This window comes from Trachypithecus francoisi, unplaced genomic scaffold, assembly GCF_009764315.1.
Source record: "Trachypithecus francoisi isolate TF-2019V2 unplaced genomic scaffold, Tfra_2.0 Lachesis_group3, whole genome shotgun sequence".
Taxonomy (NCBI): domain Eukaryota; kingdom Metazoa; phylum Chordata; class Mammalia; order Primates; family Cercopithecidae; genus Trachypithecus; species Trachypithecus francoisi.
Genome location: NW_022681468.1, coordinates 3,254,071 through 3,364,335, shown reverse-complemented (window position 1 = coordinate 3,364,335; position 110,265 = coordinate 3,254,071). Strand labels below are relative to the sequence as shown.

Genomic DNA, 110,265 nt, shown 5'->3' with positions numbered 1-110,265 from the left:
GGGGCTGCATCGGAGACTCAGCCAATAGGGATTGCATCTGAGACTCAGCCAATAGAGGCTGCATCTGAGACTCAGTCAATAGGGAGTTGCATCTGAGACTCAGCAATAGGGGCTGCATCTGAGACTCAGTCAATTAGGAGCTGCATCTGAGACTCAGCCAATAGGGGCTGCACCTGAGACTCAGTCTATAGGGCTTGCATCTGAGACTCAGCCAATAGGGCTGCATCTGAGACTCAGTCAATAGGGCTTGCATCTGAGACTCAGTCAATAGGGCTGCATCTGAGACTCAGCCAATAGGGGCTGCACTGAGACTCAGTCAATAGGGCTTGCATCTGAGACTAGTCAATAGAAGCATCGGAGACTCAGCCATAGGGACTGCATCTGAGAGTCAGTCAATAGGGCTTGCATCTGAGACTCAGTCAATAGGGCTTGCATCTGAGACTCAGTCAATAGGAGCTGCATCTGAGACTCAGCCAATAGGGGCTGCATCTGAGACTCAGTCAAAGGGAGCTTGCATTGAGACTCAGCCAATAGGGGCTGCAACCTGAGACTCAGCAATAGGGGCTGCATCTGAGACTCAGTCAATAGGCTTGCATCTGAGACTCAGTCAATAGGAGCTGTATCTGACACTCAGCCAATAGGGGCTGCATCTGAGACTCAGTCAATAGGGTTTGCATCTGAGACTCAGCCAATAGGAGCTGCATCTGAGACTCAGTCAATAGGGCTGCATGTGAACCTCAGCCATAGGGGCTGCATCTGAGACGCAGTCAATAGGGCTTGCATCTGAGACTCAGTCATATGAGCTGCATCTGAGACTCAGCCAATAGGGCTTGCATCTGAGACTCAGTCAATAGGGGCTGCATCTGAGACTCAGTCCAATAGGGGTTGCATCTGAGACTCATCCAATGAGAGGCTCGCATCTGAGACTCATCAATAGGCTTGTGCATCTGGACTCAGTCAATAGGGCTGCATCTGAGACTCAGCCAATAGGGCTTGCATCTGAGACTCAGTCAATAGGGCTGCATCTCAGACTCAGTCAATAGGGCTTGCATCTGAGACTCAGCCAATAGGATTGCATCTGAGACTCAGCCAATAGGGGCTGCATCTGAGACTCAGTCCAAAGGGAGCTGCATCTGAGACTCAGCCAATAGGGCTGCACCTGAGACTCAGTCAATAGGGCTGCATCATGAGACTCAGCCAATAGGGCTGCATCTGAGACTCAGGTTCATCAATAGGGCTTGCATCTGAGACTCAGTCAATAGGCTGCAGCTGAGACTCAATCAATAGGAGCTGCATCTGAGACTCAGCCAATAGGGGCTGCATCTCAGACTCAGTCCAATAGGGGCTGCATCTGAGACTCAGCCATAGGGGCTGCATCTGAGACTCAGTCAATAGGGCTGCATCTGAGACTCAGTCAATAGGACTTCCATCTGAGACTCAGTCAATAGGGGCTGCATCTGAAACTCAGCACTAGGGCTGCATCTGAGACTCAACCAATAGGGCTGCATCTGAGACTCAGCCAATAGGCTATCTGAACTCAGTCAATTGGGGCTGCATCTGAGACTCATCAATAGGAGCTGCATTGGAGACTCAGCAATTAGGAGCTGCATCTGAGACTCAGTCAATAGGAGCTGCATCTGAGACTCAGCCAATAGGGCTTGCATCTGAGACTCAGTCCAATAGGGCTTGCATCTGAGACTCAGCCAATAGGGCTGCATCTCAGACTCAGCCAATAGGGGCTGCATCTGAGACTCAGCTAATAGGGGGCTCTGAGACTCAGTCAATAGGCCTTGCATCTGAGACTCAGTCAATAGGGCTTGCATCTGAGACTCAGCCAATGGGCTGCATCTGAGACTCAGTCAATAGGGGTTGCATCTGAGACCCAGCCAATAGGGGCTGCATCTGAGACTCAGCCAATAGGGCTGCATCTGAGACTCAGCCATAGGGCTTGCATCTGAGACTCAGCCAATAGGGGCTGCATCTGAGACTCAGTCAATAGGGCTTGCATCTGAGACTCAGCCAATAGGAGCTGCATCTGAGACTCAGTTAATAGGGCTTGCATCTGAGACTCAGTCAATAGGAGCTGCATCTGAGACTCAGGCAATAGGGGCTGCATCTGGGACTCAGTCAATAGAGCTTGCATCTGAGACTCAGTCAATACGAGCTGCATCTGAGACTCAGCCAATAGGAGCTGCATCTGAGACTCAGTCAATATGGCTTGCATCTGAGACTCAGTCAATAGGAGCTGCATCTGAGACTCAGCCAATAGGGGCTGCCTCTGAGACTCAGTCAATAGGGCTTGCATCTCAGACTCAGTCAATAGGAGCTGCATCTGAGACTCAGTCAATAGGGGCTGCATCTGAGACTCAGTCAATAGGGCTTGCATCTGAGACTCAGCCAATAGGGGCTGCATCTGAGACTTAGCCAATAGGGCTTGCATCTGAGACTCAGTCAATAGAGCTTGCATCTGAGACTCAGTCAATAGGGCTTGCATCTGAGACTCAGTCAATAGGAGCTGCATCTGAGACTCAGTCAATAGGGCTTGCATCTGAGACTCAGCCAATAGGGGCTGCATATGAGACTCAGCCAATAGTGCTTGCATCTGAGACTCAGTCAATAGGGCTTGCATCTGAGAGTCAGTCAATAGGGGCTGCATCTGAGACTCAGTCTATACGAGATGTATCTGAGACTCAGTCAAAAGGAGCTGCATCTGAAACTCAGTCAATAGGGCTGCATCTGAGACTCAGTCAATAGGAGCTGTATCTGAGACTCAGTCAATAGGGCTGCATCTGAGACTCAGTCTATACGAGCTGTATCTGAGACTCAGTCAATAGGAGCTGCATCTGAGACTCAGTCAATAGGAGCTGCATCTGAGACTCAGCCAATAGGAGCTGCATCTGAGACTCAGCCAATAGGGGCTGCATCTGAGACTCAGTCAAAGGGAGCTGCATCTGAGGCTCAGCCAATAGGGGCTGCACCTGAGACTCAGTCAATAGGGCTTGCATCTGAGACTCAGCCAATAGGGGCTGCATCTGAGACTCAGTCAAAGGGAGCTGCATCTGAGACTCAGTCAATAGGGGTTGCATCAGAGACTCAGCCAATAGGGCTTGCATCTGAGACTCAGCCAATAGGGCTTGCATCTGAGACTCAGCCATTAGGGGCTGCATCTGAGACTACGTCAATAGGGCTTGCATCTGAGATTCAGTCAATAGGGCTTGCATCTCAGACTCAGTCAATAGGAGCTGCATCTGAGACCCAGCCAATAGGGGCTGCACATGAGACTCAGTCAATAGGGCTTGCATCTGAGACTCAGCCAATAGGAGCTGCATCTGAGACTCAGTTAATAGGGCTTGCATCTGAGACTCAGCCCATAGGAGCTGCATCTGAGACTCAGTCAATAGGAGCTGCACCTGAGACTCAGTCAATAGGGGCTGCACATGAGACTCAGTCAATAGGGCTTGCATCTGAGACTCAGCCAATAGGGGCTGCACCTGAGACTCAGTCAATAGGAGCTGCATCTGAGACTGAGTCAATAGGGCTTGCATCTCAGACTCAGTCAATAGGAGCTGCATCTGAGACTCAGCCAATAGGGGCTGCATCTGAGACTCAGCCAATAGGGCTTGCATCTGAGACTCAGTCAATAGGAGCTGCATCTGAGACCCAGTCAATAGGGCTTGCATCTGAGACTCAGTCAGTAGGAGCTGCATCTGATACCCACTCAATAGGGCTTGCATCTGAGACTCAGTCAATAGGAGCTGCATCTGAGACTCAGTCAATAGGGCTTGCATCTGAGACCAGTCAATAGGAGCTGCACCTGAGACTCAGTCAATAGGAGCTGCATCTGAGACTCAGTCAATAGGAGCTGCATCTGAGACTGAGTCAATAGGGCTTGCATCTGAGACTCAGTCAATAGGGCTTGCATCTGAGACTCAGTCAATAGGGCTTGCATCTGAGACTCAGTCAATAGGAGCTGCTTCTGAGACTCAGCCAATAGGGGCTGCATCTGAGACTCAGTCAATAGGAGCTGCATCTGAGACTCAGTCAATAGGGGCTGCATCTGAGACTCAGTCAGTAGGGCTTGCATCTGAGACTCAGTCAATAGGGCTGCATCTGAGACTCAATCAATAGGGCTTGCATCTGAGACTCAGGCAGTAGGAGCTGCATCTGAGACTCAGCCAATAGGCCTGCATCTGAGACTCAGTCAATAGGAGCTGCATCTGAGACTGAGTCAATAGGGCTGCATCTGAGACTCAGTCAATAGTGCTGGCATCTGAGACTCAGTTAATAGGGGCTGCATCTGAGACTCAGTCAATAGGGCTTGCATCTGAGACTCAGCCAATAGGGCTTGCATCTGAGACTCAGTCAATAGGGCTTGCATCTGAGACTCAGTTAATAGGAGCTGCATCTGAGACTCAGCCAATAGGCCTGCATCTGAGACTCAGTCAATAGGAGCTGCATCTGAGACTGAGTCAATAGGGGCTGCATCTGAGACTCAGTCAATAGTGCTGGCATCTGAGACTCAGTTAATAGGGGCTGCATCTGAGACTCAGCCATAGGGCTTGCATCTGAGACTCAGCCAATAGGGGCTGCATCTGAGACTCAGTCAATACGGCTTGCATCTGAGACTCAGCCATAGGGCTTGCATCTGAGACTCAACCAATAGGGGCTGCATCTGAGACTCAGTCAATACGGCTTGCATCTGAGACTCAGCCATAGGGCTTGCATCTGAGACTCAACCAATAGGGGCTGCATCTGAGACTCAGTCAATACGGCTTGCATCTGAGACTCAGCCATAGGGCTTGCATCTGAGACTCAACCAATAGGGGCTGCATCTGAAACTCAGCCAATAGGGCTTGCATCTGAGACTCAGCCATAGGGCTTGCATCCTAGACTCAGCCAATAGGGCTTACATCTGAGACTCAGCCAATAGGGCTTGCATCTGAGACTCAGCCAATAGGGCTTGCATCTGAGACTCAGCCAATAGGGCTTGCATCTGAGACTCAGCCAATAGGGCTTGCATCTGAGACTCAGTCAATAGGGCTTGCATCTGAGACTCAGTCAATAGGAGCTGCATCTGAGACTCAGTCAATAGGGCTTGCATCTGAGACTCAGTCAATAGAAGCTGCATCTGAGACTCAGTCAATAGGAGCTGCATCGGAGACTCAGCCAATAGGAGCTGCATCTGAGACTCAGTCAATAGGAGCTGCATCTGAGACTCAGCCAATAGGGTTGCATCTGACACTCAGCCCATAGGGACTGCATCTGAGACTCAGTCAATAGGGCTTGCATCTGAGACTCAGTCAATAGGAGCTGCATCTGACTGAGTCAATAGGGGCTCCATCTGAGACTCAGTCAACAGGGCTTGCATCTGAGACTCAGTCAATAGGAGCTGCATCTGAGACTCAGTCAATAGGGCTTGCATCTGAGACTCAGTCAATAGGAGCTGCATCTGAGACTCAGCCAATAGGGTCTGCATCTGAGACTCAGTCAATAGGAGCTGCATCTGAGACTCAGCCAATAGGGGCTGCATTTGAGACTCAATCAATAGGGCTTATATCTGAGACTCAGTCAATAGGAGCTGCATCGGAGACTCAGCCAATAGGGGCTGCATCTGAGACTCAGTCAATACGGCTTGCATCTGAGACTCAGTCAATAGGACCTGCATCTGAGACTCAGTCAATAGGGGCTGCATCTGAAACTCAGACAATAGGGCTTGCATCTGAGACTCAACCAATAGGGGCTGCATCTGAGACTCAGTCAATAGGGCTTGCATCTGAGACTCAGTCAATAGGGGCTGCATCTGAGACTCAGTCAATAGGAGCTGCATCTGAGACTCAGTCAATAGGAGCTGCATCTGAGACTCAGCCAATAGGGCTTGCATCTGAGACTCATTCAATAGGGCTTGCATCTGAGACTCAGTCAATAGGGCTTGCATCTGAGACTCAGCCAATAGGGGCTGCATCTCAGACTCAGCCAATAGGGGCTGCATCTGAGACTCAGCCAATAGGGCTTGCATCTGAGACTCAGCCAATAGGGGCTGCATCTGAGAGTCAATAGGGCTTGCATCTGAGACTCATCCAATAGGGCTTGCATCTGAGACTCAGCCAATAGGGGCTGCATCTGAGACTCAGTCAATAGGGCTTGCATCTGAGCCTCAGTCAATAGCGCTTGCATCTGAGACTCAGCCAATAGGGCTTGCATCTGAGACTCAGCCAATAGGGCTTGCATCTTAGACTCAGTCAATAGGGCTTGCATCTGAGAATCAGTCAACAGGAGCTGCATCTGAGACTCGATCAACAAGAGCTGCATCTGAGACTCGGCGAATAGGAGCTGCATCTGAGACTCAGTCAATAGGAGCTGCATCTGAGACTCGGTCAACAAGAGCTGCATCTGAGACTCGGCCGATAGGAGCTGCATCTGAGACTCAGTCAATAGGAGCTGCATCTGAGGCTCAGTCAATAGGAGCTGCATCTGAGACTCAGCCAATAGGAGCTGCATCTGAGACTCAGTCAATAGGGGCTGCATCTGAGACTCAGCCAATAGGGGCTGCATCTGAGACTTAGCCAATAGGGCTTGCATCTGAGACTCAGTCAATAGAGCTTGCATCTGAGACTCAGTCAATAGGGCTTGCATCTGAGACTCAGTCAATAGGAGCTGCATCTGAGACTCAGTCAATAGGGCTTGCATCTGAGACTCAGTCAATAGGGCTTGCATCTGAGACTCAGTCAATAGGGCTGTATCTGAGACTCAGTCTATACGAGCTGTATCTGGGACTCAGTCAATAGGGCTGCATCTGAGACTCAGTCTATGCGAGCTGTATCTGAGACTCAGTCAATAGGAGCTGCATCTGAGACTCAGTCAATAGGGCTTGCATCTGAGACTCTCAATCAGTGGGGACTGCACCTAAGACTCTCAATCAATGGGGGGCTGCATCTGAGACTTTCATCCAACAGGGGCTGCATCTGGGACTCTCTATCAATGGGGCTGCCTCTGGGGCTCTCAGTCTACGGGGGCTGCATCTTCGAGTCAATCAACAGGGGTTGTGTCTGAGACTCAATCAATGGGAGCTGCCTCTGAGACTCGCAGTCAGTGGGGCTGCATGTGAAGCTCTCATTGGAGGCTGCATCTGAGGATATCCATCAATGGAGGCTACACCTGGGGCTATCAATCAATGGAGGCTGATTCTGAAGCTCTCAGTCAACCGAGGCTGCATCTGAAGCTCTCACTCGGGGACTGCATGTGAGCCGCTCCATCAGTGAGGGCTGCTCTGGGGCTCTCGATCAATGGGGCTATTTCTGGGGCTCTCAGTCTATGGGGGCTGCCTCTGAGAGTCACTGGGAGTTGTGTCTGAGAATCAACGAGGACTCGGCCTCTGAGACTCTCAGTCAATGGGGCTGTATCTGAGACTTTCAGCCAACAGGGGCTGCCTCTGGGGCTCTCAGTCTATGGGGGCTGCCTCTGGGGCTCTCAGTCTATGGGGGCTGCCTCTGGGGCTCTCAGTCTATGGGGCTGCCTCTGGGGCTCTCAGTCTATGGGGGCTGCATCTGCGAGTCAATCAACAGGGGTTGCCTCTGAGACTCAATCAGTGGGAGCTGCCTCTGAGACCCTCAATCAGTGGGGACTGCGTGTGAAGCTCTCAATCAATGGAGGCTGCATCTGAGACTCTAATCAATGGAGACCATATCTGAGACTCAATCAAAGCTGTGTGGGAGTGCACGGCAAAGTCTGGCCTTTGGTGCCCTCTGGTGGGCATTGCGTGCCCTGCTGACCAGTCTCAGGACAGAGATGAGGAAAAGAAATCAGGGTAGTGGGGGGTTGTCCAGGGTTTTTCCCACCAACACGGATAACAGGGTGACCCTGAGGAAGTCACTCTCTTCTCTTAGCCTTGGTTTCCTAATCTGCAAAGATGGTGACAGATACATTCCATTTCAATAGGCTGCCAGGGTCTAGGTGCAGCTGCTCATGCCTGTAATATCAGGTGCATTTGGGAGACCGAGCGGGAAGCATCGCTTGAGCCCAGGAGTTTAAGACCAGTCTGGGCAAGATAGTGAGACCCCCATCGCTACAACTAAAATGAAATAAAAATTAGCTGGGTGTGGTGGTGTGTGCTTGTGGGCCCAGGTCCTCTCGAGGCTGAGGTGGGAGGATCACTTGGACCAGGGAGGCCAAGGCTGCAGTGAGCCATGATTGTGCCAGCACACTCCAGCCTGGGTGACAGAGTAAGACCCCATCTTAAAACACAAACGAAAAAACTGCCAGGGATGAGATAGTTCAGACGAGACTGTGCAAGTCCACAGCCCTGGCAGCTTCTTCCTGTGTCTCCCAGAGGGGCTGAGTTCCAGAATAAGAGGGTTTCACCGTCCTACCCACTCCTCTCCATCCTATGTCTGGCTGCCAGGGCATGTTCCTAAGCCCTTCAGGTTCCTGCTGGCCATAGGACAGTCCCCGAGTGCTCTGGCCTGGCTCTCGAGGACGGGGATGCCCTGCCTGCCCCTTCCCCAGCATCAGCTGTGCTGACACCTTCTGTCCCCACACACACCACTACCGTGACCACCTCCTGGCCTTTGCCCCTGCTGACCCCCTTGGTCACTCCCTCCTGCTGTCCCCTTGCCCTCTGACAAATTCCTATCCTCCTTGTAACCCCAGTGTGGGTGGGCATCTTCTCCTCCTCTTAGAACCTTCCTGGATCCCACTCCTCACACCCACCCCGCCCCAGCCTCCCGTGTCCCCAGGTCTCCCCTCTCCACAGCCCCGCCCCGGCCTGCAGTCCACTCACGTCTTGTCCTATGAGACCCTGGGTGTCTCACGTCCCACCCGGCTTTAATTTTTATCTTCCTTACGTGTCATTCTCCCTCATTGAACTAGGAGATCCCCTGACCTGGGTTTTCTTCCAGGCCCAGGAGATACCTTGCCTGTGTTGGGAAGGGTCCAAGCGTGTTGAAACCTCTCTCCGACGGAGGTGGCACATCAGCAGGCAGGAGCCAGGGAGCCCAGGGATGCCCGTGGGCGGTCCCTCTGCCCTCCCCCACACCTGCTACTGGGCAGCCAGCGTTCATCTCTCGGAGGCCATGGGCCTGGGGACTGGGTTCAGGTGAGCCATGCTGCAGGTGCTCCCCACACCTCGCGGGGCTGGCAGGAGACGGCTATCAGCCAGCACTCCCGGTGCCCACCCCGGGCCCAGCTGGGCCAGAACTTATTGTTCAGAAGAAAACCAAGGCTGTTCTTTCCAGAATCCACTTTGAAGGGTTTCCTCTTCTCCCGGGACTGCAGCTCCCAGGGACCTTCCTTCAGTCGTTTAATTTACTCTATCACTTACAGCAAAAAGAACATTGATTCAAGACAATCCCTATCAAGACAAAGAATCTCAGCTGGCTTCTTTGTAGGAATTAAGCTGATCTTAAAATTCATGTGGAAACTCAAGGAACCCAGACAACCAAAAATATCTTGAAAAAGAGCAAAGATTGGAGGATGCACACTTTCTGATTTCAAAATTTACTGCAAAGCTACAGTAGTCAAGCCTGTGTGTGCTTGTATACAGATAGATATATAGACCAACGGAATAGAACTGAGGGTCCAGAAAGAAACTCACTTTTGGGGGTCAATTGATTTTGATGAGAGTGCCTTGGCTCTCATCAAAATCAACTGACCCCCAAATGTGGGGGTGAAGTGGGGGGAAGAACAGTCTTTTCTTCAGCTGGGATCGCGGAGAGCCACCTGCAGAAGAACGAAGTTGGCGCTCTACTTCACATCATATACAAAAAGTCAATGAAAATGTACAAGACCAGGCCGGGCGCAGTGGCTCACACCTGTAATTCCAGCACTTTGGGAGGCCGAGGTGGGCGGATCGTGAGGTCAGGAGATCGAGACGATCCTGGCTAACACGGTGAATCCCCATCTCTACTAAAAATACAAAAAAAAAAAAAAAAAACCTAGCCGAGCGTGGTGGCGGGCACCTGTAGTCCCAGCTACTCCAGAGGCTGAGGCAGGAGAATGGCGTGAACCCGGGAGGCAGAGGTTGGGGTGAGCCAAGATCACGCCACCGCACTCCAGCCTGGGCGACAAAGCAAGACTCTGTCTCAAAAAAAAAAAAAAAAAAAAATGTACAAGACCCTTTCAGTTTAAAGATTATAATCTCAAATCCACATAATTAACCTTTAATCCACATTTTAACCAATCTTTGATTGTAACTCATCTTTTAAATTAAAGAATCTTTAAATAATCATGATAACTAGTCTTTAAACATGTCCAGTTTTGCTGTGGTATCAAAGAAGAATAGTCACAACTATCTAAAAACGGTATTGAATTACTCATTCCTTTTCCAACAGCATGTTTGTGAGCGGCTGGATATTCCTTACACACTTCAGCCAAAACAATGTATCACAACAGACTCATGCAGAAGCAGATATGACAATCTACCTGTCTCCTGTCAAGCGAGACATTAAAGATATTGACAAAAATGAAAAATAATGTTACCCTTATTGTCAACTTTGTTGTTGTGGTTTCAGAACATACTTATTTTTCATTTAAAATAATTACTAATGTTAACACGCTATGTGTTTGTCATTCTTTTAAAATAAATATTATTTCTAAACAAATATTCTTTTCAAATAAAAATTTATTTTCAAACGTATCTATTTATACAGGCATGTGTTGCTTAACAACAGGGATACGTTTTGAGACGTGTCATTAGGCAATTTCGTGGTAGTGTGAACATCATGACGAAGACCTAGATGAGGCAGCCTGCTACGCACCTGTACAATGTGGGACTGTACTGAATATTGTAGGCAATTGTGACACAATGGTAAGTATTAATATTTGTGGATCTAGGCCAGGCATGCTGGCTCATGCCTGTAATCCCAGAACTTTGGGAGGCCAAGGCAGGTGGATCACCTGAGGTCAGGAGTTCAAGACCGTCCTGGCCAACATGGTGAAACCCCATCTCTACTAAAAATACAAAAATTAGACAGTCATGGCGGTAGGTACCTGTAGTCCCAGCTACTTGGGAGGCTGAGGCAGGAGAATCGCTTGAACCCAGGAGGTGGAGATTAGCTGAGATTGCACCACTGCACTCCAGCCTGGGTGACAGAGCCAGGCCTGTCTAAAAACAAACAAACAACAACAACAAAAAAAAAAACGGCATTTGTGTATCTAAACAGATACAAACATAGACAAGGTACAGGAAAAGTATGGTATAAAAAATAAAAATGTCACACAGGTTTAGGGCACTTACAATGAATGGAGCTTGCAGGACTGGAAGTGGCTCTGGATGAGTCACCAGTGGGTGGTGAGTGGATGTGAAGGCCTAGGACATTACTGGCCACTAATGTAAACTTTGTGAACACTGACACTTGGCCACATTAAGTTCATAAAAAATAGCTTTCTTTCTTTGATAATAAATTAGCCTTAGCTTACTGTAATGGTTTAACTTTATATACTTTTTACTTTTTAAAAATCATTTGGGCTCTTGTAATAACACTTAGCTTAAAACACAAATACATTGTACACCTGTATAAAAATATTTTCTTTCTTTTTTCTTTTTTCTTTTTTTTTTTTTTTTTTGAGACGGAGTTTCACTCTTGTTGCCCAGTCTGGAGTGCAATGGCACAATCTTGGCTCACTGCAACCTCTGCCTCCCGGGTTCAAGCGATTCTCCTGCTTCAGCCTCCTGAGTAGCTGAGATTACAAACATGCACCACCATTCCTGGCTTATTTTGTATTTTTAGTAGAGATGGAGTTTCTCCCTGTTGGTCAGGTTGGTCTTGAACTCCCAACCTCAGGTGATCCGCCCGCCTCGGCCTCCCAAAGTGCTGGGATTACAGGTGTGAGCCACTGCACCCAGCCATATGTTCTTTCTTTATATCCTTATTCTATAAACTGCATACTGGTTTCTGGGTTTTTTGTTTGTTTGTTTGTTTTTGAGATGGAGTCTCTCTCTCTTGCCTAGGCCGGAATGCAGTGGCACAATCTCGGCTCACTACAACCTCCGCCTCCTGGGTTCAAGTGATTCTCCTACTTCAGCCTCCCAAGTAGCTGGGATTACAGGCATGTGCAACCACGTCCGGCTAATTTTTGTATTTTTAGTAGAGATGGGGTTTCACCATGTTGGCCAGGCTGGTCTCGAACTCCTGACCTCAGGTGATCCGCCACCTCGGCCTCCCAAAGTGCTGGGATTATAGGTGTGAACCACCACACCTGGCCATATACACGGTTTTCATTTTATTTTATTTTATTTATTTATTTATTTTACTTTTTAAACTTGTTTTACCAAAAACTAAGACACAAGCACACACATTAGCCTAGGCCTACTCAGGGTAGAGTGCCTTCCGCCTCCACATCTTGGCCCCCTAGGAAGCCTTCGGGCCAATGGCAGGCATGGGCTGTCATCTCCTATGATAACGCCTTCTTCTGGATACCTCCTGAAGGACCTGTTGTTAAAACAAGGCTATTTTAAGTAATTTTTTTTTAAATAAGTAGGAGTGCACATTAAAATAATGATCAAACATATAGTAAAGTAAATCCATAAACCACATAATTGTTTATTATGATTACACACTGTGCACAGTTGCATGTGCTAAACTTTGACGCGACTGATGGTGCGGTGGGTTTGTCTACACCAGCACACCACACACACGAGCACAGCACGTTGCACTCGGATGAGTGTCAGGGCGACAGGCATTTTCCCTCCGTTTCCATCTCACCCCTCCGCCCCCCCACCCGCCACCCTGCGCCCACCGCGCATGCTCGCAGGGCCTCTCCGCAGAGACCACAGCATGGGCGGAAGCATCCGCTGGCACTGGGCTCACTGTCCACCTGGTGGCACCTTTGCCCAGGTAGGGCCCTAGAGAGCAGCACTGAGGCTTCCCCTTGGAAGAGAGGTGAAAGTCTGACCAAGTAGCTGGGATTACAGGCGCGCCCCACGGCACCCGTCTGATTTTTGTATTTTTAGTAGCGACAGGGTTTCGCCATGTTGGCCGGGCTGGTCTCGAACTCCTGACCTCAGGTGATCCGCCCGCCTTGGCCTCCCAAAGTGCTGGGATTACAGGCGTGAGCCACCACGCCTGGCCCTGACCGAGTGTTCTTTAAAACTAAATAAATAAATAAAAATTATTGAAAGACTGAAGATGGAGGCAGGGAATGGGGTGACAATGATTATCACAGTCCCCGGGAGCCCCCGTTACTCGCTGGGCGTTGTTAAGCGGCTTCGTGGCAGCCTCACACATAGCCTTCACAACCACTAGGGACAACGGCTTCCCATTGCTGGCTCCAACCCACAGTAAGAAACCCGTGGGTATTTACAGTATATGCCCACAAATACACAGGTAATCACATTTCCCCTGCACGCCCTGGCCCCTCCCACACCTTCTCTTCCATTCTACTTAGGATTGCCAGATTTAGCAATACAAATATGGGACAGCTGTTAAATTTGAATTTCAGGAAAATACCTTTTTTTTTTTTCAGTATGTGTCCACCCCATAGAATATTTGGGACATACATACTTCAAAAAAGTATTTGTTACTTATCTGAAATGCAGGTATGACTGGGTATCCTGTATTTCACCTGGAAACCCTAGTTCTACTCCACTTTTTTTTTTTAAACTGCTGGTTGTAACCCCCTAACCCAATGTTACAGCCTTCAGTGAGTCCCAGTGCCCCCTTCCTTAGGCCAGGAGACCTGGAGTATCCCATTCCACAGGGGAAGCCACAGTTGGGAGGAATTCAGACTCCTCCTTCCAAGGCCCACAGGTGAGCGGATTCGGATGAGCATCTCAAGGGCATGTGGATGCCACCGGAAGAGGTTTAAAGATGTTTAAAGATGACTTCTGCAGGCCAAATGCACTGGCTCACACCTGTAATCCCAGCACCTCAGGAAGCTGAGGCAGGAGGATCACTTGGGGTCAGGAGTTTGAGACCACCTGGCCAACATGGTGAAACCCCATCTGTACTACAAAAATTAGCCGAGTGTGGTGCCGGACACCTGTAGTCCCAGCTACTCAGGGGGCTGAGGCAGGAGAATCGCTTGAACCCAGGAGGCGGAGGCTGCAGTGAGCCGAAAAAAAAAAAGAAAGAAAGAGAGAGAGAGAGAGAGAGAGAGAGAGAGAAAGAAAGAGAGAAGGAAAGAAAGAAAGAAAGAAAGAAAGAAAGAAAGAAAGAGAGAGAGAGAAAGAAAGAAAGACTTCTGTGCACATAAATGACTAGTGGCAGTTACTTTGGTTTTAAAATATATATATTTAATGTATTAAAGTTCTACACTTAAAAACCTAGTTTTTCCTTAAGTGTTGAAGATCAACTTAAAAATCTGGCCATGCTGTGTATAAATCCAGTCAATTCTAACAATCATTTACAGGAGGGCTTGTGGTTTACATTCAGTCTCATTTACAAGCTCGTTTAAATGAGAACTCTTAAACCTTTTAAATTTTATATTTAATTGCTTCACATACTGCAATTGAATAACAAACAAAACATTCCCCAGGTCTTTGGTCCTTAAACATTAGCCAAATTCCTTTTACTAAATTCCTTTTAGTTTCAAACTAAAATATCATAAGACTAAATTAAAATACTCAATTAGGCATTGCAAATCCATGTCCCTTTCCAGGTGGGTTTAGTTCCCTGTGGGTCAGAGTCACTGGGACCCAGGCCTAGAGTTCAGGACTGCCACCAGATGGCTTTTCCATGACAAAAAGGGACAAGTTTTCGATTCTCCATAAAGTCAATAGGGGCCGGGCGCGGTGGCTCAAGCCTGTAGTCCCAGCACTTTGGGAGGACAAGGCAGAAGGATCACTGGACCCCAGGAGTTCAAGACCAGCCTGGGCAATGTAGCAAAACCCCATCTCACCAAAAGAAAAAAAACATTAAAAATTAGCCGGATGTAGTGGTGCACGCCGGTAGTCTCAGCTACTTGGGAGGCTACAGTGGGAGGATCGCTTGAGCCTGGAAGTTAGAGGCTGCAGTGAGCCGTGATCACACCACTGCACTCCAGCCTGGGAGTGAGACTCTGTCTCAAAAAACAAAACAAAACCCTGCTTAAGGCTCCTCCACACAGTGAAGACTTCCTGACACACCCTGCCTGCCCCACAAAGTAATCCTTCCCTTCTCCCCTACCAGAGGGATTTTGGATCTTGTGCTCTGGATCCCTTTGCCAATGTAGTAAAGACTATAGAGCCCTTTCCAGGGTACCATTTATACAGTATAACATAAAATACATAAGATTACAGATGAAACCAAATATATTGAAAATATTACCAAGTGTTTTTAAAACAGTGACTGGGTGATATAATGATCTTTATTGCTATTAGGCAGGTCTATGGCTGATCTAATAGCTGCTGTGGGTCCAAATGGTGAGCCTCACTGACACTTCTAGATCTGTTACAACTGAAATGCAACAGGACAATGTCTGTGATGGTGACAAACTCAGGGACCCTGCTAATACTACTCTGGTTTGTTGCCTATGTTTGTAATTAAAGAAAATGCTAGATTTCAAGTAGAAATTAGTGAGACTAAAGACACAAGTTTCTCCTGCATTCATGCAACCCCTGAATTCTGTCAACAGACCCCAGGACAGGAAACTGCAGCATTTCCATGCCGTCTGTGAGCTCTGTTCTTCTCTGGATACTCCGCCTCTCCCTGGACTACGGTGGAGACGCTCTTGTTCAGAATGACAGCAGGACTGGGCATGGGTGGCTCACACCTGGAATCCCAATACTTTGGGACGTTGAGGCAGGTGGATCACTTGAAGTCAGGAATTCGAGACCAGCCTGGCCAACATGGTGAAACCCCGTCTCTACTAAAAATATAAAAATTAGCTAGGCATGGTGGTGGGCACCTGTGGTGGCAGCTACTTGGGAGGCTGAGGCAGGAAAATCGCTTGAACCCGGGAGGCAGAGGTTGCATTGAGCTGAGATTTCACTGCACTCTAGCCTGAACGACAGAGTGAGATTCCATCTCAAAAAAAAAGAGAAGAGAAGAGAAGAGAAGAGAAAAGAAAAGAAAAGAAAAGAAAAGAAAAGAAAAGAAAGCAACCAGCGTTTGCAAAGGGCTTAGGCCAATATAGGCCAGGTACTGTGAGAGGCCTTTCATATGCATCATTTTCTCCAGTCCTCCCAGCAACTATTAGCTTGGTGCAAAAGTAATTGTGGTTTTTGGCCAGGCATGGTGGCTCACACCTGTAATCCCAGGACTTTGGGAGGCTGAGGCAGGCGGATCACTTGAGGTCAGGAGTTCGAGACCAGCCTGGCCAACATGGTGAAACTCTGTCTCTACTAAAAATACAAAAATTAGCCGGGCGTGGTGGCACATGTCTGTAATCCCAGCTACTGGGGAGGTTGAGGCAGGAGAATCGCTTGAACCCGGGATTGCAGTGAACCGAGATCTCACCACTATACTCCAGCCTGCGACACAGAGTGAGACCCTGTCTCAAAAAATAAATAAATAAAGCAAACAAAATCAAAAGCAATCATGGTTTTTTGCCATTGGAATTAATGACAAAAAACCATGATTACTTTTGCACCAACCTAATACTAGGCTTTGGATGCAGGTTTGTCTGACATTCCAGTCCCCTGTTTGTCAACACTAAGCCAGCATGTTTGCCCACGTGCCTGCTTCTCCCATTAGGCAGTAGCCCTTCAATGGCAGGGAAGATCAGAGTCATCTTGGTGTGTGCAGCTAACACGGATGCCCGGCACAGAAGAGGCGCTTGCTTTCCACCTGTTGGCTGGTCACGAAGTGCAGGGTCCACACACGCCTACCCTCTTTGGAGCCCATCCACGCTGACCTCCAGTCTCACGTCCTCTTTACTCACCTACTTCTGCTGCCACCTAACCAAACTTCTTGGCTTTCAGTATAAATAAGTCCTTTCTAGAGAAATAAAGCATTCCTAGTTCACTTTTGAGAAAAGTGAGCCCCTTGGGTAATTGCAGTGCTGAGAAGTCTGGTGGGAAGGGCACATTCATGGGGCCTGATGACAGGGAGGGTTTGGCTAGATCCGCTTTGACCACAGTGCAACCATCTTTATAGTTCATGACAACCAGCCTTTAAAATGCTTCGGGGATATCAGGATAGTGATCACCATTAGGGCACCGAGGACAGGGCGTAAGGGGGGCTTCTAAGAGGGGGTGTGATGTTGTTTCCTGATCTGGGTGCCAGCTCCCCAAAAGTGGTCAGTGTATGAGTGATGACCACTCTTAGGGGCCACACTTAGGTACCCGCGGTTCTCTGTATTTCACATTTCAATACAAAGCTCCAAAAATTGCTTCAGAAATCGGTTAAGCTTCTCTTCCTCTGGATTGCAAACTCATATGCCAAAAGTTCATTTCTCTGCAGGCCAAGATGGAGCAGCCTTTTATAAACAGGCTTCCGAGAGTGTTGCCCCAAAGTATTCCTGTATCCCGGCAGCAAGCACCCTGATGCCCACCCAGCAGTCTGTATCTGTGTCAACCAGCAGCTCTCGGCCTGGCCTCATCCAGGGTCTGAAGCCTATTACAGACTCCCCCCCACCCTCCAGCAGCATGTGGGGTGCACAACAAAGCTCAGCCCTGGACACAGCCGGGTGCCGGGGGCCGGGGTGAGGGGGCAGGAGGCAGGACGCAGGAGGCGAGCTGTCCAGGCGGGGCAGGACAAGGGAGTCCTGAATTGTAGACCTAAGGGGGAGAATCACTGGCACCCTAATTAGCTCTTGATGGCTTCCAAAGCTCTTTTAAGTCCCTTTTTTTTTTTTTTTTATCTCTCCAAGAACTCTGAGTGGTAAACACAAGTAACATAATTCCCAGTTTACAGGTAAGGGCACTAAAGCCCACCCGAAACCGCTGGGGAGCAAGGCCAGGCCCAAACTCAGAGCTCAGAAAGGAGGTGCGAGCAGCCGGGCGCTAGCCAACCACTTCTGGCCCCTTGGCGGATCAGGCAGAGACCTCTATGCAAACCAGTGCAGCCAGACAGGGGTGAGGGGCCCCTGCTGCCGCCACCAAAGACAAAACTGAACCTCGATCTGATGCAGACGCCAGGAAATATGGAGCAGGTCCATGACCCTGTGAGAAGGGAATCAGTCAAATCCAAAATGTAGGACATGCTACGGGACAACTGACCCAGTTTCTTTAATGAGTCAACGGCATTAAACTAAGGAGGGGTGACAGTTCTACATTAAAAGACACTTTGAAAGGACCTTAAGACAGCAGTGCATACCGTGAGCGGGTCTTATTTAGATCCTGATTTAAGTAACTCAACTATAAAAAGACCTTTTTTTGGACAGAGCAATTTAATTTAGTACTTGGTACATTTAATGTAGCACTTGGATATTCAAAGATATTAATCTTCAATTTACCATCAGGGCCCAGTGAGCTTTTTTTTTTTTTTTTCTGGAGACAGAGTTTCACTCTTGTTGCCCAGGCTGGAGGGCAGTGACACAATCTTGGCTCGCTGCAACGTTTGCCTCCCAGGTTCAAGCGATTCTCCTGCCTCAGCCTCCCAAGTAGCTGGATTACAGGTGTGCACCACCACACTAATTTTTTTTGTATTTTTAGTAGAGATGGGGTTTCACGATACTGGTCAGGCTGGTCTTAAACGCCTGACCTCAAGTGATCTGCCCGCCTCAGCCTCCCAAAGTACTGGGATTATAGGCGTAAACCACCATGCCCAGCCTATTTTTATTTTTTTAGTTTACTTTTTGAGTAGTTCTAGCAATGTATAAGGATAGTTTGTGAATTGTATTCTCTCTTAGAGACCTTCCACAGAACATAAACCCATTCTGTCTTGCAATTCCTACACGGATTGGTTCAAGCCTTTTGTCAATCTAAGGTATATTTTGGAATCAGGGATCTTATTTTTCCTGTATCTTGAAATATTTTTCTATTTCATCATCCTGAGAATTATTTCATCATCACTCATCAAGTATTTCCAGTTATGCTAAAAGAGACTAAAATAACAAGAAAATGGAAAGCTGATGGACTTGCCTAAAAAGCAGAATGAAATAAGCCATCTCTGCCACAGCACCCTTCCGTTTTCTTACTACATTGCTCACAGTATTGCAGCAACTTTCAAGAAGGTAGAAGAAAATTCTGGAGATGACAGGCCTTCCTTTGTTTCACTCTTATTGAACAACACAATCGAGCATTCTGAAATTTCCTTTTTCCACCCATAACAGCAAGGAGAAGAAAACTGACTGAGGGAGACATTCATAATTATAGAAGTGGGGGAAGGCCCAATACAGTGGCTCACGCCTGTAATTCCAGCACTTTGGGAGGCTGAGGCGGGCAGATCACTTGAGGCCAGGAGTTTGAGACCAGCCTGGCCAACATGGCCAAACCCATCTCTACTTAAAATACAAAAATGAGCCGGGCATGATGGTGCATGCCTGTAGTCCCAGTTACTTGGGAGGCTGAGGTGGGAGGATTGCTTGAACCTGGGAGGCAGAGGTTGCAGTGAGCCGAAATCGCAGCACTGCACACCAGCCTAGGAGACAGAGTGAGACTCCATCTCAAAAAAAGAAGAGGAAGAGGAAGAGAAGAAGAAAGAAGAAAGAAGAAGTAGTCGGCCCAGGGCCATGGCTCAGGTCTATAATCCAGCACTTTGGGAGGCTGGAGTGGGCGGACTGCTTGAGCCTAGGAGCTCGAGATCAGCCTGGACAACATGAAAAAAGTCCATCTCTATTTAAAAAAAAAAAAAAGAAGAAGAAGAAAAGAAAAATCCAGGCATGGTGGTGCATGCCTGTGGTCCCAGATACTCAGGAGGCTGAGGTGGGAGGATTGCTTGGGCCTGGGAGGTAGAGGCTACAGTGAGCTATCATCACACCACTGCACTCCAGCCTGGGTGACAGAGCAAGATCCTGTCTCTTTAAAAAAAAAAAAATAGAGGAGAAGGGACAGACAGTCACTCTGTCTCATTAGCCAGAGGCTAATGATGACGGTGAAATCAATCAAATGGGAGAAATTTCAGTGAGTATTCAGATGACCATATCCTAGACAAATTTTCTCAAATCTGTATTTCCAATGACACAAAAAATTTGCATTCAATTAACAGGCAAGACTTCACTCAATATTTTGTAATAAGAACTTGGACCATTGCATTTTTCTAAAAGGACGTATGATGGTATCCTTTCACATTTTTTGGTGTTTGTGAACAAAATGGGATACATTTCATAAGTGGACAAATGCCAAAGGCAGGTGTTTATACGAAGATACTGAGAGGAAATAGAAAATGCAAAATTTTAAATTAATTGAATTTATCATTCTAATGGGTGGTTATAGATCAAAAAATGAAAATGTTTTGCAATCATGGAACAAAAAAAAAATGACCACACTCTCTCCAACAAAATTGTGTCAACGATTTCAAAAAGTTCATCCAAATATCACATTTTGACAACATCAGCGCAAGAAGAAGGAAAAGTAATGTTAGCCTAGAAACCTCTAAAGGTGCAGTTGAAACGCGGTATTAGCATTTTTAAGGTGGAATTAGCATTTTTAAGGTGGATGAGTTCCAGGCTCATGCAAGGCAGGTGATAAGTAGCCAGTTGCATTCAAAGGATGCTACCAATGTACCTTCAAAATCGCAAACATGGAATAAAAAATTGAGTTTGCTGTGTCTCCATTCTAAAATGTCTAATGAAGTTGTATTTCACCATCCCTTTATTCTTCTGCAAATGACCAACAGGGACACCTCAGATATATTGCAGGTTCTGCTCCAGACCACTGCAATAAAGCTAATACTGCAAGAAAGTGAGTCACAGTTTCCCAGTGCATATAGAAGTTATGCTTACGTTATAGTATAGTCTATTTATAGTCTATTAAGAATACACCATCCTGACTAACACAGTGAAGCCCCATCTCTACTAAAAATACAAAAAATAAGCCAGGCGTGATGGCAGGCGCCTGTAGTCCCAGCTACTCAGGAGGCTGAGGCAGGAGCATGGCGTGAACCCAGGAGGCAGAGCTAGCAGTGAGCCAAGACCGCGCCACTGCACTCCAGCCTGGGTGACAGAGCAAGACTCAGTTTCACAACAAAAAAAAAATGCAAAACTATTGTCTAAAAAACCCAAATACATACCTTAATTTAAATATTTTTATTTCTGGCTGGGTGCAGTGGCTCACACCTGTAATCCCAGCATTTTGAGAGGCTGAGGCAGGAGGATCATTTATACACATATTTTTATATATATATATATAATTGCTAAAAAATGCTAACAATCACATGACAGTTCAGTGAGTGATAATCATTTTGCTGGTGGGGGTCTTGATGGCTGCTGACTGATCAAAGTGCTGGCTGCTGAAGGTTGGGGTGGCCATGGCAATTTCTTAAAATAAGACAACAACGAAGTTGACTGCATAAAGTGACTTTTCCTTTCACAAAAAAATTTCCCCATAGGATACAATGCTGTTTGATGGCATTTTATCCACAGTAGAACTTCTTTCAAAATTGGAGTCCATTATCTCATACCCTGCCACTGCTTTATCAACTAAATGTATGTAATATTCTAAATCCTTTGCACTCATTTCAACAATGTTCACAGCATCATCATTAAGAGTAGTTTCCATCTAACGAAACCACTCTCTTTGCTCATCCATAAGATGCAACTCTTCATCTGTTAAAGTTTTCTCACAAGATCATAGCAATTCAGTCACATCCTCAGGCTTCATTTCTTTTTTTTTTTTTTTGAGATGGAGTCTCGCTCTGTCGCCCAGGCTGGAGTGCAGTGGCCGGATCTCGGGTTCACGCCATTCTCCTGCCTCAGCCTCCCGAGTAGCTGGGACTACAGGTGCCCACCACCTCGTCCAGCTAGTTTTTTGTATTTTTTAGTAGAGATGGGGTTTCACTGTGTTAGCCAGGATGGTTTCGATCTCCTGACCTGGTGATCCACCCGTCTCAGCCTCCCAAAGTGCTGGGATTACAGGCTTGAGCCCCCGCGCCCAGCCTTCATTTCTAATTCTAGTTCTCTTGCTATTTCCACCACATCTACAGCTCTTTCCTCCACTGAAGTCTCAAACCCCTCAAAGTCGTCCATGAGGTTGGAATAAACTTCTTCCAAACTTGTGTCAATGTTGGCTGTGCGCAGTGGCTCACGCCTGTAATCTCAGCATTTTGGGAGGCCGAGGTAGGTGGATCACCTGAACTCAGGGGTTCAAGACCAGCCCGGCCAACATGGTGAAACCCTGTCTCTACAAAAAATACAAAAATTAGCCAGGTGTGATGGCAGGTACCTGTAGCTACTGGGGATGCTGAGGTTGGAGAATCACTTGAGCCAGGGAGGGGGAGGTTGCAGTGAACCGAGATTGCACCATTGTACTCCAGCCTAGGCAATGGGAATGAAACCCTGTCTCAAACAAAACAAACAAACCAACAAACCAAACTCCTGTCAATGTTTGTTGATATTTTGACTTCTTCCCATGAATCACAAATCTTCATAGCATCCAGAATGGTGAATCCTTTCCAGAAGGTTTTCAGTTGACTTTGCCCAAATCCACCAGAGGAATCACTATCTATAACCTTATGAAATGTATTTCTTAAATAACAAGACTTGAAAGTCAAAATTACTCTTTGCAGAGTGGATGTTATGGGAGGAGGCATGAAAACATTCATCCCCTTGTACATCTCCATCAGAGCTTTCAGGTGATCAGGTGCATTCTCTATGAGCAGTAATATTTTGAAATAAATATTTTTTTTCTGAGCAGTAGGTCTTAACAATGGACTTAAAATATTCAGAAAACCATGCTGCAAACAGATGTGCTGTCATTTGGGCTTTGTTATTCTATTTATAGAGCAGAGGTAGAGTCAATTTAGCATATTCTTTTTTTTGTTTGTTTGTTTTGAGGTGGGAGTCTCACTCTGTCACCTAGGCTGGAGTGCAGTGGCACAATCTTGGCTCACTGCAACCTCCACCTCCCAGGTTCAAGCAATTCTTCTGCCTCAGCCTCCTGAATAGCTGGGACTACAGGCGCACACCACCACACCTGGCTAATTCTTTTTGTATTTTTAGTAGAGACAAGGTTTTACCATATTGGCCAGGCTGGTCTCAAACTCCTGACCTTGTGATCCACCCACCTCAGCTTCCCAAAGTGCTAGGATTACAGGCATGAGCCACCTCGACCAGACTTTTTTTTGGTGGGGGTTGGGGGGGCGATAGGGTCTTGCTCTGTCACCCAGGCTGTAATGCAGTGGCACAATCTCGGGTCACTGCAGCCTCTGCCCCCCAGGTTCAAGAAATTCTCCTGCCTCAGCCTCCCGAGTAGCTGGAATTACAGGGGCATACCATCATGCCTGGCTAACTTTTGCATTTTTAGTAGAGATGGGGTTTCACTATGTTGGCCAAGCTGGTCTCGAACTCCTGATCTCAAGTGATCTGCCCACTTCGGCCTCCCAAAGTGCTGGGATTACAGGCATGAGCCACCACACCTGGCCAATTTAGCATATTCTTAAGTGTCCTAGGATTTTCTGAATGGTAAACAAGCACTGGCTTCTATATAAAGTCACCAGCTGCATTAGCCACTAACAAGAGAGTCAGCCTGTCCTTTGAAGCTCTGAAGCCAGACGTTGACTTCTCCTCTCTAGCTGTGAAAGCCCTCTTTCTGTGAACCAACCTCTGGTGGCTTCCAACCTTGCTTCTGCAGCTCCCTCACCTCTCTCAGCCTTCACAGAATTGAAGAGAGTGAGGGCCCTGCTCTGGATTAGGCTTTGGCTTAAGGGACTGTTGTGTTTGGTTTATCTATCCAGACTCCAACTCCCTCCATATCAGTAGAAGGGTGTTTCACTTTCTCATTATCCATGTGTTCACCGGAGTAGCACTTTTAAATTTCCTTCAAGAACTATTCCTTTGTGTTCACAACTTGGCTGTCTGTCGCAAGAGACCTAGCTTTTGGCCTCTATTGGCTTAAGGAGGCCTGAAGAGTTGGAGAGAGATGGGGGAGTGGCTGTTCCCAGGAGCAGTCAGAACACACATCTATCCTTTAAGTTCACTGTCTCAGAAGGACACGGTTTGTGATGCCCCAAAACAATGACGATGGCAACATCACAAATCACCGTAACAGATATAATTCTAACGAAAAAGCTGGAAATACTGTAAGAATTAGCAAAATGTGACAAGAGAGACATGAAGCGAGCACACGTTGTTGGGGAAAAAAAATGAGAGATTTGCTCACAAACCTTGAATTTGTTTAAAAAATTAAAACAATATCTGCAAAACGCAATTAAGTGAAATGCAATAAAATGAGTTTTGCCTGTATTTCTAAAATGACTTAAACACTGAAACTGTGAAGAGTCCTTTGGACCCACAGAGCCAGTAGTGGTGGTGAGGGAAGCAACTGCTGTCGATGCTGTAAGGTGTAACAGGGGCCCTTTAGTTACTTAAGAAAATGACCTTGGCCGGGTGTGGTGGCTCAAGCCTATAATCCTAGCACTTTGGGAGGCTGAGACAGGAGGATCCCTTGAGTGCAGGAGTATGAGACCAGCCTGGGCAACATGGCAAAACCCTGTCTCTACCAATAATACAAAAATTAGCCAAGCATAGTGGCCAGTGCCTGTAGTCCCGCTACATAAGAGGCTGAGGTGGAAGGATCACTTAAGACTGAGAGGTAGAGGCTGCAGTCAGCCATGATCATGCCACAGTGCTCCAGCCTCAGTGACAGAGTGAGATCCTGGCTTGAAAGAAAGAAACAGAGAGAGAAAGCAAGAGGAAGGAAAGGAGGGAGGGAGGGAGGGAAGGAAAGAAGGAAGGAAGGAAGGAAGGAAGGAAGGAAGGAAGGAAGGAGGGAGGGAGGGAGGGAGGGAGGAAGAAAGAGGGAGAGAGAAAGAGAAAAAAGAAAGAAAGAAGAGGAAAGGAAGAAAGAAAGGAAAGAGAAAGAAAGAGGAAGGGAGGGAGGGAGGAAGAAAGGACAGAGGGAGGGAGGAGGGAAGGAAGGAAGGAAGAAAGAAAGAGAGAAAGAAGAAAGAAAGAAAGAAAGAGAGAAAGAAAGAGAAAGAAAGAAAAAAGAAAGAAAGAAAGAAAGAAAGAAAAAGAAAAGGAAGAAAGAAAGGGAAGAGAAAGAAAGAGGAAGGGAGGGAGGGAAGGAAGGAAGGAAGGAAAAGAAAGAAAGAGAGAAAGAAAGAAAGAAAGAGAAAGAAAGAAAGAAAGAAAGAAAGAAAGAAAGAAAGAAAGAAAGAAAGAAAGAAAAGGAAGAAAGAAAATAAATGACCCAGATACTTTGTTGAGATGCTGGGCAAAGCGAAGGTGGCTGCCAAGGCCGAGTGGGTGCTGTGAGTGCTGCTGTTTGCTCTGCTCCTGTGAATGTCAGACCTCTCCATAATACTTTTCTTCAGAAATGAGAGCAGAAGAATGCTCCAGCAATGCAGGTACCACTCTGCACAATTGGGAGTGCAAATGACATGCCCTAGTCAGGCCCTGGCATGAAGCGTGTCCACCTCCACACTGGGAATAGCAGAAGCCCCAGTGGCCAGTCTTTCCTGGCTGCCCCAGAGCCTGAGACCCAGTCCTAGCCCAGCAGGCGGTCCAGAGGGAGAGGAGCTCAGGCCCCCAGGGAGGCTCCAAGGCAGGTCTTATCAACACCACTCAGTCAACCGGCCTTGGGGAGGTCAGTCTGAGGGCAGATGGAATCCCAGCTCCTGTCCACCAAGGCACAGCCCTGATCTTAGGACGACTGCTGGTGGGGGGCTGTTCCCTTCCCAGCACAGCAGCTGACAAACAGGGATCCCAGGAAAAACTGCCAGAATCTTTGAAGTTAAAGCTCCATCAGTGCCATGTTTTGGGGTACCTCCCTCCCCAGGCAATGACAGCAGAAAAGTTTGTGAGAAACCAAGGCTGGCAGGTGCCCAAGAAGGCCAAGAGTGGATGCCATGGGAAGGCTGAGCAAACCATGGAAGCCACTGCCTTCTCTGCCAGGCCACCACAGCGGTCCTCAGGGCCAGGCTTGATGACAGGCCCCTACCTGCCCTTACCCAGCTCCAGCTAGGGGGCTGGGCAGTCAGGCAACCCATCCAGGCCGATCTCCTTCACAACTCTGCCCAGAGTCTCTCTAAGATGTGCAGCTGCTTTCTAAGCTGAAACGTCTCCTGGTCCAGTGGGGCCCACTAGCACAACCAGCTCGTCCTGGTTTTAGCAGCGAAAGCCCTGTGTGCCCATCCTGGGGCCTGCTTGCCCATCATTTAAATAACCAAAGGAGGCCAGGTGTGGTGGCTCACGCCTGTAATCCCAGCACTTTGGGAGGCCGAGGCAGGTGGGTCACTTGAGGACAGGAGTTTGAGACCAGCCTGGGCAACATGGTGAAACCCCATCTCTACTAAAAATACAAAAATTAGCCGGGTGTGGTGCTGTGCACCTGTAATCCCAGCTGTTTGGGAGGCTGAGGGACCAGAATCTCGTAAACCCAGGAGACAAAGGTTGCAGTGAGCCGAGATCGCACCACTGCATTCCAACCTGGGCGACAGAGTGAGACCCTGTCTCAAATAAATAAATAAATAAATAAATAACCAAGGGAGGCTGACCCAAGCAATTCTTCCCAACGTCCTTCCCGCCTTTCCTGATCACTTTTGAAAACTGCTGGAAAATTCTCTACCTTAAGAAAGATGGGAAAATCTGTCTACACACTCCTCCTGCCCCATACATACCCACATACGGATGGAGCCTCTCTGAAGGCTTCTCAAGCTTTTGACTGTGACCCCACTATAAGAAATATGTTAACGGCCGCTGCCGGGCGTACGTGTTGGTGCTAGAGGCAGATGCAGGGCCTCGCTGGGGGCCTCTCGGGACCAATTTTGAAGAGGTACTTGGCCACGACTTCTCTTCACCTCCAACCTTTCCTTCCCAGGGCTGAGACTCTGGACTGAGAGTGGTTGTCACAATGGATGGGATCAGTAATTTCAAGACACCATGCAAATTATCAGAAAAAAGAAATCTGTATTATGTTCAACTCCAACTATAAATATCCCGGCCTCTCCATTTATGCAGAAGCTTGGCTTTGGTACTGGGGTAAATGTTTACCTTATGAAAAGATCTCCAAGAGGTTTGTCTCATTCTCCTTGGGCTGTAAAAAAGATTAATCCTATATGTAATGATCATTATCGAAGTGTGAAGTGTGTATCAAAAGAGACTAATGGATGAAGCTAAGATTTTGAAAAGCCTTCATCATCCAAACTGTTGGTTATCGTGCTTTTACTGAAGCCAGTGATGGCAATCTGTGTCTTGCTATGGAATATGGAGGTGAAAAGTCTTTAAATGACTTAATAGAATAACGATATAAAGCCAGCCGAGATCCTTTTCCAGCAGCCATAATTTTAAAAGTTGCTTTGAATATGGCAAGAGGGTTAAAGTATCTGCACCAAGAAAAGAAACTGCTTCATGGAGACATAAAGTCTTCAAATGTTGTAATTAAAGGAGATTTTGAAACAATTAAAATCTGTGATGTAGGAGTCTGTCTACCACTGGATGAAAATATGACTGTGACTGACCCTGAGGCTTGTTACATTGGCACAGAGCCATGGAAATCCAAAGAAGCTCTGGAGGAGAATGGTGTTATTACTGACAAGGCAGACATATTTGCCTTTGGCCTTACTCTGTGGGAAATGATGACTTTATCGATTCCACACGTTAATCTTTCAAATGATGATGATGATGATGAAGATAAAACTTTTGATGAAAGTGATTTTGATGATGAAGCATACTATGCAGCCTTGGGAACTAGGCCACCTATTAGTATGGAAGAACTCAATGAATCATACCAGGAAGTAATTGAACTCTTTTCTGTATGCACTAATGAAGACCCTAAAGATCGTCCTTCTGCTGCACACATTGTTGAAGCTCTGGAGACGGATGTCTAGTGATCACCTCAGCTGAAGTGTGGCTTGTGTAAATAACTTATTCCAAAACATTTATATAGTTACTAACAGTAGTTATTAGACTCTAAAATTGGCATATTTGAGGACCATAGTTTCTTGTTAACATGTGGATAACTATTTCCAATATGAAATATGCTTATGTTGGCTATAAGCACTTGGAATTGTACTGGGTATTCTGTAAAGTATTAGAAACTAGCTACATAAGTACTTTGATACTGCTCATGGTAACTTAAAACACTAGCAGTAAAACGCTGTAAACTGTGTCTAACATTAATTTAACAACCATTACTTTTATTAATGATCTTGCTTATTCTCTATTTTAATGGATCTACTGAAATTAGCACTTTGTACAGTACAAAATAAAGTCTACATTTGTTTAAAACACTAAAAAAAAAAAAGAAATATGTTTACATTATTGCCCAGTGTGTGCACACACAAGTACAGGCACACACAGGCACACAAACGCACACACTCAGGAGTCATAATACTAAGTACTTAGAGACAATGACAACAGAGAGAGGTTGGAGTCAAATAACTAACCCTTCTCACCAGGGACCCAGGCATAGATGTGGCAGCCCCTTACCGCAGCCTCTGCCGGGGACAGCTTTTCTGGGAGGAAGGCCTCAGGGCAGAATGCAGCCTCCGCCTTCCCAAGGCTCAGCTTGGGGGTCAGTGGGAAAAGTCGGAAAGCAGGGCTGCAGGGTCAGCCTCTATTCCCCAATCAGGAAGAAACACCGGCAGGGAGAAGTCTCTGCCAGAGACAGGAGGCCCTGGCTGTTTTGTGGGCTCTGCCAGGAGCGTTGGGTTTCCAGCCTTGGTTCCCAGGAGTGGTTTCTCCTCCCAGGGCCCCTCTGACCTCATCTACACAATAACCTGCAAGACCATGGCACCGCTAAGCGCTGTCTTCAGATTCGGAGAGTTTACAAAGATCGTTCTCTCCCTCACTTATTCTACAAAGTTTTATTATGGTACCCAGAAACATCAGACACTGAGTCAGGCCCTGGAGCTTAAAAACAAAAAGAAGTCACAGTCCCAGTGCCCACAGAGTCTCAGAGCCCAGCCCAGAGACACAGGCTCCCCTACCCAACACCCTGCATGCGGGTCCATGTGTGCGCCTGTATGTTGGGGACCAGGGTGTGGGCAGTGCACAGAGCTGCATATGGTAGCCAGGTGACCTGTACAGGTAAGGCAGCTCCTGCCCTTGCCACCTCGTCCTCGAGAGAAGCCTTTCCGTGAGCCACACTGTGCTGTTGCCTTTTCCCCGCCTGGTCCACGGAGGTTGTAATGCTCAGATTAACACACTCTGAGAACGGACGTGACAGTGCAGCACAAAGCAGAGGTGACACGCGTGAGCTCACGGCCGGGTCCCCTCCAGTGTCCACCCTCCAAGAAGTCCCCGGCTGTCTGGGCTGCCAGTTTCATTCAGCAAATACTGTTCTATAAACAACTGACCCAGATTCTCAGCGTGAATCAGGACGTTTCCCAGGCAGTCGAGGATGTACAGGGTTGAATTTCAATGTTGCTTAAAAGCATTAAAGCTTGAAGGCACACTCAGGCCACTCTTCCATGGGGACAATGGTGCTGGCACCATCCGAAAGCCACAGCCCCCAGGCAGCCAGGACCCCTCCTGGCGCCTCGCTCTCTCATGCTCAGGGCTGACTCAAGGAGCCTCTGCAGAAAGAGGTGTTTTAAACTTTAATTAACGTACATTCTTTCCTAGGCCTCGTGACCTGACTTTCCATCCTCTCTCCATTGGGACCTGCAGCAGCAATAGAATCACCTTCCATTTTAACCCCAATGCCCGTCAAACGTGGCCTGGCCGCCAGAGCAAAAGACGGGAGAATCAGGAAGTAGGGAGGAAGCGGGGACAGATGCATGGGCCACAGTGCCCTTGACCCTCCATGCATCCTCGCAGAGGTGAGGCGAGGGACAGGCCCAGCTGTTCACGCTGGCGGAGTGTGGAGGCTGTGAGAATGCACCTCCCTCGCCCCCCACAGCCCCAGGAACTGTCATCGGCCCGGTCCCAGGTGCTGGGCTCTGAAATCCATGTTCTCCCAGCTGCTCCCAGCCAGTGGTCTGGCACGGCAAAGGTACTGAGGCAGGCTCGTTCCCAGGGGACAGGAGATTTGCCGACGGTCCTTTCCTCAGGGCCGGACCTGCAGCACTGACCCATAGCCCACCCCAGCTGCCTCTTGGAGGGCCCAGATTAACACAGAGACCAGCCACCAACACCACAGTTCATGCCGCCGCCATTCCTCACCCAGCGGTGTCACAGGCCTCCCAGCCGGCACCCCCTGATGCTCTGGCCCCCAGGTTCCATCCTCCATGCAGCAACCAGACCAACGCCTCAAAAACATGGATATGAGGCCAGGTGGGGTGTAATCCCAGCACTTTGGGAGGCCAAGGTGGGAGGATAGCTTGAGCCCAGGAGTTTAGGATCAACCTGGGCAACCATAGTGAGAACTTGTTGCAACAAAAATAAAGTTTTTTTTTTTAAAAAGTAAGTTAAATTAAATTATTAAAAAGATTTGTGACTGAAAGGCTCATAGAGCACCAAAAAGAAGACCCACGCCCACAGACTAAGAGGAAAAGAAAATCTAAACAGCCAAGACCAAATGGAGAAATCTATGTCTGAAACAATACAGAAGTAACAGACCAGAAGTTTTAGCACAAGAGGAGTCAGGGCATACTGGGGGACCAAAGGATGTGGGCAGCTGGTACTGGAGCAGGACGAGCCGCAGACAAAACTCCTCAGACACCGGATTAAAGAAGGAAGAGGTTTTTTATTCGGCCGGGAGCGTCGGCAGACTCGCGTCTTAAGAGCCGAGCTCCCTGAAGAAATACGTGGCCTTTTTAAAGGCTTACAACTTTAAGGGATCCATGTGAAAGGGTCATGATAAATCAAGCAAGCGTGGAAAACGTGACGGGGGGCTACATGCATCAGCTAACAGAACAAAAAGTTTCACAGTGCTTTCTCATACAATGCCTGGAATTTACAGATAACACTAGTAGTTTTGGTCAGGGGTTAATATTATCATTATTATTTGAACCACCAGGGCCAGGTGGTGGCGCCAAGGTCGTCTAGCTATTTATCTTACTTCTGTTTCTTTCCAACTTTTTGCTTTCTCCCCCTTCTCCTGTCTTATAAACTAGGGAAAAGGGAAGACGGGGAAAAGCCGGGAAGGACAGCAGGAGAAGTGGTGGTCTCATTCTATAGTATGTCTGTGTCTGCTCAGGAGAGCGTACAGATGTTAATTCAGAAAACAGACAGCATTAAAAAGAAGTACAGGGGCCGGGCGCGGTGGCTCAAGCCTGTAATCCCAGCACTTTGGGAGGCCGAGACGGGCGGATCACGAGGTCAGGAGATCGAGACCATCCTGGCGAACACAGTGAAACCCCGTCTCTACTAAAAATACAAAAAACTAGCCGGGCGAGGTGGCGGGCGCCTGTAGTCCCAGCTTCTCGGGAGGCTGAGGCAGGAGAATGGCGTAAACCCGGGAGGCGGAGCTTGCAGTGAGCTGAGATCCGGCCACTGCACTCCAGCCTGGGCGACAGAGCGAGACTCCGTCTCAACAAAAAAAAAAAAAAAAAAAAAAAAAAAAAAAAAGAAGTACAGGGCCAGGCATGGTGGCTCACACCTGTAATCCCAGCACTTTGGGAGGTCGAGGCAGGTGGATCACGAGGTCAGGAGATTGAGACCATCCTGGCCAGCATGGTGAAATCCCATCTCTACTAAAAATACAAAAATTAGCTGGGCATGGTGCCACGTGCCTGTAATCCCAGCTACTAGGGAGGCTGAGCCAGGGGAATCGCTTGAACCCGGGAGTTGGAGGTTGCAGTGAGCTAAGATCATGCCACAGCACTCCAGCCTGGGCAACAGAGTGAGACTCTGTCTCAAAAAAAGAAAAGAAAAGAGGCCAGGTGAGGTGGCTCACACCTGTAATCCCAGCACTTTGGGAGGCTGAGGCAGGCAGATCACGAGGTCAGGAGATTGAGACCATCCTGGCTAACATGGTGAAACCCCATCTCTACTAAAAGTACAAAAAAAAAATTAGCTGGGCGTGGTGGTGGGTGCCTGTAGTTCCAGCTACTCAGGAGGCTGAGGCGGGAGAATGGCATAAGTAAACCCGGGAGGCAGAGCTTACAGTGAGCTGAGACCGCACCACTGCACTCCAGCAGCAGCAGCAGCAGCAGCAGAAGAAGAAGAAGAAGAAGAAGAAGAGGGGGAGGAGGAGGAGGAGGAGGAGGAGGAGGAAGAGAAAGAGGAAAGAAGGAAGAAGGAAGAAGAAGAAGAGGAAGAAGAGGAGGAGGAGGAAGAGGAAGAGGAAGAAGAAGAGGAGGAAGAGGAGGAGGAAGAGGAAGAAGAAGAGGAGGAGGAAGAGGAGGAGGCAGAGAAAAGGAAAGAAATACAGAAAAAGTGGTACCAACTGATATAACACATTAAAATGGTAGAAACTCATCCAAATAGATCAACAATTGCAATAAAAGAAAGTGGACTAAACCTATCAGTCAAATGACAGACACAGATGCCGTGGATTTTTAAAAACATCATGACACACACGGTTTCCCAAAGACACACATAAAGCCTAAGGACGTACAGAAGTGGAAACAAAAGTCTGAAATGATGAAGCGGCGAATGCTTGCCAACGGAAGATATGATCAGTTGAAAGAGACTCTGAGACAAAGCTGTATTAGGGATAGAGATGGCTACTAAGTAAGAGAAAAGGTTCGATTCACCCAGATGACAAAGCGATTTTAAACCTAAGTGCCCCAGACAGAGTGGCCTCGAAAACCACGATGTGCACAGAGAAACAGGCAGAGCACCGATCTTATCGGGCGGTTTCAGCATATCCCTCAATACACTGATCGTTCAAATATCAGTGGAAAAGCAGCAAGGGCTGAGATCGGAAACTCAATCAACAATGTGCATATAACGTTTTGCAGCCCAGGAAGAACAAATGTTCACGGAGGTCATGTTCGGAAATCTGTCATGGACTACCCCAGCCACAAGAAAGGGCCTCCGCGCACTTCAAAGATCAGGTCTCACCCAGACCATGAGCCTGGACCAAGCCCACTAAGACAAGATCTTCCCAACAAAAGGGAGAGATTTTTTTAAAAAGATCTCTCGTGTTTGTTTTGGATAGCATCCACCACCACTAAGTCATTCACGGGTTAAAGAAAAATACCAACGTGAAAATACCTATATCTAGTTGGAATTCTGGAAGGAAATTGGCAATGGCTGTTTTCTAGAATTGAAAAAAGAAAGATACTGGCAGCCAGTTTCAGAGCCCAGCTCTCAAGCGCTCTTGGGAAACAAGGCAGAAACAAGACTTGGTACCAAACATGTGAGGCCAGGAAACAGACTAGCAAGTGGAACCCACAAGTGTGCCCTGTGCATCCTGAGAGAGAGGGCCCCCGGGTGGTGAGTGGGGTGGCGGGGCAGCCAGGGGTCAGACGTTTGTTTACACACAGACACACACGACAACACGCACACAAGGAACCGCTCCTCCTGCTCCGTTCTCTGGCGTGCATGGCCTTGATATCTGTTTTTCAAGTTGACTGGAGATTGTTGGCCACATTTGTCAAGAAAAGATAAGCAGTCCTCACCATGGGCTTACCCGTGGTGCACAGAACTCCCAGCCCAGAGACCCAGCCACTTCTGAGAACAGAATCACCAGCCACTTTAGAAGGTCCAGGCTAGGCTTGGTGCAGTGGTTCACGCCTGTAATCCCAACACTTTGGGAGACAGAGGATCACTTGAACCCAGGAGTTCAAGACCAGCCTAGGCAACATGGTGAAAGCCCCTCTCTACAAAAAAAAAAATACAAAAATACAAAAATTAGCCAGGCATGATGGCCTGCACCTGTGGTCCCAGCTACTCGGAAGAGTGAGGTGGGAGGATCATTTGAGCCCAGGAGGTCGAGGCTGCAGTGAGCTGAGATCAAACTGAACCACTGTACTCCAGCCCAGGCAACAGGAAAATACCATGCCTCAAAAAAAAAAAAAAAAGAAAGAAAGAAAAGAAAAGAGAAAGAAAAAGAAAAGAAAAAAGAAAAGAAGGCCCAGTCTAGGTGCAACTTAAGCCCACCAGCATCCTTTGAACCATAGCGGTTCAAATTAAAACAAGCCATTGGCCCAATTCTAATTTTCTTATGGGCAAAATGGAAAAATGTCTGGCCTGAGAAGGAAACGCCGTATGTTACTCCTAGGGTGGGCTGATTAAGGCAGTCTCCCCATCCGGGGCCAGAGCAGGATCCGTCAGGACTCAGCTTGGTGTGAAATGAGGCCTTTCCTGGAAATGCCGTTCATAGAACGCAACGAAGCAGTCATGACATAACAGCTTGGCATTTCGCTGCATACAAATGCAGACCTTTCAACAAGATGTGGGGGTGGCCACCTGCTCTTTGGAAACACGGGGCTGGCAGAGCCCGTCCCTGCCCCTCATCCCTGGCCCGGCACAATATTGTCTTTGTGTCGTGGACAGAGACCAATACTTCTCCTACGTCCCCTCCTACTGGGTGTTAATCCCAGCCCAGCCAGTGCAGGGGAGGCAGGTGTCGCCAAAGAATCACAGTGGCTCCCCTCTCTGCCCTCCTGAGGCTCTGGGCAGTCCCACACTGCCAGGTCATCTGCCCAGGAGCCTTCCCAGACCCCGGCCCCCTCTCCTTCATCTGCATCCAGTCATGTGCCTTCTGACATCTCTTTGGGTTTCAGGCCAATATTAAATACACTAATCATGGTGTGGAAAGAGTTTCTGGGTCAATAACCAAAGGCACACAGATACAAGGATTTGAGACAGGCACTGCACTGTGTCCATCTGTCCTCTACCTCTCCACCCCTACATCCTATAAGAGCTCCAGAGTAGCCCCTGGGTACTTCGGGGGTCCCCTCACGGACCACAGGGTCCTAGGGGGCAGGACAGTGGCCAGTTTACCTGGGATTCCCCACCAGGGCCTGGTCTGAGGCTGATGGCGCTCAGAGACTGTTCGGGATGAGCAAGCTGGTCCCTCCCTGTACCTCTACATCTGCTCAGCTCCCCTGCCTCCAGCTTGACTGAGGCCTCCTTCCTTGGGCTGGCAGACTGCTGGCCTCCCCCATTCCCTCTACAGGCCTGGCAAGGAGCAGCCTGCCCAGAGCACTGGCCCCAGGGTCACCACTCAGAGCCTTGGGGTGCTCACTTCCACCATGGTTTTTGCTGTTTGTTTGGTTGGTTGGTTGGTTTTGTTTTTGAGATAGAGTCTCACTCTGTCGCCCAGGCTGGGGTGCAATGGCACGATCTTGGCTCACTGCAACCTCCGCCTCCAGGGTTCAAGCGATTCTCCTGCCTCAGCCTCCTGAGTAGCTGGGATTACAGGCACCCGCCTCCATGCCCAGATAATTTTTGTATTTTTAGTAGAGACAGGGTTTTGCCTTGTTGGCCAGGATGGTCTCAAACTCCTGACCTCAGGTGATCTGTCTGCCTCAGCCTCCCAGAGTTTTGGGATGACAAGCGTGAGCCACCATGCCTGGCCCCACCATGGTTTAAACTCTTCCTCTTCCTGTGCAGTGAGGCCCGATCACGCCCCAATATCTGTACGTCGGAGTTGGACATCCCACCTTCACGCCCACCCTCAGAGCTGCAGCCCCCGTCCCGCCTCTGGCATGCCTCCCACTCCAGGAGCCCTCACAAGTGCTGTTCCCTCTGCCTGGAAAGGCTTCCCTGTTCTCCCATCCAAGTACTAACCAGGCCGGACCCTGCCGAGCTTCCGAGATCAGAGGCGATGGGGTGCACTCAGGGTGGTATGGCCATAGACAACCCTCCCCTATTCTGTTCATCTGGCCGCTTCCTGCTCAGCATTTGGGGTTTCATTTAACTGGCAGCTTCCTTAAGGAGGCCTTCCCTGACCCCCTTCCCTTCCCATTCACCCCAGCCCACAAGGCACATTGATTCTCTGAACTCAGGGTACTCCTGATTTAGCAATCATCACGTTGCATCCTAATTGTTGGTTTCCTCGGAGGCACAGGGTCGGGCTCAGCGTGGGCATGGGAAGTCTTCAGGGTGTATTTGCTGGATTAACGAAAGGTGGATGCCAGTACCTGACATCCCTGCGGGTGAGGGTCCCCCTCCCTCAATCTGATCCTGAGAAGATGCCTTCCCAGGCCCTTTGGCCCCACCCACCCTGGCTCTCCCAGGTGAGAAGCAGCTGGTGGTGATATTTTCATGGCTGTGCCAGTTGGAACTTTTACTGTGGGGCCATTTCCTAAGATCATTTCCTAAGAGTCTCTCATCACTCTGATGGGGACAGGAAACTGCTCTGGGCACAGCACTTGTGTGATCTCCAGCCACAAAGAGCCATTAATCTGGCCAAGAGTAGAGGCACACGGGTGAAGGGAGTGGAGGGGCTGCTGAAGATGGAGATGGCACTTAGTTTTCTTTGGTGGGTAGAAGAATGCAGAGAGGCCCCTGCTCATCCCAGGAGAATGAAATAGGCTTTTTGTTCTAAAGGGCCAGGTCTCTAAAAGCAATGGGTTATATTGTTCAGGCTGCGTCAGTGGTGTTTGTGTTTTCAAAAGCAATAGTGGGCCGGGTGCAGTGGCCCATGCCTGTATTCCTAGGACTTTGGGAGGCCGAGGTGGGCAGACCATTTGAGGTCAGGAGTTCAAGACCAGCCTGGCCAAGACGGTAAAAATCCATCTCTACTAAAAATATAAAAATTAGCCAGGCGTGGTGGCAGGCACCTGTAGTCCCAGGTACTCGGGAGGCTAAGGCAGGAGAATCACTTGAACCCAGGAGGTGGAGGTTGCAATGAGCGGAGATCGTGCCACTACACTCCAGCCTGGGTGACAGAGTGAGATTCTGTCTCAAAAACAAAACACAAAAACAAAAGCAAGAGCGGAAAGCTACCAGGCCGTTGTAGGGGGCTCCCTAAGGTCAGTTTATAACCAGGAACCAAAACCGGCTCGGCACGAGGGGGAAGAGGGGGTGTGTGTCTTAATGAGGGGAATGACAACATCTCTTTGTGCTCTACAGGTTTAGAAAAGAAAATGGCCAAGCTCTCCCCAGGTGTCAATGGGGTGGGAGGCATGGCCCAACTCCTGAAGATGTCATGGCACAGTGGGCGGCCACCACGGGGAACCTGGCCAGGATGACAGACACAGCCCTGCAGCATGGCAATGTTCACGGTGGGGCCAGGCCCTGGAGGAGTCTCCTGAAGCCACGAACATATAGAGTCTGCACCCTCCCCTGCCCCAAACTCAGCGTGTAGCAGATCAACCTCTGCACTATAAGCCATGCCAATACGACAAGCACGTGATCTGTAGACTACTCCCCAAGAACAAAATGTCAAAGAACAGCCAAGCTGGCATGCTGGCTCATGCCTGTAATCCTAGCACTTTCTGAGGCCGAGGCAGGCAGATCCCTTGAGCCTGGGAGTTCGAGACCAGCCTTCGCAACATGATGAAACCCTGTTTCCACAAAAGGCACAAAAATTAGCTGGGCGTGGTGGGAGGATCACTTGAGCCAAGGAGGTAGAGGCTGCAGTGAGCCTTGATCACACCCTGCACTCCAGCATGGGCAACAGAGCAAGACCCCGTCTCTAAAAAGTAAATAAATAAAAATAATAGCCATTCATCCCGGCTCTCAGCATCTCCCATCTGCACCCTGTATGGCCAGTTACCTGGTTCAGACACCATCTCTGCCTTCCCCAAGCTATTCTAGAGAGGGTTACCCCACAAGTCTCCCTAAGCAAAGTCTGACCATAGTAACAGCTAAGGATAGGTGCCTCTGATACTTCAGGTACTGTGCCAGGGGAGTGCCACAGTTTACTCGCCTGGCACCAGCACCAACGTGCCCAGATGGGCACCATAACTGCCCCCATCCCACTGCTGAGAAACAGGCATAGAGAGACTAAGTAAGTGCTGGGGTTTACTCATCCAGTAAGCAGGAGCGCAGGATTCAGACCCCAACCCCTCCTCACAGCCTTCCAGGGCTCCACCCTGCCCATGGTCTCACCATCCTTCCCAGTCACTGCCGCCCACCTGCCCCCTCCTGGGCATCCTCCACACTCCCCTCAATCCCTCCGCCAATACTCTAGGCCTCTGTTGGGTTTTCTCCCTGCTTTCCCCTACCTTCCAGGGGTCCCTGATCCCAAAAAGCCCTTCCAGGCTCTCCCTAACCTGATGCGCCTCTCCATCCCTTGAACTCCCAAAGTCTCTCTCAATCTTTTGTCACCACAACTCACAGTTAGGGAAGAATTCTGCATGACAAACAGCACATACATTCAAATAAGTAACTGAAACAGAACGTTTCCCAGAACGATACTGTACTTAACCATCACCAGATGCAAAGCACCCTGACCTAGTCTGTGCTGCTTTTATTTTTAAAAATGTTTTGCTGCATAGGATGTGCGACACGAAGAGTGAGCCCGAATGTAGCATGGGCCAGGTGGTTATGATGCGTCCCTGTTGGTTCATCAAGGGCAATCAATGCACTACCCAGGGGGACGCTGATAACGGGGCAGGCTCTGCATGCTGGGGGTGAGGGGGCACTTGGGATGGTTCTGCACCTTCCTCTCAATTTTGCTAGGAACCTAAAACTGCTCTAAACCGCTCTAAAGAAATACGATTTTTGCCTGTAATCCCAGCACTTTGGGAGGCCGAGACAGGCGGATCACAAGGTCAGGAGATCGAGACGATCCTGGCTAACACGGCGAAACCCCATCTCTACTAAAAATACAAAAAATTAGCCGGGCGTGGTGGCGGGCTCCTGTAGTCCCAGCTACTCAGGAGGCTGAGGCAGGAGAATGATGTGAACCTGGGAGGCGGAGCTTGCAGTGAGCTGAGATCGTGCCACTGCACTCCAGCCTGGGCGACAAAGCAAGACTCCATCTCAAAAATAAATAAATAAATAAATAATTTTTTTTTTGAGACAGAGTTTCACTCTTGTTTCCCAGATTGGAGTGCAATGGCATGATCTCGGCTCACTGCAACCTCCACCTCTCAGGTTTAAGCAATTCTCTGCCTCAGCCTCCGGAGTAGCTGGGATTACAGGCGCGTGCCACCACGCCTGGCTAATTTTTTTGTATTTTTAGTAGAGACGGGGTTTCACCATGTTGACCCAGCTGGTCTCGAACTCCTGACCTCAGGTGATCCGCCCACCTTGGCCTCCCAAAGTGCTGGGATTACAGGCGTGAGCCACCATGCCCAGCTAATTTTTGTATTTTTAGTAGAGATGGGGTTTCACCATGGTAGCCAGGCTGGTCTCAAACTCCTGATCTCGTGATCCACCCACCTCAGCCTCTCAAAGTCCTGGGATTATAGGCATGAGCCACTGTGCCCAGCCTGGAAAAAGGTATTTTGAAGCATAGTGCTGATGAGCAACACATGTCTGCAGAGGCCCTGCTCATCCTAGGCCTGCCAGTTTGTGCCCCGGGTTAGAGTTCTACTAAAACAATCTAAATTCTCACAGTACATGTTAATAACCTGAGAACCAAAGATAAAAATCTGCCTGAGTCAAGACGTGTGAAATTTCATAGAAGACCAACAGAATCAGAGATGCAATAATGTTCACAATAAATTCTTTAGACACTTTAATCCAAAGAATCAAATAAAAACACTGTCATTGCAATTTTAAAAGGCTCGTAGGCACATAGTATGCATATCAGAATTTCTGCTGAACACTGAATGTTGGGTTTTGTTGGGTGGCAGCTATCATTAAAATAGTAAAGCACCAGGAGCTGACTTGATCTGGGCAGTAACACAAAATTAAACAAACGTATCTACGTTTAAAAACAGATTCAAATTCAAACTTGGAAGGATACGTATCTGAAAATAAAAAATGTTTCTAGCTGGCAGGGAGGTAGAAGAAAGCCCTGAAAATAATTGTCTAAGACCTGGATTCTAGACCAGCTCTTCCTAAGGCAGCCCAAATCTTAGTCATGGTTTCTCTTCTGAGAAATGGGGGTTGGGACTAAAAGGCCTTCCATGTCCCTTCTAGATCCAAGCATCTCTCACTCTAAAACAGAAATTGCAAGCTGGGTGCAGCGGCTCACGCCTATAATCCTAGCATTTTAGGAAGCCAAACAGGCAAATCACCCGGGCTCAGGAGTTTGAGACCAAGACAACATGATACATACAAAAAATCAGCCAGGCATGGTGGTGCATACCTGTAATACCAGCTACTTGGGAGGATGAGGCACAAGAATTGCTTGAAACCAGGAGGCAGAGGTTGTAGTGAGCTGACGTTGCACCTCTGCACCCCACCCTGGGAGACAGAGTGAGACTCTGTCTCAAAACAAACAAACAAACAAATTAAAATTTTTTTTAAAAAGTATACAAAATTAGCTGGGCATGGTGGCGCATGCCTGTAATCCCAGCTACTTAGGAGACAGAGGCAAGAGAATCAATTGAACCCGCGAGGTGGAGGTTGCAGTGAGCCAAGATTGCACCATTGCACTCCAGCCTGGGCAACAAGAGTAAAACTCCATCTCAAAAATTAATTAATTAATTAATTAATTTAATTACAAAGCAAAGCAGAAATTGAAAACCGGTGGCCCACTGGCCAGATAAAACCCCTCAATGTTTTGTTTGGCCTGCATGGAGTTTTTGCTTTTTTCTAACTGAATATAAATGCCTCTAAATTGAGGCCCTCCAGTTTGCCACAATCACTGCCGTTCCTCATTGCCTTGCCCCAGTCTGCTTCCCTCTTTGCCATCGCCTGCTTGGCCCCTGAAGGACTCAGGCTTGGGACTGCCGTGCTATGGGGCTAAGGGATTTCCAACACTGCACTTGTTCCCATTATCACTTAAACCCCACTGAAAGATGATCTCAATTTACTTTGGTTTCTACCTGCGTTGCTGAGCAAATTTCATGGCTTTACAATTTGGAGGGGGGTGGGCACCCTGTACAGTACTATCATTCCTATTATATAGGACACTAATAGCTCAAAAAACAAGAGACTTGTTCAAAGTCACAGAGTTAGTAAGTCAAGAGAGTTAAAATAATTTCTATTTGCCGAGGAAATCTTTAATTTGAAAAATCTGGAAAGATACAAACCGAAAGCAAATTTCATATAAATATATACATGATTATAATTAATATTTATGGTGTACATCATGTTTAATTGCAGAAATGTCATCTTTTACATATTCACCATTTTGTATATATTTGCTTTTTTTTTTTTTAAAGAGATGTGGGTCTCACTGTGTTTCCCAGGTTGGAAAGAAGTGGTTATTCACAGGCGTGATGGTAACACAGCACAGCCTTGAACTGCTGGGCACGCAAGTGGTCCTCCTGCCTCAGCCTCCCGAGTATCTGGGACTATAGGTGTGCAACACTATGCCCAGCTTTTATGTTGTATATATTTGGATATAGTCACTTAGGCTATTATTGTAGGGTAGTGGCTTTTTGTTATTGTGGTAAAATAATGGTTAAAGTTTACCATTTTAACTATTTTCAAGTGTACAGTGCAGTGGCATTAAGTCTATTTACATTATTGTTCAACTCTCACCAACATTCATCTCCAGAACTTTTTCACCTTGTAAAACTGAGACTCTGAAACATTGAACCACGACTCCTTCCAACCCCTGCCCCAGTCTACTTCCTGTCTCTATGAATTTGCCTGCTCTAGGTACCTCATACTAATATAATTCTACTGTAATTGTCTTTTTATAACTGGCTTATTTCCCTTAGCTTAACGGATGAACCCTGAAGACATTATGCTGAAGGAAATAGACCAGTCATACCTTTAAATTCTGACTGTGATTTTAACGCAGCAAAGGTGTGTGTTAAAAATGGCTATGAACTTTGTAGATGCCCAGCAAGAGAGCACAGAATGTGAATGACCCAGCCCGGAAGACTTCCTTCTGCATGAAATACCCAAACATACAAGTAACCTTTATGAGCTAAACTAAAAAAGGATTTCTGAGCACAGGCTCCTGGCACATAAAGCTCAGAATAGCTGAGCTTCACTTACCAAGTATAACAGCACAAAATGTCACGCCGGGAATATTGAATGTGGGAGTTCATTGCTTAAGGAAAAAAAAATCCCTCACCTAATTTAAGGAAATCCTAAATGAATCAGTTTTTTGTTGCTGTTGTTAAAAACTCTACATTGCAACAGTCCCATCTGGTGCTAACCATATTTGCTTAGAGAAAGCAGTACCACAAAAGAAAGGTTATTTAGAGCATGCAATGGTTTCTGGATGGTTCTTCCATCTACTAGAGAACATGACAGAGACCTAAGAAATTGACTCTAAATATGGACATAAATCTGTGTAAATGGAAGGTTAGAAACATCACACTCTGAGCCGGGTGTGGTGGCTCACAGCTGTAATCCCAGCACTTTGGGAAGCCAAGGTGGGTGGATCACTTGAAGCCAGGAGTTGGAGACTAGCCTGGCCAACATGGTGAAACTCTCTACAAAAAATACAAAATACAAAATACAAAATACAAAAAGTAGCCAGGCGTGGTGATGCACGCCTGCAGCTACTTGGGAGGCTTCGATCACTTGGGCCCAGGAGGCAGAGGTTGCAATAAGCCTAGATCAAGCCATTACGCAAGACCCTGTCAAAAAACTAAACAAACAAACAAAAAAAAAAATGGGCGAGGTGGCTCATGCCTGTAATCCCAGCACTTTGGGAGGCTGAGGCAGGTGGATCAGAAGGTCTGGAGTTCGACACTTCTGACCAGGAGCCCAGCCAATATGGTGAAATCCCTGTCTCTACTAAAAATACAAAAATTAGCTGGGTGTGGCCGGGTGCGGTGGCCCAAGCCTGTAATCCCAGCACTTTGGGAGGCCGAGATGGGCGGATCACGAGGTCAGGAGATCGAGACCATCCTGGCTAACACGGTGAAACCCTGTCTCTACTAAAAAATACAAAAAGCTAGCCGGGCAAGGTGGCGGGCACCTGTAGTCCCAGCTACTTGGGAGGCTGAGGCAGGAGAATGGCGTAAACCTGGGAGGTGGAGCTTGCAGTGAGCTGAGATCCGGCCACTGCACTCCAGCCCGGGCGACAGAGCGAGACTCCGTCTCAAAAAAAAAAAAAAAATTAGCTGGGTGTGCTGGCATGCACCTGTAGTCCCAGCTACGTGGGAGGTTGAAGCAGGAGAATCACTAGAACCTGGAAGGCGGACAGAGGCTGCAGTGAGCCGAGATTGTGCACTGCACTCCAGCCTGGGCAACAAGGTGAGACTCCATCTCAAAAAAATTAAAAAAAAAAGAAATATCACCTTCTGCATCAAGAAAATAATCAGATTCGTTTTACCTTATACCAGAAGCCCTTGCTTCTGTACCATCCGTCTCCTTGTAAGATGGTCACCCTGGGAAATTGGCAGGATAGCCTGTCCTACCTTGTGAGGGTATTTAAATGACTGCAGACTTGATTTCAGAAGAGTGACCAAAATACAGGTTAGTTTCCTGCTGTCCATATCACAAGGGAGGAGTCTGATGGGAAAGAGAACACAGCCTGCTAGGCTTTACCAGGAAGCACACTGTTCATCTGTCAGGACCCTGCCTCCTGCCCGTGTCCACATGCCAGCTCTGCTCAAGTGATCCTCCTGCCTCAGCCTCCAGAGGAGCTGGGATGATAGGTGGGCAACACCGTGCCTGGTTTTTATTTTGTATATATTTGGATATAGTCACTTAGGTTTTAATTGTAGCCTCAGTCAAGCTGTATAACCTCTCTGTGCCTCAGTTTCCTCATCTGTGCTGAAGTGGAGCAGCAATAGAATCTCTGCCAGAGGACGGCTATTGTGGGGATCCAGTGATTAGTGTATCTGAAGCAACAAGGCCACCGAACCAGAGCTGCCACCGGGCACTGGCTGACGCTTTAGGAGTCTCCCAGAGTGGATGATGATGAGCAAGAGCCATGCTCTCCATTGCGTGTGATTTGGGATTTTTTTAAATCATGTCCCCAAAGTGGTATGCTCTCTCACTAGATCCTCCAGAAGAAAAAACAAAATCTAATATGTTTAACACCTAACCCCAGGTACCTGTGAATGAGAACTTATTTGAAAATAGGGTTATTGCAGATTTAATTGAGTTACAATGTGGTCATGCTGGAGTAGGGCAGGTCCTCAATTCAATATGTCTGGTGTCCTTATAAGAAGAGACACAGAGACCAGGTGCGGTGGCAAGGTGGCTCACACCTGTAATCCCAACACTTTGGGAGGCCAAGGTGGGTGGATCATCTGAAGTCAGGAGTTCGAGACCAGCCTGGCCTAAATGGCGAAACCTCATCTCTACTAAAAATACAAAAATTAGCCAGGCGTGATGGCGCACGCCTGTAATCCCAGCTACTGAGGAGGCTGAGGCAGGAGAATCGCCTGAACCTGGGAGGCAGAGGTTGCGGTGAGCCGAGATTGCATCACTGTACTCCAGCCTGGGCAACAAGAGCGACACTCCATCTTAAAAAAAGAGAGAGACAGAGAGGAAGACACCAAGTGAAGATACTTTACGCAAAGGTGACGAAACCAAGTGATGACAGAGGCAGATTTGGAGCTCTATGGCTGCAAGCTGAGAAACATCAAAGACTGCTGGCAGCCACCAGATGCTAGAGACAGTGCATGGAGCGGCAACCCGAGGATTTTGTACCTTCTGGACTATGGAACTGTGAAAAAATGAATTCCTTTTTTTTTTTTTTTTTTGAGACGGAATTTCACTCTGTCGCCCAGGCTGGCGTGCTGTGGCACAATCTCAGCTCACCGCACTCCAAGGTTCAAAGGATTCTTGTGCCTCAGCCTCCTGAGTAGCTGGGATTACAAGTGTCTGCCACCACACCTGGTTAACTGTTCTATTTTTAGTAGAGATGAGGTTTCACCACGTTGGCCAGGCTGGTCTCAAACTCCTAACCTCAGGTGATCCGCCCACCTCAGGCTCCCAAAGCACTGAGATTACAAGCATGAGCCACCGTGCCCGGCCAAAAACTAAAACTGAATTTCTGTTGTTTTAAGCCACACAGTTTCTGTTGCTTTGTTACAACAGCCCTGGGAAACAATGTCTTAGCTGTTTAAATCCTCTAGGGCTGGCAGAAAGAGGGCATGTGATACATATCCATTGAATGAATGAATAAATGAGTACAGATAAACACAGAGGTAAGGCAAGCAATGGGGAATAAGTGATGGGGCAGGTGTGGGTGCGCACACACACCTGGAGGAGGACAGAGCACACGCACACCTGGACGGGGAGAGCCACACACACACCTGGAGGGGGACAGAGCCACACACACACCTGGAGGGGGACAGAGCACACACACACCTGGAGGGGAACGGTGCACACCCACACCTGGAGGGGGGACACAGCACATGCGCACCTGGAGGGGACAGCGCCTACATACACACCTGGAGGGGGACAGTGCACACCCATACCTGGAGGGGGACAGAGCCTACGCACACCTGGAGAGAGAGAGTACATGCACACCTGGAAGGGACACAGCCCATGCAGACCTGGAGGGGCACAGAGCCCATGCACACCTGGAGGGGGAGAGCACACGCATACTTGGGGGGGAGAGCACACGCACAGCTGGAGGGGGACAGAGCACACGCACACCTGGAAGGGCAACAGTGCACATGCACACCTGGAGGGGGAGAGCACACACACACTTGGAGGGGGAACAGAGCATACGCACACCTGGAGGGGGAGAGCACACGCACACCTGGAGGGGGAGAGCACACGCACACCTGGAGGGGGAGAGCACACGCACACCTGGAGGGGGACAGAGCATATGCACACCTGGAGGGGGAGAGGACACGCACACTTGGGGGGGAGAGCACATGCACAGCTGGAGGGAGACAGACCGCACGCACACCTGGAGGGGGACAGAGCACATGTACACCTGGAGAGGAACAGAGCGCATGCACAGCTGGAGGGGGAGAGCACATGCACACCTGGAGAGGGACAGAGCACATGTACACCTGGAGGGGAACAGAGCGCATGCACAGCTGGAGGGGGACAGAGCACATGCACACCTGGAGGGTGACAGAGCACACGTACACCTGGAGGGGAACAGAGCACACACACACCTCGATGAGGAGTCACTGGTTCTTTTCTGTGAGCATTCAGTCCCCAACTTTGGGTCTAAAAGGTCAGCTGAAACTTGGCTCCTGGAAAATCTATCATGTGGGTATGTCCCAGAGGATAAGGGCTTCCAATTTTCCAAGGAACCAGAAATCTGAATTTTTAGGTGAAATCTTCCATTTTTATTTTATTTTGTCTTGTCTTGTCTTACCTTATTTTATTTTATGACAGAGTCTCACACTGTCACCTGGGCTATAGTGCAACGGCGCAATCTCGGCTCACTGTAACCTCTGCCTCCTGAGTTCAAGCGATTCTCCTGCCTCAGCCTCCTGAGTAACTGGGATTACAGGTGCCTGCCACTGCACAGGCTAATTTTTTGTATTTTTAATAGAGACGGGGGTTTCACTATGCTGGCCAGGCTGGTCTCGAACTCCTGACCTCATGATCCACCCACCTCAGCCTCCCAAAGTGCTGCAATTACAGGTGTGAGCCACTGTGCCCGGCCTAAAATCTTCCATGTTTTTCAATGTTGTTTCACAAAAGAAGTCCCCCCTCGGGTCTATTTGCTCGCCAGTGTCTGGCGCCCCCTGGGCAGGATATGCAGTGGCTAATGAAAATCTGTGGCATAAAGGAAAATGCATCCTCACAGGTCTGAAGACAGAACACCTGAGTGGATCTTCTGGGACAAGCAGATGTCCTATGTTAGCTACCAGGGTTACAACTTGGATCCTGCCTCCCCTCACATGAAACTTAAAAAACCATTGGAGTAAAGGAAATCCAACTGATGGAAGAGAGGCAAATTCCTGGGACCTAGATGCACCACACAGAACTGTTAGTCCCTAGTCAGGGGGAGAGCTCTGAAGCTGGGGGTCAGGACACCTGACCCCCCAACTGGAGGCAAATCATCTCTCTGAGTCTCAGCTTCCTTGTCCATAAAATGAAGGAATACAATGTATACTTATCACCTCCCAAGGTGTGAGGAGGCCAGTGAGAAAGCATGGGTGACGAGGCTTTGTCAGCACTGCAAGGCCACTGGCACCTTCCTAACAGTAATGATCAGTCTAATGCCACTCCCACCACGTCGGCATTAGACCTGGGGCTCACTTCTCCAACACACCCACTGGGGCAGAGATTTTGTTCTTCTTATTCACAAACAGACTACCTAAATTAGGGCAACTTGACTATCTCAAAAGAAAACTGCTGAGACTATGCTAAGGGGAAGAAGGGTATCTGGGTTCCAACATCATGGGGGTCCCCCAGTTTTAAGGCACAGGACAGTCCTGGGACCAGCAGCTCCTCCATCTCCTGGGAATTTGTCACTGGGGTGCTGTGTGTAGCTTCAGTGTGACCAAGACAACACCAGTCCAATACTGTAAGGCCTGCTCTGATCCATCCATGTTTGTCATCTGCTGCATGTAGGACGCTGCACAGGCAGAATCGATGCCATTTTGCGTTTTTTTCTTTTTCCAGGAATGGGACAATACATGATGGCTGCTGAGTGGGATCCATACTTGCAAGGAGGAAGACTTTATGTCAGTCTCCAGTGATCCTTCACCTGGACCCCCATCTTTCCTCAAACACCTCTGCTTCCTGCCTCTGTCCCTTTTGGAACTGAAGGCCTGTCCCTCAGCCAAAGTCCAGAGTCCTTTCTTCTTAAGCACAAGTCTCCTGCCCTCCAGTTGCTTGGCCCAGTAAGGAAGTCAGAGAAGGAAACAGGCAACTGCAATCAAGTGACATGAATACCAGTGGTGTGGGGTAGGCGTGGCCTGGCCATGGGGTGGGCAGGTCACGAAGGCAGGGAGACATGCTGCTCAGAGGGTCAGAGATTTCATGAAGGACAAGCTTCGGGGGGGGGGGTGCCCAGCAAGCAGATATTTGCCTCTACTTGTTTACATGTGACCTCCCGGGCAGGGTCTGCGATGTAGGTGGGCCTGCACCCTCACTGCCTAGCACAGAATTATGTATTGATAGGGATGCACTAGATTACCATGGTTTAGGACACCAGCCCTCAAGTCAGCCGATGCCTCTGTACTCACCAGATAACCTTTGGTTCCCTTCCAACAGCTTCAAATGTCTGCTTTATGAATACTCCTGTGACCAGCTGGTGCTAGAGGAAAAATGATGCATACACCCTGTAGTTTGTCCTGAAGCAGGGGGGACAAGAACTTAACAGTGTGCAGCTTTAAAAGTTGAGAGGTAGGGTGCGGTGACTCGCGCCTGTAATCCCAACACTTTGGGAGGCTGAGGCGGGTGGATCACCTGAGGTTGGGAGTTCAAGACTAGCCTGACCAACATGGAGAAACCTCGTCTCTTACTAAAAATACAAAACTAGCCGGGCGCGGTGGTGCATGCCTGTAATCCCAACTACTGAGGCGGCTGAGGCAGGAGAATCACTTGAACCTGGGAGGCAGAGGTTGCAGTGAGCTGAGATTGTGCCACTGCACTCCAGCCTGACAATGCAGTGAGACTGTCTCAAAAAAAAAAAAAAAAGTTGAGAGGTGGGTGTCACAGAGGGGGACCAGCTGGCCAGCCAGACTGCCCTTCACAGTGAATAATACCTGAGTCCACTTGAGCCCACAGCTCAGAAACACAAGGCTCAGTCCACGCAGAGTTGACCTTGGTAGGGGGTGGGAGGGAGGGAGGGGACACTCATTCATGTTCAACAGAGTCACAGGCCAATATGTAAACAACCAGAAGGCCAGTTTACCAATCTACCTTACCAGCAGCTATTCCTGTCTGCCATCAGGGCATGTGCTGATGTGCGCAATTCATGCACTCATTCAACAAGGTTTTCACAAGCACCAAGTGTCCACTAGTTCATGAACTGTGAGCGCCTGACTGAGGAGAATAATGAAGCCAAATGAGGTGGAGATCCAGAAAGGGGAAATGGAATTGTGCAATGAGCTTGGCGTCACACAAGCTGGAGTTCAAACGCTGTCCATCATTTAATAGGGAGGCGACTTTGGGGAAAATTGCTTAACCTTTTTGAGTCTCTTTCCTCACCTGTAAAATGGGGATAACAACATCTCCTTAAATGATTATTAAAGAATGAAATTACATTTGTAAAATGTCTCGTTTTGTTTGTTTTTCTGTTTATCTGGAGAGGCTATGCCACATAATTTTTAAGGGAACAGGCTTTGGGGTCAGACAGATTTGTCTTTAAATCCTAGCTCTGCCACTTACTAGGTACATGATTTGGGTAAGTTGCTTAATTTTTTTCCACTATGCCTCACTTTGCTCATTTGTAAAATGGAAATACAAATTCCTCATAGGGTCTGAGAAATAAGATAATGTATTCGAAGGACTTAGAAAACTCCTAGGATATGATAAGCATTTAACAAATGCTATGATTAAGAGTAATTTTTAGGTGCCAATATCCAGAATAAACAAGGAACTCAACTCACCAAAAATAAATAAATCTAATTTTTACATAGACAAAGCATCTCAATAGATATTTCTCCAAGAAAGACATACAAGTGGCCAACACATGTATGAAAAAATGCTCAGTGTCACTAATCAACAGAGAAATGCAAATCAAAACCACAAATCAAGTGCTGGCAAGGGTGCAGAGAAACGGGAACTCTGATGCACTGTTGGTGGGAAGGTAAATTAGTACAGTCATTATGGAAAACAGCATGAAGGTTTCTCAAAAAACTAAAAATAGATCTTCCATATGATCCAGTAATCCCATTACTGGGTATTTATTCCAGAGGAAATCAAATCAATATTATCAAAGAGATATCTACATCCCCATGTTTATTGCAGCACCAGTCACAATAGCAAAAGATACGGAATCAACTTGAGCATCCACCAACAAATGAATGGATAGGCTGCTTGCAGTGGCTCATGCCTGTAATCCCAGCACTTTGGGATGCCAAGGTGGTAGGATTGCTTGAGGTCAGGAGTTCGAGATCAGCCTGGGCAACATAGTGAGACCACCCCTCATCTTATTATTTAAAAAACAAAACACATAAAGAAAATGTGTTATAGGCTGTTCGTGCTGTCTCACGCCTGTAATCCCAGGACTTTGGGAGGCCAAGGTGGGTGGATCACGCAGTCAGGAGTTCGAGAACAGCTTATCCAATATGGTGAAACCCCATCCGTACTAAAAAAAATACAAAAATTAGCCAGGCGTGGTGGCACGCACCTGTTGTCCCAGCTACTTGGGAGGCTGAGGCAGGATTATCACTTGAATATCACTTGATTATCACTTGAATCCGGGAGCCAGAGGTTGCAGTGAGCTGAGATCAGGCCACTTGCACTCCAGCCCGGGCGACAGAGTGAGACTCCGTCTCAAGAAAAAAAGAAAAAAGTGTTTCATATATACTGGAATACTATTCAGTCATAAAAAAATAATGAAATCCTATTATCTGAAGCAACATGGCTGAGACTGGAGGACAATATCATATTAAGTGAAGTAAGTCAGGCACAGAAAGATAAATACCACATATTCTCATTCATATGTGGGAGTTAAAAAAGAATTTGAGTTCATGGAAGTAGAGAGTTGAACTGTGGTTTATTAGAAGCTAGGAAGGGTAATGGGAGAGGAGGAAAGGGAGAGATTCATACAAAATTACAGCTCAGTAAGTTCTAGTGCTCTGTAGTATTTCAGGGTGAATATACTTAAAAACAATCTACTGTATATTTTCGAAAAGCTAGAAGAGAGAATTCTGAATGTTCCCAACACAAACAAATGATTAAAATCTGAGGTGACAGACATGCTCATTACTCTGCTTTAATCATTACACATTGTATACAGGTACTGAAATGTCACTTTGTATCCTGTAAATGCGTAATTATTGTGTATTAACTAAAAGGGAGAAAAAGAACACCAAACTAATTTTTTAAAGTTGTTCATGGTTGCATACAAATGAGTGGTACACATATTAAAAGCAATTAAAATTACTAGAGACTTCAATGAAATTAAAAATTGTACCATTAAACATACGAAAAAGCTAATTCCTTCGTGTTTCATTATTAAAACTTTACTGAAAAGGAAGGCCTCTTACCTCAAACTAGTTTCATGCCTGTACTTTCCAACAGAGTTTCTAAAATAACGTCATTTGTGTGCTGCCAAGCAAAAACTCAGGTCTGTTTCAATATTGCTAAGTCATGCTCCACAGTGAAAACAGCAACAGCATGTCTGGGATCCCCTTTTCTAGTTTGTCTGATGAGAACCCTGGTACTCATAAGGCACTGTGCATTTGGCTTAACTATACACCAGGGTACACACTGCAGGATTACAAAAGTCCCTGCCCTAAAGGACACAAATCACCTCTCAATTCTGGATCGTGCCTTTTTATTCTTCCCACCAATATTGCCGATTTTGTTTATAAACCTTTTAAGTCATGGAAACACGATCTTGGATTTTGATAAAAATCAACAGAGCTGCCAATTCTAACCTCAGTGCTAATGCAACTGGTCTAAAACAAAGGGCAGCCCCTTATCTACCTCATCCTGTCCTCAGCAACATTGCTCTTTTCCAGATCGGGAAACCTGCACGGCCGCTCAGGACTTCCTGATGACTGCACCTGAGACCAGAGTGCAGGTTAGCGGGGCTCTCACTCTAAACAGTCTAAGTGAGGTCTTCAAACTTCAGGGTGAACTATGGATGCGTTTTTAAGTCTCAAGTTTTCACAAAAAAAATCCAAGTTTCAGAAAGAATGCGAGAGTTTCAACAGAACTAAAATATGAGAGCCTCTCTCTAAATAATAATTTTCTCTTTTTTTTGGAGACAGTCTCACTCTGTTTTCCAGGCTGGAGTGTGATCTCGGCTCACTGCAACCTGTGCCTCCCAGGTTCAAGGATTCTCCTGCCTCAGCCTCCCGAGTAGCTGGGATTACAAGCGCACAACTACGCCCAGCTTATTTTTTGTATTTTTAGTAGAGACGGGGTTCCACCATATTGGCCAGGCTGGTCTCAAATTCCTAACCTCAGGTGATCCGCCCACCTCAGCCCTCCCAAAGTCCTGGAATTACAGACGTGAGCCACCGCGACCGGCCTAAATAATAATTTTCAACGGAATACATTGGAATCTCATTATAAACGCCTGCTCTGGGCTACGATTTGCCTGTCAAGGAATTCACAAGTCATAAACTGGAGGGGTGGACTCGAAGTGATGCCCACTAGGAGCAAGGTGACAGAGAAGCGCGAAGCACAGCGCTTTTCAAGCCTGGGAACGCAGGGAGGCCTTCACCAGAAGGTGGGAACCCACCACGAAGCGCCTTCAGGAGGCCCCGGGATTCCAAACCAATTAAGGGCCTGCTCTTCCGAAAACCGGAGGCGACGCTCTGAGCTAAGCGCGCAGGCCGGGGTGTGGGCCGGCACCGAGCGGCGCGGCCTCGCGACCGCCCTGGGCAGTGACTGGCTCGTTCCGCCAGCGGCCAATCCACCCTAGTCCAAAACAGAAGGCAGCCCTGGGATGAAAGACCCAAGGCTGGGCTTAGGGTGGAAAAACAACTCATTGCTCGAGGCCCGAAGACGGGCGTCCCGGGAGGACGGGGCAGGCAGACGAGCGCCCACCGCGGAGAGAACGCGGTAGGGTTCCTCTCCCCGAAGGTGGCGGCCGCAATAACACGGCCTCGAGAGCGGTTTCGAGGACGATGGCTACTGCGTTCCAGGAGTCGCCGTGACCCCGCGGCCTGGCCCAGACCCGGCGGGGGAGGGGACCAACCGCCATCTTCCCCGCAAAGCCCAAAGCGACAAGGCACGGAGTCCTGCACCCCGGCCCCGCCACCAGGGACACTCTGGCTCTCGCGAGACCCGAACACTGCGACGCGAAGACCTCTGGGAAAGGCGGGGGGAAGGGAGAGGAAGGAAGCGGGGCCGGGACTGGAGGCGGGCCGAAGCCGCGAGTGGAGCCTCAGGAAGCCGAAGGGGCACGGAAAGACGCGATTGACGTCGCAACCGAGCCAATGACGAGCGAGCTGTGGCAGACCTCCAGCCAATGGGCAGTGAGGCCTGACGCGGGGGGCGGACGCTGGGGCCGAGAGTAGCTTGAGCGCGGCGGCGGCGTTGTTCAGTCAGAGCGAGAACATTCCAGAGGTGAGTCCGGTGGTGGGGCGGCGGCCCCGCGCCCCCTGCCCGGTGCTCCCCGCCCCCTCGACCCCGCGGGCCGCTGGCTGGCGGGGAAGGCGCACCCCCCGACCCGCCCGCGGCTCACGGCGCCGTCTCTCCGCGCCAGGTCGCCAGGCTCCGGCGCTGACGGGTGTGGACCGCGGACGTCGCTGGGACAGCCCCTCCCCGCTGCTCGGCGGCGGCACCTGGCCCGGCCGCTCCTCGCTGCGCTTCGCCTCCGCTTCCTTGGACTCGAACTCGGGTTTAAATCGCGCCTCTCTTCATCCCAGTCCCGGGCGAGCAGCGTTGGGTTTATGTCTTTATTTGACGAAAACGGTGAGTCGCGGGCGCGGCGGGCCGGGAGATGGCGGCCGCACAAGATGGCGGCGGCCGCCGCGTGACCCCGCCGCGGCGTGTGGCGCAGTTTGGGTGGACGGCGGGCGGGCGCGGGCTCGGGCACCGGCCGCCCCCTCCCCGCGCGCTCCCCGGCCTGGCGTCGCCCCCTCCCCGGCCTGGCGGGAGCGCGTCGCGCGTGCCCGCCGCCCGGGCTGACTCAGGCTTCAGCTGCTGCATTTGTGAGTCATCGCGCGCTCCTGGCGGGGGCGGCCCGAGCCCCGGCACCCGTCGGCCGGCTGGCGCTTCCCGGCTGCGCATCCTCCGGGGCCGCCGGCTCCTGGGGGACGCGCTGGGGATGGGCCCAGAGGCTCGGGCTGCGCGCCGCCCTCCTGCGCGGGGGTGTCCGGCTCGCCAGCCCCCGCGGAAACGCCGGGGAGCGCGGTAGCCATGGGGACCGGGTCGAAGGTTAACCGAGTGTTTGGATAGCGAGGGAAAGGGAGGCCGGGCGGAGCCTGCCTGGCTTAGTGGCACTTTCGGGCGAGCGCTGCTTTTAAGGAAGTGCTGCTTTGAAGTAAGCCATGGTTGCCGAAGCACCAATTAGTTGTAGAGAAGAGTTCCCTAGTTTCCCCTTGAAAAGGATGGCGAACGGGGGTGTGCCTGAGAAGTTTCCGAATCCAGGCGGGGTGGGGGCGGAGAGGGTTCGGGTTCGTTCTTGAGCACTTCTAGAATGGCCGCAGAGGCAAAGCTGCTGAGTGCTGTCGGTCTGATGGAATCTCACGGCGACTGAGGCAGCGCAGCTTGTGTTTCTTACCAGGCATTTCCCTACCAGAGTCACAGCTTAGTCGAAATGGAGGCCTTCTATGTTCCCGCAGGTTGTACTGTGTTACATGAGAATGACTGCTTGTGATCTCAGATGGTCTTTAAGGTGGAATTAAGCAGAAGCATCACTAGGATGTAAAAGGAGGTGTTTCCATCCAGCGATGATGTTAAACCTGAGGGGGGTTTTGTGTGTGCTTTCTCTTTCTCTTTCAGAGCTGTTGCGCAGCCATTGGTACCTGTATTGGGGAAACATAGCATACAAGCAAGAAGCTTACAGCCTCAGTGGCGAAAATTTTTTCATGTCAGAGACCGAGAACTCTTGCAGTCGTTTATGTCATCCCTTCTTCTCCAGACAGAAGATACCAAAAAGTTGCAATCAAAGATCTCTTCATCTTATTGATAAAGTCACTAATAAGCCAAAATGTCTGTCAATGTCAACCGCAGCGTGTCAGACCAGTTCTATCGCTACAAGATGCCCCGTCTGATTGCCAAGGTAATAAACTGCTCTTCAATTTAGTTGATAACTCTTTTTGTAGAATTTTGGAGTTTGCATCTGTCAGGGGAAACTGCACAATTAAAATTCTTATTTCCTTTAGGTCGAGGGCAAAGGAAATGGAATCAAGACAGTTATAGTCAACATGGTTGACGTTGCAAAGGCGCTTAATCGGCCTCCAACGTGTAAGTAAATCTTGGAAAAGTCCATGAAGGGCATATTATGGATAGAGTCCTCAAAGTATTTGAGCTGCAAAACTTGTTCTAATTGTATGCTAGCTAATTAGCTTACAAGTTAAGTGAGGTTACCGTGGTTTATTGGTTGCCATGAGTTCACAGAACTACCAGGGGAACACATTTAATTAAAGAGTGGATGGCCGGGTGCGATGGTTCACACGTGTAACCTCCAGCACTTTGGAAGGCTGAGGCAGGCAGATCACGAGGTCAGGAGTTCTAGACCAGCCTAGTCAACATAGTGAAACGCTGGATCTACTAATAATACAAAAATTAGCCAGGTGTGGTGGCATGCCCTGTAGTCCCAGCTGCTCAGGAGGCTGAGGCAGGAGAATCGCTTGAACCCGGGAGGCCAAGGTTGCAGTGAGCTGAGACCATGCCGTTGCACTCCAGCCTGGGTGACAAGACTCCATCTCAAAAAGAAAAAAAATAGTGTTCATACAAATGTGGGTGAACAGCCAAAGATTTAGTTAACTAACGATCCAAATTTCTCTTTCATTCAAATAGATCCCACCAAATATTTTGGTTGTGAGCTGGGAGCACAGACCCAGTTTGATGTTAAGAATGACCGTTACATTGTCAATGGATCTCATGAGGCGAATAAGCTGCAAGACATGTTGGATGGATTCATTAAAAAATTTGTTCTCTGTCCTGAATGTGAGAATCCTGAAACAGATTTGGTAAGTGCTTTTGTGGTTGTCAAAAGAAAAAAGCCATATACCTACTTTTGTTACCGTTAAGTAACCTTCCTGAGAAGGCAGAGCAAATATAAGTCAAAGACAAAACCTCCAGTTGTAGAGATATTTCTGTTTTTTTTAAAGTAGGTCACTGTGAAAAAAGTTTCCTTTGGATGTGAAGCTGTCTGTAGTTTAGATGTCTTCTGATTAGATATTTTCGTGTTATGTTGTGGATAACATACTTGTTATTTTTTTGGCAGCATGTCAATCCAAAGAAGCAAACAATAGGTAATTCTTGTAAAGCCTGTGGCTATCGAGGCATGCTTGACACACATCATAAACTCTGCACATTCATTCTCAAAAACCCACCTGGTGAGTCTTCCATGATGAACTCCTAAGATCCTAACATAAAGTAAACTAACTGTTGGGAACAAAATGGAAGGTTTTTTTGTAATAGGAATGTAAGAGAGACTGGGCATCGTGGCTCATGCTTGTATTCCCCGCATTTTGGGAGGCCAGGGCGGGCTGATGACTTGAGGCCAGGAGTTCAGGACCAGCCTGGCCAACATAGTGAAACCTGTCTACTAAAAATACAAAAATTAGCAGAGCGTGATGGTGTGCTCCTGTAATCCCAGCTACTCAAGTGGCTGAAGCATGAGCATCACTTGAACCTTGGAGGCAGAGGTTGTGCTGAGCTGAGATCTTGCCACTGCACTCTAGCCTGGGCAACAGTGACTCTGTCTCAGAAAAACAATGTAAGGAACCTTTTAGTCTTTGCACTATATTTTACCAAATGTAAGCTGTTTTTCAAAAGTGTATTGTTAATTGCCATTAAAGGTGAAAAATCGGCTGCCAATGAAACTGCCATATCAAGGTAGATTATCTTAGGGTAGATGAAGTAATGACTGAAATTCTGATGGAAACCCAGCAAAGGATCTTTTTCTGACATTGTTTGGTAAAGAGGGCCCCCTTCATTAAACTTGAGCATTGCAAGCAACACTCTGTGGCAGATGACGGAAACTGTCTGACACAATTTGAGCTTGCTATAGCAAGAAAGTCTAACCTATTCCGGTGTTCTCTCCCATGAGACAAGCCGTTATATAGACTTAAACAGTGTTTCATCTGTCGGCTAAAGCTGAGTTGAGTTTATGGCTGTTCATGAGGGATGACAGAGAAGGAACCTTTCACTCCCCGGTGGAGGCATCATCACTTCATCTTAATGTTACCTAGCAGTTATAATACTCCTAACGTCTTGTGTCACTCCATTCTTAGACATTTTTATCTATGAAATACATGATGAATGTGATCTGTGATGTCTCTTAGCATTGTGTGTGCTGTGGTTTTTCTGAGGGGATCCATAGGAAAGTTAAGGGCAGGGTTTTAAATGTTAATGATGGGCAATGAGGTCATGTAAGTTATGGGGTTAAATTTCTATTTCCTTTTGCTCTATAGAGAATAGTGACAGTGGTACAGGGAAGAAAGAAAAGGAAAAGAAAAATAGAAAAGGCAAAGACAAGGAAAATGGCTCCGTATCCAGCAGTGAGACACCACCGCCGCCACCACCACCAAATGAAATGAGTCCTCCTCCACATACAGTGGTAAGTGCAGGGTTGATGGCCTGGGGGCACTAAGTTGGGTAAAGTGTATGTCAATTGGTTGAGGTGGGCGCAAGTGTGGAAACTAGCCTTCAGTGTGTAATACACGAATGTTTTGGATTCCAAGTACTATTGGTGGTTTGAATTAAGGTGAACCCAATTTGGTGGGAGATGGACTTGATGCCATTAGCTTGACAAAATGTGAAGCTTTTTTTTGTTTTTTTTAAAGACCTTTGATCAAGTAGCTCTGTTTTCGGAAACAGGAAGAAGAGGAGGATGATGACTGGGGAGAAGATACAACTGAGGAAGCTCAAAGGCGTCGAATGGATGAAATCAGTGACCATGCAAAAGTTCTGACACTCAGTGATGATTTGGAAAGAACAATTGAGGAGCGGGTCAATATCCTGTTTGATTTTGTTAAGGTAAAATATTTGCTTGGTCTGTAAATAGGCTTCAGCCCAGCCTTGTGCCTTTAGATATATGATACTTTAAGCAGTGTGATTAGGATTACTCTAATGCACAGCTCTTTTTAATTCTTGTTCATTCATTAAATATTTTTTGCACGTGGTTCCAGGCACTATATTTTTGTAACTGCCCAATTAGGAAAAATATGTCCATGAGAGCAGGGACTGACTGCCATCTTGAGCCTAGCAAAGTGTGCCTCCATGTCACTGAACTGTTTTCCTTTTATTTGCAGAAAAAGAAAGAAGAGGGTATTATTGATTCATCTGACAAAGAAATTGTTGCTGAAGCAGAAAGACTGGATGTAAAAGCCATGGGCCCTCTTGTTCTGACTGAAGTTCTTTTTAATGAGAAGATTAGAGAACAGATTAAGAAATACAGGCGCCATTTCCTACGAGTAAGCAAATTGCTGTGGATTCATAAATGAGATTACAGCTGTGTGACTTTTGAGATGGTCATTTTAACCATTTTTGCTTGTCCTGTCATGCTTGAAAGTAGGGAACTTGACCTGCCTTACAAGCCTCTCTGAGCATCTGAAAGTGCCGTATCCAGGCCCTACAAAGTAATAGGGATGTTTATGCATTGACCTTTTTGAACCACTATTATATGGGCCTTGCACTTGCAGACACTCTTATTTGGGTACTAGAGTTGTCAACTTAGAACATATGAAAAAGCTTAACGCCAAGGTATCTGTTTGCAGTTTTGTCACAACAACAAAAAAGCTCAACGGTACCTTCTTCATGGTTTGGAGTGTGTGGTAGCAATGCATCAAGCTCAGCTTATCTCCAAGATTCCACATATCTTGAAGGAGATGTACGACGCAGACCTTTTAGAAGAAGAGGTCATCATCAGTTGGTCGGAAAAGGTGGGGAATACATCGGTGGGCTCTTCAGGTTCACAAGTTTTGGGGTGGGTTTTTTTTTTTTGGAAATGAAGTCTCTCTTGCCCAGGCAGGAGTGCAGTGGTGTTATCTCGGCTCCCTGCAACCTCTGCCTCCCAGCTTCAAGTGATTCTGCTGCCTCAGCCTCCAGAGCAGGGATCCTGGGATTACAGGCACCTGCCATCACACCCAGCTAATTGTATTTTTAGTAGACGGGGTTTTACCATGTTGGTCAGGTTGGTCTCATACCCTTGACCTTAGGTGATCCGCTGTGCCGAGGTTACAGGTGTGAGCCACCGCCCCCAGCCGTTCACAAGTATTGTGACAGGGTTTTGAGATGAAGAAAAAAATGTCTAATATCAGCTAAAGTTCAGTTCCTGTGCTGTAGGTTGTGATTCCCACCAGATCAGCTTTGTAGTCACAACAGACTGCTGAGACTAATGTATTCACTGAGTACATTTATTCTGTTGAGGATTCAGACTTGTTAGGACCCAGTCCCCTCAGAGCTGAGAGCTCAGTAAGGGGGATTATATAAATAATCAAAAGTTGTTAAAGGTCCTCAGCTAAGAGACTTGTACTCACATTTTTTAGGCCTCTAAGAAATATGTCTCCAAAGAACTTGCCAAAGAGATTCGTGTCAAAGCAGAACCGTTTATAAAATGGTTGAAGGAAGCAGAGGAAGAATCGTCTGGTGGTGAAGAAGATGATGAAGATGAGAACATTGAGGTAAACATTGCGGGAGGAGGGTATTGGATACAGTGTTGGTGATGGGTGTTTGAGTTAAAAAGGTTTGTGAGGAGTGATAAAATGGCAGTTTGGGGTAATTTCAAGTTGAGAATTTAAGATGCAATAAAATACAGCCTCTCAATAATTTGGAAAATAATAGGGTGGTGGAAACTTCCTACTCCTACACATTATAGCGTATAAAAAACTTTAAAAATGCTCTTAGATTGGAGCCTATGTAAGAGAATTTGCAGTGTTTGCATAACAGCTGTTCAGTGAAGAAGAAATAGCTGCAGCTAGGCAATTTTCCTCCTCTGTGATCACAGTTTTTATTGATCTGTTTTATAAACAGATTTATCAGCTTATGTTGAATAAAATCATTCTTATCAGGTGGTATATTCGAAGACTGCCAGTGTACCGAAAGTGGAAACCGTGAAGTCGGACAACAAGGATGACGACATCGATATTGATGCCATTTAAAGGGATGGATGCAACCTAGCTTAACAGTATAATGCTGCAAATTTTCTCCATTATCAGCCAGAAGTGCAACATGTATGTGCAAAAGCTAAAATGGCTTAACATCATGCTACACTTTACACTAAAAGTCTATTACTGTGAGTGGTCTGTAATTAAGCCCAATGAGACATCTAGGGAGTCCATACACATCAGTGAGCAGATGTAGTTTGCTTATTTATAGCATGTTTCTTTTTGAAAAACTAGTGGTGGACACATTTGGATCACATTTATACAGTTATAAAAATAAAGATTTGATTTTGGTCATTCTTCAGATGTTTGGCTCCGAATGACTTAAGCTAAGTAACTGGCTCCTTTTTTAAATGTTGTGCCATCATTTCACCTGATGAGCATTCTTGGAGCCTGCCAGATATTGTTAGGTTCTGGGGCTGCAAAGAGGTCTTCAACAGGATGTAAAGCAAACTTAATTGTAGTTAACAAAGCCCATTAAGAAATACAGTACTAAAGTTTTATAGTCCCTCAAATTGGCATCTGGTAATGTACATTGTGAGGTAGACTGATAATCAAATGACAGTGCAACATCTTACCAAGTATACGACCTGAGTGTCCTATAAATAACGTAAGAGCAGATTTTGAAACTTGGAGAGCTTTCTCATTCATGTACACTTGCCCCAAATTGTAGTCCTTGAAGTCGTGTGCATTGCACGTTGGATGAGCCAGGGAAATTATTACATTAACAAGCATTTTGTGTGTATGTAGTACTTTGTACTGAGAGAACTTGCTGTGGGGTGCAGTTAAACAATAAACTGATTTTATTTGGGAGAAACAGGGAAGGGTGCACTTACTAGCAACCTAAGCATGATTTTTCAGCTTTTGCCCTTAGGGTTTAAATTACAATTCCAAAATGTTAGACATCCTGTGTCTTTTTGTTCAGTGTGGCTTTAATTCCCCCCCCCCCATGGTTCTTTAATACCTTTTACATTTGGACACATAGTTTATGCTTTTCAGATTTTGGTTGCTATCTTGCCAAAATAAGTGTTAACTGTGTTTCAAACTTGATTTTCTTTTTTTTTTTTTTTTTTTTCTTCTTCCAGAATGTCTTATTTAAAAAGAAAACTAAAAGTATACTTCTAAGTCAGAGCCTCTATTTTGGTGTAAGACTTGGGATATTTTTTACTTCACATTGAATATAGCCAGGCACCCAAGAAGTCTGATGGCCACCTGAGTGCAGGTGACAAGGACCTGACAGAGCCCATGCAGGGCTTTAGATTTGGACACAAAAGAGTTGATAACTTCCTTGTGAACTCCTTGCCTGATCTAAACTCATTATGGGTTCTGACTGTGTTTGAGTAATCATCTTCAAGGTTAAACCTGTTGGCAGTTGCCCCTTTTCACGAAGTGCACAGTGGGAATCGAGAATCGATAGGGTTAATTTTGGAGCAGTGGCTTATACCATTCACCTCTTTTTTTGTGACTTATTTCACAGGTAATGAGACCTTAATAACAAATAGGTGTAAAAAAATTTTCACATTGAAATGATACAAACATTTGATGTAATAAAACCTTGTTGGCTTGATATTTTAAGGAATTGAAACCTAGCAGTCTTAATGGAGAGACAAAAATTGGTCTCCAGCTGCCTTTGATAGATTTGGGTGCAGGTGGAGCAGGAGCCATATACCTGGAGGGATTGTGCTTTGTCACACCAAAGAGGATTTTTTTTTTTCCTTCAAACTCGTATGTTGCCTAGGTTTCAAATTCTTTGCCGCAAGGCTGATTTGCTTTCATTAACTGGAATTCTGTAGGAGATACTGGTTACCTAAGCTAAGTTGCACTCAGCATACTCAGTGTCAAGCTAATGAGGTTCTATTATAAAGCTTCTACTTTTAATCTGAGGGAAAACATGTTCAGGGCTTCTAGAACACTAAAAATTTTGGCTTAGACCAGTGTTCAGTCTGGTGCCAAACTTCCAGTGGAATTCAAATTCAGTAATCTGAACTTTGTTCACAGATTATTCTAATAGAGTAATTCTTCACTTTGCTCTATTGAACTGTCTTAAGGATTTGTTTAAACAGCTAAGTTACTTGATTAAAATAATGATAAAATTGTATTTTGTCTCTGCTTTAATATTAAAATTAACTTGTTTTCATTTTATAATTAGATCAAAGCATTGGAATCTGCCCTGTTTTGTAGCTGTTGCTTTGGATTTGTGTTGGATATATCCTGCAGTTACACTTGCCAGCCCCACTCACAAAAGTTGTTCATTTCATTGGGTCACTGGCTTTCTTTATTTGCTAGTCTTGTCATCTGTGAACTGAGAATCTGCCTCAATTTTATTTCTTGAAATCTTGACACAGGTACTTAATAGGGAACTCAGACTTCAAATACACAGCTGTGTAACTCTGAGTAATAGTATATCTCTAGTTAAGAATGAGGGAAGGGGGAGGATTGCTTTCTAAACAAGTACATTCTGAAGTTGACTTAAAAATTTTTAGTGTGGGTCCTAAAGTTTAGAGATGGGCAAGGAGGTCTTTAATCCTCTGCTTCCCACTTGAGAAGGTGGGGGGTATCAGGATTGAGCCCCAGGCTGTTTGTTCCAGTGTACCAAGCACTGTGTCTTTGGCCTGGAGATGGCAGAAATGAAAGCTGGCCATCTGCAGAAAGCAGATAAGTGAATTTGAACCTTTTGCATTGTTAGCTCAGTCAGTCCTCACCATGGTCCTGAAGCATAGGTACTGTTTTACCAAGGTCAGTTACCTAACAAAATAACCAACCCTTCATGTTTTTTAAATTTATGACAAGTCTGCAGACAATCCTTATCTAACCAAGTAATTTCCTAATTGCTACAGTTTGACTTGCCAGTATTTCAGAGTAACCAGAAACTGCAAAGTTGACCTTGTTCCTGCATTGTCTTTTTGATGGTTCAAATTTCAGCCTCCCTGACTACTCCAAAGCCAGAGCAGTCTCAGTACCAGAAACAGTGCTGCACTTTTGTCTGCTCCCTAGCATGTGCTGTGTGACCCCAAGAGGACAGAGAGTCATTTGGCATTGTGTCTGGCCAGGCGCGGTGGCTCACGCCTGTAATTCCAGCACTTTGGGAGGCCCAGGTGGCCAGATCGCTTGAGGTCAGGAGTTCCAGACCAGCCTGGCCGAGATGGTGAAACCCCATCTCTACTAAAAATACAGAAATTAGCTGGGTGTGGTGGCAGGCACCTGTAATCCCAGCTACTTGAGAGGCTGAGGCAGGAGAATCACTTCAACCTGGGAGGCAGAGGTTGCAGTCAGCTGAGATCCCACCATTGCACTCCAGCCTAGGTGACGAGTGAGACTTCATCTCAAAAAAAACAAAAAATTTGAGAATGGCATTGTGCCTAAGGACCTTAAGAAGAGACTAGGCCTGCTGGTGCAGCTGAGTGGGCTTCCCAGGAGGCAACTTGCAACCTGCCTTCCAGCGTGTCTAGTACTTGGTGAAGGGATCCTTCCAAAGTACACGTGGGTTGGTTGCACCGGCATTGTGTTACATGTGCTCTTCTCAAGGAGGAAACAAGCCCAGAGTCCCACAGCAAATGCATATGGAGGTTGGGCCCCACCAATCCTTTGTCCTCTCTGTATGTGGCCCCGAAGTTTTATTGCCCCATGGAGGACTTAGGGGTAGAGGTAAGGAAGAAATTCCTCATCTTTAGGATGGTTGTACTAATCAACTAATCAGTGGAGAGAACAGTACAGCAGCAGCTCCCTAGGTCCTTGGGTAACGTTGCAATGGACAGGGTTAGAGTCTTCTGAAGGGACCATTTGTGGACTGAAAACCGAGTCCCAGAGCGGTGGGTGGCCGTGCACTCTTTCATTCCCCCAGATGGCTGCGTCTCCACTCCATGTAGGGCCTTGGGCAGCTCACACTTGACTCCAAATCCCCACACACCCTAGAGGAGCTCCCAGGCCAGGGTAGGCAAACAGCAGGGATAGAGCCTTAGGGGAGAGAGGCAGTGTTTGTGCAAATTCTCAAAGGATGGGTAGGAGTTTGCCCAGGAGAGGAAAGTTGGGGAGCACACTCAAAGTGGAAGCTCCTCCGTGGTGGATGGTGGGGCTGAGGCTGGCGGAAGCAGCAGGCTATCCTGATCAAGCTTGCGTTTGCATCCCTCTGTTGCCAGGGTGGTTAAGGTGCTGTAGGAGACAGGCAGGGAAGCGAGGGGCGGGGCAGGGAGCAGACCAGTCATAAAAATGCACTTCAACCTGGGAAGGTTGGGTCACCAGCAAGCCTTGGTTACCTACCACAAGGGCACAGTGGCCAGAGTGGAGAGATTAACAGGTCCAGGCTCCTGTCCCACAGCCAGCAGAATCTGAGGTCCCAGGAGCAATGAAACCTCTCTTTCCTCTCTGAAGACTGGGATCACCCGTTGGGGGCCTGCTTAAAAGGCCCTGGAGCTTCAGCAACAGTCCTCTGTGGTTACGAATTTGGGGTCCTCAGATGTGACCACAGTCTTCTGTGTTCATCAAGTTTTTGTGTGTGTGTGTGTAACACTCGCTCAGTCGTCCAGGCTGGAGTGCAGTAGCAGGATCTCAGCTCACTGCAACCTCCTGAGTTCAAGCAATTCTGTCTCCGCCTCTTGAGTAGCTGGGACTACAAGGCCCACGCCATCACACCCAGCTAATTTTTGTATTTTTAGTAGAAATGGGGTTTCACCTTGTTGGCCAGGCTAGTCTCGAACTCCTGACCTCAAGTGATCTGCCTCCCAAAGTGCTGGGATTACTAATCAAGTTCTTTTGATGGATGACGATACAAAGTCACGCAGCCAGTTTGGGGGAAGGGTACAGTTTTCGTAAGATTCACATGATGATAGAATCATTGGGAACCTCACTGCACGAGCCTGGCATTGCAAGGACTCAGAGACAGAAGGGGGTCCAGCCTTGTGGACACATTGTAGCCACTCATGCTGTTGTCTCCATAGTTTTGCCATGATTCCAACTATATGACATTCTGGAAGAGGCAAAACTGTGGAGACAAAGCACCAGTGGTGGCTAGGGGTTAGGGCTAGGAAGGAAGAGTTAGGCAGAGCACGGGATTTTTAGGGCAGTGAAATTACTTTGTATGATCCTATAATGGTGCATACATGTCATTTGTCCGAGTCCATAAAATGTACACCACCAACAGTGGACCCTAAGGTAACTATGAGGACTTTGGGTGATCATGATGTGTCAGTGTTGGCTCATCAGTTTTAACAGATGCACCACTCTGCTGGGGAGGGAGTCTGTGGAAACTGCCTTCCACCCAATTTGGCTGTGAGCCTAAAACCTCTTTTTAAAAACGGTCAATTAACTAAAAAATAAAAATCGAGTCCTTTTTTCCTTTTTAAAAAAGGAGAGTAGAAAACACAATTATCTAAAAAGCAGGAAAATCTGAAAGAGGTGTATTAACAGGTTCACATATTTTTAAAAATGCAAAGAAAGCAAATGGAATAAATCAGGTAAACGACAAGTCGTAAGCTTGGATTTTTAAGTCTAGCAATGCACTGTCTACAAGAGCATCATCTAAAATGTGACAAAAGATGTTGAAAGGATGAAAAAAGGTATAGTAGACATACACTAACCAAAAATGTAGCTCTTTGAATCTCAGAAAAAACATTTTAATAAAGTGTGAAAGTTGTCAGAATCAAAATGGAGTCACTTGTGTTCAAGAAACAAAAAACAACCTGAACAAATAGAGTAGGGTTTGCAGTCTTTTGTGATAGTGCGGGGTCTGATGCTGGTATGCCCAATGACAAAATTATCACAAAAGATTGCAAAAACCACAGCCTTGCACAAAAAGCATCACCGCCTTATACAAAAAAATACTTCAAGGACATCTACCCAGCAACAGCCTGTCCAGCTGTGGACTTATATAACAAGCATCACCCTTGTTATGGATCTTTGTAGCCACAGGTAGTAATCTCAAAACAATTATATGTAATCTTCATTTATCCTTTAAAAACCATTCTCTCGGCCAGGCATGGTGGCTCACGCCTGTAATACCAGCACTTTGGGAGGCTGAGGTGGGTGGATCACCTGAGGTCGGGAGTTCAAGACCAGCCTGTCCAACATGGCGAAACCCCATCTCTACTAAAAATACAAAAAAGTAGCCAGGCGTGGTGGTGCATACCTGTATCCCAGCTACTTGGAAGTCTGAGGCAGGAGAATTGCTTGAACCTCGGAGGTGTAGGCTGCAGTGAGCCGAGATTGTGCTATTGCGTTCCACCCTGGGTGACAGAGTAAGACTCCGTCTCAAAAAAAGAAAAAAAAATTCTCGCCCTTTACCTTCCTAAAGTACACACATAACTCACAATGACGTGTATTCCCATTGCAATTCCTGAATACGTATCTTTCTTTTAGAGAGCCTCTCTCTTATTTAATTGACATAAATGGGGTCAGAAATGGGACCTAAAGAAAGATCACTATCAGAAAAAATTGTTCTTTTTGGCCAGTATGCATATGAGCCCTGTGCACTGTAGGCTTCCGTGGCTCAAACTTTTGGCCCTGGCGAGCATTCTCTCAGGCCAGCCCTCCCTAGTTTTGGTAGAGACTTTTTGATATTCAAGATCCGGTTTGGTTATAAGACCACCTTAATAAAGAACCTTACATCCCTCCTGAGACGATAAAAGACTTTGTCTTTTCTGGTAAGTCCTTTCTGGTATAAAGACAGAGGTCTCTGGCTTGAGTATTCCGGTTTCTACCGAATTCACATTCTATCTGTGAGGCATGTCATTTCTGGTGAATTCACTTTTGGTCTCAGCGTGTTATTTAATATTTTGTTTGATCTGCCTGCCTGGGTTAAGATTTTGTGAACAATCATCTCTTGGTGTCCTGTGATTTGGTTTCCCTCGTTTCCCTGGATTTTTTTCTAAAAATCTTCCACGTTTTCAATAGTGGGCTCAGGATGTCTAATTAAAAGCCACTAGGGCAGTTGCCACCATCTAAACCACCAATCCTGACATTCTCTGAAAGGATAAAAAAGATATTCTGGCCGGGCACGGTGGCTCACACCTGTAATCCCAGCACTTTGGGAGGCCGAGGCGGGCAGAGACGGGCAGATCACCTGAGGTTGGGAGTTCGAGACCAGCCTGACCAACATCGAGAAACCCTGTCTCTACTGAAAAATACAAAATCAGCCAGGTGTGGTGGCGCATGCCTGTAATTCCAGCTACTCAGGAGGCTGAGGCAGGAGAATCGCTTGAACCCAGGAGGTGGAGGTTGCAGTGAGCCGAGATCATAGCGCCACTGCACTCCAGCTTGGGCAACAAGAGCAAAACTCCCATCTCAAAAAGAAAAAAAAAAAGAAATTCTTTGCTCTTGAGAGATTAACAAAAAGCAGAATGGGATTCTCAACCCTTATAACATGCTAGGCTTTCTGGGACTCCAGCCAGTTACATATGATAGCCCATTCTTGTGAACATTTTTTAAATGATGGGCAAATTATGTCAAGGAAAAATCAGAGCTTAAATGGTCATTACTTGAATTTTCAAAAAAAAAAAAAAAAAACCCAAAACTTTGCAACTATAGAGTTAAAGTAGGCCGAGCGCAGTGACTCATGCTTGTAATCCCAGCACTTTGGGAGGCCGAGGTGATTGGATCACTTGAGGGCAGGAATTTGAGACCAGCCTAACATAGTGAAACCCCATCTCTACAAAAAATACAAAAATTACCTGGGCATGATGGCACACACGTAATTCCGGCTACTTGGGAGGCTGAGGCATGAGAATCGCTTGAACCCAGGAGGCAGAGGCTGCATGAGCCGAGATTGCACCACTGTACTCCAGCCTGGGGGACAAAGCAAGACTCCGTATCAAAAAAAGAACAAAAACAAAAACAAAAACTACAGTTAATGTAAAGACTTCTAAGTTGTCTCTGTCTCTCTCTCTCTTTTTTGCTGGCTTTCCTACTGGTATTGAGATAAAACTTACCGCTTATGGCATTCCAGCCAAGATTTTCCTTTTTTTTTAAGTCTTAAAGGGCTTTCAAATTAATGGCTTATAAATGACAAAAGCCCATGGTAACCAACAACCTAGACACCTTTTGGAAACATAAATTTAAATTTGCTTGACTAATAATTGCTTAGGGTGATGGAACAGTTAATTGAAAGATTAACAGTCTAAAAGAAAAGAGACCGATAAATATAAAGGTTAGGCTTTCAGATTAAATGGGCCAGAATCTTCAGCTCAAAGCAATAATATAAAATATCACTATGGGCCGGAGCACAGTGGCTCACACATGTAATCCCAGCACTTTGGGAGGCTAAGATGGGTGGATCACCTGAGGTCAGGAGCTTGAGACCAGCCTGGCCAACATGGTGAAACCCTGTCTCTATGTAAAAAAAAAAAAAATACAAAAATTAACTGAGTGTGGCGGCATGTGCCTGTAATCCCAGCCACTCAGGAGGCTGAGGCAGGAGAATCGCTTGAACCCAGAAGGTGGAGGTTGCAATGAGCCGAGACTGTGCCCTTGCACTCTAGCCTGGGCAACAAGAGTGAAACTCTGTCTCAAAAACAAAACAAAAAAACAAAAAACTTCATATTGTTATATGTTAAAATTTTTGCAAAGCCTGATACAGTGCCTTACGCCTGTAATACCAGCACTATGGGAGGCCAAGGTGGGCAGATCACTAGAGCCCAGGAGTTCAAGACCAGCCAGGGCAACATGGTGGAACCCCATCTTTACTAAAAATGCAAAAAATTAGCCAGATGTGGTGGCATGTGCCTGTAGTCCCAGTTACTTAGGAGACTGAGGAAGGAGTATTGCTTGAGCCCGGGAGGCGGAGGTTGCAGTAAGCTGAGATCGTGCCACTGCATTCCAGCCTGGGTGACAGATTGAGACCCTGTCTCAAAAAAAATAAAAAACAAAATTTTTTTGCAGAATGGCTCATGCCTATAATCCCAACACTTTGGGAGGCTGAGGTAGGAGGATCACTTGAGGCCAGGAGTTTGAGACCAGCCTGGGCAACAAAGCGATACCCTGTCTCTACAAAAAAACTGAAAAATTTAGCCAGGCACAGTGTCCTGCGCCTGTAGTCCCAGCTACTCAAGAGACTAAGGTAGGAGGATCCCTTGAGCCCAAGAGTTTAAGGTTGCAGAAAGCTATGATCGTACCACTGCGGTCCAGCCTGGGTGACAGAGCAAGACCCTGTCTCAAAAAAAGAAAATTTACAGAAGTACAACTCCTAACAGAATAATGCTGGCCTGGCGTTTTGAAATGATAGCAAAAAAACTATGGAACAGACAAAATTGAACTCAATAACGGACTCTAGGTAGACTTAGCTGACAGCCACTCCCTTCAAACCTCCCTTGTTGTTCACAGGTGGCTAGAAGGGTTTTGACACTGGCTCCTAGTTGCCACTCACTCCCCCGCAGTGTGGGACAAGACTGGCAACCAGGACAGGTCCATCCTGGTATCAAGGGACAGTCAAAACCTAACCACAGGATGATTGACCAGTGATGCTTTCAGAGAAAGATCTTGAAAGAAGGGGGAAATGTGAAGGTTGTCAGAATGAGAATGGAGTCTTTTGTGTTTTTTGTTTGTTTGTTTGTTTGTTTGTTTTTGAGACGGAGTCACGCTCTGTTGCCCAGGCTGGAGTACAGTGGCGCGATCTCGGCTCACTGCAAGCTCCGCCTCCCAGGTTCATGCCGTTCTCCTGCCTCAGCCTCCCGAGTAGCTGGGACTACAGGCGCCCGCCACCACGACCGGCTAATTTTTTGTATTTTTAGTAGAGATGGGGTTTCACTGTGTTAGCCAGGATGGTCTCGATCTCCTGACCTCGTAATCCGCCCGCCTCGGCCTCCCAAAGTGCTGGGATTACAGGCGTGAGCCACTGCGCCCAGCCTCATTTGTGTTTTAAAAGGCAAAAACCAAACCAAAAAAAAAAAAAAAAAAACAACCCTGAGAAATAGAGCCAGGCAAGGCTGTGAAGAGAACATTTTCATGCTTGTTTGTCCTGTCACGACTATCAACTAAAGGATCACAAAAGACTGCAAAAACCACAACCTGCACAAAGGCCATCACAACCTTCCACAAGTAAGACTTCTGCAAGGACATCTACCCAGCAACTGCCTGTCCAACCTTGGACCGGCATCGGCCTTGTTATTGACCTTCATGGCCAAGGCTAATTATCTCAAAACAATTATGTGATCCTCCTCACTTTTCCTTTAAAAGCTATTCTCTCCCTTTACCTCCCTAAAGTACGCACATAGCTCACTGTGACATGCATATTCCCATTGCAATGCCCTATTCGCAGATACCCTTTTCTTTGAGAGAGCCTCTCTCTGTTTATTTTGTTGACAAACCAAGAAAAGTCATTAGGAATAAAGAGGATCGGCACAATGTGATGAACAGTTCAACACATCAGAAATAAAAGTTCTGACCACGCACGGTGGCTCACACCTGTAATCCAACCACTTTGGGAGTCCGAGGCGCGTGGGTCACCTGAGGTCAGGAGTTTGAGACCAGCCTGGCCGACATAGTGAAACCCCCCTCTACTAAAAAATACAAAAATTAGCCGGGCGTGGAGGTGGGTGCCTGTAATCCCAGCTACTCAGTAGGCTGAGGCAGGAGAATTGCTTGAACCCGGGAAGTGGAGGTTGCAGTAAGCTGAGATCACACCCCTGCACTCCAGCCAGGGCAACAGAGCAAGACTCTGTCTCAAAAAAAAAAAAGAAAAGAAAAGAAAGAACAGTTCTATCATTGAATGCACCTGATGAAATACTCTCAAAATATATAAAGCAAAAGTTTACGAAAAAGCCGTAGTAAAATAACACTACACACCCACCAGGACAACTGAAATTTGGAACTTGACACCACCAAATATGGGGGCCACTGGAACTCTTACACACTGTGGGCTGGTATGTAATAGGTACCAACACTTTAGGAAAAGTTCTAACAGTTTCCAACAAAAACTGAACATACACCTGGTTTCTAAACCCACAATTCCACTTCTAGAGAACTCCACACTTAATAGAAATGAGGCCAGGGCGGTGGTTCACACCTGTAATCCCAGCACTTTGGGAGGCTGAGGGAGGCGGATCACGAGGTCAATAGATCCAGACCATCCTGGCCAACATGGCGAAACCCTGTCTCTACTAAAAATACAAAAATTAGCTGGGCGTGGGGGCGGCGCCTGTCGTCCCAGCTACTCCAGAGACTGAGACAGGTGAATCACTTGAACCCAGGAGGCGGAGCTTGCAGTGAGCCGAGATCGTGCCACTGCACTCCAGCCTGGAGAAAGAGCAAGACTGCGACTCAATAAATAAATAAATAAATAAATAAATAAATAAATAAATAAATAAATAAAAATGGAAGCAAATGTTCCTAAAAAGACTTACGAGAATGGCCATTGAAGTTTTTTTCATAATAATCCCAAACTGTAAACATCACAAGGACCTATTAACAGGAGAGTGGATAAACTGTACCATATACTAAAAATTGGATATTAACAATAAAAAGGAATGGATTACTAATGTGCACAACAAAAGTTATGAATCTCAAAAATGTACTGAAATGAAAGAAGCCTTACGAAAAAGAATACATATGTATGGTTCCATTTATATAAAGTTCTAAAACAGGCTACACTAATCTATGGTGAAGAAATCAAGACAGTGATTGCTTCTGTGGATGGGGTGGGTGGGGATTGATGGGAAAGGGCACAGGGGAACCTTCCATGGTGACAGCAATGTTTTATATCTTGATAGAAGTTTGGGTTACATAGGTGTATGGGTATATGCATTTGCCCCAAATTTGTTCATTTCATTGTATGCAAATTTTACCTTAGGCCAGGCACGGTGGCTCACGCCTGTAATCCCAACACTTTGCGAGGGCCAGGTGGCCGGATCACCTGAGATCAGGAGTTCGAGACCAGCCTGACCAACATGGTGAAATCCTGTCTGTACTAAAAATACAAACATTAGCTGGGCGTGGTGGTGGGTGTCTGTAATCCCAGCTACTCGGGAGGCTGAGGCAGGAGAATCGCTTGTACCCAGGAGGCGGAGGTTATGGTGAGCCAAGATGGGCCACTGCACTCCAATCTGGGCGACAAGAGCGAAACTCTGTCTCAAAAAATAATAAAATAAAATAAAATAAAGTACAAAAAAATTAGCAGCATGTGGTGGCGCATGTCTGCAGTCATAGCTACTCAGGAGGCTGAGATGGAGGGCTCGCTTAAGCCTGGGAGGTTGAGGCTGCTGTGAGCCATGATCATGCCACTGCACTTGAGCCTGGGGGACAGAGTAAGTCCCTGTCCCAAAAAACATAGGTAAAATAGATATACGATATATATTGTATATACAGATATTTCAATTAAAATATATAAAATATGAAATTATATATTTCATTACATGTCTAAGATTCTCAGAGTGGCCATGGCAACCAGCGTCTCTCAAGATGGCAACTGCGGTGTCAGCATGGGTCCCAGAGTGGGTGGAGCAGAGTCCCCAGCGCACCCTCAAGGGAGCTGGAACATCAGTGAGAAATCATCTTTGTTGTAGTAAGTCACTGAGACGGGAACAGTGTTGTTGTCAGCACAGCCTCCTTGACTGAGGTGTGCCCAACACTGAGCGTGTCCCTTCTGAGTTCTCCTTTCAGTCTACATCAGTCTACATCAGTCTATGTCAATCCATATCAGTCTATGTCAGTCCATGTCAGTCCATGTCAGTCTATGTCAGTCTACATTAGTCTATGTCAGTCTATGTCAGTCTGTGTCAGTCCACGTTAGTCTGTGTCAGTCTACGTTAGTCTATATCAGCTCACGTCAGTCTATGTTAGTCCATGTCAGTCTACGTCAGTCCATGTCAGTCTATGTCAGTCTACATCAGTCTACATCAGTCTATGTCAGTCCACGTTAGTCTATGTCAGTCTACGTTAGTCTATGTCAGTCTATGTCAGTCTACATCAGTCTATGTCAGTCCATGTCAGTCTACGTCAGTCTATGTCAGTCTACATTAGTCTATGTCAGTCTATGTCAGTCTGCATTAGTCTATGTCAGTCTACATCAGTCTATGTCAGTCTGCGTTAGCCTGTGTCAGTCTATGTTAGTCTATGTCAGTCTGCGTTAGTCTGTGTCAGTCTATGTTAGTCTATGTCAGTCCACGTTAGTCTATGTCAGTCTACGTTAGTCTATGTCAGTCTATGTCAGTCCATGTCAGTCCATGTCAGTCCATGTCAGTCTATGTCAGTCCATATCAGTCTATGTCAGTCCATGTCAGTCCATGTCAGTCCATGTCAGCCTATGTCAGTCTACATTAGTCTATGTCAGTCTGCATTAGTCTATGTCAGTCTACATTAGTCTATGTCAGTCCACGTTAGTCTATGTCAGTCTACGTTAGTCTATGTTAGTCTGCGTTAGTCTATGTCAGTCTACATTAGTCTATGTCAGTCTGCGTTAGTCTATATCAGTCTGTGTTAGTTTATGTCAGTCTACGTTAGTCTATGTCAGTCTATGTTAGTCTATGTCAGTGTGTAAAAGGGATTTTTGCTGAAACATTTCTTTGTCATGCCTGTGGCTAGCCACCCAGATGCCCTCTACAGAAAAAAGTCAATATTATCGGAAATAGTTTATGCATATTCAAGCGAAATCATACTTTTTCTCCCTTTTTTATAACACAAACCATTGCGTGTTTTACATCCTGTTCTGAACCTTGTTTCTTTCACTTTATATTTTGGAAATCATTCCATAGCAGTACATGTATATTTTTGTCATCAATTTTTATAGCAAAATAACATTCCATTGCTAGAAGATAGTAATATGTATTTATTTAACTGGTGCCCTATTGATAGACCTTTGAGAAGTTTCCAATCTTTTGCTATTACAAACAATACTGGGTTAACCTCCAGTATACTGGGGAAAAGAATGATTATATAATAATTTACCTCGAGTCCAAAAGACCCTGTTAATTTTATTTATATATATATATATATATTTTTTTTTTTTTTTTTTTTTTTTTTTGAGACGGAGTCTCGCTCTGTCGCCCAGGCTGAGGTGCAGTAGCGCAATCTCGGCTCACTGCAAGCTCCGCCTCCCGGGTTTATGCCATTCTCCTGCCTCAGCCTCCCGAGTAGCTGGGACTAGAGGCGCCCGCCACCTCGCCCGGCTAGTTTTTTTTCGTATTTTTTAGTAGATACGGGGTTTCACCGTGTTAGCCAGGATGGTCTCAATCTCCTGACCTCGTGATCCGCCCGTCTTGGCCTCCCAAAGTGCTGGGATTACAGGCTTGAGCCACCACGCCCGGCCTTTTTTATTTATATTTTAAGTAGCCTTATAATAATTTACAGAAGAATAAAGGGATCATAACAGACAACCTTATTAGAAATTAAAATACGAATATAAGTGTAGGAAACCCAAATTTCAATCCCCAATTTTCCTGTTTTGACAATATATATACCAAGAAAGCGTTGGGCACAGTGGCTTACACCTTTATCCCAGCACTTTGGGAGACCAAGGCGGGCGGATCACGAGGTCAGGAGATCGAGACCATCCTGGCTAACACGGTGAAACCCCATCTCTACTAAAAATACAAAAAAATTAGCCGGGCGTGGTGGCAGGCACCTGTAGTCCCGGCTACTTGGGAGACTGAGGCAGGAGAATGACGTGAACCCAGGAGACGGAGCTTGCAGGAGCCGAGATCACGCCACTGCACTCCAACCTGGGCAACAGAATGAGACTCCGTCACAAAAAAAAAAAAAAGAAAAAAGGTAAAAAAAAGTATATATACCAAGAAAGAGCTGGGCATGGTGTCTCACACCTATAATCCCAGCACTTTGGAGGTCAAAGTGGGTGGATCACTTGAGCTCAGGAGCTCAAGACGAGCCTGGACAACGTGGCAAAACCTCATCTATACAAACAAAACAAAACCAAAAAAATACCTGGGCGTGATGGTGCTTTCCTGTAGTCCCAGATACCTGGGGGTCTGAGGTGGGAGAATCACTTGAACCCAAGAGGCAGAGGTTGCAATGAGCTGAGATTGAGCCACTGCACTCCAGCCTGGGTGGGTGACAGAATAAAACACTGTCTTTTTTTTTTTTTTTTTTTTTGAGACGGAGTCTCGCTCTGTCGCCGGGGCTGGAGTGCAGTGGCCGGATCTCAGCTCACTGCAAGCTCCGCCTCCCGGGTTTACGCCATTCTCCTGCCTCAGCCTCCCGAGTAGCTGGGATTACAGGCTTGAGCCACCGCGCCCGGCCAAAACACTGTCTTAAAAAAAGGAAGAGGTGGGCCGGGCGCGGTGGCTCAAGCCTGTAATCCCAGCACTTTGGGAGGCCGAGACGGGCGGATCACGAGGTCAGGAGATCGAGACCATCCTGGCTAACACAGTGAAACCCCGTCTCTACTAAAAATACAAAAAAACTAGCCGGGCGAGGTGGCGGGCGCCTGTAGTCCCAGCTACTTGGGAGGCTGAGGCAGGAGAATGGCGTGAACCCGGGAGGCGGAGCTTGCAGTGAGCTGAGATCCGGCCACTGCACTCCAGCCCCAGCGACAGAGCGAGACTCCGCCTCAAAAAAAAAAAAAAAAAAAGGAAGAGGTGGCTGGGTGCAGTGGCTCACGCCTGTAATCCCAGGACTTTGGGAGGCCAAGGTGGGTGGAACACCTGAAATCAGGAGTTCAAGACCAGCCTGGCCAATGTGGTGAAACCCCGTCTCTACTGAAAATACAAAAATTAGCCAGGCGTGGTGGTGTGTAATCCCAGCTACTTGGGAGGCTGAGGCAAGAGAATCACTTGAACCCGGGAGGTGGAGGTTACAGTGAGCCGAGATTGTGCCATTGCATTCCAGCCTGGGCAACAAGAGTGAAACTCCGTCAAGAAAGAGAGAGAGAGAGAGAGAGGGAGGGAGGGAGGGAGGGAGGAAAGGAAAGAAAGAAGGGAGGGAGGGAAGGAGGAAGGAAGGAAAGAAAGAAAAGAAAAGGAAAGAAGAAAAGAAAAGAGAAAAGAGGCCAGGAGCGGCGACTCACACCTATAACCCTGGCACTTTGGGAGGCCGAGGTGGGTGGATCATCTGAGGTAGGAGTTTGAGACCAGCCTGGCCAATGCAGCGAAACCCCATCTCGACTAAAAATAAAAATTAGCCAGGTGTGGTGGTGGGCACCTGTAATCCCAGCTACTTGGGAGGCTGAGGCAGGAGAATTGCTTGAACCCAGGAGGTGGAGGTTGCAGTGAGTCAAGATCACGCCATTGCACTGTAGCCTAGGCAACAAGAGCAAAACTCCATCTCAAAAAGAAAGAAAGAAAGTATATATACCAAGAATGGACTGCATACAATGACTCACATCTGTAATCCCAGCACTTTGGAAGGCCAAGGTGGAAGCACTGCTTGGGCCCAGGAGTTCAAGACCAGCCTGGACAACATAGTGAAAGCTTGTCACTGTTAAAACAACAGCAACAACAACAAAAACAAACAAACAAAAAACGAGTAGGCAATGTCCTTTATGCTCATGCCCTGTCTTATATATTGAATCTAGAACATATCCATCTTGTAAAAACTGCTTCCAGATTTCAACTGCATCTTTAGTAGGTTTTAGCTTATCATTAAGCTAAAACTCTTGTCTTTGAATCTGCAAGACCCAATACTTTTGAAAACTTTGACACTCATAATTTTGTTGAGAGGATGGCCATCTTCTTTGTTGCATAATTGTGAAATATTGTCATGGTTAGATTTATGAACCCCAATCAAACGGTCAATCCAATGAATTGTTTCCATTTCTTCATCTATTTCCTTCCAATCACCCCTGTGTATCCAACTTTATCAATCATCCACTTACTGAATGTATCAAGGGAAGTGTGTATACAAACATCATGGCTGGGCGCGGTGGCTCAAGCCTGTAATCCCAGCACTTTGGGAGGCTGAGACGGGCGGATCACGAGGTCAGGAGATCGAGACCATCCTGGCTAATACGGTGAAACCCCGTCTCTACTAAAAAAATACAAAAAACTAGCCGGGCGTGGTGGCGGGCGCCTGTAGTCCCAGCTACTCGGGAGGCTGAGGCAGGAGAATGGCGGGAACCCGGGAGGCGGAGCTTGCAGTGAGCTGAGATCCGGCCACTGCACTCCAGCCTGGGCGACAGAGCGAGACTCCGTCTCAAAAAAAAAAAAAAAAAAAAAAAAAAACATCATAAAAGATGAAGAAATATTATCATGCATCCTTTTAACAAAATGTATCCCATTTCTTGTTAAAAACGTTGTGTTTCTAGTTCTTCCTGTTGAAGAACTGAATATGGATATGAGAATCCATAATTCGGCCAGGTGTGGTGGCTCATGCCTGTAATCCCAACACTTTGGGAGAGTAAGGTGGGTGGATCACTTGAGCCCAGGAGTTCGAGACCAGACTGGGCAACATGACGAAACTCTGTCTCTATAAAAAATACGAAAATTAACTGGGCATGGTGGCTTGAGCCTGTAGTCCCAGCTGTTAGGAAGGCTGGGGTGGGACTGCTTGAGCCTGGGAAGTCAAGGCTGCAGTGAGCCAAGATCACACCACTGCACTCCAGCCTGGGCAACAGGAGCAAGATCCATATTTCTCTTTTGTCCTTAGAGGCATATTGTTCACTCACTGATGCTTGTATTTGAGAAAACTCATCTAGGGTATGGTCATCTGAAGAGTCATGGAGATTTCTATTTTTTTTTTTGAGATGGAGTTTTGCTCTGTTGCCCAGGCTGGAGTGCAGTGGTGCAATGATCTTGGCTCATTGCAACCTCCACCTCCCAAGTTCAAGTGATTCTCCTGCTTCAGACTCGAGTAGCTGGGATTACAGGCACGTGCCACCAGGTCTGGCTAATTTTTGTATTTTTAGTAGAGATGGGGTTTCACCATGTTGGCCAAGCTAGTCTCAAACTCCTGACCTCAAGCGATCAGCCTGCCTCGGCTTCCCAAAGTGCTGGGATTACAGGCGTGAGCCACTGTGCCCGGCCACAGATTTATTTTCCATGATCCATTTCACCATTACAATTGGCATCTTGACACAGCGCTGTTCTCTGTCTCTGCACACATCTCCTGATTGTCTTAAGAATCACGAGCGCTGTGAGTGTTGACTGCCCGAGTTCACTGGCCCCTTCTCTGCAGCCAGTTCGAGCGCTGTGAGTGTTGCCTGCCAGAGTTCACTGGCCCCCTTCTCTCCAGCCAGTACGAGCGCTGTGAGTGCTGACTGCCAGAGTTCACTGGCCCCCTTCTCTCCAGCCAGTACGAGCGCTGTGAGTGCTGACTGCCAGAGTTCACTGGCCTCCTTCTCTCCAGCCAGTTGCCTTGGAAGAACAGGTACTGCCTTGTCTGATAAGTCAGCAGCCAATGACAGACTGACAGTGTAAAATGCCCACTCCTTGCTTTGAGGTGGATGAACCCAGATGCAATTTTTGCTCCACGGTTTCCATGGGACCAGACGGAAGCCAGACAGACTCCACCCGAGACCACAGCCGTGGTTACCCTTTTTCCTTTGCCCCCTCCGATTTTCCTCACTCTCTCCTCCTTAGAGCGCTGATATAGTTTGAATATTTGTCCCACTCAAATATGTTGAAATGTGATCTCCAGTGTTGGAGGTGGGGCCTGGTGGGAGGTGGTTGGATCGTGGAGGTGGATTTCTAATGAAACAGTTTAGCATCATCCTCTGGGTGCTGTTCTCATGACAGTGCATGAGTTCTCACAAGATCTGGATGTTTAAAAGTGTGTGGCACCTCCCGCCAACTCTCTTCCTCCCACTCCTGCCTGGTGAAACACCTGCTCCCACTTTGCCTTCCGCCGTGAGTAAGAGCTTCCTGAGGCCTCACCAGAAGATGCTGGCGCTATGTTTCCTGTACAGCCTGTAAAACCAGGAGACAAATCAGCCTCTTTTCTTACAAATTACTCAGCCTCAGGTATTTCTTTATAGCAATGTAAGAAACGGCTTAATACATGCACACTGTAATAAATTACTTTTACAAGAATCCCCATTGCAGGCGCTGCTTCTAGGAACTTGACCTAGGATAGCTGGAACCAGAGCCATCCTATGAAGGAGACGCAAGGATGGGATTCCTTAAGGGTGACTCACTGGCTGAATGGTAGTAAGGACCCGCTAGGTGGACTAATGACAGTCCCTGAAGTGCCCGAGCCCTGCAGTGGTTAAAACTTCCACCTGTGGTGTCCTGGGGTCACAGCGGCATCCATTCATGGTCTTCCCTACAGCAACGTGAATTGTTCAGCTTTCTGTCTCCATGTAATTCAAGACCTGAACGCTGGCTGCTGCAGATGTCCTGAGGCTGGATGTGATAGTCATCGCCTCCCTCCTCCTGCTATGAGGCCATAAGTGTAGCTGAGGGAGAGGTGTTGGTGCAATAGTGGCAGATGACTCGGGTGTGCGAGCCACCTGCGGTGCAGCCCACTGCGCCCCCTGGTCCTGCCATGCAGTACCACAGATGTACCACTTCCATCTCACTGTGGGTTACTGTTGGGTCCTCCTGAGCTGAAGACTTGGTGGGTCCAGCAGAATCAGCTCTTTTTTTTTTTTTTTCTTTTTTTTTGGAGATGGAGTCTCGCTCTGTCACCCAGGCCGGAGTGGAGTGGTGTGATCTCAGCTCAGTGCAACCTCCTCCGCCTGGGTTCATGCGATTCTCCTGTATCAGCCTCGCAAGTAGCTGGGATTACAGGCACCTGCCACCACGCCTGGCTAATTTTTGATTGTTTAGTAGAGATGCGGTTTGGCCATCTTGGCCAGGCTGGTGATCCTTCAGTGATCCACCGTCAGTGGTCACTGACCACTGATCTTCAGTGATTCATCTGCCTCGGCCTCCCAAAGTGCTGGGATTACAGATGTGAGCCACAGCACCCAGCCAGAATGAACTCATCTTGGGAAGTTCTAGCCATCAGACAGTTTCTAGCAGGGTCCAGGAGCGCATCAGGGCTGCTTTTTGAATGGTCTGTAGTTCTCTGTTGTGTAAGGCACAGACTTTCTCCAGAACCCAGGGGGTCTGTACTGGGAAGTAGCATCTTTCCCAACCACACCCCCCTCTAGTTCCGTTGCACCTGCTGAGTCATGGGTGCATGCAGGAAGCTGCTCCTGTGGCAGCCTGGACTGCTGGAGAGCTCTTTCTGCTCCTGGCCCAATGCAAAGCTAGCAGTCTTCCATGTGACCTGATGAAGGCTCCTGATTCTTCGTAGGCTTTGTCTCCAGTCCTCTGGATGGCATGTGGCTTACCAAGGCATCTGCTCGGATTAACATGACGCCCTCTATATGGTGACCAACATGCTGTTTTGCAGAATGTCTAGATGATTCAGGGTGAGGAAGATGATGAGTATCAAGTACAGCCTCAGGGCATTGGCAGCAGCCAGACTGTGGTTCTTCCCACTAACCCTCGTCTTGTAAATGTCCCCAGAAAGTGTGACCAACCAGAGTCATGGAGAAGTTGCGCCTGGTCAGGACCACCTGGCAGTGAGAAGTAAGTGGGTGTGAACGGGGCAGAAAGATCAGAGGCTGGCCCGGATGCTGTTGAAGGTGGCACATCAACACTGTGCTGATTCCCTCCAGGATTCTTTTAGAGGAGGGAAACAAACATTTGTCTTGTTTTGCATATTTTTTCTTATGTATGCAGCCAAAACTAGTCAAAGCTGATGCATAGGGGAAGATAAATACCCTCAGGAACAACGTGAGTGTCAGAGAAATCTCCCACTCAACATCAGAAGAGAGAGCCTCGCCGAGCAGCCCGAGCACACTGTGAGCAAGATGAAAGTAAACAGCCTGGTAGATATGCAGGCATGCACAGGGCCACTATGAGGAAGCAAAAACGTCAGTGTCATGCAGCACCAAAAAAAAAAAATTCAAATTCAAAAGCCTTCTTTAATCTAGAACGAAGTTTGCTATGGACTAAATAGTATCCTCCCCAAAATTTCTGTATTGCAGACCAAACTCCCAATGTGATAGTATTTGGAGATAGAGTCTTTGGGAGGTGATAGGGTTAGATGAGACCACAAGGGTGGGGCCTTCCTGAGGGGATTAGTACTCTTATAATAAGAGACACCAGAAAGCACTTTTTTTTCTTTTTTCTTTCTTTTTTTTTCTTGAGACAGGGTCTTGCTCCATTGCCCAGGCTAGAGTGCAGTGGCACAATCTTAGCTCACTGCAGCCTTGACCTCCCGGGCTCAAGTGATTCTCTCACCTCAGCCTCCCAAGTAGCTGGGACTACAGGCATGTGTCACCACACCCAGCTAATTTTGTTAACTTACTTATTTTTTGTAGAGACAAGGTCTCATTTGTTGCCCAGGCTGGTCTTGACTCCTGGATTCAAGCAATCCTCCTGCCTCAGCTTCCCAAAGTGCAGGGATTACAGGTATGAGCCACCACACTTAGCACAGAAAGCACTCTGGATTGTGTTCTCTCTCTCTCTCTCCTCTCTCTCTTTCTTCTCTCTCTTCTTTCTTTTCTCTTCTCTTCTCTCTTCTCTCTCTCTCTTGCCTGTGGGGGTCACAGGAAGAAGACAGCAAGGCAGGAAGAGAGCCCTCACCGGGAGCTGACCATGCTGACGCCACGATCTTGGACTTTCCAGCCTCCAGAAGGATAAGAAAATAAATCTTTATTGCATAAGCCAATCAGTCTGTTGTATTTTGTTATGGCAACTAAAGCAGACTAAAGATACATTTCTACTAAATGCAATGTATGATCCTCCGTTGGAGTCTGATTTTTTTATTCAACCTGCAAAGGAAAAAAATGAACAAACAAGGACAAGTATAAAAACAGATATGGTGAAATTCAATCCAAGGCAGAAAAGCAGGTGTCCTCAGATGCATCTCCCCATAAAAGAGCTCATAACAATGGCAGCACTGTAATCCCAGCACTTTGGGAGGCCGAGGCAGGTGGATCACTTTAGGTCAGGAGTTCGAGACCAGCCTGGCCAACATGGTGAAACCCCATCTCTATAAAAATACAAAAATTAGCCGGGCATGGTGGCAGGCACCTGTAATCCCAGCTACTCGGGAGGCTAAGACAGGAGAATTGCTTGAACCTGGGAGGTGGAGGTTTCAGTGAGCCAAGATAGCACCATTGTACTCCAGCCTGGGCGACGGATCAAGACTCCATCTAAAAAAAAAAAAAAAAAGAGCTCATAAGACTGTGACATGATAAGGCAACAACTCAGAGACAGGGCAGGAGCAGACAGAACCAAGACATTAACAGTGCACATCTAATGGATAATGAAACAGCAAGAGGCCAGGCACAGTGGCTCACACCTGGCAGCTCACACCTTCCAGCACTTTGGGAGGCCAAGACGGGCAGATGATTTGAGCTCAGGAGTTTGAGGCCAGCCTGAACAACATAGTGAGACACTGTCTCTAAAAAATATACAAAAATTAGCAGGACATGTCTGTGCACACCTGTAGTCTCAGCAACTCTGGAGGCTGATGTGGGAGAATCACCTGAGGCAGGATGGGGAGGCCACGGTGAACCAAGATGGAGGCAGGAGAATTGCTTGAACCTGGGAGGCAGAGGTTGCAGTGAGCAGGGATCATGCCACTGCACTCCAACCTGGGCGACAGAGTCTGTCTAAAAAATAAAAATAAAAATAAAATAAAAAAACAAGCTTCGGAATTGGTGTGTAGTAACTGAACTTTCTGTTTGAGGTTTTTCTGGTGATTAACCTTTAACTACTATATAACATGGGTACATAGCTATAAGTTTCTGTCATTTCCAGACATTATCCACTGGGGTCTCAGGTGATACCTGTAGAGGTGACTCACCACCCCATCCCCCCACATCTTCCTCTCAATGTAGTTATTACTATTTTCTATTATTATTTTCATGGTTTTTTAAAAACGGAGTCTCACTCTGTTGCGTAGGCTAGAGTGCAGTGGTGTGATCCCAGCTCACTGCAACCTCCACCTCCCGATTTCAAGTGATTCTCCTGCCTTGGCCTCCTGAGTAGCTGGAATTACAGGCATGTGCAACCACACCCAGCTCATTTTTCTGTTGTTGTTGTATTTTTAGTAGAGACGGGGTTTCACCACGTTGGCCAGCCCAGTCTCGAACTCCTGACCTCAAGTGATCCATCTGCCTCGTCCTCCCAAAGCACTGGGATTTCAGGTATGAGCCACCACGCCCGGCCATTATTTACTATTTTCAGTCCCTCTATTGATTCCTTCTATGAACTTAAACAGAATATTTGCGATGTTATTACTGGTTCTTCTATCTGTAGAGGCTTCTCTTGATTGCCAACAAGGGAAGATGAAGATATTTGTTTCTCTAACCTTGGCTTTATAACCTCCACGTTCCAGCTCCCAACTTAAGTCATCTGTACTATTACTTTTTTTTTTTTTTTTTGAGACGGAGTCTTGCTCTGCCGCCCAGGCTGGAGTGCAGTGGCCGGTTCTCAGCTCACTGCAAGCTCCGCCTCCCGGGTTTACGCCATTCTTCTGCCTCAGCCTCCTGAGTAGCTGGGACTACAGGCGCCCGCCATCTCGCCCGGCTAGTTTTTTTGTATTATTATTTTTTTAGTAGAGACGGGGTTTCACCGTATTAGCCAGGATGGTCTCGATCTCCTGACCTCGTGATCCGCCCATCTCGGCCTCCCAAAGTGCTGGGATTACAGGCTTGAGCCACCGCGCCCGGCCTGTACTATTACTTTTATACTATCAGAATTGATAGTATTTATAATCTGCTTGCAATCAAAATAAACTGGTTTTTCTTTTTTGTCATTGTTGTTTTTGGGTTTTTTTTGAGACAGGGTCTCACTCTGTCACCCAGGCTGGAGTGCAATGGAGCCATCACAGCTCACTGCAGCCTCGACCTCCTGGGCTCAAGGGATCCTCCCACCTCAGCCTCCCAAGTGGCTGGGACCACAGGTCAATGCCACCATACCCGGCTAATTTTTTAATTTTTTTGTAGAGATTGGATCTCACTATGCTGCCCAGGCTGGTCTTGAACTCCTCGACTCAAGCAATCCCCCTGCCTCAGTCTCCTAAACAGTTGGGATTACAGGCATGAGCCACTGCACCTGGCCCAGAATAAAGCTTTCTGTCCTTTACCTATAGCTTGATTCTACAGGTGAAGATTGGGCGACACTTTTCTTTATAATACAAAATGTCATCACTGTAGAGCCAAGTTGTGCAGCGCTACATTTTTCTTTATTCAGCTTTTGCTTTTTTCCCTAGAGTTGGAAGTTGCTTTTATTTGTTTGTTTTTTTAAATGGAGTCTCACTCTGTCGCTCTGTCACTCAGGCTGGAGTGCAGTGGTGCGATCTCAGCTCACTGCACCCTTCACCTTTGGGTTCAAGCAATTCTCCTGCCTCAACCCTCAAGTAGCTGGGATTACAAGTGCCCGCCACCACACCTGGCTAATTTTTTGTATTTGTAGTAGAGATGGAGTTTAACCATGTTGGCCAGGCTGGTCTTGGACTCCTGACCTCAAGCAATCCACCCGCTTTGGCCTCCCAAAGTGCAGGGATTACAGGCGTGAGCCACCAAGTCCGACCGCAAGTTGCTTTTCTTTCTTTGTTGCATTGTCTTCCTTTACTGCATCTCGAGGCTCTTCCGGAATCTCAAGGGTGCTCTGGCATCTGTGGAGTCGCCTTGTTTTCAGGATGCCCCTCTCCCGCTGCTGTCGTGCCCTGCTCCAGTCTGAGCCTGTGCCCACTGTCTTCCAGGTCTTCCTTCACTGCTGTCTGAGTTGAATCTTCTGTTTCCTGGATCCCATGTGTTCCCCTCTCTGCCATCGCAAATCCCCAAGGAACTTCCCCGGAAGAGGTATGTGGGAGAGAAATTGTTCTGAGTCCATGTGTCTTAGGTTTTGCTGTATAACATAGTACCACAAAGCACAGTGGCAAAACAACCATTTATTTCTTCCTTACATATCTGCAGCTCAACTGTGGTTCAGCGAGTCCAGGCAGGGCCTGGCTGGGCTTGACTCTGGACTGCGGATCAGCTCCCGGTCTGCTGCAACCATCTTTTGTCCCACGTGAACCAGCAGCGGCCAGACAGATGCCTCTCTTGGTGAAAGACACACCAAGCCCACAGCAAGCACATTTCAAGTTTCTGCTGGGTCACATCTGTTTCCATCTGATTAGCCGAAGCAAGTCACACGGCTAAGCCCAACAGCAATGGGGCCAGGAAGTGTGCCCCTCCCACAGAGCTCAGGGGAAAGGAGTGAATATCTGCTAGGTAATAATACAATCTTCCACAGCGTGTAGTTCTAAAAATGTCTTTATTCCAGGCCAGGCACGGTGGCTCACACCTTGTAATCCCAGCATTTTGGGAGGCCGAGGCAGGCAGATCACCTGAGGTTAGGACTTCAAGACCAGCCTGGCCAACACGGTGAAACCCTGTCTCTACTAAAAATACAAAAATTAGCCAGGCATGGTGGCAGTCACCTGTAATCCCAGCTACCTGGGAGGCTGAGGCAGGAAAATCACTTGAACCCAGGAGGCAGAGGTTGCAGTGAGCTGAGGTTGTGCCACCGCACTCCAGCCTGGGCAACACAGCGAGACTCCATCTCAAAAAAAAAAAAAAAGTCTTTATTCCACCCTTACATTTTGTTGGTAAATTAGCTAGGTATAGAATTTCAAGTTTCAGGCTGGGCGCAGTAGCTCACGCCTGTAATCCCAGCACTTTGGGAGGCCGAGGCGGGCAGATCACGAGGTCAGGAGATCGAGACCATCCTGACTAACACAGTGAAACCCCATCTCTACTGAAAATACAAAAACATAGCCAGGCGCGGTGGCGGGCCCCTGTAATTCCAGCTACTCAGGAAGCTGAGGCAGGAGAATCGCTTGAACCGGGAGGCGGAGCTTGCAGTGAGCTGAGATCCGGCCGCTGCACTCCAGCCTGGGTGACAGAGTGAGACTCTGTCTCAAAAAAAAAAAAGAAAAAGAATATGTACACTCGGGCTGGGCAAAGTGGCTCATACCTGTAATCCTAGCACTTTGGGAGGCTGAGGCAGGCAGATCACCTGTGGTCAAAAAAAAAAAAAGACTTGGTTATTATGTATATACTATGTTTTTTTCCTATACCTACACACCCATGATAAAGTTTAATTTCTAAATTAGGCACAGTAAGAGAGTAACAACAATAACGAACAATGAAATAAAACAATTATAATAACCTACTGTAATAAAAGTTATGCAAATGTGGTCTCTCTCTCAAAATATCTTATTATACTGTATTCACCCTTCTTCTTATGATCACGTGAGATGATAAAATGCCAGCATCACTACTCTTGCCCTTTGGGGCCATTATTAATTAAAACAGGGCTACTGGAACACAAGCACTGTGATACCATGAGAGTGGATCGGAGAGGCTACTGAGTGACTAATGGGGCAGGTAGCATATAAAATGTGGATATGCTGGACAAAGGGGTGATTCACATCCTAAGCAGGATGGAGCAAGCTAGCAAGAGATTGCATCATGCTACTCAGAATGGTGCACAGTTTAAAACTTATGAATTGTTTACTTCTGGAATTTTCCATTTAATATTTTTGGGCCACAGTTGACCATGAGTAACTGCAACCACAGAAAGTAAAGCCCTGGGTAAGGAGGGGCTCCTGTAGCATACTCTGCTCCTATACGGCTCTGCCACCACCCTCTCAGTTGATGATGTCAGAAGTTACACTTTTTTTTTTTTTTTTTTTTTTTTGAGACGGAGTCTCGCTCTGTCGCCGAGGCTGGAGTGCAGTGGCCGGATCTCAGCTCACTACAAGCTCCACCTCCCGAGTTCCCGCCATTCTCCTGCCTCAGCCTCCGGAGTAGCTGGGACTACAGGCGCCCGCCACCTCGCCCGGCTAGTTTTTTATATTTTTAGTAGAGACGGGGTTTCACCATGTTAGCCAGGATGGTCTCAATCTCCTGACCTCGTGATCTGCCCGTCTCGGCCTCCCAAAGTGCTGGGATTACAGGCTTGAGCCACCGCGCCCAGCCAGAAGTTACACCTTTATACATTGGGTGCCGAAAAACATAGACTTATTTTTATTTTATTTTATTTTATTTTGAGACGGAGTCTCGCTCTGTCACCCAGGCTGGAGTGCAGTGGCCGGATCTCAGCTCACTGCAAGCTCCGCCTCCCGGGTTTACGCCATTCTCCTGCCTCAGCCTCCCGAGTAGCTGGGACTACAGGCGCCCGCCACCTCGCCCGGCTAATTTTTTGTATTTTTTAGTACAGACGGGGTTTCACCGTGTTAGCCAGGATGGTCTTGATTTCCTGACCTCGTGATCCGCCCGTCTCGGCCTCCCAAAGTGCTGGGACTACAGGCTTGAGCCACGGCGCCCGGCCTAAACATAGACTTATTACTGTTTTTTTTGTTTGTTTGTTTTGTTTTTTTTACTATTAGTCTTTTAAATCATGTATAAAAGGAAAAGTGGTGTTACAACCCAAAATGACAATAGTACTAGCTTTTGTAATTGTCCATGTATTTACCTTTCTAGGAGATATTTATTTCCTCATAGGATTTTGAGTTATTGTCTAGTGTTCTTTAATTTATTTTTAAAAAATTTTACTTTTTTCCTGCTGCCTATATAATTGCAGAATGTCCTTTAATTTCAATCTGCAGAAGTCCCTTTAGCATTTTCTGTAAGACAGATCTAGTGGTAATAAACTCTTTCTGCTTTTGTTTATCTGGGAATACCTTCGTTTCTTCTTTTTTGAAGACAGTTTTGCCAGGTACAGGATTACTTTTGTTTTGTCTTGTTTTCTTTTTCAAGAGACAGAGTCTCACTCTGTCACCCAGGATGGAGTGCAGCACAGCGGTATGACCATAGCTCACTGCAACCTCAAACTCCTTAGCTCAGGTACTCATCCCTGCCTCAGCCTCCTAAGAAGCTGCAACTACAGTTGTGCACCAACATGCCGGGCTAATGTAAAAAAATTTTTTTTAGAGATGAGCTCTTGCTATGTTGCTCAGGTTGGTCTTGAACTCCTGACCTCAAGTGATTCTCCCACCTCAAGCCTCCTAAGTAGCTAGGATTTCAGGAAGGAGTTAACATGCACAGCAGGATTCTTGATTGACAGTTTTTTCTTTTAGCTCTTTGAATGTACCAACCCATTGCCTTCTTGCCGCCAATGTTTCTGCTGAGAAATCTGCTGTTAATCTTATTGGAGAGCCCTCGTATGTAACGATTTGTTTCTCTCTCACTGCTTTCAAGATTCTCTCTTGGCTCACACCTGTGGCTGGGTGCAGTGGTTCACACCTGCAATCCCCGTATTTTGGGAGGCCAAGGCAGGAGGATTGCTTGAGTCCAGGAGTTTGGGGCCAGCCTGGGCAACATAACAAGATCCTATCTCTATAAGATTAGTTAGCCGGGTGCGGTGGCTCAAGCCTGTCATCCCAGCACTTTGGGAGGCCGAGACGGGCGGATCACGAGGTCAGGAGATCGAGACCATCCTGGCTAACACGGTGAAACCCCGTCTCTACTAAAAAATACAAAAAACTAGCTGGGCAAGGTGGCGGGCGCCTGTAGTCCCAGCTACTCCGGAGGCTGAGGCAGGAGAATGGCGTAAACCCGGGAGGCGGAGCTTGCAGTGAGCTGAGATCCGGCCACTGCACTCCAGCCTGGGCAACAGAGCGAGACTCCGTCTCAAAAAAAAAAAAAAAAAGATTAGTTAACTAGTTATTAATTAACTAATTAATCCAAGATTAAAGATTCTCTCTATTATCTGTGGTTTGGGCAGTTTGATGACAGTGTGTCTCTGTGAGGGCCTCTTTAAATTCATCCTACTTGGAGTTCACTGAGCTTCTTGGGTGTTTAGATTCATGTATTTCACCAAATTTGAGATGTTTTCAGCCATTATTTCTTCAAATAATCTCTTATTATTTATTGACTAAAAACAATAATAATCTCATTTTCTTTTTTCTTCTGAGATGAAGTCTTGCTCTGTCACCCAGGCTGGAGTGCAGTGGCACAATCTCAGTTCACTGCAATCTCTGCCTCCTGGGTTCAAGTGATTCTTCTGCCTCAGCCTCCCAAGCAGCTGGGAATACAGACACCTGCCACCACTCCTAGCTAATTTTTGTATTTTTAGTAGAGACAAGGTCTCACCATGTTGGCCAGGCTGGTCTCAAAGTCCTGGCTTCACGTGATCCGCCCACCTCAGCCTACCAAAATGCTGGGATGATGGGTGTAAGCCACTGCACCCAGCCAATAACCTCATTTTCTCTTTCCCTTTCTCTGTTCTATTTCTGGCACCCGCACAGTGGGTGTTCTTCTACTTGATGGTGTCCCACATGTTTCTTGGACCCTGTTTACTCTTCTTCAGTCCTCTTTCTTTCTGTTCCTCAGACTCAGTAATTTCAACTGTCTTATCTTCAAGTTTGTTGGTTCCTTCTTCAGCCTGTTCAAATCTGCTTCTGAATCCCTCCATGAATTTTTCATTTCAGTTACTGTACTTTTCAGCTACAGAATTTCCTTCTGGTTCCTTCTTGTGTTCACTATATTTTTATTGATCTTTCCATTTCATCCATAAATCATGTACCTGACTTTGTCTGTCTGCATCTTTCTTTTCTTTTTTTGACAAAGTTTTTTTTTATTCATCCTCCTCCTCTTTCTTCTTCCTCCTTGTCTTCTTCATCTTCCTCTTCCACATTTTTCTAGGCAACTTTAGCAGGACGCTTTGTGCCACCAAACGTTTGTTTAGACTTAGAGTCAGCAACATCCTTCTCATAATTCTCCTTCAGCTTTGCCGCCTTAGTGATGTCAGGCTACTTTTCACTGTCATTTAAGTTATTCCACATCTCACCCAGCTTTTTGCCACATCTCCAGGAGAGATGCTAGGGTTTGTGGATTTGGTCTTGGGGAGGAATTCTGAACAGAACAGGAATAATGCAGAGGATGGCCTTTTGGGGGCATTAGGAAACTTCTTGCCTCCCTTAGCTGGTCTGTTACCCTCCATTTTCAGATCATAGCACACTTTATCTGCCTTTGCCATTTAATCAGATTTAGGGTTCTCTTTCCCGTTGTCTTACACCTGTCAGAGGACTTCTTGGAAAAATCTGCAAAACTGACAGGGACCTCTGAGTTTTTCTTCTCTGTTCTTCTCTGCGCATCTACACAAAGAAGGCGTAAGCAGACATCTTGCCCTTTGGTTTCTTGGGATCATGTTTAGCCATCCTGACTGTATTGTTCGCTAGTCTCTATCTGCATCTTTCTTTAGCTCTCTGAGCATTATTAATCAGACAAAATGCTATGTCTAGGAAGCATTAAAGACAAAGCCAGACAGGTGCAGTGGCTCACATCTGTAATCCCAGCCCTTTGGGAGACCAAGGTGGGCAGATCACTTCAGGTCAGGAGTTCGAGACCAGTCTGGCCAACATGGTGAAACCCCGTCTCTACTAAAAATACAAAAATTAGCCAGACCTTGTGGCAGTTGCCTGTAATCTCAGCTACTCAGGAGGCTGAGGTGGGAGAATCACTTGAACTCAGGAGGCAGAGGTTGCAGTGAGCCAAGATCATGTGACTGTACTCCAGCCTGGGCAACAGAGCGAGACTTTGTCCCAACAACAACAACAACAATAACAACAAAAACAAAAACAAAGCCTCAGAAAAGGCTGAATACGTTTCAGGCCATTGTTATAATGTCTTTGTCTAGTAAGTTTGCCATGTGGTTCTTCCTTAGAGATGGTTTCTATATATTTTTTCCCTGTGAATGAACCCTGCTTTCCTGGTTCTTTGTATGCCTGTGATTTTTTTGTTGAAAACAGAACTTTTGAATGTTACAATATGGTAACTCTGCAAATCAGGTTCTCTTCTTTACCCATGAGCCTCTTTCTTTCTTTCTTTCTTTCTTTCTTTCTTTCTTTCTCTTTCTTCCTTCCTTCCTTCCTTCCTTCCTTCCTTCTTTCTTTCTTTGTTTCCTTTCTTTCCTTTCTTTCTTCTTTCTTTTTCTTTTGAAGACAGAATCTCACCCTATTGCCCAGGCTGGAGTGCAGTGGAACTATCATGGTTCACTGTAGCCTCCACTTCCTGGGCTCAAACAATCCTCTCATCTCAGCCTCCCACCCAGCCAATATTTTTTTTTGTAGGGACAGGTAGGTTGTCACCATGTTGCCCAGGTTAGTCTCAAACTCCTGGGCTCAAGCAATCTACCTGCCTCGGCCTCCCAAAGTTCTGGGATTACAGGTGTGAGCCGCCATGCCCAGCCTGCTTTTCTTTTTAAATTGTTGTAAGGTGTCTGTGCAGGGAATGAACTTGAGGTGTAAACTTGAGATTGTCTCAGGTCTTTTCTGAGGCTTTGTCTTTCCAGGCATGAGTGGTGACTTTCTAAATTCTCTTGTATATGTGGTTGCTTTTGAATGTCCTAATCCTTAATTGTTTGGCCACTAAAAGGAGAAAGGGGGAAAATCAAGGGTAAAAAATTAAAAAACAGGCCAGGCGTGGTGGCTCATGCCTGTAATCCCAGCACTTTGGGAGGCCGAGGTGGGCAGATCACGAGGTCAAGAGATCGAGACCATCCTGGCCAACATGGTGAAACCCTGTCTCTACTAAAAATACAAAAATTAGCTGGGCATGGTGGTACCTGTCTATAGACCCACCTACTCAGGAGGCCAAGTCAGGAGAATCACTTGAAGCCAGGAGGCAGAGATTGCAGTGAGCGGATATTGTGCCACTGCACTCCAGTCTGGTGACAGAGTGAGATTCTGTCTCAATAAATAAAGAAATAAATAGCAGAAAACCCTCAAAAACCAGTCTCTATCTCTTTAAATGCCCTGGAAGCTGCTTTAGCCAGTGGGGTTGTAACAGTGGCAGTCACCTCTGTGTCTGAATGTCTGCAATCAGAAGCAACAGCCAGTAGTGAGAATACATATCTTGGCCGGGCGCGGTGGCTCACGCCTGGAATCCCAGCACTTTGGGAGGCCAAGGTGGGCGGATCATGAGGTCAGGAGTCCAAGACCAGCCTGGCCAACATGGTGAAACCCTGTCTCTACTAAAAATACAAAAATTAGCTGGGCGTGGTGGTGCACACCTGTAATCCCAGCTACTCTGGAACCTGAGGTGAGAGAATCACTTGAACCCAGGAGGCGGAGGTTGCAGTGAGCCAAGATGGCACCTCTGCACTCCAGCCTGGATAACAGAGCAAGACTTCATCTTGGGAGAAAAAAAAAAAAAAGAATACACATCTCCAATATTTGGAGGACAAGGTTATGTGCTAACCCTGGATGCTGCAAGCTATTCCAAGAATGACTGCATGTAGGGCTGAGGGGGCTTGCGAATGAGTAGCCACTACCATGAGTGGGAATAAGTACCCGCTACCATCCAAAGAGAGGACATTGACTGAAATTAACCAGGATTTACATTCGAGCTGTTATGGTTTGGATATTTGCCCCTTTCCAAACTCATGTTGAAATTTGATTACCATTTTAACAGTATTATGAGTTGGGAGGTTTAAGAGATGATTAGGGCCACGTGTGGTGACTCACACCTGTAATCTGAGCACTTTGGGAGGCTGAGGCAGGAGGATTGTTTGGGCCTAGGGGTTCAAGACCAGTCTAGGCAACAGAGGGAGACCCCCTCGCTACAAAAAATAAAAATAAAAACAAAATAATGGGGCATGGTGGCACATGCCAGCTACTCAGGAGGCTGAGGAATCTGTCGCCCCCTTCTAGACAACAATCTGGCAGAATCTGTCTGATGCAACTATCTTGGAACTCTGACGGAGGGACACTGGGACCTGGGAGGTTGAGGCTACAGTGAGCTGTAATCAGGCCACTGCACTCCAGCCTGGGAGACAGAGCAAGACCCTGACTCTAAAAATAAAATTTAAGATAAAGAATAAAAAATTTAAAAATTGACCAGATGTGGTGGCACACACCTGTAGTCCTAGCCACTCAGGAGGCTGAAGTGGGATGATCGCTTGAGCCCGGGATTTCAAGGCTGCAGGGAGCTATGACCATGTCACTGCACGCTAGCCTGGGTAACAAAGCAAAACCATGTCTCAAAAAATAAATAAAATAAAATAAAAATAAGAGATGATTATGCCACAAGAGTGGAGTGAATTAATTAATGCCATTGTCTTGGGAATGCATTTATTATTATGAGAGTGTGTTAATTATAAAACAGAGAAGGCTGGGCACAGTAACTCACACCTGTAATCCCAGTACTTTGGGAGGCCAAGGTGGGAGGATTGCTTGAGCTCAGGAGTTTAAGACCAGCCTGGGCAACATAGTGAGATCCTGTCTGTACTAAAAATAATAAAACTAGCCAGGCATGGTGGCACATGGCTGCAGTCCCAGCTACTGGGGAGGCTGAAGTGGGAGGATTGCTTGAGCCCAGGAGATTGAGGCTGCGGTGAGCTATGATCATGCCACTGCACTCCAACCCGGGTGACAGAGTGAGACTCTGTCTCAAAAAAAAAAAAAAAAAGGGGGCGGAAGAGTTAGGCCCCCTTTTGCTCTCTCTTTCTCTCTCTCTTCTCTTTGCCCGTCTGCCATGGGCTGACACCACAACAAGACCCCCAAGAAGAATGCCAGCTCGTTGATCTTGGACTTCCCAGCCTCCAAAACTGTGAGCTGATGAATGTATTTTCTTGTAAACTAGCCAGTCTGTGGCATTCTGTTATAGCAGCACAAAAAGGAGTAAGATACAAGCCTTCCCCTGGAAGCTGCAAGCCTTCAGATGGACATCAGAGTTCCAAAATAGTTGCATCAGACAGATTCTGCCAGATTATTGTCTAGATGGGGGCGACAGATTCCTGGCACTTTCTACTCTATCATCTTCTGTGCTATCACTGCTGTGTAAATAATTCTTACAACTCAATAATAAAAACACAACTCAATTAAAAATTGGACTGGCCGGGCACGGTGGCTCACGCCTGTAATCCCAGCACTTTGGGAGGCCCAGGCGGGCGGATGACCTGAGGTCAGGAGTTCGAGACCAGCCTGACCAACATGGAGAAATCTTGTCTTTACTAAAAATACAAAATTGGCCGGGCGTGGTGGCACATGCCTATAATTCCAGCTAGTAGGGAGGCTGAGGCAGGAGAATCGCTTGAACCCGGGAGGCGGAGGTTGCAGTGAGCCGAGATCATGCCATTGCACTCCAGCCTGGGCAACAAGAGTAAAACTCCGTCTCAAAAAAAAAAAAAAGAAATTTGGGCTAAGTGTGTGTATACACATTTTTCCAAAGAAAATATACAAGCGGCAGTCTGGGCGCCGTGGCTGACACCAGTAATCCCAGCACTTTGTGAGACTGAGGCAGGTGGATTACTTCAGCTCAAGAGTTTGAGACAAGTCTAGCCAACATGGAGAAGCCCTGTCTAAACTGAAAAAAAAAAAAAAGAAGACTGTTCTCCAGGCTCTGCAATGCCCTCTATTGTCAATCAGGTGTCCATGTGTGTTGGTCTGCTTCAGAGTTTTTCTTGCTGGTTCACTGGACGATTTTTGTATTTGTGCACTAAAATCACACTGCCTTAATGACCATACTTTATAATAAGTTTTGACAAGCAGTGAGGTAATTGTCCTGCCTTGTTCCTCTTCTTTTTTTTTTTTTTTTTTGAGATGCAGTCTCTCTCTGTTGCCCAGGCTAGAGTGCAGTGGTGCGATCTCAGCTCACTGCAAGCTCCACCTCCCAGGTTCACGTCGTTTTCCTGCCTCAGCCTCCTGAGTAGCTGGGACTACAGGCACCTGCCACCACGCCCGGCTAATTTTTTGTATTTTTAGTAGAGATGGGTTTTCACCGTGTTAGCCAGGATGGTCTTGATCTCCTGACCTCGTGATCCGCCCACCTCAGCCTCCCAAAGTGTTGGGCTACAGGCGTGAGCCACCGCACCCGACCTGTTCCTTTTCTTTAGGGGAGTTTTTGGCTATTCTCGTTCTTTTGTATTTCCATATAAATTTATTTTTTACTTATTTTTTTGAGACAAGGTCTTGCTGTGTCCCCTGGGCTACAGTGCAGTGGTGCGATCTTGGCTCACTGCCACCTCAACCTCCCGAGTTCAAGCGATTCTCCTGCCTCAGCCTCAGGAGTAGCTGGGGTTACAGGTGTGCACCACCACACCCGCCTAATTTTTCTATTTTTAGTAGAGATGGGGTTTCACCATGTTGGCCAGGATGGTCTCAATCTCTTGACCTCATGGTCCACTCGCCTTGGCCTCCCAAAGTGCTGGGATTACACCCGGCCCCTGCTTTATATATTTTGAAGGTATTTTATTAGATGCATACAAGTTTTAAGTTATTATATCACCCAGGTAAATTAAACATTACTAGTGACACACTTTATTTCTAACATTGCATTTTGTCTTACAATCTATTTTGTGTGATATTAATATTGTTACAACAGTTTTCTTTTTATTAGTGTTTGCTTGGCCTATCCTTTTCTATCTTTTTATTTCAGCTTTTCTGTGTCCTTAGGGCTTTAATGTATCTCCTTTAACAGCATATAACTGAGTTATTATTTTTATTTTTCAGGTTTTTTGTTTTTTTTGCTTTGCTTTGTTTTTTGAGACAGAGTCTCACTCTGTCACCCAGGCTGGAGTGCAATGGCATCACCTCAGCTCACTGCAAACTCTGCCTCCCAGATTCCAGCGATTCTCTCACCTCAGCCTCCCGAGTAGCTGGGACTACAGGCGCCTGCCACCACACCCAGCTAATTTTTGTATTTTTAGTAGAGACGGGGTTTCACTATGTTGGCCAGACTGGTCTCAAACTCCTGACCTTGTGATCCGCCCGCCTCGGCCTCCCAAAGTGCTGGGATTACAGGCGTGAGCCACCACACCCAGCCCATTTTGTTTTGTTTTTTTGAGACAGGATCTCACTCTGTCACCCAGGCTGGAGGGCAGTGGTGTGAACATTGCTCACTGCAGCCTCAACCTCCCAGGCTCAATGATCCTCCCACCTCAGCCTCCCAAGTAACTGGGACTCCAGGCACGTGCCACCATGCCTGGCTAATTATTTAATTTTTTTGTAGAGACAGGAGGTTTTTACCGTGTTGCTCAGGCTGGTCTTAAACTCCTGGGCCCACGTGATTCCCCCACCTTGGCTTTCCAAAGCATTGGGGTTACAGGATTGAGCCATTATGCTCAGCCTTGGATTTTGATGTTTTTAAAAAATTCCATAAGATAATCAGTCTCCTAGTCTTTTTTTTTTTTTTTTTTTATTTTAAATAGAGATGGGGTTTCACTGTGTTGCCCAGGCTGGTCTCCAACTCGTGGGCTCAGGTGATCCTGTCACCTCAGCCTCGCAGAGTGCTAGGATTACAGGCGTGAACCACCACACCCAGCTTCCTACCCTTTTAACTAAGAAATTTTGTTCAATTTTATTATAATTGTCAAATATTTGAGTTTTTACAATGTTATTTATATTTTTTCTGAATTTTATGTTTCTTTGTTCTCCTTTCCTGCCTTTTTTGGGGGGATCGATTGGTGGGATTTTGTTTGATGGTATACTTATTTTCCCATTCTAGTTTGTTCTCTTTTCTGTTTTGGAATGTATACTTCTATTTTCATTCTTTTAATGATTGCCCTTGAAGTTTTACCATGCATATTTAATTTAGCAAAATCTAATTTTTTTCACATCAGAAGGTAATGTGTCTATGTCTTAACAAAGTTCAAAAGCGGCACATCTCACACATGTTCATGAATACCCAATCAGCATGCTCATGAACTACAAAAGGATCAAAATTCTGAATTTAAGCAACGTCTTAACCTTCCCTTCCCAGCAACACAAGGAGGGCCTTTCTTAGAACCCTTGTGAGACCAGAAACTACTCAGAGAGCATGCTCTACCCAAGGTCTAATCATACTGCTTACTACTCAGAGTGCCCAGTAAGCTGTCTTTGCAGAAAGCAGAGTTCCTAGCTTTCTCTTTGTCTTTGGTGTCACGAAATTTCACTCACTGGGGCTGGACACGGTGGCTCACGCCTGTCATCCCAGCCCTTTGGGAGGCTGAGGTGGGCAGATCACGAGGTCAGGAGATCAAGACCATCCTGGCTAACACGGTGAAACCCCATCTTTGGTAAAAATACAAAAATTAGCGAGGCATGGTGGAATGTGCCTGTAGTCCCAGCTAGTTGGGAGGCTGAGGCAGGAGAATCACTTGAACCTGGGAGGTGGAGGTTGCAGTGAGCTGAGATTGCACCACTGCACTCCAGCCTAGGCGACAGAGCAAGACTCTGTCTCAAAAAAAAAAAAAAAAAAGAAAGAAAGAAAGGAAGGAAGAAAAGAAAGAAAAAGAAATTTCACTCATTGGGTTGGTCACTGGAGGTCATTTTTCAGCTTTGGAAAAGCCTTATTTATTATTTCTTGGATAATTTTCTTCCCTCCTTTTTCTCTGTTCTCTCTTTCTGTAATTCCTATTAATCTGTTTTCCCAAGTGGCTGCACCATTTAACAATCTTACCAGCAGTGTATTTCTCTATATTTGGTCAACAGTTATATAGTATTATCTGGTGTTTTGATAATAGACATTCTCGTGGGTGTGGAGTGAGATCTTATTGTGGTTTAGATGGCATTTCCTCATGGCTGATAATGCTGAGCATCTTTTCATATGCTTATTGGCCATTTGTATGTCTTCTTTGTAGAAATGTCTGTTCAGATTTTTCATCCACTTTTAATTTTTTTGTCTTTTTATTATTGAGTTGTAAGATTTTTTTATGTATTCTAGATAGAAGTCCCTTAACAGATCCATGATGTGCAAAATTTTTATTCTCTTCTGTGGCTTCTTTTTTTACTTTCTTGGTAGTTTCCTTTAAAGCACAAAAGTTTTTCATTCTGATGATGTCCACTTTATCTACTTTGTTGTGGCTGCTGCATGTGCATTGTGTCAAAGCTAAGAAACCATTGCCTAATGCAAGGTTGTGAAGACCTCCACCTACTTTTTTTCTGATAGTTTCATAATGTTAAGTCTCATATTTATGTCTTTGATCCACTTTGAGTTAATTGTTGCATATGATTTGAGATAGGAGTCCAAATTCATTCTTGTGAATGTGGATATTCAGTTGTCACAGCACCATTTTGCCCCCAGTTAAATTACGTTGGTGGCCAGGCGCGGTGGCTCACGCTTGTAATCCCAGCACTTTGGGAGGCTGAGGCAGGCAGATCACAAGGTCAGGTGTTCGAGACCAGCCTGGCAAACACTGTGAAACCCCATCTCTACTAAAAATACAAAAATTAGTTGGGCGTGGTGGCGGGCGCCTGTAATCCCAGCTACTCAAGGGGCTGAGGCAGAAGAATTGCTTGAACCTGGGTGACAGAGGTGGCAGTGAGCTAAGATCGTGCCACTGCACTCCAGCCTGGGCGACAGAGCTAGACTGTATCTCAAAAGCAACAAAAAACAAAACAAAACAAACAAACAAAAAAATTATCCTGGCACCTTCCCTAAAATCAATTGACTGCAAAAGTGAAGGTTTATGTCTGGGCTCAATTCTATTTCAGTGACTTATATGTCTATCCTTCTGCCAGTACCACATGGTCTTAATTACTATAGCGTTGGTAGTAAGTTTTGAAGTCAGAAAGTGTGAATCCTCCAACTCTGCTCCTTTTTATCCAAGGTTCTTTTGGCTATTCTGAGTCTCTTGAATTACCATGTGAGTTTTAGGATTAATTTGTCAATTTCCACAAAGAAATCAACTGGGATTTTAATAAGGATTGCATTGAATGTGTAACTCAATTTAGGAAGCATTGCTATGTTATCAATATTAAGTCCTTCCAATCCCTAAACATGGGTGTCTCTCCATATACTTAGGTCTTTAATTTTTTCAACAATATTTTGTAGTTTTAAAGTATAAATTTGCACTTTTTTTTTTTTTTTAGACGGAGTCTCGCTCTGTCGCCCAGGCTGGAGTGCAGTGGTGCAATCACAGTTCACTGCAAGCTCCGCCTCCCGGGTTCACACCATTCTCCTGCCTCAGCCTCCCGAGTAGCTGGGACTACAGGCGCCCGCCACCACGCCCGGCTAATTTTTTGTATTTTTAGTAGAGACGGGGTTTCACTGTGTTAGCCAGGATGGTCTTGATCTCCTGACCGCGTGATCTGCCCGCCTTGGCCTCACAGAGTGCTGGGATTACAAGCGTGAGCCACCGCACCCAGCCAAATTTGCACTTCTTTTGTTAAATTTATTTCTATGTATTTTATTATTTTTGATGCTCTTATAAATAACATTTTTAAAATTTCTTTTTCAGTTTGCTCATTGCCACTACATAGAAATATAATTGATTTTCAGTTGGGCATGATGGCTCACACCTGAAATCCCAGCACTTTGGGAGGCCGAGGTGGGTGGATCACTTGAAGCCAGGAGTTTGAGACCAGTCTGACCAACATGGCAAAACCTTGTCTCTACTAAAAATACAAAAATTAGCCACTTGTGGTGGCACACACCTGTAATCCCAGCTACTTGGAAGGCTGAGGCACGAGGATCACTTGAACCTGAGGGGCGGAGGTTGTGGTGAACCAAGTTCATGCCACTGCCATCCAGCCTAGGCTACAGAGTGAGACTCCATCTCAAGAAAAAAAAAGAAAGAAAGGAAGGAAGAAATATAATTGGGCCAGGTATGGTGGCTCATGCCTGTAATCCCAGCACTTTGGGAGGCCAAGGAGCATGGATCACTTGAGGTCAGGAGTCAAAATCACCCTGGCCAACATGATGAAACTCCGATTCTAGTAGAAATACAAAAATTAGGTGTGGTGGCAGGCCCCTGTAGTCCCAGCTACTCGGGAGGCCGAGGCAGGAGAATCGCTTGAACCTGGGAGGTAGAGGTCGCAGTGAGCCAAGATTGCACCACTGCACTCCAGCCCAGGCAACATAGTGAAACTCCGTCTCAAAAAAAAAAAAGGAAAAAAAAAGATATATATATATAGATATATATATATATATAATTTTTGTATATTGATCTTGTAGCCTGCAACCTTGCTCAATTTGTTCATTAATTCTTAGTTTTTTACTGGATTTCTTAGTATTCCCCCCCCCCTTTTTTTTTTTGAGACAGAGTCTCGCTCTGTTGCTCAGGCTGGAGTGCAATGGCACAATCTTGGCTCACTGCAATCTCCGCCTCCCGGGTTCAAGTGATTCTCCTGTCTCAGCCTCCCAAGTAGCTGGGATTACAAGTGCACACCACCACACCCAGTTATTTATTTATTTATTTATTTTCGTATTTTTAGTAGAAATGGGGTTTCACCATGTTGGCCAGGCTGGTCTCAAACTCCTGACCTCAGGTGATCCACCCACCTCTGCCTCCCAAAGTGCTGGGATTACAGGCATGAGCCACCATGCCTGGCTGGATTTCTTAGCCAGGTTTTGCAGGATCATGACATCTGCAAATAGAGATAGTTTTCCTTTACAATCTGAATGCCTTTTATTTTCTTGCCTAATTGCCCTAGCTAGAACCTCCAGTACAATGTTCAGTAGAAACGCCAAGAGCAGACATCCTTGTCTTGTTCGTGATATTAGGAAGAAAGCATTCAGTCTTTCACCATAGTTGCCTTTTTCTTTTTCTTGAGACTGAGTCTCGCTCTGTCACCCAGGTTGGAGTGCAATGGCATGATCTTGGCTCACTGCACCCTTTGCCTCCCCGGTTCAAGCAATTCTCATGCCTCAGCCTCCTGAGTAACTGGGATTATAGATGGGCACCACCACACCCAGCTAATTTTGTATTTTCAAAAGAGATGGGGTTTCGCCACGTTGGCCAGGTTGGTTTCGAACTCCTGACCTCAGGTGATCCACCTACTTCGGCCACCCAAAGTGCTGGGATTACAGGCATAAGCCACCTCGCCTGGCCCATAGTTGCCCTTTATACAAAGTTCCTTTCTATTCCTGGTTTATTAAGGGTGGTTTTTTGTTTTTTGTTTTTATTGTGAAATTGTCTTGGGGCCAGGTATGGTGCCTCACACCTATAATCTCAGCACTTTGGGAAGCTGAGGTTGGAGAATTACTTGAGGCCCAGAGTTCGAGACCAGCCTGGGCAACACAGCAAGACCCCATTTCTTTTTTTTTTTTTTTTTTTTTTTTTTTTTTTGAGGCGGAGTCTCGCTCTGTCGCCCGGACTGGAGTGCAGTGGCCAGATCTCAGCTCACTGCAAGCTCCGCCTCCCGGGTTTCCGCCATTCTCCTGCCTCAGCCTCCCGAGTAGCTGGGACTACAGGCGCCGCCACCTCGCCCGGCTAGTTTTTGTATTTTTAGTAGAGACGGGGTTTCACCGTATTAGCCAGGATGAAGACCCCATTTCTAATTTAAAAAAACTGTTTTTAAAGAATGAGCCAGGTGTGGTGGTGCATGGCTGTATTCCTAGCTACTCAGGAAGCTGAGGCAAGATGGTTGATTGAACCCAGGAGTTCGAGGCTACAGTGAGGTATGCCTATGCCACTGTACTATAGCCTGGGCAACAGAGCTAGACCCTGTCTCTGAAAAAAGTGTTGCATGGCCGGGCATGGTGGCTCACGCCTGTAATCCCAGCACTTTGAGAGGCCAAGGCAGGCAGATCTCCTGATGCCAGGAGTTCGAGACCAACCCGGGCAACATGGTGAAACCCCGTCTCTACTGAAAATACAAAAATTAGCCAGTCGTGATGTCACGTGCCTATAATCACAGCTGCTTGAGAGGCTGAGGCATGAGAACTCCCGCCTGGGAGGTGGAGGTTGCAGTGACCCGGGATCCCACCAATCCTGCCCCTGCTACTCCAGCCTGGGCAACAAGAGCAAAAAACCCCATCTCAAAAAAAAAAGGTGTTCCATTTTGTCAAATGCTTTTTCTGTGCCTATTGATATGATTATATTGTTTTTGGCCGGGCACGGTGGCTCACATTTGTAATCCCAGCACTTTGGGAGGCTGAAGTGGGCGGATCACCTGAGGTCAAGAGTTTGAGACCAGCGTGACCAACATGGTGAAACCCCATCTCTACTAAAAATACAAAAAGTTAGCCAGGTGTGGTGGCGGGTGCCTGTAATCCCAGTTACTCAGGAGGCTGAGGCAGGAGAATCACTTGAACTTGGGAGGTTGAGGTTGCAGTGAGCCGAGATTGTACCACTACACCCCAGCCTAGGTGACAAAAGCGAAACTCCAGCTCAAAACAAAACAAAATAAACAAGCAAAAAACAGAGTCAGGAATGACAGGCCTCAGGAGTGGAAGACAGTGGCACCATCACACACACAGACACACACACACACACTCATACACTAAGTCCTTTTTCCATTTCAACCCTAAAATTATAATTTTTAAAATAACATGCTTATAAAAATAGGCTCTCCTCCAAGTAGGTTTCTGTTAAAAGCAGGGGTTTTAGGAAGTTTAGGGGTGTTGTTCTTTATGGATTTTTGTTTTGTTTTGTTGCTTTAGGTGTAGATTGGAGGATTTGCTTTAACAGAGTATCTTTTTGGCTTTACGGCTAAAATAGCTAGTTCCTGCTTATTAATACTCAAACACATCAATTATTCATCTGCAGTTGGGTATATTACACACACCGAGTCATCCATCCTCCTGCCCTCTTTGTTAAAGGAGGCTTTGAGGCCAGCAGCCCCACGGGGAAGGCGTGTAGCTGGGACTCAGGGCTGACTCAGAGGGCCAGCCTTGGCCAGCTCATGTCTGAGGTCACATCCGAGGGAGAGGAGGCAGCAGAGCTGAGTGAACAGAATCTTGTTCTTTTTTTTTTTTTTTTTTTTTTTGAGACGGAGTCTCGCTCTGTCGCCCGGACTGGAGTGCAGTGGCCAGATCTCAGCTCACTGCAAGCTCTGCCTCCTGGGTTTACGCCATTCTCCTGCCTCAGCCTCCCGAGTAGCTGGGACTACAGGCGCCAGCCACCTCGCCCGGCTAGTTTTTGTATTTTTAGTAGAGACGGGGTTTCAGCGTATTAGCCAGGATGGTCTCGATCTCCTGACCTCGTGATCCGCCCGTCTCGGCCTCCCAAAGTGCTGGGATTACAGGCTTGAGCCACCGCGCCCGGCCCAGAATCTTGTTCTAACAACTTGCCGGGTTCCGTGCTGCCTTGCCATGCCCAGCTCCTGAGCTGTCCATGTGAGGTCAGGGATTTGTCATGATGAAGGGCTAGACCTTTGAGGGTTTTGCTCTTTCAACTCTGCTCTTGTCCTTGACCTGCAATTATACTAGCAGCAGTTTCCATATGCAATGGTGACAGCTGATGTGTACTGGGGAAAATGATGGACAGTCAGAACCATTGTGATCCTCAGATGGGGAAGCTCAAGTTCAAGGTCGGCAGGAAGGCCACAGGCAAGGCCATTTGGCAGCCAAGTGCAAAGTCAGGGTGGAATCTCCATCTCCTGGTGACCATCCCCCATCAGCCTCCTGCATGGAATCCATAATGAGGGCCAGAACAGTGGAGCATCTGCTGTTAGCTATGCCCTGGTGCATGAACTCCCAGGTAAAACCAGATCCACAGGGGAGAAGGGAGTAAGCATTATTTATTTATTTATTTGAGATGGAGTCTAGCTCTGTCACCCAGGCTGGAGTGCAGTGGCATCATCTCGGTTCACTGCAACTTCTACCTCCCCAGCTCAAGCCATTCTTGTGCCTCAGCCTCCCGAGGAGCTGGGATTACAGGCATGTGCCACCATGCCCTGCTAATTTTTGTATTTTTAGTAGAGATGGAGTTTCACCATGTTGCCCAGGCTGGTCTCAAACTCCTGGACTCAAGCGATCTGCCTTCCTCAGCCTCCCAAAGTGCTGGGGTTACAGGCATAAGCCACTGTACCCAGCCACCACTATCCTGATTTTTGTGTTTTTCATCCCCTTGTGTTTTTTTCAATAGTTTCATTCTATACGTTTGCATCTTTAAACAGTATGTTGTTTGGTTTTGCACGTTTTCATTTCTGAATCACGCTATGTGTATTCTAAGAATTGCTTTGGTTTTTTAAATAATATATCGAGATTATGATACTGAGATGCATTCCCGTTGTTGTATGTAGCTGTAAAAAGTATTCTTTCTGTTATATACTATTTCTTTGCGCGAATATGCCATTTTCTGTATTCATACAGATAATGGACATTTGAATTGTTTCCAGTGCGTTTCTATAACAAACTGTAGTGCTATGATTATTCTTATACATGTTCCTGTGCATATGTTTGAGAGTTTTTTCTGTTTTAGAAACCGATGTTTATTTTCCATCAACTTTACTTTCATGTTGCTGAAGAGCCCGTGCAAAAACAGCTTAAGACTATGCAGTGGTTGCTTCTACCCATTCAGTGGCCTGAGCAGTGGGAGCTGCAGACCAGTTTTTAGTGGCAGGCTGAGCCCTCCAGTCTTCAGTAGGGAACTGCTGAACAGGCACAGAGGGCACCTGCACGCTGCCAGACCGGTCTGCAACCTCAGGCTGAGTAGCAGTGAACTCGGGAGCTGGAGCAGTCCATTCACCCTGAAATTCCTCCTTGGTCACTGCCTTTTCAGCAGCAGCCAGCTCTTCTTTTTCAATCTCCTCAGGATCGCTGTAGAAGGAGAGATCAGGCATGACCTCCCACGGGTGTTCACGGGAAATGGTGTCACGCATGCGCAGAACTTCCCGAGCCAGCGTCCACCACATCAAACCCAATGAGGGAGCTCCCTTTATTGTCACATGGGATGGCAATGTCCCCATAGCGCAGAGGAGAATCTGTGTTACGAGCAATGGCAGGTAGGTTAACATAAGATGCCTCCCTGAGGGGCTCGTGGTCAGCCCTGGGGTCAGTAACCACCAGAAGCTGTGGCTCCCGGAAGGCTGCCTGGATCTGGTTAGTGAAGGTCCCAGGAGTGAAGCGGCAGCAATTGGAGTGGCTCCAGTAGCGGCAGCAAACTTCAGCACGGCCCTCTGGCCAGTATTCCTGGAGGATATGGCACTAACATCAGCAGGGTTTTCAATGGCAACAATGGCACGGGCTGCCAGCAGAAGCTTCTCCTAGGTCCTCTTCAGATTTAGGATGTAGATGCCGTCACTTTTCCTTTTGTAGATGTACTGTTCCATCTGGAAGTCAAGATTGGTGCCACCTAAGTGGGTTCCTGCTGCAAGGAACTTAAGGACATGCTCCTCCTTCATTTGCAGGACATCAAGGGCTCCAGACCTTGTGAAAGTTTCCCTTTAAGTTACAATGGGAATCCAGAACAACGCTGTATGGACCCCTCTACGGGTAGCGCGGAAAGCAGGAGTTTATTTATTTATTTTTTTGAAATGGAATCTTACTCTGTCACCCAGGCTGGAGTGCAGTGGCGCCATCTCAGCTCACCGCAGCCTCCGCCTCCGAGGTTCGAGTGATTCTGCCGCAGCCTCTCAAGAAGCTGGGATTACAGGCGCGGGCTGCCACGTCCAGCTAATTTTTTTGTATTTTTAGTAGAGAAAGGGTTTGACCATGTTGGCCAGGCTGGTCTTGAACTCCTGACCTCAGGTCATCCACTGCCTCAGCCTCCCAAAGTGCTGAGGTTACAGGCGTGAGCCACTGTGCGCAGCTGAGAGTTTTTTCAGCGTAAATATTTTGGGTGGAATTGCTCAGCTGTAGGGACCACACAACTTCAACTTTAGTTGCTGGTGTCAGATTGTTATCCAAAATGCCAATTTTACTGGCTTTTGCCAAATAAGTTTTGGCTTTGTTGATTATGTGATCTCTGCATTGTGCTTCATTATTTTCTGCTCTTACCTTGAACTTACACTCCCAAGCAGGGTCTAAGAGTGCCCATTGATGCCAGGTGCAAGCAGCTCATGCCTGTAACACCAACACTCTGGGAGGCTGAGGCTGAGGATTGCTCGAGTCCAGGAGTTTGAGACCAGCCTGGGAAACATAGTGAGATCTCGTCTCTACAAAAAATAATCTCTTCTTTTTTTTTTTTTTTTTTTTTTTAGAGACGGAGTCTTGCTCGGTCGCCCAGCCTGGAGTGCAGTGGTGCGATCTCGGCTCACTGCAAGCTCCACCTCCCGGGTTCACGCCATTCTCCTGCCTCGGCTTCCCAAGTAGCTGGGACTACAGGCGCCTGCCACCACGCCCGGCTTATTTTTTGTATTTTTTGGTAGAGACAGGGCTTCACTGTGTTAGGCCAGGATGGTCTCGATCTCCTGACCTTGTGATCCGCCCTCCTTGGCCTCCCAAAGTGCTGGGATTACAGGTGTGAGCCACCGCGCCCGGCCCAAAAAATAATTTTTAAAAAATTAGCCAGGTATGATGGCTCATGTCCATAGTGCTAGTTACTTGAAGGTTAAGACAGGAAGATTGCTGGAGCCTAGGAGTTCAAGGCTGCAGTGAGCTATGATCATGCCATTGCACTCCAGCCTGGGTAACAGAGTGGGACCCTGTCTAAAAGACGACAAAATGTTCCCATTGTTCCACATTCTCAGCAGCACTTGCTATTGTCAGACTTTTTCCTTTTTGCCAATCTGGTGGCCAGTACGTGGTAATTTATTATGCTCTCTGTGCTATAAATTATTTGTGTCCACCCAAATTTATATGTTCAAAACTGAACCCCGACTGGGCACAGTGGCTCAGGCCTGTAAATCCAGCACTAGGATGTTCAGATTGGAGGATCGCTTGAGTCCAGGAGTTCAAGACCAGCCTTGGCAACATGGTAAAAACTCATCTCTACAAAAAATTTTTTAAAATTGCTGGGAATACTGGTGAGTGCCTGTAGTTCCAGCTGCCTGGGAGGCTGGGATGGGAGGATCACCTGAACCTGGGAGATTGAGGCTGCAGTGATCCATGATAGCACCACTGTACTCCAGCCTGGGTGACAGGGTGAGACTCTGAGCTCTGTGCTCCTCTCGGGGGGTCACAGGCGGGCGGATCACAAGGTCAGGAGATTGAGACCATCCTACTAAAACCCCATCTCTACTAAAAATACAAAAAATTAGCCTGGCGCGGTGACGGGCACCTGTAGTCCAAGCTACTCAGGAGGCTGAGGCAGGAGAACGGCGTAAATCCAGGAGGCGGAGCTTGCAGTGAGCCTAGATTGCACCACCGCACTCCAGACTGGGCGACAGAGTGAGACTCCATCTCAAAAAAAAAAAAAAAAATTGAATTAAACCAAAGAGCTTAGTCTGTATCACCCTCCCCTGATTAAATTTTTATGTCCTGAAATTATATTATGCATGAGTTCTGCTATGTGTGTCCTGTGACCTCAGAGTGGGCAAGAACTTTCTCTGTTCACAGCTATGTCCTCAACGCTTCAAACATAGCTTTGCCCAAAGTAGGTGCTCAATAAACACTGTGGATGGAAGGAACAAAGGAAGGAGAGAGGAGTAGGGGGGCAGCCACCCAAGACTGATGCGGCTTTTTATGACTCCACCCAATGAGAGTCAAACGACTCCAAGGATAGGGCAGCAGCCTAAATAATGGAGGAAATGGTCTTTCCTCAAGCAGATAGTCTTGGAAAAACCTGTTTGTATTTGGGAGATGTGCTTACTTTAATAGGTCAACCCTACAATAATGGGCAGGTCTGAGGCTCCAGGAGTGCTGGGGTAATCTATTCACCCACTCATTCCTTCTCTCTATCCTTTTTTGCCCACCTGTCTTTGCAGCCCGTGGGTGTCAGAGCCAGCAGACTGGAGTCTAAGGGCACTGCTTTCTGCCCGTGAGCTTGAGAAAGCCTCTTGCCCTTCTGAATCTCCAAGTCCTTGCCTGCAAGGCAGAGGCAATGATGAAAACACGAACACCTTTTCTGGTGTTGCAGGATCCCTTACCAAGGGCTTCTGTGTCTCCTATCGTGGACTCAGTACTCAGTGAGGTAGGCAAAACTGGAGGAGGAAACCAGGGAGGAGGAGTGAGTCTCTAACTCCCCACCCTGTGTGGATAAGCCTTGATCTGTGTTCTACAGACTCTGAGCTCTGTGCTCCTCTCGGGGGGAGAGGTGGGAAGGGCACCCCCCCAGGAGGTGGTGAGTCCTCTGAGCTTTGGAAGGGTGGATTCTGCACCTGCTGTGCTGGTGCTTTCTGGGAATTTTCTCCACGGACCCCCAGAGCAACCGTGAGTGGTAGCTATCACCATTCCCATTTGACTGATTCAGAAACCGTGCCTCAGAGACATGAAGTCACTTGACCAAGGACCCCCAGCATTCAGGGTCATAGCCAGAGTTCGAACTCCAAAGCCCTTGCCTCTCCGTCACCTCTGTGGTCTCCCAAGACCTTTAGATATAGTTCCAGACAGTGGATTTTCCCAGCTCACAGCAGAGTGCGTCATGGGACAGGGCAGGCTCCAGAGGGCTACGCTACCAGAATCTGGTAATGACAACTGCGTACGTGTGTGTGAGAGGCGACTGACAGATCCAGATGGGGACTGACCAATCTAGAACTAGATAGGGATCAATCCTCTTCAGCAGATCCGAGAGCTGGAGAATTACTGCAGGGGCAAATGGCCCTTTCCCTCCTGCATCCCCCAGGGCCATCTCCACACTGTGGTGAAGCATGGGACGTGGTAAAGGGACACCTTTGAGCTGTGGGAAAAGCTGACACGACTTTCCAGAATAGTGTGTTTAGCAAGGTGGGGGCGCCCATGTTCTCCCCGAGAGGCGTTCCATCCAGAGCTCTCTGGAAAGGCTGGGGTACCGGAAGGTGGAAAATCACTGGCGCATCTCCACTGAGTTTTCAGCTGGGCCCTACGCTGACCTAAGCACAGGAGGTTCGAGGGCTCTCCACTCACCAGGAATGAAAGGATCGATTGCAGAGTTTCGGCCTTGGAGCCCAGTCCTGGCTCTCCCTTTGCTTGCTCCTGACACTGGACGAGGGACAGCCCTTCCTGAGTCTCGATCAGTCGCCTCTCACTTGCCCATTGACATCCCACAGGCTGTAGAAGAGTTGGGGGTCCTAGCATAGGTGTCTTGTGCCAGGTACAGAGCTGGAGCTCAATACATGTACTGTGACCTCGGCAGGAAAAGCCAAGGAGGGGCGGGCCACTCTGGAGGCTGGTCTGCAGAGTCTTCAGGGAAGAAGCGAGGACGAGGACAAGGACCCGGGATGAGGACGGGATGAGAGGATGGCTGCATAACAGCAGGGAGGCTTTGGGCAGGCAGGGGAGCCTTTCCAAGTGTGTGAATGGCAGGAACACAATCTTGGAAGTGAGAATTCCTGGGGTGCCTTCTGGGCCTTGAAGCAGGGCTCACAGAGGGCAACAGGACCCTGGTGGGGTGAAGAAGGGGACTGAAGAGGTAAATTAAAAGAATAGCAGCTTGTCTGCCCTGATCCCGGATGTGGGGGGCAGTGGCCTGGCATGGAGTCCAAATGGACCTCATATTTCCCAAAGACTTGAAGCACCTGGGGCCTACTTGGAGTGTCCCAGGAACACCTACTGCCCAGCCCCTCCTCTTTCCCCTGCCACCAGGCATGATGACCCCAATGTCTCAATTATCACACTCTGCTTTTCTCCATCTCTGTGGCTTTACATATTCTCAGTGTTCAGCTCTTGGTCTGCAACATATCTGCGTACACACACACACACACTGAGGAATGGCTCCCGGGTCCCAGTAGTTCCCACTCTCTGGTAGAGGAGTTGTGTTTGTGAGGGTTGTGATGGGGTGATGAGCCTGCAGCAGCCTTTCCACACCCGTCCAAACTAGATGTGGTGCAGAATGCACGGGCCTGTGGGTCAGGAGATGTGACTCTTAGCACGATGGTACTGGTTAGGATCACGAGGGGCTGCAAGTAAATCACAACCCAACTGTAGTGGGTGCAACAAGAAGTGCTTATTTTTTTGCATAAGAAGTCAGGAGGATGGCAATCTCACTGCTAGTGCAGGTACTTGAAGCTGCCGTCAGGGACCCAGATACTTTCTGGTGCTGGTGTGTTGGTGGGGGGGGTCTGCTGGGGCTTGGGAGATTTGGGTCCCCATTCTGGCCCTGTTGCTAACTAGTTGTGCAGCTTCAGACAAAGCTTCTGAAGCTTTCACTTCATCTCTTTGTTTGTTTTTAAAATTGTGGGCTGTGTATGGTGGCTCCTGCCTGTAATACCAGCACTTTGGGAGGCTGAGGTGGGAGCATTGCTTGAGGTGTGGAGTTTGAGACCAGCCGGGCAAAATGGCAAACCCTCATCTGCGCAAAAAAAAAAAAAAAAATTAGCCGGGCATGGTGGTACACGCCTGTGGACCCAGCTACTTGGGGAACTAAGGCAGGAGGATCGCTTGAGCCCTGAAGGTTGAGGCTGCAGTGAGCTGTGATTGTGCCACTGCAATTCAGCCTGGATGACAAAGTGAGGCCGTATCTCAAAAACGAATACATAAAATTGTGGTAAAAACATGTAACATAAAACCATCTTAACCATCTCCACCATTTTTAAGTGTACAGTTTAGTGGCATTGAGTACATTTACACGGTTGTGCAATCTGTCCTCATGTCTCTTTTCTTTCCAAAAGGAAACTCTGCCCATTAAGCAGGAACTCTCTATTTCCTTCTCCCCACTGGCACCACCATCTGCTTTCTGTCTGAATCCATTTGACTGCTCCAGGTACCTCATAGAAGAGGGATCATACAGAATTTGTCCTTTTGTGTTGGCTTATTTCACTCATCATAATGTCCTCAAGGTTCATCTATGTTGTAGCTAATGTCAGAATTTCCCCTCTTTTTTTTTTTTTTTTTTTGAGACGGAGTCTCGCTCTGTCGCCCAGGCTGGAGTGCAGTGGCCGGATCTCAGCTCACTGCCAGCTCCGCCTCCCGGGTTTACGCCATTCTCCTGCCTCAGCCTCCGGAGTAGCTGGGACTACAGGCGCCCGCCACCTCCCCCGGCTAGTTTTTTTTTTTTTTTGTTGTATTTTTTAGTAGAGACGGGGTTTCACCGTGTTAGCCAGGATGGTCTCGATCTCCTGACCTCGTGATCCGCCCGTCTCGGCCTCCCAAAGTGCTGGGATTACAGGCTTGAGCCACTGCGCCCGACCGGCATGTCGCCTCTTTGAGACTCAGTTTCTCATCTGCCCCACAGGGACACAGTAGGGC

At 47.1% G+C, this 110,265-nt stretch overlaps 1 protein-coding gene, 1 long non-coding RNA gene, 2 other non-coding genes and 2 pseudogenes across 6 annotated transcripts; 4 read left to right on the top strand and 2 right to left on the bottom strand.

Moving 5' to 3' along the window:
• The first annotated feature begins 26,806 nt into the window (after positions 1 to 26,806).
• On the top strand, positions 26,807 to 28,186 carry LOC117070628 (annotated as a pseudogene). Its single transcript, XR_004431985.1, has one exon. The product of XR_004431985.1 is annotated as a lymphokine-activated killer T-cell-originated protein kinase-like (transcript).
• A 24,391-nt stretch (positions 28,187 to 52,577) lies between these two features.
• On the top strand, positions 52,578 to 61,647 carry EIF5 (eukaryotic translation initiation factor 5). 2 transcript variants are annotated; one of them, XR_004432241.1, is made up of 13 exons: positions 52,578 to 52,836; positions 52,976 to 53,184; positions 54,217 to 54,496; positions 54,600 to 54,681; positions 55,237 to 55,409; positions 55,667 to 55,778; positions 56,859 to 57,004; positions 57,265 to 57,423; positions 57,699 to 57,860; positions 58,164 to 58,328; positions 58,935 to 59,069; positions 59,457 to 59,618; positions 60,635 to 61,647. XR_004432241.1 is itself a non-coding variant. In XM_033191182.1 (12 exons), exons 3-12 carry the CDS (start codon positions 54,425 to 54,427, stop codon positions 59,544 to 59,546), a joined length of 1,296 nt encoding a protein of 431 aa, XP_033047073.1. In that variant the 5' UTR covers positions 52,578 to 52,836; positions 52,976 to 53,184; positions 54,217 to 54,424; the 3' UTR covers positions 59,547 to 61,647. The 2 variants fall into 2 exon arrangements, 1 of the variants encoding a protein (XP_033047073.1); XM_033191182.1 differs by having other exon boundaries at positions 59,457 to 61,647.
• On the top strand, positions 56,398 to 56,521 carry LOC117071885. Its single transcript, XR_004432613.1, has one exon. It is a non-coding gene; the product is annotated as a small nucleolar RNA SNORA28 (small nucleolar RNA).
• Positions 61,648 to 79,142: 17,495 nt separating the features above from the next.
• Positions 79,143 to 80,314, top strand: LOC117070627. The gene is made up of 2 exons (XR_004431984.1): positions 79,143 to 79,776; positions 79,874 to 80,314. It is a non-coding gene; the product is annotated as an uncharacterized LOC117070627 (long non-coding RNA).
• Positions 80,315 to 95,971: 15,657 nt separating this feature from the next.
• Positions 95,972 to 96,074, bottom strand: LOC117071925. Its single transcript, XR_004432648.1, has one exon. It is a non-coding gene; the product is annotated as a small nucleolar RNA U13 (small nucleolar RNA).
• A 7,479-nt stretch (positions 96,075 to 103,553) lies between these two features.
• LOC117069654 lies at positions 103,554 to 107,731 on the bottom strand (annotated as a pseudogene).
• Between the last annotated feature and the right edge of the window lie 2,534 nt (positions 107,732 to 110,265).

Bases quoted from the DNA above. Each gene is read 5' to 3' on its own strand.
- EIF5 (XM_033191182.1), top strand. From the start codon at position 54,425: ATGTCTGTCAATGTCAACCGCAGCGTGTCAGACCAGTTCTATCGCTAC. The intron at 55,779-56,858 runs GTGAGTCTTCCA...TTTGCTCTATAG, and splicing joins CATTCTCAAAAACCCACCTG to AGAATAGTGACAGTGGTACA. The intron at 58,329-58,934 runs GTGGGGAATACA...CACATTTTTTAG, and splicing joins TCATCAGTTGGTCGGAAAAG to GCCTCTAAGAAATATGTCTC.